The following is a 136,752-nucleotide window of genomic DNA, read 5'->3' as shown; positions in this document are numbered from 1 at the left end:
AGTGTTTCAAAGGTGGGTGCAACATGGTGTGGGTGCCCCGCAGAGGATGAGATGGTTAGATAGCGTCACCCACTCAATGGACATGAATCAGCGAACTCTGGGAGATTGTGGAGGACAGAGGAGCCTGGCTGTGCCATGGTTCACGGAGGTCGCAGACTCAGGACTCAGCTAGTGAACAACAGCAAAAGCAACAAGGTTTAAACACCTGGTAGGTTCTTCCTCTGGGTTTCCACCACCCACCCCAGGGGCAATAATACCACACTCCTTTGGCTGTGGCCCTGTGTAGCATAGGGTACCTGGCACATTCCCTAGGACCTGAGCTAGCTGGAGGGGGGACCCTAGGCTATTACACGCACCACGTGTAACTGTCTTATACAAGCAGATGATGGCAAGTCCTTCCAAAGCTTGGGTGCCGACAGGTGGGAGATTGGGCAGAGAAGTGGAAGCATGACTCCAGAACCTCTTTCCCCCCCTAATCTAGACATGTTATATTAAAACTGCTGAAAACCAAAGATAAAGTGAGAATCTTGAAGGCAGCCAGAGGAAAAAATTACGTTACACTCAGAGGAACAAAGATAAGAATTGTATCTTTAAAGAACTAAAAGAAAAAATACCATCAACTCAAAAGGCCATACCCAGTGAAAATATCTTTCAAAAATTAAGGCAAAAATACAGATGTTTTTAGAAAAACAAAAGCCAAGAATTAATTCTCGTGCTATTAGAAACATTAAAGGAAGTTTTTCATGCAGGAAGTATATTATACCAGGTAAAAATTTGGATTTATATCAAGAATGACTCCAGAAATGGTAACAATGAAGGCGAATATAAAATACTTTTAGGGCTTTCTAGGTACACAGGCATATCACCTATGAAGGATAGATTTACTTTTTATCCCCTATTCTTATACCTGATGGCTCTGAATCACAGGCCCAGTAGTTGTGGTGCATAGGCCTAGCTGCTCCTCAGCATGTGGAATCTTCCCAGCCCAGCAACTGAACCCATGTTCCCTGAATTGGCAGTAGGATTCTTAACCATTGGACCACCAGGGAAGTCCTCTTATACCTCTTATTGATTTATCTTCTCTCACTGCTTTGCCTAATGCCTCCAGTACAATGTTGAATAGTAGAGGACCTCTTTGATTTATTGTTGATCTTATGGAAATGCCCTTAGTTGTTCAGTCGCTAAGTTGCAACCCCATGAGCTGCAGCTTGCCAGGCTTCCCTGTCCTTCACCATCTCCTGGAGTTTGCTCAAACTCATGTCCATTGAATCATCCAACCATCTCATCCTCTGTCACTTCCTTCTCTGTTCCTCCATCTTTCCCAGCATCAGGGTCTTTTCCAACAAGTCTGATCTTCATATCAGGTGGCCAAAATATTGGAGCTTCAGTTTCAGCATCAGTTCTTCCAATGAATATCCAGGGTTGGTTTCCTTTAGGATGACTGGTTTGATCTCCTTGCTGTCCAAGGAACTCTCAAGAGTCTTCTCCAACACCACAATTCGAAGGCATCAGTTCTTTGGCACTCAGCCTTCTTTATGGTCCAACTCTCACATCCATACATGACTACTGGAAAAACCATAGCTTTGACTAGATGGACCTTTGTTGGTGAAGTAATGCCTCTGGTTAATGTCTGGGTTTGTCATAGCTTTTCTTCCAAGGAGCAAGTGTCTTTTAATTTTGTGGCTGCAGTCACCATCTGCAGTGATTTTGGGAGCCCAAGAAAATAAAATCTAATTTCCCCATTAAATTAGACTCTAGCTTTAGGAACAAAGTATATATATTTTTATCATCTCAAAAAACCTCTTATCCGGTTGCCCTGGTGGCTCAGTGGTAAAGAATCTTCCTGCCAATACGGGAGAGATGGTGGGTTCAACTCCTGATCTGGGAATATCCTACATGCTGCAGAACAACGAAGCCTGTGCACCGCATCTATTGAGCACAGCTCTGCTCTAGAGCCTGGGAGCCGCCGCTACTGAAGCAGCCCATACTGAAGGGCTACTGAAGTGTGCCCCACAGCCTGTGCACCACAACTAGAGAAAAGCATACCCAGCAGCAAAGACCCAGCACAGCCAAATAAACAAATAAATAAAATTATTTTTTTATAAAACCACTCATCAATTTCACTCCAGAGCCTTCTATCTGTCACATACTTGTTGTGGCTTTGAGGAAGTCCTGTAAACCTCTGTCTGGGACCCCAGTTTCATCCTTTGCCAAACAGAGGATGGTCAGTGGCCTCCTGGGGTTCTGGGGTCATCTGACTAACAGGACATAGCAGTGAGTGTCCACTGGGGGATGAGGGAGAACAGTATCCTGCCTCCAGTATCACTCAGCTCCTTCCCCTGAGCCTGTTCAGCACAAACCTCCTTTGCACTGAGGCCTGAAGTCAGCCAGCAGCTCAGGATAGCTGTAACCATTTAGGAGAGTGAGCCTGTGTATACTAATTAGTTGATGTAAAGATCAAACTCAGATTCTAACCAGATTTTCTAAGATAAGCACTTTGCAGAGAGAAATGGACCTGAAAGCAGGTGTCTGGAGGATTAAAATGGCATTCAGTCTGCTAGGCAACTGCATTGTAGAAAGACTTCTTTATTTAAAAAAAAAAAAAAAAAGCTGTGGCTGCAGTCAAAATCTGGGGGAAGGTTGAGAGAGGACGGGGAGGAGAGGTAGCTTGTATACAGACCCACAGCAGGAAAGTCTGGCTGAGAATATAGCTCCAAGCAGGGTGGCTCAAGGAGAGGGATCTGGGGTGGTACTAAGACCCTGGAGAGTCTTAGTAACAGGGGGACTAAAGGTGTCCTGGGTTGGACCAGTGTCACTCAAATATTTGTGTCTGCCTGGAACCTGTGAACGTGACCTTATTTGGAAACAGGGTCTTTGCAGATGTAATCCAGTTTAAGGTGGAGCCCCACTATCTTAGGGCGGGCCAGAATCCAATGGCTGATGTCCTTATAAGACACGAAAAGCTTGGACACAAAGGGAAGATGGGCATGGGAGGATGGAGGCAGAGACTGGAGTGATGCTGCTACAAGCCGAAGAACGCCAAGGACTGCCGGTGTCTTAGTCCCAGCTGATATAATAAAACAAAATATCACAGATTGGACTTCCCTGGCAGCACAGTAGATAAGAATCTGCCTGCCAATGTAGGGAACATGGGTTCAATCCCTGGTCGGGGAAGATCCCACGTGCTAGAGAGCAACTAAACCCGAATACCACAACTAGTTGCAGACCCCACACGCTGCAACTGCTGAAGCCCAAGTGGCTAGAGCCTGTTCTCAACAAAAGAAGCCACCACAATGAGAAACCCCATGCCCTGCAACTAGAGAAAGCCCAGGTGCAGCAACAAAGACCCCCTGTAACCAAAAATTAAAATAGATAAATTAATTTTAAAAATAGCACAGACTGGGGGGGCTTAGATGGCTGCCTTCTTCCTGTGTTCTTACATGGCAGAGAGACAAAGAGACAGAAAGCTCTTGTCTTTCTTCTTATAAGGGCACTAATCCCATGATGGGGGCCCCACCCTTATGACCCCATCTAAACCTGATTACCTCCCGAAGGACTCAAGTCCAATCACATTGGAGATTAGGGTTTCAACGTTTGGATTTGGAGAGACAGGTATTCAGTTGATAACAGCCGGGAACCACCAGAAGCCAGAAGAAACAAGGAAGTATTCTCCCCTAGACCCTTCTGAGGGAATGTGTTCTGCGGATACCTTGATTTCAGATTTCTAGTGTCCAAGACTGTGAGAGAATAAATTTCTTTTCTTCTCTTTGGAGGGTGTATCAGTCAGTTCATCAAGCTGAAAAGATAGCCTTATCAACGGATAGCAATTATCTGCTTTATACTGTCAGGTCTTAACTTCATAGAGCAAATCAGTAAGAATCACGTATTGTGAAAATGCAGCTGTCTCACACACAGAACCAACAGCGTGGAATCATACCTGACCTAGACTGGGAGCATCTTCACTAGTATCTGACTCCTGCCTCCCTCCCCAGCTTCACCGGGGATCACTCTCCCCTTGCTCAATATACTGTAGTCTCTCTGGGTAACGTTCAGCTTCTTGATAACGCCAAGCTCTTCTCTGCCTCAGGGTCTTTACACATGCTTCTCCTGCCTGAAAAGCTCTTCTGGCTCTTCACATGATGAGCTTCTCCTTGTCCTTCAGACCTTGCCTTCGATGCCAACTCTTCTGAGAAGCCTTTCCTGACCACCCTATCCATTAGGGCAGAATAATACCCCTCCTTCAAAGACATCAACTTCACAGTCCCAGGAACCTGTGAATATAGTGAGTTTCCTGCAAAGGGGAATCAAGGTTGCAGATGAAATTATGTTTGCTAATCAACTGATTTCATGACATCATCCTGGATTATCTGGGTGGGTCCAGTGTAATAGTAAGGGTCCTTAAATGGGGATGGTGACTGCAGCCATGAAATTAAAATATGCTTGCTCCTTGGAAGAAAAGCAATGACACACCAAGACAGCGTATTAAAAAGCAGAGACATTACTTTCCTACAAAGGTCTGTGTAATCAAAGCTACAGTTTTTCCAGTAATCATGGACAGATGTGAGAGCTGGACCATAAAGAAAGTTGAGCACTAAAGAAATGATGCCTTTGAACTGTGGTGTTGGAGAAAAGTCTTGAGAGTCCCTTGGTGAGCCAGGAGATAAATCCAGTCAATCCTAAAGGAGATCAGTCCTGAATATTTATTGGAAAGACTGATGCTGAAGCTGAAGCTCCAATACTTTGGCCATCTGATATGAAGAGGCGATTCATTGGAAAAGACGGTGATGCTGGGAAACACAGAAGGCAGGAGGAGAAGGGGGCAACAGTGGATGAGATGGTTGGATGGTATCACCAACTCAATGGACTTAAGTTTGAGCAAACTCTGGGAGATAGTGAAGAACATGAAGCCTGGTATGCTGCAGTCCATGGGGTCAGGAAGAGCTGGACACAACTGAGCAATTGAAGAACAAAATTGGGGATGAGAAAGGCAGAGGATTCAAACCTGGCATTCTGAAGATGCCATCTAAGAGATGGCATTGTGAGAAAGCCTTGACTGACCATCGCAAGCTTTGAAGATGGAAGCAGGTGCCAGGAGCCAAGAAATATAAGTGACCTTTAGAAGCTGGAAAAGGCAAGGATGCTTATTCTTCCCTGGAGCCTCCAGAAAGGAATGTGTATCTGCCAACACCTTGATCTTAGCACAGTGAGATCCATCTTGGGCTTCTAACCCCCGTAACTGTCAGGTAATATATCTGTGTTGGTTTTTAATGTATATGTATTTATTTGACTGCACTGTCTTAATTGTGGCATGAAAGATCTTTAGTTGCTGCACATGAACTCTTAGTTGTGGCATATGGGATCTAGTTCCCTGACCAGGGATCGAACCCAGGCCCCCTGCATTGGGCGCTCAGAGTCTTAGCCACTGGACCACCAGGGAAGTCCCACATCTGTGTTGTTTCAAGTCACTAAGTTTGTAGTACTTTGTTACAGCTGCCAGAGGAAACCAATACAGACCTTAACCTCAGTGCCAACCCCTGATGGAAGCCTCCTCTGACCCCCAAATCCAGAGTAGCACCCCCTCCCTCATCCAGTTACTCTCTCAGGCACCTCTGTGCGCTAAGCACTGTTTTAGGCACTAGGGATAACAGCAGTGAACAAGACGTTAAAAATCCCTGCCCTCGGGACTTCCCGGGCGGTCCAGTGGTTAAGATTCCAGGCTGCCAATGCAGGGAGGCACGGGTTCGATCCCTGGGTGGGTAACTGAGATCCCACATGCTCCATGGTGAGGCCAAAAAATAAAACAGAAACTGAAAAAAGAAAAAAAAAAAACCACCTTGCCCTCACAGAGCCTGCACAAGGGGGCAGGCAGGGAGAGACAATAAACAAATGAGAAAAATAACTGGTGTGCTGAGAAGTCTAAGGAGGAAAAGCAGACCCAGGAGGAGGGCAGGGGAGGAGGGGGTCCTGGGGTCAGGGGAGTGTGCGTTGTAAATGGCATGGTGCCTGACGGCTCTCCAGGGAGGGAGGGGGCCAAGCAGAGGGGAGAAAGCAGGATAGCAAGTGAGTGGCCAGTGCGGCCATCTAATTCATCATGCAAACCGGGGCCTCAGAGTGGAAGCGACACCATTAATAACCGTGCTGGCCAAACAGGCAAGAACCTACGCCGTCTCTCAGCGCAGGGTCGCTGGCAGCTGGATCACAGTGGCTGAAGGAGGGAGTAGGGGGTCTGCGAGGCAAGGACTGGGCTTGGTATGGCCTTGCAGGTCACAGTGAGAAGGCTGGCTTTTACTCCAGGAGAGGTGGAAAGTTATGGGAGAGTTTTGAGCAGAATACTATGGGTTTACGTTTAAAAGGATTTCCCTAGCTGGCACGGTGAGAACTGACCCTCGGGGCAAGAGGGCAGAGGCAGGAGGCTGGTAAAGACACCTGGGGTCCCCAGGGGCCCCTGCGTGGTGGACTTGGGGGAACAGAGTCTGACGACAGAGATGAGAGGATGTCTTCGGACCGGAAGTGGGGCGAGGGAAAGGGGAGCCAAGGATGGCAGCTCGCCTCCTGCAGGGACTTTCCTAGCCTGTGAGTTTCTGACCCCCTTGTCTTCTTCCCCTGTGTAGACGGAAGACCTGTGGAGTGGGGACCCTGTCTGGCTTGCTCAGCACCCAGCTGTCTGGAGTACAATAGCATGCTATTGTGCCAATAAGAAATCGGAAACAAATTAAATAGATGGTTTGCCCAAATCATTGTTTTCTCAGGAGCAAAGTCCAGGTCGTCCAACACCACCTTCAGAGCACCTGGCTGTAGACTGATTGCCTCCCTGCTTCACATTCTTGGTCCGTTTCCTCGCCTTTGTTTGAAACGTGGTGCGAGGGGAAGTAAGAGCCTTGGAAGTGCTGGGGTTAGAAAGCACAGTTACAAATGATTGGGAATTAATTTCACAAGGAAAAGCTCTGAGTGCCCCTGATGTGGGAAAGGGCACTGAACTGGGCTGGACCCCAAAGAATCAGGAGCATCACCTCTGTTCCCACCATCAGGACTGACGGGACAGCGAGGACAAGTCTTCTGAACTCCCTGCTTTCACTGCCACTGCACAAGGGAGGACGGTCTTGCCAAGCGGAGTTATTTGTCCTAATAATTCAAGAGGAAAGCAGGCATGGTTCTGAATTGCCTTACCAAGCTACCTTTTTCCTTGCCTGAATTTTCTGTCCTCCCTCGGAATCCATCCAGTAGCACTGCCTGGTGAGACGCTGACGGTGGAGCTGGGTCAGGGAAGGTGGGAGAAAGGAGCTGCCTGCAGCTTTCTGAGAAGGCGTCTTGGTTCTCTCTCTCAATTTAGGTCATGGATGATTTCCACGCTGTCGCCAAATGTGAGCTTGGTTCTGTGTGTGAGGCAGCTGCATTTTGGTACTGTGTGATTCTTGCAGATTTGTTCAATGAAGTTGTTGGAGATCTCACAGAATCCATCAGATGAATCACTGCTCATTAATAGGTCACCTTTTACACTTGCTGAATGGACTGGTCTACCCTTCAGAGAGAAGGGATGGACTTATCTGGCCAATTCTTAAATCATCATCTTGAGAGACTGAATATAGCTCATGAGAGACAAACCAGGTGGCGCAGTAGTAAAGAACCCATCTGCCAACGCAGGAGACGTAAGAGATAAGGGTTTGATCCCTGGGTCAGGAAGATCCCCTGAAGTAGGAAATGGCAACCCGTTCTAGTATTCTCGCCTGGGAAATCACATGGACAGAGGAGTCTGGTGGGCTACAGTCCATGGGGTTGCAAAGAGTCAGACACAACTGAGCACTCACACATTTAACTTCATTTTACATCATTATTACAAGAGATTGAATATATAAAGACAATGGCCACACCACATATAAAAATAGAAATTTTACCCACAGCCTGCCTCCATCTGCCTGGGAAACTGGCCCCCACCCTGCAATAAACATCCCAGGAAGCCAGTCTGCTGTAAATCAGACTTGCAGGAAGCCAGATTCCTATCCCTATGACAATCCAAGAAGCCAAAGAGCAAATTCTAAAACAATTGACCCCAAATGACCAGATTTAGATTAATAACCAACAGCTTTCTTAATCATTGTCCTATCTTCCAGTTTAGGACCAATCAGAGAAAGCCAACTCTGTATGCTTAACCAATCATGTAGGACATCCTCTTGTAGTCAGCCTGCCTACAGCTTCCCAAGGCCAACAGCCTCCAATCAGGGCACATCTGAGGCCTTCCCTTTTTTCCACTTTAAAGCTTTCCAGTCTGCCTTTGAGTCTTTGCCAAAGTGCAGGTGACACTGGCCCACTCCTCTGCTATAGCAAGTTCAGAACAGATAGCCTTGTTTTCCTCATTTGGTTGATTTTTGTTTGTTTCCACCACTAGCTGAGGACTAGGACTTCCCAGGTGGCCCTAGTGGTAAAGAACCCACCTGGCAATGCAGGTAGACGTAAAAGACGCAGGTTCAGTCCCTGGGTTGGCAAGGTCCCCTGGAGAAGGGCTCACAACCCACTCCAGTATTCTTGCAATGAAGGCCTAAAGAGGCTTAACTATACATGCATGCGTGCATAAAATGTGTACGTGTATATGCATACACATACAGGCAGCACAGAGTTAAATATTCTTTTAAAAGTTATGTTTTCATTGGCAAATGACTGAATTTTAATTCTGGGATTCTTTGGCAAATATCTAGGTAAAAGTGTGCCTAAACGAGATGCAGGCACTTCCCCAGAAATGACTGTATCCAAAACATCATGGTTCTGAATTTGCGAAGAGTTACGTTCGAAGGGTCACCTCCGCTGTTGGAGAATGGTGACCAGTCCTCCAGAGCGGGCAGTGTCTGCCGACTCCAAGCCCACTTTTGCCTTAAGATGGTGAAACCAAGACAGACTGCCAGCCAGCTTCAGGCTGGGGAGACCGCCACTGCTGGGTGCTGCGGATCTTTACCTGTTCCTAGAAGGGGTTGTGACAATCAAGACCCACAGGGGGACGGAAGCACCAAAGGCTCCAGGTATCACTGGAGGAGAAACCTAGAGGACCGGGGGTCAGATGAGGAAGGAGTGGGCTCTGGGGGGGTGTCGTCACCGTGAGGGAGGGAAGAGTTAATCAACCTTCAAAATTGAGTTGAGCCCCCATGGGCTGAAATAAATTAAGGTGACCTTCAAGTAAATCAGTTATGGCCAAGTACAGAACATTTTGATTAAAAATTTAAATCTAACCCTGCCTGCTAAACCAACCAGATGGAGCATTATGACTTTCTGTGACTGGCCTTAGACTGGAGCTGGGGCATAGCGGTGTCGTATGGAGACACGGCCTCTCCCCTGAGTTCTGCTGCAACCTGAATCCCAGGGCTCTGAGGCAGGAAAGAAAGCAGATGCCCCTGGAGAATCGGAAATGTTTGGTGAGGGGTTTGATGTGGGCTTTCAGATGTATTTGCACCATCAGCCATCTGACACCCCACGTTCCTCATTCCAACTGTCCCCCCTGCCCTCTTCCATCACGAGGGGCATGGCCAACCTCACCGAAGCTCTCCAAACTGGATGCCTTGTCACTATCGGGTTAATGAGTCAGTGTGTCCATTTTGCTGGTAAAATTCCTTTCTGGCAGTTTAAACACATGTTCAGCTACTGTATTTGAGTTTCCAGCATGCCATCCCAGGCGTGACTTCTTTTATCATTAAATTATCATCGTTTCTGACATGCGTGTTAGTTGCTCAGTCGTGTCCCACTCTTTATGATTCCATGGACGGTAGCATGCCAGGCTCCTCTATCCACGGAGTTCCAGGCACGAATACTGGAGTGGGTTGCCATGCCCTTCTCTAGGGGATTGAACCCAGGTCTCCTGCATTGCAAGCAGATTCTTTACCGTCTGGGACACCTAGGAAACCCATCATTATTTCTGCCTGAGTTCAAATCCTAACTCCATTTCTTACTGGATCTGCTTCCTCTGTGACTCTGTTCCTTCATGTAGAAAGAGGCAGTGTGAAGTGCATACTTGGTTGGGCTGATAAGAGGACTCAGTGAGTCCACTGCTCAGAGGGGTCCCTGGCTTATGGTAGGCACAGCAGATGTCCTAGCTATTCATCACTCATCTGTCAGTGGAGACTAGAATCAAGGCACTCGGTGGGGGGCAGGCTTTGAGGGCCACAGGCAGCTCCAAAGGCAGCCATCCCAGGAGGGAGAGAAGGAATACGGCAGAAATCATGAGTGAGTGAGAGAATTGTACTTGGAAAAAAAATGAGATGTTCCTGGAGATTCAGAAATATTTGATGGAAAGGTCCTTGGCGATGCCACTGGTGGGGCCAGAATTCGACCTTGGTATTCCTGAAACCATAGCCCCGCTTTGGTTGTGTGGTTGGGGTGGCCTACCAGGCGGGGTGAGGCCTTTTGAGTTTTGACTGTCAAGGATGCCTGCTACCGGGTGGGCCGGCTCAGCTGAAGGCCTAAGACCCAGCAGACTTCCTCCGGGTGAAGCTTCCATGAGGCCAGAGCCAGCTGCAGGATTTGCGGGGCCCAGTGGGCAATGAAAATGCAGGCCTCTTGGACTCTCCTGCTGGTCCAGTGGTTAAGACTCCGAGCGTCCATGGCAGAGGTGGGGACAGGTCAATCCCTGATCAGGGAAGTTCCATACACCACACATGGTGTGGCAAAAAAAAAAAAAAAAAATTCAAGCCTCTTATTAGAAAAATAGGAAATTGCACCATTATAGATATTAACAACACAGCACCCTTTCCTTTCTTCTGAGGCCTGTCGTGATGCTTTTATTTGCTACTTAATGTCATGCTCCATCAGGCAGGAGGACGCTAGAGGTAAGGTGCAGTGGTCGTCAGGGTCCCATTCTTGCAGCTACTGACCCTGACTGGGGAGGGAGGACTCTCCGTTTCGCATGGGCCTGCCACCCAAGCTCATGGTGGAGGGGGATCCCCCAAGGAAATGCACCTTCCGTGGGCACAGCTGGTGCCTGGATAAGGGGTGGGCCCCCAACAAGCCATCTGCTAAACACGCCACGGCACAGCCAGCCCTGAGCGAGGAGAGCTGCCCGTTTTGAGGCTCTTGCTGGGAGCTGAGGGTGCCAGGGACACGCTGGCCTCCCCGCCTCCCCCCACCCTCACCACCCAGTCCCTGGCCCGAGCAGAGGGTAGCAGCAGGCCGGGGTGGGCAGAGTGAGGCTGGGGAGCAGGTGACTGAGAACTGTCTAGTCGCTGGCCCCAGGAGGCAGTGGGAGGCAGGACCCCAAGCCCCCAGCTGTCTATTGCCCCATGAGACTTACAAAACCCAGATTCAGAGGGAAAATTATTAAGCATGCTCCATGATCACGGAGCATGAAACCCTAAGGATGGGGCCCTTCTGAGCCCAGTGCCCTGTGTGACTGCCCTGATGCAAGCCTGTGCCCACCCCTGGCGCCCCCGTCAGCTATCTGGCTCCTCAGTGCCCCATGCATGCCTCCATCACCAGATAAAATCTGTATGCGGTAAGCAAAGGCGCACAGAAATGCAACTGAAAAATGGTCTATAATTGATTCTGTCTTGCTCCCAAGTCCCCACTCCTGCTAAGGGCAGAAAAAAAGAAAATTTAAACACCGTGGACTTGCTAATCAAAGCTAGCTCAGTCTCTCCAGGCTTCAAAAACTCCTTCTGAGTTAAGTCAGACACATCAAGACAGGAGTTCAAATACATTAAGTTTCAGGTTTCCTCCTGGGCTCCTTCTCCCCACGCCTTCCAGAGAGGATACCGATTCTAATTCCTGCCTCTAAGACACGTGGTTGAGGTGGTACCAGGCTGCCTGTCCTGGATTTGATGAGCTGCCATCCACCTGGTTCTTGGGCTCCAGCCCAGAGTCTGGCCACAGGGTCCTCCTACAGTACCGCCCAGCAGTCATGCTCCCCTTGGGCCTTCCCACTGCTGTTTTGACCTGGAGGAGGGTCTGATCAAACTTCTGATCTCTTGCTTCTTCCTACCTAATGGGAACTTCCCTAAGTCATATCCTCTGACCCTGTTATGGGTCCAAGTCCACCAGATTTGGTCATAATTTCTTAAAGGGGAGCCCATGGAATTTAGAAAATCCCTTTCTTCCCTGAACCGAGTTCAGTTTCAAGACTATTATCTCATATACACTCAGAGTTGATCTTAACACTCAAAGGTAAAAAAGTCTTTTTTTCTCTTGTTATATTTCTACTATGAAAATCACAATCCTCCCTGAGGCAAACAGGTAGCCCTGGTTGAGTAAGAGAAGGAAAAATATTAATATGTTAGAATTTTGTTTCTCTCTTACCTCTAGCATAGCACTTACCACAAAGGTATTGAAACTATTTCCTTATCTGTCTTCCCAAGTAGAGTGTATTTGCTTAAAGGCAGGGGGCAAACATTGCTCATTTTCTGTATCAAGTACCTAAATATTAAGTCTGGCACTTTACAGACTGTCAGAAATGGATGGTTGGATGGATGGATGGATGGATGGATAGGTGTGTGTGTGGGTAGACAGGTGGACAAGTGGATGGATGGGTGAATGAGCGAAAGGATGGGTGGTGGATGAATGGATGGGGGGACAGATTTTTTAAACCTTAAAAAAATATACCCAGCAAAAAGTGAAAGTCGCCCAGTTGTGTCTGACTCTTTACGACCCCATGGACTGTAGCCCGCCAGGCTCCTCTGTCCATGGAATTCTCTAGGCAAGAAGGTAGCCTTTCCCTTCTCCAGGGGGTTTCTCAACCCAAGGATCAAACCCAGGTCTCCCGCATTGCAGGTGGATTCTTTACTGTCTGAGCCATCAGAGGACCCCAAGAATACTGGAGTGGGGAGCCTATCCCTTCTCCAGGGGATCTCCCCAACCCAGGAATTGAACCAGGGTCTCCTGCATTGTAGGTGGATTCTTTACGCGCTGAGCTACCAGGAAAGCCCCATACCCAGCAAACACTTACTTATATCTCATTGACCAAATGGGGTCACATGCCACCCTGGATGCAGAGGAATCTGGGACTGAAGTACTGTAGTTGTGGTTATTATTATCCTGAGCAAAATTATGGTTCTGTTGGTAAGGAAGAAGGGTAGAGTGGATAATGGGTAGATAAGAACAGCCAGAAGAGTGGCATTTTAGCACAACCTTCCAAGATGTGTAAGAGAGAAAGGGTATTTTGAGCTGAGGAAACAGCATAAACGAATGGATGGAGGTAGCAGTTCTGTATAAATGCCAGTACATCACTGCTACTCTACCCAGGCAGAAGATTCTGCAGAGAGGATTTATAGGTCAACCTAAACTGTAAATAAATATTCCTTTATAGAATGAGGTATAGAGACTGACTGGTAAATGTGAGCTCTCATTATTGCCGAATCTCTATTCTAGCTATGTTCTGTTCTTCTTGTTCATTCCTAACATGCCCCATCCCTTCTCCTTTATATTCCCAGCCACTCTTGCCAGAGATCTGCCTGTTTTATCAGTCTTCTCAAAGATCCAGCTGTGGTTTTATTGATCTTATTTTTTCCTTAATTTCTGTTCTTGTCTTTGTTATTTCCTAATTTCCTTCCTTCTATTTTTGGCTTTCTTGCTTTATTCTGTTCCCTTTCTTCCTTCTGGAGTTGGACACCAAACTCACTCAACTGGAGTTTAGAAAAGTCTCTTCTTTTCTAATGTGTGCGTTGGCAGCTCTGCCTCTCCCTCTATGTAACCCTGCTGTGGGATTCTTCTAGTTTAGTACAAAGTGATCCAATTATCTTTCAGTTCTCCATATTTTCTGATTTCCCTTAGGATACCTTCTTTGACCCTTATATTGGGTGATCCATGAATTTAAAGTTTAAAATATATGAGTTAAAAAACAGTTTTATCTCAAAATTGTGTTGCCATATAATCCAGCAATCCCATTCCTGGGCACATATCTGGAAAATCTATAATTTGAAAAGATACACACATGCCCCAACATTCATAGCAGCACTGTTTATAATAGCCAAGACATGGAAGCAACCTAAAGGTCCATCGACAGATGAATGGATCAAGACGTTGTATATGTATATCTCACTCTGTGTGTTAATGGAGACATATGTGCTTGCAGTTCACTTATTTCTACTGCTTTATATGACTAAGATGTAATCTATTTATCTTCTCTGCCACTAAAGGATATTTAGCTTATTTCTGCCTTTTCTCTATCATACACAATACTGCTATAAACATTCTTACATGTAGCTCTAGTGCTCATTTTCACGTATGAGAAGCAAAACTAGAAGTAAAGCTGTCAGGTCATAGCATCACCAGATAATGTCAAATTGCACTGTAAGTGGTTGTCTGTCCTCTGTGTCTCTTAATCTCTCTTGAAGGGTTTTCTACATTTTCCCCTCTACTTTGCATTCTGGATATTTTAAGAATATCTTCCAGTTCATCCATTCTCTCTTCATCTCTGTCCAATCTGCCATTAAGCTGGCCTTGAGCTTTAAATTTCATTATTTACGTTATTCATTTCTAGAAGTTCTATTTGGAGCTTTTAATGTCATTTGCTTTTAATTTTTATTATGGACATTTGAAACATAAAATTAGAGACAATAGAATAAAAAATCCCTATGTACTTATTCACCTCCCACAAGTATCAACTTGTGTTTATACACAAGTATCAACTTGTTTTATACACACACCTTCCCACAGCTGTCCACTCTGAGATTTTTAAAAATATTTATTTATTTGTCTGCTCTGGGTCTTGGTTGTGGCATGTGGGATCTAGTTCCCTGACCAGGGATCGAACCTGGTCCCCCTGCATTGGGAGCATGGAGTCTTAGCCACTGGACCATGAGAGAAGTCCCTACTCTGAAACTATTTTGAGGCCAATCTCAGTTACCATATCACTTCACCTATAAATATTGTTCAAATCTGCCTATTCTTGTTTTCATAAAGTATTGTTATTTTCTTGAGAGTTTGAATCTTTCATTTTGGCTTTGGATCATTATAAGCATTCTTATCACATAGTCTTTCTTGACCCTGCTGTTCTGCCGTCTCAGAGTCTTACAGCCCTATCCTCCTGATTGTGGCTTCTGCTGTATTCAGCATGACCTCTTCATAAATACAGGTATACCTTGGAGATGTTGTGGGTTTGCTTCCAGATCACCACAATAAAGCAAATACCAAATAAATGAGTCACATGAATTCTTTGGTTTCCCAGTGCATATAAAAGTTATGTTTACTCTATACTATAATCTCAGTGGTAAAGAATCCACCTTCCAATGCAGGAGACACAGGAGACGTGGGTTCAATCAATCCCTGGGTCAGGAATATCCCCAGGAGAAGGAAATGGCAACCCATTCCAGTATTCTTGCCTGGAAAATCCCATAGACAGAGGAGCCTAGTGGGCTGCAGTCCATGGGGTCACAGAGTCAAACACAACTGAGCATTCAAGCACAACAATAACATAGTCTATGAAATGTGCAATAGCAGTGTGTCTATATAAGCAAGGCACATACCTTAATTTAAAAATGCTTCTTTGCTAAAAAAAAAAAATGCTAACCATCATCTGAGCCTTCAGCAAGTCACAGTAGTAACATCACAGATCATCTAACAAGTATGAACATAATGAAAAGGTTTGAAATGTGAGAATTACCAAAACGTGACACTGAGACATGAAGTGAGCAAATACTGTTGGAAAAATGGTGCTGAAAGATCCGCTCAATACAGGGTTGCCGCAGACCTTCAACCCGTAGGAAACACAGTGTCTGTGAAGCACAATAAAGCAAAGTGCAATAAGATGGGGTACGCCCATCCTGGGATTCGCTATTGTGAGCTTATCTTTGGAGGAGCTTGTTTTTCCGTGAGAACTTCCTGCTGTCTGAGTTGTAAGAGCACTCCTCTACAGTCAATTTTTTTTCTTTTTTTCAATCTCACTACTCGGCACATGGGATCTTAGTTCCCCAACCAGGGACTGAATCCACGACCCCTGCATTGGAAGCTAGGGGTCTTAACCACCGGATAGCCAGGGAAGTCCCTAAAGTCATTCTGCATCTGCTTTGCCAGATGGTCCAGGGTTATCACCAGCCTGGGACCAATTTTTTTCTTCCAGCATGAGTATCTGAGACCATGCAGACGATACAAATCTGGATGTCAGATCCACTCATAGCACATCTGTGAGGTTTCGATTTCTCCGAGGATCATTTTTGAAGCCCCCCCCCCACCCGCCACTGCTCTTGCCTGTGCAGTAATATCAAGCTTCTTATCTCCTTGTTAACAAGATGAGGTTTTCTTAGTTCATCGGCCCTTTACTAAGAGATCAGCCTTCAGTGGAGCCTGGCTTTGCAAGGAGTCAGAGTTCCAACCCTCCACATCCTGCCAACGGAAGATTTTACCTCCCATCTCCACATCTCATCTCAATCTGAAGGCCAAAGCCAGGGTCCTTGCGTTACTGGCTCTGATTGCCTCCCTCCCTGAGGCAGCTGTGGGGTCAAATCATGTGCTCACCACTCTGGTTTTTCCCTCTTCATTATGTCCCTGGGGATATCCCTTGCTTGCTTGCTAACTCAGCCTATGGGTGCCCCGGGTGGCTCAGTGATAAACAGTCCACTTACCAATGCAGGAGACTCAGGAGACGTGGATTTGATCCCTGGGTCCGGAAGATCCCCTGGAGAAGGAAATGGCATCGTACTCTGGTGTTCTTGCCTGGAGAATCCCATGGACAGAGGAGCCTGGCAGGCCATGGTCCATAGGGTCTCAAAAAGTCGGATACGACTGAAGCGACTAAGCATGCACACTTTATAATGCATTTCTATGTTTTTGTACGAAGAGTTCTTTCACATTTCTCTGGTCAAGATTTTGTTAGAACTGAGTTTCCTTTATTGTGAAAGCTGATTTAATTTGTTTTTGCTTTTGTTTCTTACTTGCAATTAAAAACAAACAAATCTACATAATTATCATAGCATCAAGCTCAGATCAGACTCCCTGCCCCCAAAGCCACTGCTGAGGCGCATCCGTTCTCTTTGGTCCTTGCCTGGCTAAGGACTCCGGGTTTGAATGGTCCACCTACGCTATACAGAGGAAGGTCTGCTCACGACCCTGGTTCACGTGACCACACTTCGGTCACCCTCCAGAGACTTCCAGGACAGAGCCCCCGCCTTTTTTGGCTTGCAGACCAGCTGTGGTTTTTGGTTCATGAAACACACGAACAATGCTGCGCTACTCCCATTTTGCAGACACCCCAGAATTCTGGGTTTTGCTGTGATACATACGGCTCTGTCCATTTTTCTTTGTGAATGGGCGACAGTCATCAAAAACACTGATTTGTATCAGTGCCACTAAATAGGCAGCCAGTAAAAAAGTGGCCTGAGTGTTCATAAACCTAGTTCTTTTCCTGTCAAGGAAGAAGAATTGAAGAGATGGAGTAAATTTCACCTGCTGTTGCCACAAATCTTTAGCCTTGCGCTCAGTCCCTGCGATGCTCCTTGCTTACCTTCTGGGCTTGAGGAGGCAGGGACTGGGCTTGCCCCTCCAAACCCCTCTCTGCCCTGCTGCCAAATAGATGTGAGGCTAATTTGTCCAGGCCCCTATCCAAACCCCCACTCAGAAGGTTTCTTTTGGTGGTGATGAAAGTGTTCTAAAATTAGATTATGGGGATGGGTATATGACTGTAAACACACACAAATACTACTTTTCAAATATACAAAAAAACTAAAACCATTGAATTGTGCACTTTAAGCAGTGAATTTATGGAGTATAAATTAAGTCTCAATATGAGATTTTTTTTAATTTAAAATATTTACTTATTTGACTGAACCAGGTCTTAGTTGTGGCCCACAGGATCCAGTTTTCTTACCAGGGATTGAACCCGGGTCCACTGCATTGGAAGGACGGAGGCTCAGCCACTGGACCACCAGGAAGGTCCCCAGTAAGAGTCGTTTTTTAAGGGCTTGAAATTATATGGGGGGAAACCTACTTGGGCACACAAGCTCTTCTGTAACCATAACCTCCACATGACATTACCGCCTCCCAGATACCCTCCTCCCATGCACCATCCTGTTCAGGCACTGAGAGACTGCACAAACCGCCTCCTCCAGCTGGGGTGCCCCTGCTGCTGACCTCTAGTTGACCTCTATGGCTGAGCTGCAGCATGGCCTTCTCCAGAAGTTACTCTGAGTCTCTGTGCATCCCGAAGTACCCTGGCCACGGCTCTGGTTATGTGGAAACCGATGTCCCCAGTTTTGTTTTGTTTTTTCTATATTCATAGGAACTTTCATGATTTTTTTCCCCCCATTTATCCTCATTAGCTGGAGACCAATTACCCCACAATATTGTAGTGGTTTCTGCCATACATTGACATGAACCAGCCATGGATTTACATGTGTTCCCCATCCCGATCCCCCCTCCCGCCTCCCTCTCCATCCCATCCTTCTGGGTCTTCCCAGTGCACCAGCCCTGAGCACTTGTCTCATGCATCCAACCTGGGCTGGTGATCTGTGATGTCCCCAGTTTTATTGGTTTGTCTCCTGCGATAGCATCTTTGTCGTCTCTGGGGTCTGTCTAGGCGCCTGGCACCTTGAAGATGCTCAACTGATGTTTCAAGCCGACCCGGCTGGCTCCCAGGTCTCCCTGGTGAGTACTAGCCCTCTACCGTGGAAGGCGCTGGAGCCCTGAGCATGCAGCTAGTAAAACTCCTTTGCAACTACTGACATGCCTGGGTACCCCACCTCCTGGCCCTCCTCTTTAGCTTTTTTTCTTAACCTCTGATTTAGCAATGATCAATGAGCAGTCATGTGAGAACCACCTTTCCTGTCCTTCTGGAATGCTTCTCTATAAGGTACTTTTCCTTTGAGGGGTTGGAAAAAAAAACTAGGGGACTGAATGTACTCACTGTAGGAAAGAACTGGGAAAGGCCAATTAACATTCCGCTAAGAGAGAAAATGATTTCTCCCATCAGCAATAAAAACTGACAGCTCTATCAGAAAATGAGCCGGGGGGGAAACCTGCAGAGCCTGGCGGGGCAGGTGGGGCGGGGAGTGTGTGCCCTCCTCACTGAGGGGTAAGGATGCTGAGTGCAGAGACGGCTGCTGGAAGTCAGGGGAGCTCAGACAGCCAGAGGTGTCGCCGTCTGGGGAGGTGACCCACGGCTCCCGTCCTCGCTGATCTGGCCCCCAGGCAAGAAGAATGAGCCCTGTTCAGGTTTTATCCCTGGAACTCAGAGCTTGACTCTCCCAACGGCTTCTCCCCGTACACTCGTTTCCTCTGACCTTATCATAAAAGGAAGCCACGTGATGTCTATTTATGGCAGCGGCGTGGTCTGGGGAGAAGAGGCTCTCAGCCCTGTGAATTCCAGGGGCTGATGAAATTGCTCCTCTGCTCCGGTTCTCTCCCTGCCAGGAATGAATAAACGGGCGCGGGGGCGGCGGAAAGAATCAAATGCCAACTATCTGACAGACAGGTGCCTTCTTGAGTGCTACGGGTGGGTAATTTGGTTCTCTAAATCAGAGCTTATAAACCAGGATAGGAGTTAATAGAGCTCAAATGCACTAGCTTTAATATGAGAGGAAGTGCAGAGGAAGAAAGAGGGGGGAAGGCACCCTCATTTGGCCTGGTGGGGAAGACATTTAGCTTTAAAAAATGTAACCACTCACTTTCTATTCTATTTTTCTAACTTAAAAAAAAATTTTTTTTTTTGGCCACCTTGTGCAGCATGCAGGATCGTAGTTCCCTGGGATTAGAACCCGTGCTCTTTGCAATGGAAGCACAGGGGTCCTAACCACTGGACCACCAGGGAAGTGTCTCTATTTTAAACATAAGTATGTTTTGTTAAAAAAAAAAAAAAAAAGGGAGGCCAGTAAGACAGAGAAACTGATATCAAAGAGATCTGAGATTAGAGCAGTTGTTTATTTTCACTGGAAACATGTCGACAGGCAGTTTGGGGCCATGTTTTGTATACAGTTCGGAACCATGTCCTCTCTGATTTACAAAAATGAAACACAGACAGGAGACCAGGGTCAGGGTCTAAGAGCACCAGCTCTTCCTGAGGCATCTGTGTGCTTCTCCTAGGGAGGCAGGGAGCAGAAACTGGCTGTGAGACAGTGCAGGGATCTCATTTCTCCAGACACTTGTCTTCAGCAGACATTAGTGGGGGGAAAGCAGAGGTCTGGGCCAGCACTGTCAGAGATGATGGCTCTGGGGCTGTGTGGTTCTCTGAATTGCTCCCAAATGCTTTTGAACTGGGATTTCAGGTCTCATGTCCAAAATGTTCCAATTTTTTGTGTGTTCTCTGTATAGCAGATATAACAAGGCAATAAACTGAAGATCTTCCATACCCAAGAATTGATCCTGGATGAAATCAATAACTTCAGGTACATTTATGGGTGCCATGTCCTCAATGAGTTGTTAGAAGGTGTCTTTCAAGTTCCACTGCTAACCGTTGAGGTTAACAGCAGGGAAATGTTAGCTGTTGTTAACAAATACATCCCAAACTATTAATGAGTTGTGGGTGCATGCTCAGTTGTGGCCAACACTTTGTGACCCCATGGACTGTAGCCCCCCAGGCTCCTCTGTCCCTGGGATTTTCCAGGCAAGAATACTGGACTGGGTTGCCATTTCCTTCTCTAGGGGATCTTCCTGACCCAGGGATCGAATCCACATCTCCTGTGTTGGCAGCAAGATTCTTTACCACTGAGCCACCTGGAAAGCCCAAACTATTAATGGAAAATTTAACACAAAAAGACACATGTCTCATCCATGTAACAAACCAATGTGAGTGTTCATGATTGGCGGGAGGCTTTCCTCCACACCGCGATTCAGGGACCATTCCCTTTCTATCTTTGGCTCCACTACCCTCTAAGGCTTCCTCATCATTACCTGCCTCTGTTTTGGAAAGGGAGAGGGTGAAGAAAGAATGTTTATTTCTCAACTGCATTGGCTTGGCAGTGACATACAGTACTTCTTACACTCCATTGGCCAGAACTGTTCATAATGTCTCACTAGAGACAAGGACAACTTGGAAACAGTCCCTGGTTGGGTAGCCACTTCCTGGCAAGACGTCTGTGCTGTCTAGCGGAGGAGCATGCCTTTTGGTAGATAGCTGTCTTTGTCTCCTCCAAATATCTTAGTGCCACTTAAAAAAAATAACCCTCTAGGGGACCTCCCTGGTCCAGTGGCTAAGACTGTGGGCTCCCAATGCAGAAGGCCCAGGTTTGATCCCTGGTGGAGGAACTAAATCACACATGCCACAATTAAGACCTAGCACATTAAGACCAAATAAATAAATAGTAAATATTTTTAAAAACAACCCTTTATATAGAACTGAAAATGAAAACGTATTGAAAGTTTGTGGGATGCAGGTAAAGTGGAACTGAGAGGGAAATATATAGCATGAAACGCTTACATTCGAAAAAAAGAATGTCTCAAATCAATGACCTAAATTCCTACCTCAAAAAACTAGAAAAAGATGAACAAAATAAACCCAAAGCAAGCAGCAGGAAGGAAATGATAAAGAGTAGAAATCAGTGGAATTGAAAAGAGGAAAATGATACAGAAAATCAATGAAACTAAAACTGGTTCTTTGGGGAAAAAAAAAATAAGCCTCTGGAAAAACTGAGGATGTAAAAAGGGAGAATATAAAAATCACCACTATCAGGAATGACACAGGGATATCACCACAGATCAGATAGCCATTAAAAGGACAATAAAGGAATACTGTGAACAACTGTACACTCATAAATCAATCATTTAAATGAAATGGACCAAATTCTTGAAAACCAGACTATCACAACTCAACCAAGGTGAAATACATAATCTGAAAAGTCCTATAGCCATTAAAGAAATTGACTTCATAATTTTAAATCTCTCATTAAAAGAACCTCTAAGTCCAGGTGGGTTCAATAAAAAATTCTACCAAGCAGTTAATGAAAAATTAACACCAATATTATGATGCAATTGCTTCCTGAAAATAGTAGAGAAGAGAATACTTCTCAGATCATTTTATGAGGCCAGTGTTGCCCTGATACAAGCTTCCCAGGTGGTGCTAGTGGTAAAGAACCCACCTGCCAATGCTGGAGACATATGAGATGCAGGTTTGATCCCTGGGTTGGGAAGATTCCCTGGAGGAGGGCATGGCAACCCATTCCACTATTCTTGCCTGGAGAATCCCATGGACAGAGGAGCCTGGAGGTCTATGGTCCATGGGGTCACAGAGAGTTGGACACAACTGAAGTGACTTAAGCATGCATGCATGCACTGTCCTAATATAAAAACCAAAGACAGCATGAAGAAAACTACAGACCAATATATTTCACAAACACAGAGAACTCCTCATCAAAACGTTAACCAATCAAATTTATAACAAATATTAAAAAAGAAGTATATACCACAATCAAGTGGAACGCATTCTATGTATGCAAGGCAGTCTCAATATTAAAAAATCAATTAATGTAACCCATCATATCAACAGGCCTGTGAAGAAAAATTTTACGATCATAACCAAATAATGCAGAAAACACATTTGACATAATCCAACATTCACTCATGATTTTAAAATAACCCCAAGTTCTCAGTAGACTGGGACTAGAGGAGGATTTCTTCAACTTGATAAAGAACATCCACAAGATATCTAAAGCTAATAATCCCACAAAACTTGACATGCTGTGTTTTATTTTTTTCAGTCAGTTCAGAATACTTTCAAATTTCTGTTTTGACCCATGTGTTATTTAGAAGTGTGTTAGTTTCCAAATACTTGGGCATTTTCAGAGATCTTCCTATTATCAATTTCTAATTTATGATAAGAAGGCATACTTCATGTGACTTGAATCCTTTTGAATACACTGAGACTTGTTTAATGGCCCAGAATATTGTCTATCTTGGTAAATGTTCTGTGTGAACTTGAGAAGGGTATGCATTTTGCTATCGTTGGGCAAGGTATTTTATAAATGTCAGTTAGGTTAGGATGGTTGATAATGTTGTTCCAAGTCTTCTAAGTACTTACTGATTTTTGTCCACTTGTTCTACCAATATTAAAAGAAGAGTATTGAAAGTGTCAACTATAATTGTCACCTTGTATATTTCTCTTTGTAAATCTATCAGTTTTTGCTTCAAGCATCTGGGAACTCCTTGAGACCCCCATGTACTGTAGCCTGCCAGGCTCCCCTGTCCATGGGATTCTTCAGGCAAGAACACTGGAGTGGGTTGCCATTTCCTTCTCCAGGAAATCTTCCCGACCCAAAGTCTGAACCCAGGTCTCCCGCATTATAGGCAGATTTTTAATTGTCTGAGCCCCTAGAGAAGCCAGTAACTGCATGTGTGCGTGCTAAGTCGCTTCAGCTGTGTCTGACTCTTTGCAACCCTATGGACTGTAGCTCCTGTGTCTGTGGGATTCTGCAGGCAAGAATACAGGAGTGGGTTGCTGTTTCTTACTCCAGGGGCTCTTCCCAGTCCAGAGGCTGAACCCATGTCTCCTGAGTCTCCCGCACTGGCAGGTGGCTTCTTTAGCACTGCGCCATCCAGGAACCCTTTTCCTGTTAAATGGAATGTTCCTTATAGTGACTGTGGTGGTGGTTACATAACAAGTTGTTACACTTGTCAAAACCCAGAGACGTATATACCCCAAAGAATGAATTTAACTGTACATAAATTTTAAAATAAGTTTAAAAATAAATCTTTTTAAAAGTTAAAAAAAAAAAAACCCAAACTCATTGTTTCCAAATAAAAAAAGGGAGGGAATCTAGACAGATGGTACTGATGAACCTGTTTTCAGGGCAGCAGTGGAGACGCAGACACAGAGAACAGACTTGCGGACAGCGGGGGAAGGAGATGGAATTGAGAGTAGTGCTGAAACATGTACATTACCATATGTAAAATAGATAGCCAGTGGAATTTACTATATGACGCAGGGAGGTCAAACCCAGCGCTCTGTGACAATCCAGAGGGGTGGAATGGGGTGGGAGGTGACCGGGAGATTCCAGAGGGAGGAGACACATGTGTACCTATGGCTGATCTCTGTTGATGTATGGCAGAAAGCAGTTATCCTCCAATTTAAAGTAAATTTAATCGAAAGAAAAAAATGTAGAAGGAAGGGGAAAAAACGAAGGGGAAAGTTGTGATACATCCACATTTAGGGATGATCCAATACTTCGGCCACCTGATGTGAAGAGCCGATTCATTAGAAACGACCCTGATGCTGGGAAACATTGAAGGCAGGACGAGAAGGGGACGACAGAGGCGAGATGGTTGGATGGCATCACCGACTCAGTGGACATGAGTTTGAGCAAACTCAGAAGACAGTGGAGCACAGAGGAGCCTGGTGTGCTACGGTCCATGGGGTCGCAAAGAGTCGGACACGACAGAGAGATAGAACAACAAAACAGAAACCCAATCTCATCATGTTTGAGCTTTTTATCAGAGAGGGAGAGGAACTGGTAATCAACAAGCACCTTGCTGAGATGTGGTGAGTAGCCAGGGGGGTCATGCTCCTGCTGGGGGTCCTGGGGGAGAATCCTTCCTTTCCTCTCCCGACGTCTGGGGGCCCCCAGCATCCCATGGCTTTTAACTACATCCCCCCAGGCTCTGCCTCCACCTCCAAGCAGCCTTCCTCCCTGCATCCCTGTGTGTCCTGGCCCCTTCTCACAGCGACACCAGCCAGTGGATTTAGGGCTGACCTTAAATCCAAGATGATTTCATCTCAAGATGAAAGGAACTATGACATCTACAAAGACCCTATTTCCAAATAAAGTCTCATTCACAGGGGGTTAGTCCTTGAACGTGTATTTTGGGGGAACACAGTTCAGCCCACTGCGTTGAGTAAGACTTTCTCAGGGAGGGCAGAGGCAAGTTGGAGCCTGGGGCTCGCTGATGGCCCTGGAGCCTCTGTGGTCCTTGACCATCACCCTCAGATCTCGGGCTGGGATGTCCCTCCATCTCCCCAGCTCCTCTGCCTGATAGGAGGGGTTGGGGGAGGTATCCCTAGAGTTGCTACTTAGCAACAGAAAAATCACAAAGTCCCCATTCCGAATAAAGTCCATTGCTTGTCCTTCTTTCGTTCTCCCAGCAATTTCCACAGCGGTGTCTGTGGTGGGAGGGAGGGGAGTATGGATTAGAAAAGAGCTTGACAAAAACATATCCGTTTTTGTTGGCCGTGGTTCTTGCCAGTTTTTGCCAGTCTAGCATCCTCCGCCCCTCTCCCACCAGGAATAGCCTTGATTTTCCTGTGGGGACTTCTGTCCCCCACCAGGTCTTCTAGCTGGGCAAGGCTGTCCCCACTCCTGACTTCTTTCAGCTCCCTGCCCTCTGCCGCCTTGCCCAGGGCCAGTTCCCCCACCCCCACCCCACCCCCCACCCTGGGCAGAGCAGATCCTTGCTTGGCTGCAGCCTCGCCTGGTCCTCCTTTCTGACAGCTGACTGGCCAGGTGCTGGCTGGACCTGCCCCTCACTGGCCTGCCCACCAGCCCGAAGCAAGATACACTCAAGTAGAAAGGGTGAGGGTGGCCCTACTGCAGTAAAAACCAGCAAGTCCAGTTCCCTGGAGGCATGTGGCTCTGTTGCTTTATATGTTTGCAGGTCAGAAGAGTGAGGAAGGTGGCAGGTGGAATAAAGGTGTAGACACCATTGGGGGAAAGGGACTGGGGGGGTGGGGGGTGACCTTTCTCTTTATAGATTTTTAAAAAAGATTTATTTCTGTGTCGGTGGTGGGTCTTCATTGCTGCACACGGGCCTTTTCCAGCTGTGGCTTGTAGGATCAGTAGTTCTGTTGCATGGGCTTAGTTGCTTCGAGGCAGGGGGGATCACCCCAGACCAGGAATCGAACCGCTGTCTCCTACATTGCAGTGTGGATTCTTCACCACTGGACCCCTGGGAAGCCCTCTTTATAGATCTTTGATTGTTACACTTTCTGAGCTCGATTTCACTCTCACGCGTCCTTGTTTCTGCCCTGCTCTTTTCGGCCTCCTCACCCTTGGGATGTCATGGCTTCCATCCTGAGCCCTGGTCCAAGGCCCACTCCCATCCCCCTGGCTCCCTGCCCTGACACCCGAGCAGGTTCCCAGCAGGGTGCCCCTGGCCTTTCTGACCTGTGAGCATCCTTGACAGTAACCCATGAACGTGGCACAGCTTCTCCAATCCCCGGCTCCCTTCCCTGAAAACTTGGGGAGCTGCTACCTCACAGGGTTCTGTGCACAAGGGGGAAAAAAATGGTTGAGAAAGTGCTTTCGTAAAACTGGGATTCGCTGTCAAATCAGAAAGCTTATTACTAAAGATGTGAGATTTAGAACACTTAGCCAGCACTGAATCAGTCTTTTTCCTTACCATCAGGAATGCTGAGCAGAGGGACCATGGAGGCCAGGATACCAGTATAGAGGTGCCACCTTAGTCTGTACTACGTCACCCCCTCCCCTCCCACCCTGTCCCTCCTGTCCAACCTGGGGCAGGGCTAGATAGAGCATCCCCGCCCAGGGAGGACTGCTCACTGCCTCTCTGACCCTCTCCCACAAGCATTCAGCTCACTGTCTGTCCCTCACGGGGGCTCTGTTAAAGGGCAGAGAGCCAGGGTCGTGGGGGCCATGGTTGGGGGGGCCTTGAGGGCATGGAGGCCCCCAGGGAGCAGATCAGCCATCCAACCTCAACTTCGGGGCTTCATCAGTATCTGGCCGGGGTGCACACTGGAACAGTCCTGCAAGATTCAGGACAGCTCCAAATCAACACGCTTTCAGAAAATGGATGAAAAACTGATCAAACAGACCTTTGATGCCAGGATGAAGGGGAGCCGGGTCCTGCACGGTCGAGTTGCAGGCAAAGTGTGGGCTGGAGTTCTTGCCAGTTGGAGGAGGAGCCTTGCGTCATCCATCAAGCCTGAAAGTGAAAGTGAAAGCCTCCCGTTGCTCAGTTGTGTCTGACTCTTCCTGACCCCATGGACTGTAGCCCGCCAAGCTCTTCTGTCCATGGAGTTCTCCAGGCAAGAATACTGGAGCAGGTACCCATTCCCTTCTCCAGGGGATCTTCCCGACCCAGGGATCAAACCTGGGTCTCCTGCATTGCAGGCGGATTTTTTTTTTACCACCGTCTGAGCCACCAGGGAAACCCATCAGGCCTGAAAGGAAAAGGGGGGAAAATAGGCTATCTCCTGAGCGTGCCCACTGAGGTGTCCATGTGGGCTGGTGGAATGCCAGGGTGAGGGCAGACCCAGGCCAGGGAGAGAGGCTGCGGCTCCGCCTGCAGGTAAGCACAGCCCAGTTGGGCCTGGTTCTGAATCCTGGTCAGAATCATCACCCCTTTCTCCACGCCTGGGAGACAGCTGAGCTCCCACAATTGGCCTCCGGGGGCCCTGTTGCTGTGTTGTGTTGTGCTAAGTCGCTTCAGTCGTGTCCAACTCTTTGTGACTCTATGGACTGTAGCCCACCAGGCCGCTCTGTCCATGGGATTCTCCAGGCAAGAATAGTGGAGTGGGTTGCCATGCCCTCCTCCAGGAGATCTTCCTGACTCAGGGATCAAACCCGAGTCCCTTATGTCTCCTGCATCGGCAGGAGGGTTCTTTACCCCAGGAAGCCGGGGCCCCCTGCAGACCCCCACATGGCAGGGTCCCCGGACAGACGGACAGACGAGAGTAGCTCCACGTTCATCCATGGCCTCTCAGTGTCACGGTCCTCGCTCTCCTTGTGGCTGCTCTTCTCATAGGCCCAGAGCAGGAGAAGGCTGAGGCCCAGAGGACCCTGGTGACTGGCCCAGGTTCCCGCAGGTAGGACGTGGCAGAGCCGGGCCTTGCAGACCTCAGCAGGAGCTCGGCTGCTGCATCCTCTCTGGGCCGCTTCCTCTGGAACAGCCAAGGTGTGCCTTGGCTTCGCCTGCCGGGATGTACCTGCTCAGTCAGTGCCATTCAGTAAAAATACATTCTTTGTTTCAGCCACTGAACTGCAATCTGTCACTACATTGTGTTTACGTGATCGTAGGTTTCTGCAGACATTTTAACCTCAGTTAGTTGAGCCTCATGCTTCTCTGACGGCCTCCCCTCCTCTCTCCCAGGCAGGTGGTGTTGGACCGGCCATAGCTTATGTGGCTCCCAGTTACCTCCATGTGGAGGCCGGTCCTTGGGCTGCTGAGGGTCTGGATGACTTCCAGGAATTATCCCACTGAGGAAGGAAAAAGAGGACATCCAGTGAAAACAATGAAATAATATTTGAATTTCTTAATGATTTGGCATGAAATGTTGACGCTGATGGGCGTCCCTGGTGGCTCAGATGGTAAAGAATCTGCCTGCAGTACGGGAGACCCAGGTTTGAGAAGGGAGAAGGGAGTGGCTACCCACTCCAGTATTCTTGCCTGGAGAATCCCATGGACAGAGGAGCCTGGTGGGCTACAGTCCACGGGGTCACTAAGAGTCAGACACGACTGAGAGACTAACACTTTCACTTTCTTACTTTCTTGACATTAGTAAACAATACAGGGACGTCCCTGGCGGCCCAGTGGTTAAGACTTCACGATTCTACGGCAGGTGGCACGGGTTCGACCCATGATCAGGGAACTGAGATCCCACAGGCTGTGCAGCACTGCCAAAAAAACAAATACAAATACACAAGCATAACACAAAACTCAAAATATGTCCCTGCAGACAGGCCACCGAAGCTACACTGGGTATTGAGGGTCGTCCATCCAAGAAGCAGGTTGGTCTCTGTGGAAGTAAACAACATGCCCTGAATTCTTCCTGCTCATCTGCAAAGGAAACTTGATCTAAATTTACATTCTCTGTATCAGTTCAGTTCACTTCAGTCACTCAGTCATGTCCGATTCTTTGCGACCCCATGGACTGCAGCACTCGAAGCTTCCCTGTTCACCACCAAATCCCAGAGTTTACTCAAACTCATGTCCATCAAGTCGGTGATGTCATCCAACCATCTCATCCTCTGTTGTCCCCTTCTCCTCCCGCCTTCAATCTTTTCCAGCATCAGGGTCCTTTCCAATGAATCAGTTCCTCACATCAGGTGGCCAAAGTATTGAAGTTTCAATTTCAGCATCAGTCCTTCCAATGAATATTCAGGACTGATTTCCTTTAGGATGGACTGGTTGGATCTCCTTGCAGTCCAAGGGACTCTTAAGAGTTTTCTCCAACACTACAGTTCAAAAGCATCAATTCTGCAGTGTTCAGCTTTCTTTATAGTCCCAATTCTCACATCCATACATAACTACTGGAAAAACCATAGCCTTGACTAGACGGACCTTTGTTGGCAAAGTAATGTCTCTGATTTTTAATGTGCTGTCTAGGTTGGCCATAGCTTTTCTTCCAAGGAGTAAGTGTCTTTCAATTTCATGGGTGTGGTCACCATCTGCAGTGATTTTGGAGCCCAAGAATATAAAGTCTGTCACTGTTTTCATTGTTTCCCCATCTATCTGCCATGAAGTGATAGGACCGGATGCCATGCATTCTCTGTATAGAGCATGGCATTCCAAAATCCCCGTCAGACAAAGAGGTGATCAGCATACAAGATCACAGGGAGTAGTGTATAGAGGTGGTTGGGAGGTTACAGAATTTCCGGTTATGTTCCTGAGTTGCTGGATGTTTATGGCATTGTCAGCCTTTCAGAATTTGTAACTTGTGAGTTCTGTTCTCACTGGAAGGGGAAGTTACTATTCACTGTCACACCTCATGTTGGTTTTGCAATTGTGGAGATCTTTTTTTCCAAAGAAGGTCTAGTCAAAACTGTAAGCCTCAGCCCCCAGCTTCCTCTGAAAGCAGGCAATTTACAGAAAAGGTGGGGGGGTGGGGTGGGCAGGGGGCTTGGTCCTGCCGCTGCTTCACTCCGGATCCTGGCTACCTGGCTACCAAGCTTCCCAGCTCGGCTGTTTCTGTTTTACTAGGGGCAGCGTGTCGCTCCGGGGGGGGCTATGAGATCACCTGTGTGAAGTGCCCGAAGGCCTCCTGAATCCTCACAGAAGCCGGTTCTTGGCCCAGCCCCATCCCTCCCTTGTTTCCTGGTTCACGTCCCGCAAAGATGGTTGCTGTTCCCCCCACAGGCCAGGCTAAGTGGGCGAGTTATCTTTGCCTACACTCTGAGCTTCCCCACAGAGCGTGGATCGCACAGCCTGAGAAAGCTTTTTTCAAAATCAAAATGACCTGTGGGCAACCTCAGCTAATGAGGCGAGGGTTTGGAAATCAGAGTGTCGGAGGGGACAGAGAAGGGGGACTTCTGAAATGGTGCCTCCCCATGAGCCTCACTGATGGGCCTCTTCAGGGAACGCCAGGCTTTTCCCACGTGGGAGGAAGACAAGACCCAACCAGTCCATCCTAAAGGAAATCAGTCCTGAATATTCATTGGAAGGGCTGATGCTGAAGCTGAAACTCCAATACTTTGGCCACCTGATGCAAAGAACTCACTTGTTTAAAAAGACCCTGATGCTGGGAAAGATTGAAGGTGGGAGAAGGGGACGACAGAGGATGAGATGGTTGGATGGCATCACTGACTCAATGGACGTGAGTTTGAGTAGGCTCTGGGAGTTGGTGATGGACAGGGAGGCCTGGCGTGCTGCAGTCCATGAGATCGCAAAGAGTCGGACACGACTGAGCGACTGAACTAAACTGAACTGAGGCAGATGATAGTCACCATGACGAGTCACCTCAAAAGAGGACCCACGTGGGGGTGGCTTCCGAGGACATAGAGGGGGCACAGCAGAGGGTGGACCAGACGCTCAGGGGCACCGGGGGACCCAAAAGGAGCCGAGGGACTCTTGGGCAGCACCTGTCCAGGATGCGGGCAGGGCCACACTCCCACTGACCTCAGCCCTGCACAGACCCCAGCTGGACACCAGGGAGATGCAACTGGAGGAGCTGGAAGCCAGGCGGGGGAATGAGGAGGACTGGGGATGTCTTGGCCTGGTGGGAGGCTGGGGACCACACCCCCATCCTCACCTGTGGGAAGGAAATGGAAGAAGTTCCTCCTAAGGAAGGACTGTTCAACCAGGGCAGGGGCTGAGAGCCTCCTGTTCTGGGTGGAACACAAGCAGGGGTGGGGGGGCTGGGGGGGGGCAGAAAGGGGAGGGGCAAAGCCACAAGGGCTCTAGGGAGAGGTGGCGGGAGCCCCAGGTCACCTGCAGACCCCAGGAAGCCCCCAGAGCCCATCCCCTTCACTTCCTTCTCCCCCATCAAGTTCCCCAAACAGCCAAGGCCTCCTGGCCCCACCCCTGCTCTGACCCCAAGCACAGCTGTTTCCTCGACTGCCTGGACCCCGGGACCATCTGTTAGTCCCCTCCCCTCCCCCTCTGCTTCAGCAGCGTGTCCCTGGAAGCCTGTGATGCAGGCATCTGGGATCCCCACGAGGGGAAGGGAATCATCTGGGAGGGATCTTGTTTTCCCATGATCTCAGCACCAAGCCCAAGGCCTTGTCCCAGGGAGCACAGTTTAAACACCTGAGGAACTGAGTTGAAGGAGGAACTCCCTTCTGAGGCCAACTTCCTAATACTTTATAATTCTACAAGTTAGCCAATTCTTTCCTATGAAGGGCCAAATTCCACGTTTTCAGATTCTGACATCCACTTTCTACAAGTTTGTAACCAAAGTCATATGCATCTACTGTGAATTTGATTAAGGCTTCCCTGGTGGCTCAGTGGTAAAGAACTTGCTTGCCAATGCAGGTGACACAGGTTCAATCCCTGGGTCTCCAGGAAGATCCCCTGGAGGAGGAAATGGCAGTCCACTCCAGTATCCTTGCCTGGGAAATCCCATAGACAGAGGAGCCTGGCGGGCTACAGTCCATGAGGTCGCAAAGACACGACTGAGCCTGAGAGACTAAACAGCAACAAAAATGTAATCAGAGCTCCCTGCGGGCTTTTCCCTCTGCATTCAGAAAAGGGCCTCATATAGGACTCCTCTCCCAGTTTCCCACTCATTCATTCAAGAGATACTTGTGCTTGTTCTGAGCACCTGCAAAGACAGAGGTGTCCTGTCCCTGGAAGGCACAGCTGCTGCATGCAGGGCAGGTGAGGACCTGGGAGGAGAAGCAGCCACGGAGAGCTCACCACCTAGCCAGGGAGTGCAGACACCCCAGAGGCTGTTAAGAGGCAGCCCGTGATTCAAACCCCAGCTCTGCCCTTGTTGGCTGTGTGGCCTTAGAAAAGTGACTTCTCTCTAAACCTGTTTCCTCATCTGCAAGATGGGGATACCTGCCCGGGAGGGTGGCCAAGAGGATGGATGCAAGCCCAGCATCTGGCAAAGACGAGCTCCATTCCCTCCTGGGGCCACCCTTCCCGCCCCCTCCCCCCCTTCCCAGACACTGGCCAGACACAGGTAGGCAGGTCGACGCTGGGGCAAGGGGGCGGGCGCAGAGTGGTGTCAGAGGGGCCCCTTGCCTGCTCCAGGCCCTGGGTTTCCTGCCCGCCTGGAGGTCAGCTGCACCCGGCCTGGAGCCCAGCCCCGGTCCCGTGGGCAGCTCAGGGATATCCGCGGCCTGTGCACGGCTCATCTTCCAGAAGGTGGTGACAACAAAGATCAGCAGATAGATTTAGGGAGCGGAGGAAGGAAAAGGAACGGCCAGCAGGGCGCGGGGATGCGGTGACTCAGGCCTGGGCGCCCCGCCAGGCTGCGCTGCTGCTTAGGAATACTTTCACCCAAGCCAGATGCAAGGAGCCTGAAAACACTTTCCTCCAGGCTCCGCGGGGGTGGTGGGGGGTTTCCCGGGGAGGAGGTTTCTGCGGGCGTGAAATCCTTAGGTCCTCAGGCTGCTGCTGTTCTGTGGGACCTGGTGGAAAGATCACAGCATCTGAAGGCCTGGACTCAGCTGACTTTCTCTGTTCCTTTTCCTATCTGGACTCAGGGCAGGCTGTGGTTCTTGTCAATCAGCACATCCCCTGTAGATTTCTGGTTCTAAAAGCCACAGTGTGGCAGGCATTTTGTACAGAACGGGATTTTCACTCCAGGGAACGCAGGAAGTCTCTTTACTTCCAAATGAGCTGTCTTCCGGAGAAAGTCTTTCCACTCAGAAACCATATCACAAATGATGCCAGGCTTCCAGGAACAGCCAGCAAGCTGCTTAACTCAGAGTGTGGCTGAAAATCTGTACCTGTGAAATGAACACAGTGGAAATCGATACCGGTTGCAACACCAGTAATTTTTTAATAGAAACATAAATGGTTTTATTCATCTGACTGTTGACCCTGGAGAGAAGGTGGCTTCATCAGGGGATGGGGGAGGAGGGGGGCTGTCTCAGTCCAGCTCCCCTGAGCCCCCTCTCCTGTCTCAGCTCCGGAGCCTGGAGCTGACATCTCAGCCCCTCCTGCCCGCCCTCTCTCTTCTACTCCTGGGAGCTCCTGACCAAGACTCAGAACGCTGTGGCCGTGGTTTCCATGGCAGGCTCAGCCTGATCTGGGCTTGCATCCCTTTCACATAGGGTTCCCACTGGGTTGTGACTTAGATATGTGGGCGAGAAGCTCTGTCCTAGATGGAAGGTGCCCAGGACAGGTCCTGGGCCAGAGCAAGGCTCTGGAGATGTTTGTTGAATGAATGAATGAGTGAACCAAAGCTTCTTGTGGGTCATCCGAAGGACTTGTGTAGGAATTAGAGGTGATGGCCCGGGGTCTTTGCCATCTGTGGATTGAAGGCCTTCTGGCGTTGACCCAGGTATCCCCAGGCACGAGGGTTTGAGAGAGAAGGCCAAGATGCAATTCGATGGACAAACAGGAGAAAGGAATGCAGAGCTTTCTGGAGGGTCAGCGGTGAGAGACCCGGGGCTATTTCCCTGCCGCCGCCCAGCCCCCCCCCCCGGCACCCTGCTTCTGGAACCTACCAGGGGCCGGCTCAGGACTCCATGGGCACCTGGAAGGCCCTCCTCCCGTTCCTGTATGTCACCCTGCTGCCCCCCCAGACCTGTCCCCCACGGCAGACTTCCTCGTCCATAACTGCACACCCTTGGGGGCTGCACCTGCATCTCTCCCAGTGCAGACCCTTGTTCTCTGCAGAGAGAACCCACCCCCCACCCCCACCCCCACCCCTGGCCCAGCCCCTGTAAAGAGACCTCCTTGAAAGGGGCTCAAAGGTTTAAGGCGAAGCAGCTACTTTCAACAAACACTTCATTCTTTGCAAAGCGCTCTCACCTCTGTTACTATGACTGTTCTTCATCAGATCCGTGCAAGGTGGGTATTTCATCCCCATATTGTAGGTGAGGCAACCTCCCCCACTGGCCTGGGATGAAAATGAAGGGGGGGCGTTGCTTGAGCTTCACCAACTGGCCTTCTAAGAGGGAGGAGGAGGGAGAGGGAAAGGAGGAGAGAGAGGGAAGGGAGGAGGGATGACCCAGTCTCTTTGAAAGGCTCCTCCTGGCCAGAGCCTCCTTTCAGAGTTGGCTCCCTGGAGAGCCGCCCACCACTGCCCACAGCACCTTGGGAATCCACCTTGGGGAGCGCTGTGGGCAATTTCTCAAGTGTGAGAACCAGCATCTGTTACAACACAGGTCCTCTGGTCTCCCAGAGCCTCACGGAGCTGGATCTCCCGGGTGGGGCCGGAAATCTTTGCAATTAGTGGCTGCCACCCCCTCACCGCCCCCCGCTCCCGCCTCGCGCCCTGCCCACAGGGGAGGGAGGTCCTCAGTCCCAGAGAACCCTGAGCCGTGAGGGGTGACAGTGCATGAGTCAGCCTCAGGGGAGGCTAATTGCTCCCTAGTTGGCTGAGCTCTCTATGGGGAGTCCGGCCTGCAAAGTCCCTGGTTGTCACTGCAAAGCCACGGGCTGGTTTGCCTGGAGCCCAAGAGCCAGCTCCTGTGAAGCTATCCCAAGAGGAGTTTCTAAGGTGTTCCCAGCCAAAGCAGCTGTCAGGATGGAGCAGGGTGGGCTCTGAAGGAGGTTCTTGTGGATGCTGCCGAAAAGCATCAGAGAGGCAGGCGGGGTGGGGTCCTATGGCCTCACGCCCTGCCTTCTGTTCCCACGGGCCCCCAGCACATTCCTGGTCCTGCCTGCCCTGTCCTCCCCCGCCCCCCGCCACTTTATCATGTGGCCTCTCAAGCCCTGGTCTGCCCTGTGCTGACCGGCAGCCTCTGGGCAGCCCAAGACCCCTGGAGAGGGAAGAAGCGACTCGGAGAGGCAGGCATCCCAGGTGGGAGAGAGCTGCGAGTGCCACCAGGTGGCGCCATGGGCACAGGACAACCCAGGGGCCGCCCTTCAGGCTGGAGGGGACAGGGGTGGGAGCCTTAGGATAAGACCTTCAAGCTCTGCACACACCCCTCCCCCGCCACCGAGGACCTCCAGTGATCAGCCTCCTGGTGGGTCTTTGTCTCTCCCAGGGACACAGTTGTACCAAGAGTCTAAACCTAACAAGGCCATGGCACATGGTGAACATGCAATAAAGGTTGAAAGTCGATGCTACCTTTGTTCTTCAGATCCTCAGGATTACTTTCAGTCTGGCAGGGGCACGGGAGGGGGCACTACCTCCTTGCTGCCTCTCCCAATGGTGTTAGCAAGGGAAGTCTTATCTAACTCTGGGTATACATCCAACAGGAAAACCCCGGACTCTGTCCCCTCTGTGACCCCAGGCAGACCACTTATTCTATTATGCTGCATCACTAAATGAGGGTTTTGTAATGCTAGCCCCACCTGGAGAATCAAATGAATTGCAGGACAGCATAGTGGTTAAAGAGCTTCCCTTGTAGCTCAGATGATAAATAATCTGCCTGCGATGCAAGAGACCCAGGTTAGATCCCTGGGTCAGCAAGATTCCCCTGGAGAAGGGAATGGCTACCCACTCCAGTATTCTTGCCTGGAGAACTCCATGGACAGAGGAGCCTGGCAGCGTACAGTCCATAGGGTGGAAAAGAGTTGGACATGACTGAGGGGCTAATACCTTCACGTTCCTTTTCACAGTGATTAAAAGCAAAGCCAAGGAACTCGAGTCCTTGTTCCACTGCTTACTAGCTGTGTGGCCTTAGGGAAGTGACTTGCAGTCTCTGAAATGCAGTTTCCTTGTCTGTAAAATAGGCGCAATAATAACATCTGTACACACCAGGTTTCTGTGGGGACTGAAGTATTCAATACATAAAGAGCCTTTAGCATTGTGGCTGGCATGAAGCAACTAATTCATAAACAGGCCAAATTTGGGGCAGCTCGAGCTGAGAAGGGGCTTTGGAGATGGGCCAGGTCAGCATTCCAGGCCAGGCAGGCGTGTTTCAGCAGTGTGCAGGGTGGATGGTTTGCACACCTCCAGTAACAGAGAGCTCATCCCCCCAAGAAAGGAGGCTGGTCCACCGTGGACCAGCCTAGTTCATGACTGGATGGGTCTCGTTCAAATGAGTTGCAGCCTGCTCTCTCCCCTGGGCTGGGTGGTCAGGGCCACTCTCAGAGCGAGGAGTCAGCACCATCCACCTGCCAGCTGCCATGTGGTGCAGAAAGGGGCCCCCCAGGCAAACCCAGGTGTTGCTAGGAGGGGAGGGAGGCCTCCCTGCACACCACTCTCTCTCTCTCCAGTGTGCGGGGTACCCGAGGCAGAGGATGGAAGAAAACAAGATCCATCTGCCCCTGGTGCCCTGGGCAGTGGGGTCACGGTGCCCAGAGGAGAGTGACATTCTCCATCCCGATTACCAGACCGCTTCAGAGGTTGTTCTCAGGGGGCCCTGGCAGGCTCCCCCTGGTGCGAGGATCTACAGGGAGGAAAGAAATGACTTCCTGCGGGTGGGAGAGGAGGAGAGTGGTCCCCTTCCGCTTCCGGTGCCCTCACGGCTCACGTGAGGAGGAGACATAGCAGATCCTGAGCCAAACGCGGCTCTGGGGCCCCACCTCGCTCACTCACTCACCCTTGTTTCACTCACTTGGGGCAGCTGGAAATCCTGTCTGGGGGTTCTGTGTTCCTCCCTAAATGGGGAACACCTTGAGGACAAAACTGTGACTTATGTTTTGTACCCCCACTGCCTGGCACACAGTAGGTACTTAATAAGTGTATGAAGGCCAACAACATGTGGTCTCATTGGGAAAGCTTTAGTCTTTGTGTGAACAAGGTGCTTTAGGACCGCAGGAGACCTGTATGCTCCCCCATGGCCTCCTCCTCCACAGCTGCCACCTCCTCCAAGAAGTCCTCCTGGTCACCCCTTCCTCCCTCCACCCCGAGTAATTCACTTCTTCCCCTGCCTCTCTCTTTGGTCTGTACACACTCTGCTATTGAGGCAGGCTGGAGCAGAGGCTGGAGTCAACCTCAAAGTCACTTCCCCTGTATGCATTTCTTAGCTGTGTGACCTTGGGCAAATTTTAACTTTCTTGTGCCTCATCATCCTTATGTGTAAAATGGGAGTGACTATAAAATCTGTGTGTGTGTGTTAGCTGTTCAGTCATGTCTGACTTTTTGCAACCCCACAGACTGTAACCAGCCAGGCTCTTCTGTCCATGGGATTCTCCAGGCAAGAATACTGGAGTGGGTTGCCATTCCCTCCTCCAGGGGATCTTCCCGACCCAGGGATTAAACCCACATCTCATGTCTCCTGTGTTGGCAGGTGGGTTCTTTACCACTAACGCCACCTGGGAAGCCCGATTATAAAACCCACCTCATGGAATTGCAGTGAGCATTAAATAGATGTGTAGATTAAAACCATCTCATACGGTGTGTCTGGCGTTGCTTGAGTAACTGCTCTCAACTGCCATGCAATTGTGTAATTGTGCGGATGGCTGCTCTCCCACCTGAGACGTGGGCTCCTCGAAACTGGGGTCTTCCACTTCTGCATCCTCCTGTTGAGGCCAATGCCTGGGGAAGAATAGGTGCACAGCAAAATGAGAAGAGATGGGTGGATGGATAGAAGGATGGACACACGACTGGGTGACAGCAGGAGCTGAAACGAGCGGGCCCCGGGGCCCTCACCTGCAGACTCAGTTGCGGAGGCCTGGCCCAAAGGCTGCGCCCCAGAGATGCCAGTGGAGCCTTTCACAGTCTGCTCTTCCTTTCACTCACTGATCGAAGCTCCCCTCAAAGGCAGGGGAGAGGAGAAGGCTGTGGCCCCAAGTCCAGCAAGTTCACCTCCCGGCAGCCGCTTCAGGGAGAGGAGGTGGAGTCTCAAGGAAACTGTGGTTCCTGAATGTGCTGTGACCTCTCTTTCATCACCATCACTGAGGCCCAGAGGCCTGGGCCCCTGGGTCCCCACCCATGGTCTGCGCCTGCCTCTCCCCAGGGGCTGGGTGGCCCAGACTATCTAGGAAACTCAACAATGACCCTGGACTTCTGGCTACTTCCTTTCACGTCATGTCTGCCTGGGGAGGGTGCCCACCTCCTCCTGCCCTGGAGTCCACCTCCTCCCACCCTGGAGTCCAGCCTGATGCCCTGAGGCGCCCACCTCCACGGCCAGCCTGGGAGGGAGGCGCTTAGGCTCATCCATCCTTCATTCATGCACCAGGATTTATTGAGCACAGACCAGGTGCCGGCCCTGTGCTAGGCTCAGGGGAGTCAGAGGTAAAAAAAAAAAAAAACAAGAAAAATGGGAGGCCCCCAGGCAGGCAAGAGTCTGCAGGCTGGACTCGGGCCCAGAGGCAGCCAAGTTCCTAGGACCCCGGGGCATGCAGACCCAGGGCGCGGGCGGCACCGTTAGGGGGCCGCAGGCTCTGTGTTGGTGGTTGCAGGGGTGAGGGGGGCAGAGCTGCCCCAGAGGGGACAGGCAGGGGTCCCTGCTCCGAGGCAGCCTGGCACTCAGCTGCCTCCTGATGCCAAGTCATAAAGAGACTCCTGGAGGCACAGACCGATGCCTTTATAACGCTCCCTCTGTGCGTGGAGGCATTAACATGACGTCTATCACCATGGCATCGAGGTGCTTAGACAACCTGCTCCCCCCAGGAGCTCGGAGACAGCGTGAAGCCGATTATCTGTGTCTCACTGCGACATCTGCGATCATGTATCACGGTGATGGATCCACAGTCAATACCACTGGGGTCCCTGCCGCCCCCCAGCCCGCAGGAAGTGTCTGCTGTTCATACGTCTTCCTCACCTGGCGGGCGGGCCCTGCTGCCTGCCATCCTCCTGGCGCTCCTGGAGTTGGTAGGAAACAGCTTTCTGGTTTTCACTGTTTGTGTGCTCAGCGGCTGAGGGGAAAGCATTCAGACCAAGGGCAGAAACTGGACCCAGTGCTGCCATCTCTGCAGGCCGGTCAGGGGTGGGGAAATAGGCTCTGGCTTCACCCAGCCGGGCTGCCCCTATCGTGGGCATATCGCTTTGCCTCTTGGGGGCACAGTTTGTCAGATTGGGATAAAAGCCTTGATCTTGAGGGTTGATGGGGTACCAGGGGCTTCCTCGGTGGCTCGGCAGTAAGGAATCCACCTGTAACGCAGGTGACTTGCAGGAGACTGCAGTTCGATCCCTGGGGTCAGGAAGGTCCTCTGGAGTGGGGCATGGCCACCCACTCCAGTATTCTTGCCTGGAGAATCCCACAGACGGAGGAGCCCGGCGTTCTGCAGTCTATGGGGTCGCAAAAGAGCCGGACACGACCGGGCCACTGAGGAGCACCAACAATGATGGGGGAAAGGGGGTGTGCTCAGCTTGTGCTGAAATTTACCACCTTCAGTGCCCCCCGCCTTCCTCTGTGGGCCGGCTGGCTGCTCACCCCCACCCCAGACCCCTTCCCTCTGCCCCTCTGGACAGGCAGGCACACATCTGTCCCCATGCCATCCGGCTCTGCCCGATGCGGGGCTCCAGAATGCCAGGCCTGCACCACTCCCAGTCTGCTGGGGAGAGGGGTCCCAGGAGACAGGTAGTCACTGACCCATGTTGGGGGCCTGTGGGGGGGAGGACAGGGACTGGGGTTCCCTCCTGATGGGGAAGCGATTCCTGGGCCTCCTGGTGGCAGAGGGGAGGTTCGAGTTTAGGGGAGCTGTAGCAGGTAAGACATCTGAGGTGGGTCGGAGGGGAGGGGTCTGCTGGGCCTCTCAGGGGGACCCCCACGGTGGCTGTTGCTGGGCTAAGGAGAGACAGCAGGCTTTTGGTCCCCGGGGAAGGCTGGGAACTTGGGGCTCCTACCTGCCACACCCCCTCCAAATGCCTGCCCCTCCCTCATCCCCCTAGCCACTTCCACCCGCACCCCCCCCCATCCCAAACCATCCTCTTCGAGGAGCACCTTGACCCAGGGGGCTCCTGCGCTATTTCCGGGGGGCAGTTTGCGTGAATGGGGTTGGTCTGTTGTTTTTTTAAGTTTCAGACCTGAGCAGCTAGACCAGCCCTCCTCTGGGCTAGTTTATCTGGCAGAAAAGGGGCTGAGAAGGGGAGAAGCCACCGCCTCAGGGGTCGGGGTGGGGCGGGAATGGGAGGCCTAGCCCCTCCCTGTTCTTCTGCACGTCGCTGTTATTGTTCAGTGCTAAGTCGCATCCAGCTCTTTGCTCCCCTATGGACTGCAGCACACCAGGCTTCCCTGTCCTTCACCAACTCCCGGAGTCTGCTCAAACTCATGTCCATTGAGTCAGTGATGTCATCCGACCATCTCATCCTCTGTCACACCCTTCTCCTCTTGCCCTCAATCTTTCCCAGCATCAGGGTCTTTTCCAATGCATTGGCTCTTCGCATTGAGCCAATGCGAAGGTGGCCAAAGTATTGGAGCTTCAGCGTCAGTCCTTCCAATAAATATTCAGGGTTGATTTCCTTAGGATGGACTGGTTGGATCTCCTTGCAGTCCAAGGGACGTTCAAGAGTCTTCAACACCACAGTTCAAAAGCATCAGTTCTTCAGTGCTCAGCCTTCTTTATGGTCCAACTCTCACATCTGTACATCCTGGACGGGTGGGAGCCCCAAATTCTCGCCTGGCGGCGCCCTGACCTGAAACTGTTCCCACCTGGAAAGTCCGGGGTCATTGAGAGGACAAGGCGGCCAACTGAGACCTGGAGGAAGCAGAAGGCCGGCCGGGGAGGAGCCTGTTAAGGACGCCAAGGGCAACCGTGGCTACTAGCAGGCTGTCCCCGCCCGCGACCCAAAGAGGAAGGAGGCCCCGATGGAGAGCTGGCCTCCGCGGCGGCGGCGGGCCCGGCGGGGCCCCTCCCGGCCCCCGGGCTGCTGGGCTTGATCCTGCTCCCCTGGACCCTGCCGCTGGTAGGCGCAGGTACGCGGTCCTCCCCTCCTCCCGCGCTCTCTGCCTCGCGCACATCACAGCCGCTTTCATCCGCCGCGCGGCTAATTCCCCGGACCCGTCTCTGGGGATTTGCTGGTTGCGTTTGAACATTGCAGACTTCACAGGGGAAGCCTTCGGGGACCGGGAGATGTTTAGCTAATGCCTTGGCGAGGTGGCTTTTGAAGAGGCGGGGCCGCGCCCCCCTCTCGCTGCTGGAACAGCCTCCCTCCCGGCTGCTCCTGACCCTCTGGCCCCTCAGCGAGGTGGGTGGGCGTTGCTGCGGGGGGTGGGGGGCGGTGTGGGATCTCTGGGGAGGGGCAGATCTAGGGGCCAGTTCATCCAGGCCGGGAGCTCCCAGGAGTGTCCCCCACCAGGGCTGCCCACCTTCCCACCTTGGCTCGGGGGTCTCTGAGGCTGTCTCACCTGGGCAGTGCCCACTTTCCTGTAGCCCCAGCATCCGCCCACCCCGCTGGGTAGGCTGGGTGCAGGCTGGATGCTTTCCTTCTCATTCACCTTAATTTTTATGAGCCTTCCAGGACCTGCTCCCACCTTTCTGCTCCATCCTCTGCCTTTCATTCATACCATAAGCAATAACAGCTGTATTTGTCAATGTATTTTTTTTAATGTATTTATTTGGCTGTGTTGGGTGTTAAGTTGCAACATGCGATATCTCTAGTTGCAACATGTGAATTCTTAGTTGCGGCATGTGGGGTCTAGTTCCCTGACCAGAGAATTAACCGGGGCCCCCTGCATTGGGAGAGCAGAGTCTTAGCCACTGAACCACCAGCGAGGGTTGACATCTACTCTTATTATCATAAATTAGCCTCTCTGCGCGTATACGCTGGGCTTTACACTTGTACTCAGGCCCCTTTGAGGCACCCTTGGGGCGCTGTTCCCACTGGCACCGTGTAAGCACTGAGAAATGGAGGCCCAGAGCAGCTAGATAGCTGGCCCACAGCCTAGAGGGTGAGTAGAGGCCAGGTTCAGCTCTGCACTGTGGACTCCAGGGGGCCTCTTGCCTTTCTTTGTAAAGAACATCCTTCACAAAAGATCTACCCCTTTGGGAAGGCAAGACTGAACTGGGTGTACCCACCCCTACCGCAGGCCTGATGGCCCAGCCCCAGTGAAGTCATCTCCTTTCATCTGTGCACCTCACACCCCCCACCCAGTCACCAGGCCCCACCCCCTCCCCCCATGCAAAGAAGGCTGAGAAAATGCAGCTTCTTAGTGACAGCGTGTTGAAACTCATTCGTTTTAATTTTCCCCTCAGTTCCCATTATTTCTCTTTGTGTGGTCCCTCCTCCCCAGAAGAGACCCCCGCACACTCCAGTAACTGAGTAAAAGAGACTTTTTGGGGTGCTGCTGTGAAAAGTGCTGTTTGTAACTGTCTTGACCACGAACAAACAACATATTCCCCGCCCCCAGGATTGCAGCAAACATTGTACCTGGGAGAAACTCTGCTCTTTCACAAGAGGTGGAAACACCTTGCGGTCTCCTCTTGGAGCAGCAGACAGCACCGCAGTACTCCTGGTCCTTCCCCTGCGGGTCCTGGGTTCTGTCTCTAGGCTATGCCGTACCCCTCCCCACCTTCTTGTCTCTGTGCTTGGAAAGTCTGATGGAGGGAATCCAGTTTCTCTCACATCCCCCAAACCTCCCCTGACCTCACCTACCCGCCTGGTGCAGCCAGCTCCCAGACCCAGCCTGCAGCCTCAGCAGTGTCCATGGGGGACCTTGGGGAGCGTCGTGGTTGAAGCTTCGGCTCAATGCACTGTTTCCCTGGACCACCCGATGTAGGGTTGTGTGCAGGCCAGGGTGTGCAGAGTCTGGATCTGAGCTCTACTTTGGATCTGGGCCCCTGGGCAGGTTCTTTCTGTTTTCCCCCAATATTTATATTTCTTGTTTATTTGGCTGCAAGGGGTCTTTGTTGTGGCATGCGAGATCTTTAGCTGTGACATGAGAACTCTTAGTTATGGCATGTGGGATCTAGCTCCCGGACCAGAGATCGAACCCAGTCTCTCTGTATTGGGAGTGAGGAGTCTTAGCCCTTGGTTGTTGTTGATGTTTAGTCACTAAGTCATGTCCTACTCTTTTTGCAACCCCAGGGACTGTAGCCCACCAGGTTCCTCTGTCCATGACCAGGGATTGAACCCTTGTCTCCTGCAATGGCGGGCAAATTCTTTACCACTGAGTCACCTGGGAAGCCCTTTAGCCACAGGAGCACCAGGGAAGTCCCCTTGGGCAGGTTCTTAATGTTGCTCAACGGCCTCACCTGTCAAGCGGCTGCAATAGTAATGCCTAAAGGTGCACGTGATAAGAGCTGAGAGAATGTCAGCCACCTGCCTGCCTAGCAGAGCCAATCGACATGTAAGATTCAGTTGGCTGGCTCTACCTCTTGGGGAGCCTCTGGGCTCCTTGGGGTCACTCTGACCTTTCCAGAGGTTTCTAGCAACACCCTGGGATGGTATCTCAGGACAGTTCTTGCTCCCAACCCTCGTCCTCCTGCTCTCCTCTGATCTCTCTGCCAATTCTGCTTTTCTCAAAGGGTCTAGCGGCTACCTCCGGTCTCAAGGTCACCTCTTTAGAGGAGAATCATCTGAGTCTGAGGCTCAGCTTTCCTGAGAGCAGCTACATGCCTGCTCTAGCCTTGCTCCCACCAGGCTTCAAGTCACTTCCAAGGACTTTGAAGCCAGACAGAGCTTGTTCAAATCCTGCCTTCTTCTATTAACTGCTGTGTGACCTCAGGCAAGTTACTTAACCTTTCTGAGCCTCGATGTCCTCAACAAACATCAGTCTCCATTTTCTCCCTGGCAGTGTTTATTTCTCAACTATTCATTAAAGAGGACCAGTTCCAGGCACTGGGGGGAACTGGGCGTGAATCAGCCACTACTCCCAGCCTGGCAGAAACTGTGAGACTCACCCGCAGAAGCACGACCCCAGGGCCAGAGTCCTGATGCAGGCTCGCCTCCCCGCCCCCGTTAGCTCTGGACTCAGGTGTAACCGCTTCCTTTGTTGTCGAAAAGATGTTCGGGATCCTGCTGCCTCCCTCCCCGCAGCTCCGGGCCTCTGTCAGGACTGGCCTCTGCTTTTGATCTTTGTCTAATCCCAATAAAGAGCTTCCGAGGCAGGCGGAGGAGAAGACCTCCCTGTTGGAGGTGGGGCGGGGGGGGGGTTGCTGGAGGGGGCGGTGGGGAGGAGACAGAGCAGGTGGGTGGGTGGCAGGCACAGCACGAATAAAGGCTGGGAGGCCAGAAGGCAGAGCCCGGGGGAGGGAATGGCGAGAGGTTCAGACTCGCTGGGGAGGAGGGTCTCTTAGTGGAGCTGCGGGATACGATTCCCACTGGGATGTGGGTCCAGGTGGATCATAAACGCCTGTCAGGTAGGAGTGCAGATGCCGTTCCAATGGGGCATTGTCAGTGCTTCCTCTTTTAAAATTGCAAAATAGAATACATACGCAGAAGAGAACCATAAATATTATAAAGCAAAGTCTGGCGTGTCTACCACCCAGGTCAAGAAAGAAAACATTTTAGTGCCCCAAAGCCCCTGGACACCTCCCAAGACACCCCCTCTCCCCCTCTCAGAGGTAACACCATCCTGAATTTAGGGCAATTGCTTCCTGGCATTTTTTTTTTTTTTTTTGTACTTTTATCCTTTGGTTTGTGTCCCTAAACAATATAGATTAGCCTGGCTTTGTTTTTGAACTTTGTATAGTCCGAACGATGTTGTGGGTGTTCTTTGCGACCTACTTCTTTCACTCAACATCTTTCTAAAATGTATTTATTTACCCACTTTTGGCTGCACTGGGTCTTTGCTGCTGTGGGCAGGCTTTCTCTAGCTGGGGCACGTGGCACAGGCCCAGCTGTGGTGCACAGGCTCCTCCCTGCCGTGGCTTCTCCTGTTGCAGAAAACAGGCTGTAGAGTGCGGGGGCTCAGTAGTTGTGGCACACGGACTTAGTTGCCTCTCCATACGTGGGATCACCCTGGACCAGGGGTTGAACCTGTGCCCTCTGCAGTGGCAAGCAGATTCTTAACCACTGGACCACCAGGCCAGTCCCAACATTATGTTTTTTAAGCTGCATCTGGTTGACAATGTGGCTGAAGTTTGTTTATTTTGGTTGGTAAAGAGCAGGGGTCCCAAACCCTGACCAGTGGGGGTTAAATCCAACCCACTGCCTTTTTGTATGGAGTTATGAATGTATTTTTCTAATGGTCAGAAAAACATCAAGAGAAGAATACATATTTCACAGTGTGAATATGAAATTATACAAGAAAGTATAATTTTATACTAAGCCCTCTGTATCTGCCGGTTCTGCATCTGCGGATTTAACCAAAACCAGATCGAAAATATTCGGGCGGAAAAAATTTTCCAGAAAGTTCCAAAAAGCAAAACTTGAATTTACAGTTCTCATGGCAACTATTTATAGCTTCTACATTGTATTTACAACTACTCACATAGTACTTACATTGTATTGTCTTTTTTCTTTTTATTTTGGCTGCGCTGAGTCTTAGTTGTAGCATGTGACATGTACAACTCTTAATTGCATGAGTGAGATCTAGTCCCCTGAACTGGGAATCAAACCTGGGCCCCCTGCATTGGGAGCACAGAGTCTTGGCCACTGGACCACCGGGGAAATTCCTGTATTAGATACTATAAGTGATCTACAGATGATTTAAAGTGCAGCTAACCTTTGGACAGCATACATTTGAACTGCTCAGGTTATACACATTTATACACAGGTGTTTTTCAGTAGTAAATACTATAGTAGTAAATACAACAGCTACACTGTTGGTTGACTCTGAGGATGTGGAACCTTGGATACGGAGAGCCGCCTGTAAAGTTACACTTGGATTTTCAACTGTGCACGGTTCAGTGCCTCTAACCACGTTGTTCAAGGGTCAGCTGTATATGGGAATCTTGTACCATTTTACAAATCCCATGTCATTATATTATGAAATATAATTTTTGTAGTTGTCATTTAGTCGCTAAGTTCTGTCCTACTCTTTGTGACCCCATGGACTATAGCCTGCCAGGCTCCTCTGTCCATGGGATTTCCCACGCAAGAATACTGGAGTGGGTTGCCATTTCCCACTCCACAGGATCTTCCCGACCCAGGCATCAAACTCGAGTCTCCTGTATTACATGCAGGCAGATCCTTTACCACTGAGTCACCAGGGAAGCCCCATAAAATATAATACAGACACAGAAAAGTACAATACGTATTAAATAAATACAGTCCCATGTGTCCACCATCCAGCTCAAGAGAGAGAATATCCCAGTGTCCCAAAGCCCCAGTACAGGCTTCCCTGGTGGCTCAGTGGTAAAGAACCAACCCGCCAGTGCAGGAGATTCGGGTTCAATCCCAGGTCAGGGAGATCTCTTGGAGAAGGAAATGGCAACTCACTCCAGTATTCTCGCCTGGAAAACCCCATGGACAGAGGAGCCTGGTGGCTTACAGTCCATGGGGTCGCAAAAGGGTCAGACATGACTGAGCAACTGAACAACAGCAGCAAAGCCCCTGTATCCCCATCACTCTCACGACACCCTGTCTCTTGAGCATCTGCGGATTTCGGTGTCTGTAATGGGAGCGGGAACCCGTCCTCCGTGGAGAGTGAGTGATGACTGTGTTCCCATTTCCGTGTCCATAAATAAAGTTTTATTGGAACACAGCCATGCCTATCCATTCATGGCTCATTTATGGCTGCTTTTGCCCCCACAACAGCAGAGCAGAGTAGCTGAGATAGAGACCATATGGCTCACAAAGCGGAAAATATTTACTCCCTGGCCCTTTACAGAACACGTTTGTCAACCCCTGCTGTGGAGCGTCCCACTGAATGAACATACTGCCATCTATTTAGTTATGATTGACGTTCCAGGTGTTCCCATCTCAGAGTGCTCACGTGTGGTCTCCAGGCACACGTGTGTTCCATGCCTCCAGCGGGTATGTTCCCGTTAAGCCTGCTTCTCTCTGCACTTTCCTCCTCCCTGTGTGAACTGCGAGCTTCGAGAGGACAGGACACACGTGGACTTACTTGGCTTCGAATCCTTGGCTCCCAGCGCGGAGCCTGGGGCCCAGAGGATGCTCAGGAAATAGTCACAGTAACAGGCAGAATTCAGCTCCCAGCCAGACAACCCCCCAGCGGAGCGCTGAGCAGGGTGGAGATGTCATGCCACCAGGAGAGGAGTGAGAAAACCCTCCTGACTTGTGACCGAGGGAGGGGGTGCCCGAGAGCCTGGAGACAGGATCTGATCCCCTCCAGCTTCCCTGCCCGCTCTGAGCCCCAGCTTCCCTCCCTTCGCAGGCATCTTGCCCGTGGCAATAGGAAGGCATGTCCAGGACACCGATGACCCCAGGGCGGGCACCTGGGACCCTTCAGGGAAGGTCTGTGGGCCTCAACCTTGGGGACAGGCTGTCTGGAGAAGGTGGGGGATCTGGCAGGTACCTGTTCCCACACCCCCCCACCCCTACCCCAGGCCCTGTGGGCTTCCGAGGAAACACAGCAGAGCCAGGGTGGGGGGCCCCTTGGAGGCTCTGGGCTCGTCCCTGCTTGCTGCTGATGGGGAGGTTGTGGGGCGGTGGGCAGGAGGAAGGCACCAAGTGGGTGCAGTACAAGCCCCAGGGCAGGTGTGCCCTCCCATCGGGCAGCCCGTCCTCGGACAGTCAGGGGAGGCACTCACTCCAGCGTTGGTCATAGGGTCCAAGGACACGTGTCTGAAGGCAAGTTCATACCTGGCCACACACACCAGATTTAAAACATTTGTTGCTGTTCAGTCGCTCAGCCGTGTCTGACTCTTTGCGACCCCGTGGACTGCAGCAAGCCAGGCCTCCCTGTCCCTCACCTTCTCCCAGAGATTTAAAACAGGCACACTCTCTACATCAGAACCTCCCCTTCTCAGACCTGTCCTAAGGAGCTGGGGGCCCAGGAGACGGCTCCTGGTCCTTTGGAGCACAGCTCAGCCTGGCTGCCCTGCAGAGCACCTCTCTCTGCCCTGCCCCCTGCCCCTGCCCTGGGCTGCCCTTTCCTCCCACCCCTGCCCACACCCCACTTCCGAGCCACACTGACTGCCTGCCCCGGAGCTTTTGCTCCTGCTGGTCCCTTGGCCTGAAAGGTGTCCTCGCACTTGCCCACCTCCTGACTCCAACCTGTTGTTCAAGGTCAAACCCTGGTGCTCTCTCCGGTGCCCCTTCGGGTCCCCTCTTTCAGCCCCTGACAAGCCCCGCCTTGCTCCCCAGAGTGTTCACCGCTGGTTCTGAATGTGCAGGAGCTCAGAAGTGTGGGACAGGACTGAGCTCACCTGCGGCAGGTAGAGGATAGAGGCGGCCCAGGAACAGGTATTCAACTTCTGGGGGTGGGCTGTGTAAGGAAGAGGGCAGGGTGAGGCTGGAGAGGAGGGGTCTGCAGGGTCAGGGTCAAAGCTGGAGAGGAGTCACAGCTTAGTCTCAGGGTCTTGCCTGACCTCCAGCGTGGGAAGCATCAGGGGTTGGGGACTGGGAGGGGTGGGGTGAGGGGGTGGGATGGGAGGGGTGTGGGGGCGGGGATGGAGTGGGGTGGGCGGGGCGGAGAGGGGTGGGTTAGATGGGGGATGGGGTGGGCGGGGGGCGGGGCTGGGTGCAATAGGTGGGGCGCTGGGGGCGGGGCTGGATGGGGTGGGAGGGGAGGGGAGGGGCGGGGATGGGGTAGGGATGGGGCGGGAGGGGACGGCCAGGCTGGCAGACTGGCGGATGCAGAAAGGGAGGGAGGGGAGGAAGGAGCGCACTGAGTGATCTTGTGCCCGGAGGGGGTAGGAGCTTTGGGGAGGTGAAGATTTAAAAGAAGTCGGGGTAAAGGTGATCTGGCAAAGGCGTCCCCAGGAAAGAGTTAGTGTGTTGTCCTCCAGAAGCATTTATATTTTAAAAGGAGGCTGGAGCTGTTTGGGGGCGGGTACTGAATCCCACGTAATGAAACCACCCATGCGAGGGTTTCAAGCTGCTGAGGAAGGCTGTTTAGAGCTCTCTAGTATTTCTCTCGTCCTCTCCCTAACAGGAACTGTGATCATGTCATTTCCCCATTTCGAAGCCCGCAGAGGTTCCCCAGGTTTCTAGGTCAACATTCAACCCCGTCTCCCCCTGGTCCCCACCCGAACCCTTTCTTTCAACTCCACCAGGGCTCTGGAGCCCCCAAACTCCCTGTCCTGGCGCAAGGCTTGTAGAAGCTTCACCAGAGAGCTTCCTTGTGCTTAAACCCCCTCGCTTGGACTCTCCCCTTTAAACCTGGCTCCTACTCTTCCTTCAAAGTTCAGCTCAGTAAAGAGGTGGGAAAGAAAGATCAAAACGCTCACAGCTGTGATACCTGTCGGGGGAGGACTGCACACAAGTTCCAAGGCCTCCTTGATCCCTCACTGTGGCTTCTAGAATGTACACAGGGAGCGTGTTACACGCTTTTATAATGGAAGGGGGTGTCCTGAAGAGTTCTAATTTAAAAGACAAAGTGCCGGCTCCCTGGGTTGCCTCTCCAGGAAGCTCCTGCCCGCTGCCCGCTCTGGCCGGGCTGGCTCCGGTCCACTAGGCTTCTGTCACCCCTGAGACTTCCCTTTATCTCACCACTTTCAGTTTTGTCGGGCAGCCCCCTTCCCAGCGGCAGTGAGACTTTGAGGGGCTGCAGACGCCTTGTTGACGGGGGCGTCCTGGTGGGGTCTCTCCCCTCACTCCGTTTCTCTCCTTTCAGAGACAGGGAGCAGCACCTACTCCACCTGTGGGCTCTCCCGCACCTTCACCCCGTCCTGACAGCCTTCTCTGAAGGTAAAACAGGTTGTAAAGGGAGAAACAGTCCCACGTTCCCCCAGGCCACACTCTCAAATGAGCCCCCAAGTATGAGCAGCTTGCCTTTCAAAACAAGCCAGAAGGGAAGTGACTGCTGTAAAAATACCAATTAACACCAGTGAAGCTTAGACATTTCTGGACTAAACACTCGACGGTCTGCCCTTGCTTGTGTCCCCACGTGGCCGCTGTGCACCCAGGGGCCAGAGTCTGGAGGCCTGAGAACAGGATGTGGCGGAGGCGGAAACGCCCTCCCCCCACCCCCAGGCAAGCCACATCCGTGAGCATCTTTGTCACTCGGAGGTGTTGAAAGATGTGACAGCCAGTCTGATGGCAGTGTTCCGGGGGCATGAGCGCTAAAAAGCTCCAGGATACACACGCTCTGTTCAAAGACTGCCTTCCAGAGCCCCCTCCGCGCTTCTCCCTAATCAGCCGCTGGGTCCACGCACCTCGGTGTTTGATGCGCGTGCCCTGAAGGACTCGGCCGTTTTTCGGTGGCGTCCTGGGATTCGTGCTCGGGCGAATGGCCAGAGCCCCGTGATAAAACCAGCAGCCCCACACCTGCAGCCCTTCAGAAGGGCCTGGAAAAACGGGCCCGGCTCTGAGAGATGCCAGAACTAAATTGGAGGGCAGAACTCCTGCCTAAAAGAAAGACCGTGGGAACGGCTTTCTTCTGTAGCCGGAAAATCAAAGTGTTTTCATTTAAAATCAACCTAAGTTTGAATGGATACCTTTGATCACCACCTCTGGGCTCTCAGAGCCTTGGCTCGGTGCCCTAGAAAGGATGGTGTTCCGGGCAGAGGGGGAAGCTGGGGCCAGGGCCTGGCTCAGGGTTGGTGGGAGAGAGGAACAGAGAGTGGGCCAGGGTGGCTGGATCAGGGGCAGTGCTGGGGAGTGAGGGGTGTCGCTACTGCCATGGGTGGGGTGGGCGGGCTCTGGCTGGCCTTGCCACAGGACCAGCTATGCAGGACTAATGGGGCCCACCGGTTTCCATTTCCTTCTCCAAGGGAATCTTCCTGACCCAGGGATCGAACCTGGGTCTCCTGCATTGCAGGCAGATCTTTACCGTCTGAGCTATAGGGAAGTCCCATCTGCCTGTTAGATGACCCAAATTTAGGGGAAGGGCCTCTGAATTTTTGTTTCCCTTTAAAAGAGGGCAGTTCTTTCATGTGAAAAGTGTTTTCTCTTTTGCTTACTTTGAGATTTTAGAATGGTTGCCTAGAATTGTGGTTAACCGGTTAGGGCTTTGCTGGGGGCTCAGTGGTAAAGAACCCTCCCGGAGGAGGGCATGCCAACCCACTCCAGTAGTCTTGCCTGGAGAACCTCATGGACAGAGGAGCCTGGTGGGCTACAGACCATGGGGTCGCAAAGAGTCTGACATGGCTGAGCGACTAAGCAGAGCCAGTGCAGGAGACATGGGTCTGATCTCTGGTCCGGGCAGGTCCCACACGCCGCGGAGCAGCAGCCCGAGCACCACAACGATGGAGCCTGTGCTCTAGAGCCCAGGAGCCGCAGGTACTGAGCCCAGGTGCCCCAGAGCCTGCGCTCTGCGACAAGAGAAGCCACTGCCGTGAGAAGCCTGCAGGCCGCGACGGAGAGTACCCCTACTCACTGCAACTAGGGAAAAGCCCGAGCACACGAAGACCCAGCACAGCCAAAAATGAGTAAATAGATTCATTTAATTAAAATAAGAGAGTTGGGGGGCTAGGGACTTCCCTGGCAGTCCAGTGGCTGAGACTCTGCGCTTTCACTGCTGTGGGGGGACAGGTTCCATCCTTGGTTGGAGAACTAAGATCTCACATGTTGCAGTGCGACCAGTTACAGAGAAAGACAAAAATAAAGAGGGTGGGGTTATTGGCTCAAAGAGACTCAGCTTAAAATCCCATCTCCACCACCAGGCTCCCCGGTTGGCTCAGATGGTAAAGAATCTGCCTGCCATGCAGGAGACCCAGGTTCCAACCCCGGGTTGGGAAGATCCACTGGAGAAGGAAATGGCAATCCACTCCAGTTCTCTGCCTGGAGAATCCCATGGACAGAGGAGCCTGGAGGGCTACAGTCCATGGGGTTTGCAAAGAGTCAGACACGACTGAGCAACTAACCCTTTCCACTACTATTAAGTAACTGTGCTGATTGGACAAACCTCTCCAGTCTCTGAGCCTCAGTTTTCTCCCCTGTGAAAGGAAACACGCCCAGCAGAGGTTAGTTCTTATCACAGGCTTGACTGCGAAGCCTGAGGGTCTGCGCAGTATAAACAGAACGTGTGCACACAGGAGCAGCTCGGGGAGGGACTGAGCGAGCCCTGCACACCTCGGGGATGACTGCACAGTCTGTGGAGAAGGGCACAGGAGGGCGTGCTGGGCAGGGGGAACAGTGTGAGCAAAGGCTCGAAAGCCTGGCAAGCTTGGCATGTGTCGGGGAGCGAGCGAGTGAGAACCGAGGGCAGCTGAGTTGGGCTGCACAGGGCCTGGAGGATTGGCTGGATCCTTCAGGCTAGGGAACTTAAAAAAAAAAATTCCTTAACAGTGGCCCCAAGTTAAGGGATACATGGTTATAGTGTGACCCTGTCTGAACCCAGCTATACGAATGTAACAATCCAGAAGGTCGTAAACATCGACCTCACTACAAACGAGATGCTCTCTGTTCTATTTCTTTTCTTTAATTATGTGTCTTGACCCTGTAAATTGATTTCAGACTCCTTCCTGGGTCTCCTCTGGTTGGTTGAGGGGGGCGTTCAGGCAGGGCCAGGCAGAGCAGGAGCAGGATGGCAGGTGGCTCTCTCGGGGGCAGTGCCAGGCTGGCCGGGCAGGGGAGGAGAGGAGGCTGGATGCTGGAGCTGTCAGAGGAGGATGTTGTGCTGGGAGCAGGAGGTCTGGTGGGGTGGGCACCCCCCCACACCCGGTCAAGTTCCTTGATTGCAGACCCGTCCCCCCGCCCCCACCAGCCGCCAGAGGACTCAGCTTGGAGTCCCTGGGCCAGGGGTGGGAGTGAGGCGCCGACTGCCAACCAGCTCTCAAACTCACAGTTCAAGCACCCACAGATTCAAAAGAAGAACCGGAAAAGGAAGGAATCAGTTGCCAGCGGGTGGTAGATAAATTCTTTCCCAACCAGGGCAGCAGACACGTGGGTAGGATGGGGGAAGGGCAGCAGGAGGCTTCTGGCGGGGAGGGCTCTTGGTCACACACTGCTCAGCCCATGGGGCAGCCTCAAGGGCCAAGCCCAGGATCCACGCCCCAGGGGGTCGCCTACCCCCATGTCCAGCCCAGCATAGGGCCCAAGGCGTCAGAGAGGCTTGGGCGGGAGGCACGGGGCCCTCGGGGGGTCCCGTCATGCCCGGAGACTACCCCGTGCTGCAGTGCCCTTTGCCGAGGGCCTGTCACTTACATGGGCAGAAGAGTCAGGCTGGCATTTGCCCTTCCAGGTTCCCAGCAAGGACTTAGGACTGGTCTGGCTTCCCTCCTCCTGTCACTGGGGAGAGACAGCCCAGCTCTGTGTCAGGCGTGCTGTGTTCTTGGACCCATTTTATTGCATGACAGCCCTGTGAGGTCGGCCTTGCTGTTCTCTTCTTGTTGCAGGGAAGACACTGAGGTTCAGAGAGGTAAAGGCACTTGCCTAAGTCTGCACAGCTTTTTAAAAAAAGATTTATTTTTATTTGGCTGCGCTGGGTCTTAGTTGCGGCACACGAGATCTTTGATCTTTGTTGCAGCGTGTGGAATCTTTTAGTTACAATGTGCAGGTTCTAGTTCCCTGACCAGGGATCAAACTCGGTCCCCTTGCAAGGGGAGCATGGAATCTTAGCCACTGGACCACCAGGGGAAGTCCCAAGCTTGCACAGCTTCTAATGGCAGAGCCAGGATCTGAACCGAGGCTGGCTGCCTCCAGAAACTGGTCTTTTCCCAAACACCTCCTGCCCCCTCATTTCTGGTCAGGCCCCTGGCTTTCTAGCAGTCCTTGGAGCTGCCGATAAGTGAGGGAGGAGGAGGTGGTTGTTGTTTAGCCACTAAGTCCTGTCTGACTCTTTGTGACCCCATGGGCTCTTTTTTCCCATGGGATTTCCCAGGCAAGAATACTGGAGCGGGTTGCTATTCCCTTCTCCAGGGGATCTTCCCGATCCAGGGATCGAACCCACGTCTCCTGCATGGGCAGGTGGGTTCTTTACTGCTGAGCCACCAGGGGAATCTGATGGTGGAGGTACCATCCCTGAAGACACCATCTCCCGCAAAGCAGGAGTGGGTGGATTTCGTGGGGGTAGCTTGGGCTGCCCAGTGCAAGCTTCTGTCCTTGCAGTTGTGTGGGGGTGGGGAGAGGAGGACTCGGGGATTTGTCATAAGCAGCCAAGCTCTCCAGCAGGGCTGAGCTGGGGTGGTGCTCCTGAGGATCAGGGCCCTGCCAGACACCCCACTGCAACTGTCTCCCAGTCCTTCCCTGGCTGACCCTGCTCCCAGCCGGCTCCCACTTGCCATGGACCTCACCCAGCAGGGGTGCCCCTCCTCCGGCCCTGCACCACCCACACTGACACAGGCTCACAATTCTCCCGTCAGAAAAACTCCCCCTGGAACCGACCTTCAGATTCTCCCTGCGTCTTTTAGATCTGCGCCGGAAAGAGCAGTCGCCTCCAGCTCCTCCTCCCTTCTGCCACCAGCCTGTCCCCCCTGCAGAAAACAATGCCAGACTCCTGGAAGCACTTCTCTCCCGGTGCCTGTCCCAGTCTAGGCTGCACTGGGGGTGCACAGAATAACCCCAAATCTACTCTGGGATGCTCCTGCAGCCCAGACCTCTTGCGGAGATGCTCCTGGAGCTGCGCCAGCCATTCTGAGCGAATTGGAGCGCTGCGGTCATTTACAGCCGCAAACGAGTCCTAGTTCTTCGAGTCCCAGCCAAGATTCAGAGCCAGTTCCCACTGAACTCATCCCTGGCGCCATCTGGGGTGAGAGTAAGGGGTCAGGGCCCTCTTGGCTCTCTCTCTCCCCTCAAACGCCCTCGCCAACCTCCCCCACCCCCGCTACAGGGTCCACCAGCTGGAGGCAGGAGCCTGGAGGAGCTGGAAGAAGCAGAGAAGCCCTGCCCATCAGGTGCTGAGGACATGGGGCCCTGTCTCGGCACTTGCAGGGGTGTGGAATGGACACCTTGTTGGCCCCCAGTTGGGCTCTTGCAGCTCTCCCTCCTGCCACTGCCTCAGGAATCCAAGGCCCACCCCTGTCTTCCTCTTGGGGCCCTTTGCCCCTCTTGGCAGCCCGTGAATCTAAGGGAACCCCCAGGCTGGCTCACATGGCCCCAGCCCACTTCGTCTGCTGGGAGACACACTCCCTTTGCTGAATTAAAGGCAAAGCGGGAAGTAGCAGCTGACACCAGGCTTGAGACAGAACAGACACCAGCCAGTATGCCATCCCCGCGGCACTCAGCGTCACACCTCAAGCTCAGTGAGGGTCCCCAGGAACCCCCCCCCCACACACACACACTGCATCTAGGGTGAGAAGCAGGCCCCCGCAGGGCAGGCTGGGGTGCCCTGGCAGCTCTGTCCAAGCCCCGCTTCACCCGTGCTCTCTGGCCCGTGGTTTCCATGTAACCTTGCAGCCTTGCAGCCCCTTGTTAGCCTCCAACTGTGAGAACGTAGGCCTCCTGCCAGCAGCCCCCTTTCTATCATCTGATGTCACTGTGCTTGGCGCCACCCGGAGTACTCACAGCCCAGCACCATCACACTTGGCTGGGTCTGACCTCACTTCCTAACCTGGCAGCTGGCTTTTCTTCCTTGGCACGGTCAGACAAACCTGGGTTCAAATCCCAATGCCACTGCTTAGGAACTCTGGGGCTTTGGGCCTCTAAGACCCTCTGTTTTCTTTTCATCTGCAACATGGGGTTGCCGTAGTTGCCTCATAGGAATGCCACGATGTTTAGTTGACATAGGGCCAGGGTCACACCCAGCCAGGGGACATTTTTGCTTGCTTTCTTTTCCCTCTGTCCCCGGGCCCACTCTGGCCTCACTGGATGTGTGTGTTCCTGCTCCCACACTCTAGGATACCACTACCCCTTCCTGTCCTCCCCAGTCTCAATTAATGGTGCCCTCCCCTGGCTCCCTCTGCTGCCCTGTTAGACTAGGAACGTTTCAAGGGCAGAGAGCTCCTCTGGGCCTTAAGGTGATCTTTTTATTTTTTAATATAAATTCATTTATTTGGGTGTTCTGAGTCTCAGTTGTGACATATAGGCTCTTCGAGATTCATGATACTTGCAGGGTCTTTAGTTGCGGCATTCGAACTCCTAGATGCGGCACATGGGCTCTAGTTTCCTGACCAGGGATCGAACCCAGGGCCCCCTGCATGGGAAGCACAGTCTTAGCCACTGGACCACCAGGGAAGTCCCTAAGTGAAAGGAAGAAAGAAAGTGAAGTCGCTCAGTCATGTCTGACTCTTTGTGACCCCCATGGACTGTAGCCTGCCAGGCTCCTCTGTCCATGGGATTTTCCAGGCAAGAGTACTGGAGTGGATTGCCTTTTCCTTAGGTACTCTTAAATGTTTGTTGGAGGTGTGAACAGATGGTAGCTGAAAAGCCATTGTGGACTCGGAAATCACTCTGAACCTGACTGTGGCTCTGAGCCTGAACTGTGGAATGCTTCAGGTGGCCACCAGTTGGAGCAGCCTGGACCCCAGAGGGGCTGCTTGGAGGCACTGGTCCAGGAGAAGTGGGGGGAGCTGGGCTGCTATGGTCCAGGCTCTGGGCTACTGACACCCCAGTAAAAAGAAGGGACGCTGGAGGCAGTTAGCTCCATCATCGGGTCAGAACCCAGTTGCCTTCCTCCAACAGCAGGCCTTCCTCCTCTCTGTTCTTGGCCCGCCGTCTCCTGACTGGCCACCCTCACTGGTCCACAGAGACGGCCTCATCCCTCCACATTTTTGGAGACAGATCCACCCCAGATCTGGGGTTCTTTCTGTGGCAGACCTGAGCCAAAGCCATCCCCTTCCACAATCCCATCCCTCTGACCTTAAAATAACGAATCCCAGAAGAATACAGAACAGTGGTCATCTATTTTTATAGATTTCCCCAGAATTGTAAAGATGGACTTAATTGCACTAGCATTTTCTAGAAGCATTCCTCAAATGGGGATCATTTTTTACGGCACTTGGATGGATGTCTTCCTGCTGGGACAAACAGGAAGGTGGCCCCGACATGATGACCGCATGGCCAGCCTCCCCGGCATGGCATGGCCTCTTGGATACGGGAGAGGAGGAGGTGCTGGGGGAGGGGGCGAAGCCTCAGTGAGGCCACTTTCCTGGTGGTTTTGGTTGGGTTCCGGGCTTCCCTGGTGGTTCAGATGGTAAAGAATCTGCCTGCAATGGGAGAGACTTGAGTTTGATCCCTGAGTTGGGGAGATCCCCTGGAGAAAGGAATGGCTATCCACTCCAGTATTCTTGCCTGGACAATCCCATGGACAGAGGAGCCTGGTGGGCTACAGTCCACGGGGTAACAAAGAGTCGGACAGGACTGAGCGATTATCACTTTCACTTCACTTTTGGTTGGGTTCCAACCTCCCAACCCCCATGAGGAAACACCAGGCTGTCACTGTGCTTGCCGGACTGCCTCGAAGCTTCATTGCGAGAACCAGACGGGAGGAGATGTGTAAAGGTTGCAAGTGGTTCCTGAGCTGGCCTCAGGGGACTAGGGAGGCGTTGGCCGGGGGAGGGGGGCTGGTCTGGGCAGAGGGGGCTGCAGGGTGGTGGCCTGTGTATGCAGAAAGGACATAGGGTGGGCTTGCTGGGGGGTGGTGGTGAGCACTCTTCGTCTCCCCCCGTCCTTCCCAGCCCAGCTGGGACCCTGGGGGATCGCTGACCACCCCTTCCTGCAGCTGCTGTAGCCACACCCTGTCCCTGCTGTGCCTTAAACCTCAGCCCTAACTCAAGGCTCCTTGTTTTATGACAAAACTAAAGTATTATTATAGTTAAACAGTCACCACCACCAGCCCAGAGATAAAGTGCAATGTAAAGTCCTCTCCCCTCCCCCTCTCCCGAGGGGGAGCCCCTGGGGTCGGCTCAGTGGGGTCTCCATGCATGAGCATCACGTGTGACAAAGCCCACCCACTGTGACATCCATACATGCCCGTGATCCCCTGGGACTAGCCTGAGTCAGGGGAGAGGGTGTCTAGCTTCTTCCCTGAAGCTCCAAATACCAGTGTGGCCCAAGCTTAGAGGAATTATCGGGTGTGGAGGGCCATCTTCCCTGTCCTGGGATCCCCCAGGGAGCCTGACTTCACTCCCCTGGGGACCCGGCCCAGGGCTGAGCTGGAGACTGGAGAAGAAACCGGCCTGGCTTCTTGCCAGCCTCACACCCCCTACAGGCAGGCAGGGGGGCCCACGCCTCACTTCCGCAACCAAATAAATCCTGCTGCTCGCTCCAACGAGTGGCTCCAACGAATGATCTTCTCCCGATTAACAACCTGGCCAGCATGTTCTCGGTGGCTCGCTGCCAACCTCCATTTAGCACTGTCTGCTGGTTGGCTGCGGGCGGAGGAAGGTGCAGGGCGGGCGGGGGGGACAGCGCACTGAAGCTGGGGGGCTTGGGCAGCTGAAGTCCTGGGGCGGGGAGGTGGCCGCTGCTGACCCAGCCCAGGATCTGACGGGCACCTCAGGGCCTGCAGGAGGGTGGGACACCCAGCCAGGCAGACTCCTGCCTTGGGGGAGCTTTCAGACTGTTTTCCTAGGTGCCTCTGATGAAAGGCCCTGGAGAAGGAAATGGCAACCCACTCCAGTCCTCTTGCCTCGAAAATCCCATGGACAGAGGAGCCTGGTGGGCTACAGTCCCTCCAGGCTGGGGAGAACGTGCCTAGGCCCAGAAGGGCTTCTTCCTGCCAGGAAGCGTTTCTTCATTTGGTTTCTTGCCTCCTTCCTCTTTGCTTCTCCTCCTTCTCCAGCTTTGGGTCATCTCAGGCCTGTGCTTTTTACCCAACGTGCTTCTTGACCTTTGGGAAGGAGGGTCATTGGGAGCATGGGGTCTGGTGTCTTCCAGCCCCCAGGCAGGGTTGCAGCTGCCCTCCACACCTCCTGAGAAACTGAGAGTTAGCATTTGGACCCCCTGAGCCCAGACTCCTCCTGCAAAACGGAGCCCTTATGCACTCGGCCTTGGGCGTGTTGGGAAGTGTAGAGTTGTATGTGAAAAGCGCTCAGCATGCCACCCGCACCCATGGAGCATGTGGCGAGCATGAGCCCCGGTCCTCATGGGGACACAGGGGGACTGAAGCTGCCACTCTGTCCCTTTCCTTCCCCGGCAGAAGAGCGGTCCGTCACCCACACCGGCCTCCCCATTCTGGTCTCTCTGGCCAACAAGGCCGTCTCCTTCCACTGCAGCATCACCTACCCCTACACCCCCGAGTTCAAGAACTTCACAGTCAGATACTTCCACGTGGACCTCCAGGGCCGGACTAGCTCCGAGGAGAAGATCAGCTGCCAACCTGGTACGGGCAGTGAGAACCAGACCCACACCACTGTCTGTCCCATCACCCTCAAGCCGCCTAACGCGTCTGCCACCGGTACCTACTACTGCTCCGTGCTCTGGCCGGACTTCAAGATGATGGGCAAGGGCACCTTCATCCTGGTCAGAGGTAAGCTTCCTCCGTGGCTCTAACCCGGGCACAAGGTCCGGCAGACTTTGGGGGCATAGGAACAAAAGTGGGGGATGTTTGCCTCACCACTCAGCTGTGGCACAGAAGAACCGAGCCGCCTCCGGAAGCCCCTGATCACACACGTGTGCCGAGATGCCCGCCTTCTTGGGAAAGGGCAGAGTCTGGGATATGGGTCGACTCTGGCCACCTCTGGCAGGCCGTTGTCCTCGGGGTCCCTTTCACACCATGGGTCGTGTGAGTGCGGAACGGAGCCTGGGGGCCTGTGTGTGTTTGTGGAGACCTGTGAGCGAGCACGCAGCTCGTGGACCCCTTTCTGGGGTTAGATTCCTAGTTTTCATCACATTCTCAGAGGAGTGAGTAATGACTCCCAGAAGTTAATAAGAAGAGCCCATCACCGAAGTCATGACCCTCTGATCCAGCTCTGCCACTCCCACTGGTTGTGCCAGGGTTTCAGGCGGCCACGGACCTGGCCTTGGGCCCCCCAGTTCTGCGGCTTGCCAGGATGTGACCTTGGACTTGCTCTTCATGGCAACACCCCACCTATCAGAGGCTTTTCTTGGGACGAGAGGGATCCTGAATGCAAGCGCTAGTGCCTGGTGTCAGGATGCTCTGGGTGAGCCCGGCACACACGTGCCTGCCATGTGGTTGGCGTTCTGTCTTTCTTTGGCCCACCACATGGAAGGAGGGATGGAGGGAGAAAGGGGTGGACAAAAGGACGGGTGGCTCAAGGGAAACGGCTGGACTGTGCCCTCGCCTACCCCTGGTGCAGGGCAGCACCTGCCAGGCCTGGAACAGACTCCCCCACACCCTGCTTGCCTCACCGCTCCTGCCCATGTGATCACTCCATCATGGGTGGAAAGGAGGAGGCCCCAGGAGGCGACGTGACTCACCCAGGCCCCAGAAGTGCCTCTCAGTGGAGCCAGTGCCCTGAGGCAGGGGCACCTAAGGAGCAAAGGGTGTCGTCCTTGCCCTTGCCAAGAATCTAGGCAGCAAACACAGGAGGGGGCTCGGCCAAGGCGAGTGTGGGGTGGCGGAGGGGCTCAGCAGAGGTGGGGTCCAGGGGGTCCTAGTCGGGGAGAGTTGTAAGGAGGGCTGGGGGTGGGGTGTACCTCTCCAGACAGCTGACCTCTCTGCTTTCCTGCCCTCACCCAGACACAGGGTACCAGGAGCCCCCCCAGGGCCCCCAGAAGCTCCTGCTCTCCTGCTTCGTCGGCATCCTGGCCGTCCTGAGCATCCTGGCCACGGCCCTGCTTCTCTGGAAGAAGGTAGGGGACGTGGACCCACGGCAACCCCGCCCCCACCCCACTCACTGTGGCTTGGGGACACCCCCTCCCCCAGGCGGGGTGCCTGGAATAGGTGCTTCTCAGGGCTATTTGCCCCAGGGACCCCCACTTCGACCCATCCCCACCCCCATGGCCACCAGGTCCTTTTTGATCTTGTTGCGGGAGGTCAGGACTCTTGAGTCTTTTCCGGGGTCGCAGGTTCCTTCGAGTGTCTGATGGAAGCTGCAGGCCTGCATTTGTAACCATTTCTAGCTCTCTAAGGTTCTAAAACCTTATCTCATGTTTTCTGTGCGTGCATGCTAAGGCGTTTCCATCTCGTGTCCGACTCTGTGCGACCCTCTGGACTGTGGCCCTCCAGGCTCCTCTGTCGATGGGTTTCTCCAGGCAAGAATACTGGAGTGGGCTGCTGTGCCCTCCTCCAGGGGATCTTCCCAACCAGATTCGACCCAGGGATCGGACCCACATCTCTTATGTCTCCTGCATTGGCAGGCAGGTTCCTTTTCCACTAGCGCCACCATGAAAACCCGTATTCTCTGAACCCCTGGCAACCCAGAAGGAAGGAATGTTTCCTCAGGGCCGCTGGGTGCTGGGCACCCTCCCCTGCGTGCTCTGGTTGGCTGACCGCTGTTACTTCTTCCCACTTTACGGCTCTGAACAGTGAGGCTCAGAGAACCGGCCCACAATATGTTTCTTCCCCGCTGTGACTCTTCCAAGGACGGGGACAGGCGGGAAGGCTCTAAGTCTGTCTTCCAGAGCAGCCCCTGGGCGGCAGCCTGGGTGTTGGATGCAGTAATCTGAGGCAGGGGTGCCAAGTGACTAACCCCCACCTGCGGACGCCCAGCCCAGGCATAGCTGTGTGCCTTCCCTTCCAGGGGCGGGGTGAGGGCAGAGCTGTGTCCGACCAAGAATTTGACTTACTTCAGCACTTGTCTGCCAAAAAAAATATGGATTTTAATGATTAGATCTCAGTGTCCAGCGAAGCCAGGGAGGCCGCGGTGCAGAGTAGGAGGTCACTAAAGAGGGGAGGACAGGAGAGGGCGGACCTCAGAAGCCTCAGCTTGACTTCTATCCCAGCCCCTCCCCCTGCCACACTGCCTCGGAGACCCCTACCTCCTTCCCTGCGCCCTCCCGCCTTCCCTCCCCTCCTTCCAGGAATAGGTGCTGAGTGTCTAGTGTGTGCCAGGCTCTGGCCTAAGTGCCAGACCTCGTGGAAAGCAAGACAGAGGTAGCCCCTGCCCTCTTGTCAAGCTTCCACCCTCTCCGAGCCTCAGTTTTCTCCTCCAGAAATGGGGTTAAGGACAGATCCCTTCCTCCATCTGAAAGGGTGGGAGAGACCACACTGGCCAGATGCCAGCTGGTGCCTGGCCCCCCTGGGAGCCAGTGCGAGGGCACCTCAGACTGTCGTTTGTGCACTTGGGGGCGGGGGCACTGGGGTGAGAGCCCGGACTTGAAGGGGAGAGGACTTGGAAGGTCGGGAGCTACCACAGGGGAAGAATTGCCCAGAGTTCCCTGGAGCTGCATCCAAATCTGGATGTGGACCCTGTAGACGCTGCCCCAGAACTGGATGGCCCGCGTGGTTTGAACCCTGAGCTGAGCACAGGAACAAAGCGTGCAGCGGGGTCCCCGGCCAGAGACAGGCCAGCTGGCCCGTCACGGAGGCTGAGGAGGAAAAGGCACGAAGACCCCAGGAGCACATCTGATAAACGCATCAGAGCCGGGAGCTACCGACTCAGAAGGGGTAGATGAGTCCTGTCCTGAGAGCAGGTTCGAGGGCTCCCACTGAGCGTGAGGTCAAGGTGGGCTTCCCGGAGCAGGCAGCCTCCAACGTTGGTCCATCCATGCCCCTTGCGGGGCTTCGGACACAGCGGGTCTCCCTCCTCCAAGGCACACTCCATCCTTGGTTCTGGACTCCCCAGGGGAGCCCTGCACTGGGTCACCCACATTTCTGTGGCCTCTGTACATCGGCACGTCCCAGGCCCCTTCCTCAGAGCTCCCCTCATCTGTCTACACTCTTCCATGACTGCTATGCTCCAGGGATTACAACCCCACCCAGCGTGGCTGCCCTGAGCCCTCCCACGCTCCAGATCGTGTCTTCTCCGTGCAAGTGCCCACGGGCATCTGCACCCACCTTGTCGGGAACAGTGCTCCTTAGTCCCCAGCAGCCAGCATCATCCCAGCAAGTACCACCACACCCAGATGTTCAGACCAGAAACCCTGGTGCTGTGTTTGTCCCCCCGCCGCCCCACGGCCGATCCCTGGGCCCGTCCTGCCGGTAGTCTGCCCACGATCCGGCCGCAAGCCCCAGCCCAGGCCTCCGTCACCCCTCACCCAGAATTTGGGTCTCCCTGTTTTCCGCTTGCTTCTTCTCACTCTGCCCTCTCAGCCTTGTTTTTGTGTCACCACCGTCTGCCCCAACCAGAGCGTAAGCCCCGGAACGAAGCCCCAGACTTGGTGCCTGGGGGAGCCTGACACGCAGTGCTTGTGGCAGGAATGATGGAGAAAGTGAGCGCTGAGACCTGAAAGATGAGTCCGAGGAGGCCGGGCTATGAGGTGCGCAAGGTGACAGTATTGCTCCCACCTTACAGAGCGGGAAACAGAGGCTTTACAGATTTCCTGAGCAGCTGAATGGCTTATCCATTTGAAAATCACAGTCAGAGGGGTACATGCTGATGGCCTGGGACAAGCGGGCAAGGCTGGCTCCAGGGAGCGTCACTTCCACCATAACACAATGCACTGTTTCCAGGACCTGGACTCTTTCTCACGCTCCACTCCTGTCTTCAGACAGACAAGCAAGCCCTGAGAAGTCCATCCCAGCCCCTGGCAGACTTGGACTCCTTCTCGTGACCCCAGAATGTCTCTTACCTTCCCAGTGGTGCCCCCACCCCCACCCCAGCCTCAGTGGAGCACCACGAGGCCAGGCCTACCTGTGTCTTGTCACCACGGGGTCCGGGAGAGCCCCCGCCCCTGAACCCACACCCACCAGCCTTGGCAGTGAAGCAGGTGGTACAGAGGAGGGGCACTCGATTTGAGAACAGGGCACCTGGGTTTGATCCAAGCAGTCACCGACTAGGTGGACAAACTTCAATCACCCCCTCTGGAAAGCGGGAACTCCATGCCCACTTCCTCTGGCTGTTATGAGAATTAAGTAATAATAAAAGATGGGTAGACAGCATCACTGACTCAATGGACGTGAATCTGAGCAAACTCCGGGAGACAGAGAACAGGGAAGCCTGGCATGCTGCAGTCCGTGAGATTGCAAGGAGTTGGGCTTGATTTACTTAGCAACTTAGCAAGAGTAAGTCCTAAAGTTCTTTGTAAACTGTAAGGTGCTGCCTGAATGCCTGCCCCTGTCTGTTTGGGAGACCTACACATCCAAACAAAACAGAAGAGCCAAAACCCCAGGTACTGTCAGGGCAGCATCTTGGTCAATCACACAGACCTGGGTTCAAATCCTGCCCCTGCTGCTTCTGGCTCTGTGGCCTCGGGCAAGTTGCCAGCCCTCCCTGAGCCTTCATAGCCTCCTGTGTGGAACAGGGGTGCCATGAAGACTGGTCTTGCAGGTTTGTCGAGGGGCGCAGGAGGTGAGGCAGGTCACGCACTTAGAGCCCCACCTGGCACCCAGTGAGGCTCCATCCTAGTCCTGAGCCATTATTATGCTGTGACTGGGGATGGCGCTGGCTTCTGCCTGAGAGTTAAGTAGCTCTCCAGAGCTAATCCCAAGTAAATGGGCTGGGGGCTGGCAGGCAGCCAGGGTTTTTAATTAGCTCCTGCCCCGAGATGAGGCTGTTGTTGCTCCACTGTTGGCAGCACGGTGCCTGCGATGAGAGGGGGGCGTGTGGACAGCCTCCTTCTGCCTCTGCACGGCCTCCCGGCTCCCAGAGCCCCCGCCTTCTGGGAGGCTCCCCCAATCCCACTGTCCCTGCATCCTCGACCGCTGGAGTTTCTCGCAGCACCCAGCACGAGCTCTCTGAAACCGCCTTCTGATCCTAGTGTGTCCTGCTTGCAGCCTTCAGACATTTTCCACCATCCACCCTCTGCTCGCAGCGCGGCACAGCTGCCCTGATCCATCCCAGGCAGGTTCTCGTCTCGGACCACGCTGACCATCTTTTCATTTCTCCAGACCTTCAGGCCCCGGCACCTGCTGCTGCCTCTTTCTCTCCTTCCTCTCTTCCAAACTAAGAGGACTTAAAAAAAATATCTTTGGCTGTGCTGGGTTTTCGTTGGCGTGCCTGGGCTTTCTCTAGCTGCGGTGTTCAGGCTCTAGGTTCAACGGCACGCGCAGCGCGGGGATATTCCTGCGCCCCCTGCATCAGCATGTGGGTTCTCAACCCCTGGACCACCAGGGGAGCCCCAGCCTTCAGGTCGTTAAGGCCCCTTTCTGCCGGGCGAGGCGCTTGTTTCCTCCCATGAGCCAGAGGCTCTGACCCTGTTGGTTAGCGCAGGAACCACGCTTGGGAAAATTGCTGGTTCATCGTTCATCTCTCCACTGGGTCCTAAGCTCCGGAGGCCAGGGATGGGGCCCCGTGTCCATGCCGCCTGGTTCACCAGAGGTGCCTGGCAAGTGTGTGTTATTGGCCAAGGGCCACCTATGTGACACCCACGTGTTAAGCACTTACTTCCTCGTCGGCTCCCTGAATCTGTGCAACATTCTATCAAAGGAGGTGATTGCTGAAGAAACTGAAGTTCAGAGGGGGGCGAAGGCAGAGCCCGTGAGGGACAGAGGGGACTGGACACCTGGTCTGGCTGGTGCTCACTCTGCAGTCCTCCTCAGTAATCGGCCCTGTAGCCGGGGCCCCTGTCTCCCTGCAGCACCCGCCTCCCCAGAGCCAGGCCCTGTGTGGAGGGCAGGGTGCCTCGATGGAATCGTTATCGTTTCCAGTATCCCCGAGCAGGTGAGTGACTTGATGTAGGTCTTGCAGGTGTTTGGGTTTCCCAGTTGGCACTAGTGGTAAAAAAAAGAAAAAACGCCTGCCAATGCAAGAGACATTAGAGACGAAGGTTTGATCCCTGGGTCTGGAAGATCCCCTGGAGGAGGGCATGGCAACCCACTCCAGTATTCTTTCCTGGAAAATCCCATGGACAGAGGAGCCTGGGGGGCTACAGTCCATAGGGTTGCAAAGAGTCAGATACGACCGAAGCGACTTAGCACATATGCGTGCATTGTGGGTATTTGCCACGCTTCTCAGGAAAAGGTGGCTGGAAGGCACTGAGTGATCAGTTTCTGAGTGGCCTCATGGATATCTGCCATCCTTTCCTCTGTGGGGTCTGGTGGGGTCTGGGGAGAAAGGAGCTGCTGGTCCCCAGCCTGATGACCCTGATTCCTTTCCCCTAGGGACAGATGAAGGCTCTGTGGAAGCATGCTGCCAAGAAGTGCCCGGGCCCCACTGCCACCAGCAGCCCAGGGCAGCCTCCATCAGAATCTGTCTACACGGTGAGTCCTCCACCCGCTGAGGCCTGACTTGGGGACTGGTTCCCCGGCTTGGTCAGAGTTCCAGCTGTGTGACTTCTCTGTGAAATCTGAGCCTCCGCTTCCTCATCCGTGAACTGGGGACCAGTATCCCCGCCCTGTGGGGTTTCTGTGAAGGGGAGTTGGGGTTACAGGTCTGCCGCCCTGGCCCCTGGCAGACATGTAGCTGGGAGGGGCCACTGGGGTCCCCTCCGTGGCACGCCCCTCCGCTTCTGGAACGAGGGGGCGGCCAGGGCACAGTGGTGAGGTATGAAGAAATTTCCTCCGTCTGACCAAATGACAGTGACTAGCTCACCAACTCCTTCCTGTTTTTATTGCACAAACAACATTGGAGCAACAAGAAGAATCACAAAAAGAGGAAAAGGTCGGGCAGTGTCCCACACCCTAAATATAGCAAGGAGTTTCAATTCTTCACTCTCCCCTTCCCCACCACATGCGCGCGCGCGCAGACACACACACACACACACACGCACGCACATTGTTTTATGTCCTTACAGCCAGGCAGAGGCATAGCCGGGTGCTGTTTGTTGCCCAGTCGGGCCCGCCCACCTGGTCGACACGCAGCCACTCTGCCCAGGGGCTGGGGTGGCGACAGATTTTCCTTTTCAGTTGCATCTATTTTAGCTGAATGAGGAACATATACTCATTGTTGAGAAAGTGAAGAATAAGGGCTACCCAATGTCAGCTGCGGTCTCAACTCCACGGGACTTTTGGGTCCCGCCAGGTGCGGGTCTTGGCCTCCCACCTGGGAGGTGCACAGCCATGCCGGGGGTCCTGCAGGGTACCCCAGGGCATGTTCTGGGACTCTGCCAGTACGAGCTTCAGCTGTTCCTGTCCCCACCACCCTGACCCGTACATGAAACACGGGTCTTTCCTCAATGTCCGAAAATCCCCACACAGAGGGTGTTGAGAATATGACCCCGATTATCAAGGATGAGGTGGCTGGGCATGAGGCAAAGACAGAGTTCCTTCAGGGCAGCACCAATGACCCCAGAGGGGACACAATACTACCAGCCCTCCCGGGGCCTTTGTCCCCACTCCCACCCCAGGGAATTTCCAGCACTCACTGCTTCCCACATGGCCCCAGACTTCCCCATAGTCTCTCTTTCCTCCCAGCAGCTCATCATGGTATTTTCCCTAGGAGGAATTCTGATGTCAGCTGTTAAATAGAAACACTTCTCTCTCTCTCCACACACACACACATACACACACAATCTTTCTATATATATCAAATAGAAGAAAATAACCATCATCCTAAACCTATCTTCTTCCAGGATAAATACTAGTAACATTGACTTCTATACCTTCCAGTCTTTTCTGTAAACACATACAGAGAGACCCATACACACACTCACACACACACATTTTTTTTTTTAAGAAAATTGGAGTAGTACCGCTATTTTTGTTACAATATCTCATGAACATCTTTTCACATGAATAAATATCCTTCTCCAAGGTTATTTTTAATGGAAGAGACTCACTTTTGCATGGAGCATCTCTCTTGCCTGTGTTTAGACTTCTCGGAGACTCAGGCTAACTTTGCTGGAGCGTGGGGAGGAGGTCTGATGGCTCTGCCAGGTTGCTGGGTGGTTCAAGAGGCTTTAGGGCTGGAAAGGAGCTGGGAAGAGAGGCCACAGACTCTGCTAGCCCTTGAGACCTGTCCCTAGTAGCTAGGGTTGGACCTGGGCAGGTAAGAATGACATGAACAAGCTTGATGATGATGTCAGGGGTTGTTTGTTGAGTACTTACTACATGCCTGGTGCCACGGTACACCTGTTATCTCATCAATACTCATAATAGGGTTTTAGGGTATGTGTGTTGTCCGCTTTTATTTTCTAGTTGTCTGTTGCTGGTAAGTTGAGATATGATTGATTCTTTTTTATATGATTGATTTTTGTATGTTGACTATATAAAGAGTAACCTTGCTGAACTCACTAATTAATTCTAATTCTTTCTCTGTGAATTCCTTTGTATTTTTTACGGACCCAGCCATGTCATCTATGAATGATAAAAGTTTCATTTCTTTCTTTTTAACCTTCATACCTTGTATTTCTTATCTTACTGCACTGCCTCAGACAGTGATGGTAAATAGAAGTGGTGACAGTGGACAGGGGAAGACCGTTGTGTACTTCCCCTCTCTACTTTCTTTCTCTCTTTTGTTGTATTTATTTATTTGGCTGCACTGGGTCTTAGTTGTGACATGCAGGATCCTTAGTTGTGGCACTTGAACTCTTAGTTGCAGCAGGTGGGATCTAGTTCCTTGACCAGGGATTGAACTCAGACCCCCAGGATTGGGAGCACGGAGTCTTAGCCACTGGATCACCAGGGAAGTCCCTCTCTATTTTCTTTGAATACTTTGATCATTGATTTTCAACCCTCCTTCTTTCCTAATTCATGCACTTAAAGCTATGAACTTTCCTTTAAAAGTGGCTTTAGCTGCATCCCACAAATTTTGATATGCCATATTTTCGTTATTCAGTTTAAATTTCCCACTGAGATTTCCTTCTTGCCCCATGAGTTATTTTAAAATGGTTTGCTTGATTTTCAAGTGTTTAATTATTTTCTAGTTTTTGTTGTTTTTTATTTCTTAGTAATTCTATTGTGATCAGAGAATACCTTCTGTATGATTTCAATCCTTTGAGGTCTTTAGAGATCTGCTTTAGGTCAGCTTACATTTCAAATGCATTTGAAAAGAACTTGCATTGTGCATGGCTGAGTGAGTGAGTGTTCTGTGTGCATCAGAGAGGTCAAGCTTATCGATTGTGTTGTTAAAGTATGCCATATCCTCATTGGCTTTTTGTCTATTAGATGTTAAGTGAATCAAGTTAAAATCTGCCCATGTGATTGTAGATTGTATATTTCTCCTTCTAATTATGTCAATTTTTGTTTTTCATTCATGTGGGAAAATGCTCATGATACATGATAAGAAGGGAAAAGGCTATCCTACTCCAATTTGCATGTGTGTGTGTGTGTGTGTGTGTGAAAATTGACCAATTAAGGAGCGTGGATTTGGATTGAGCCAGAGAGACTGGGGTGCAAAGCTTAGTTTTTTTGTTCATGAGTTCTGCTACTTAAACTTTCTGAGTCCCGGTTCCATAATCTGTGATACAGGGCTGATATACAGTTTTCCACCTACAGTTTGCAAACATGTTACGATTTCTTCCATCTTAAGTTTCTCATTTTGAGCCGGCAGCCCCCTCCAGTGACCCTGCCCTTTCTCCATGACTCCTTTTAAAAGGTCTGTCAAAATTCTGTCTCCAGTTTCTCTCTCTCTCTCCTTTCCGATCCACTGAGTCAGACTTTCTGCCCACCAAAGCCTTCCTTCTCAAGGTCACTGTTGACCTCCCTGATATTAAACCCAGTGGTCCGTGGGTCCTCCTCTCCCTTGATGAGCCACAGTGTCTGAGGCCAGCGAGCACCCCCTCCTCCTGGACACGCTTTGTCTACTTGCTTCCAAAACATTCCACCACCCCCCACCCCCACCCCCCCCCGTGATGCCTCTCTGACTCACGGCCATGCATCCTCAGCCTCCTTCACCAGAGGAATCCAGAGGAATCCTGACCTCTAAACGTTGGAATCCAGGCCTGGAGCCCTTTCTCTTTGAGTTTCTCTCCCCTCCCTGGGTGATTTCATGCAGCCTCAGCCTTTTGAGACCGTCTACACTCTGACAGCTCCCTCATTTCTATGTCCAGCCCAGACACCTCCTCTGAACGCCAGAACCAGCTCTATTTGGACCCCTCATCAGCTTCTCTCTCAGACCAGTCTCCGGTTCTTCACCTATGGAACTGCCTCTTCCCGCAGTCCTCCTCATGCAGGGAATGGTCGCTCCATCCTTCCTGTTGCTCAGGCTAAACCTTTTGAAGCTGTCCTTTCCTTCTCTCCTTCCATCCCTGCTCCTATCAGGTCTATCAGCACAACTTAACTTCAAACATATCCGGAATCTGAATCTTCTCACCCCTCCAGGGCTGACGCTGGTGGGAACCACCACCATTTTTGCCTGGAGCCCTCCATTTGGCTTCTCTTTCTTTCTTCTTTCCTTCCTTTCTCTCTCTCTCTTTCTTGTATCTGGCTGTGTCAAGTCTTAGCTGTGGCTTCTAGTTCCCTGACCAGGGACTGAACCCGGGCCCCTGCATTGGGAACATGGAGTCTTAACCACTGGACCACCAGGGAAGTCCCCCCTGCAATTGGTTTCTAATCAGCTGGCCCGTTATTACCCTAGCCCCACCGTCTGTGCTCCAATCAGCAGCAGCGGAGTCACCCCCTCCAAACATAGGTCCCATCCTGCTCTGCTCTGAGCCCTTGGTGAGCCTCAGTCCTCTGAGAAGCAGACACCAAGGCAGGAGTACATGTGTGATAGTGGTATTCCGGGAACCGCCAGTGAGAGCAAATGGAAACCACTGGGAGAGCTGTCCGACTGATGCTGATCTGGTTCCGGGTAAAGAAAAGGGTGAAGGAAGGCAGAGAGGATGTGCTCACCTCCGCACAGTCTAGGGAAGCTTCAGCAAGGCCCCTGGGAGCCGGGTCAGAGGGGTCTGGGGGTTTCCCAGGGCGGGAGAGGCAGGGATGGCATCCCTGCCGGGCTCAGCCATTGGCTGGGGGCAGCCCGCAGGGGTGTGGCCTCTGTGCACGTGTGGGTCTCATAGCCCAGCAGCCGGGGTTCTGGGTCGGTGCTGATGGTCCCTGGAGCTGGAGGTCTGCGGATCACGTTCTCAAGACCGTCTAGTGAGGTGGATTTCTACCTCACTCAGAGTGGGCACTGGAGACCTGACTCTTCTTGGAAAGCTCTACCCACAGGCCATCCTGCCCGGGCGCTCACTTGCTTCCGGCACGCTGGTCTCCTTGCCGTTCTCCAGACACGCCAGACTTGCCCCCGCTCCACCCTGTGGTGGGGCCTTGGTGTCGGCTGTGTGTGCGCCCCCCCGCTCCAGGGTTCTGTCTGGAGCTGTCCGTGGGGCCCCTCCCTCACTCCCATCTCTCCGCTCGGGGGCACCTTTGCAGGGAGGGCTTTCTGACCTCCTCACCCCCCACCCCCTGCCGTGACCCAGCCTCCCTGCCTTCCTCCTCCAGGTCTCTCCGTGGCCCTTACGGCCACTGTTTACTTTCCGACTGTGGTCTGTCTGGGGCCCCAGGGCCCAGCACATAGCAGGCACTCAGCAGTCAGCTGAGTGGAGGCCTTCTCTTAGCTCCCGGGTGCCTGGGGTTCCCTGGGGGGCTCCGTGCTAGGCAGAGTGGGCACTCAATGGCGAATGTGGGGCGTCAGCGTTGTAGTTTCACATTCCCCAGGGGCATCTGGATGCCTCCCCTCAGCGCCTCTCCAGCTTTCGCCTGGCCCAGCGCCCTCATTCTCCTGCTCAGCCTCCAGCCCTCCCACTCCTCCTGGCAGGAAGAGGGGCCTTTCCAGCACACCCCTGATGCTGTCGCTTCCCACCCAGAAACCTCCAGTGACTCCCCACTGCCAGCTCCTCAACCAGCACGTGAGGCCTTCACTGGAGGCCTAGCCCAGTCCTGCCTTCCCAGACTTCCGTCAGCGCCGTGGACCATTCGCTTCAGACATGCCAAGATCCTGACCTAGAGCAGAAGTGCTCTGTCCCTCCTGAGTATCGCTTTTTGCTGAACAGGGCTCCCAGATCTGCCCCCAGAGTGAAGTGAGTGAAAGTTGCTCAGTCGTGTCCGACTCTTTGCAACCCCATGGACTTTACAGTCCATGGAATTCTCCAGGCCAGAATACCAGAGTGGGTAGCCTTTCCCTTCTCCAAGGGGTTTTCCCAACCCAGGGATCGAACTCAGGTCTCCCGCATTGCAGGCATATTCTTTACCAGCTGAGCCACAGGGAAGCCCCCAGAGGGCATCAGGCAAATCTCAGGTGTCCATGAGACACAGCTCTGTGTTTCCTTGGTGACAGCTGTGGGTATTACTGGGGGAATCAATGTCCAGGACCCTCAGATTAGGTCTTGGCCCAGGGCTGCTGACTTCTGAGCTCAGCCCACCAGGACAAAGGCCTCGGCGCTGACTTCACCCCTCTGCCAGGGCTGATGACCACTCAGCTCAGCACCACTGTCCATACAGGACGGCAGGAGGCAAAGGGCTCAGGGGGCCTGGATCCCAGACAAGTGGCCCAGCCCGGCCCAGCCTCTGCGCAAAGCACAACACAGCAGCGTGGCACCTCCCAGCACTGTCCAGGCCAGCCCTCAAAGCACAGCATCAGCCCAGCCCAGCCCAGCAGCCGGTTCAGAGGCCTGGCCCTCTCCCCGCGGAGGGAGGCGGCCCCCATCACCCCCCTCCCCGGAAGGCCAAGAAGGTATCCTGTTGACAAGGTTGCCTGCATTTCACAGCCTAGTGATGCAGGTCCCAGCCGGCATGCAGATGCAGCCCAGCAGGTCAGGGCTTGTCAAAGGCTTGACTCAGCAGCTGCTAATTGGCAGCCGCTTCTGCAGCCGCCCTGTCCTCAGCCCCGCAGCTGCTCCCGCCCACAGCCTGACCACCGCCAGGGTGGGTCAGAGGCCTGCGGGGCCCCCGGGTCAGGATGCTCTTCTCTGGCTTGGAAATCACTTAGCCGCGTGCCCAGGCCGGTGGGAGCACACAGCACAGAGGGCAGGAGGGGCCGTGTGACCTGAGACAGCTCCAGGCATCTCTGGGCTAAAAGTGGTGGGCAGAGCAGGTCTCGGAAGATGCCTTTCACTGGAACTGGGGCTCCTCCCTGGGGCCTCCCTGCTCCCTCAAGCAGGTCGGAAGCCCCTCTTCCAAGACCCTCCCTCTTTCTGACTCGGAGGTCCCTAGGGCAGCCTTGCCATCCCTGTGTGTGATGCCCTTGAAGTGAGGGTCTCCCAAGTGCCAAATGGTTTATTACACAGGTTTTCATGCCCCGCTGCTTCAGAGCCTCCTCCCACCCCTCCTTACCTCCCCTCCCTTCTCTTGCCTCAGAGTACCACCTGTCTCTCCAGCCTTCCTCAGCAACCCCTGCTTGCCTGTTACCAGGGAAACCACCTCCTTGGCAACGAGCCGGCATCCATATGACATGTACACGTGGGAAGGAAAGGTTCCTGCCTCTTGCATAGGCTGTTGGTGGCTCTGCTCCAACAAGCCCCAAGGAGCAGCATCCACCCTGGTGCCCATCAGGGTCTGAGCAAGGGTCTAGGCTGTGACTGCAGAGAGGGGAGGGAGGCCCAAAGCCTCCCTTGATGATCATTCAGTCGTTATTAAGCACGTGTGACTCACTAGACCCTATGCTGGGCCCTTTGTGCACAATATCTCATTGAATCATCCACCGAGCCTGCAAGATGGACATAGTTATTCCCATTTTACAGATGAGGAAACTGAGGCACAGGGAGGCTCCCAGTTGCCTGTGGCTGGCAGGTGTCAGAGCTGAGAGTTGAGCCTAATCTTGTCTGATTTCAAACAAGAAATCGTGTCTTTCTATGAATACCATCCTGAGGCTTCTGGTCAGGCTGTTCAGAGCTGGACCGAGAGTCAGTGTGGCCCTAAGACACACACCCGGGTGAGCGAGGAGCCCCCTCACCACAGCTCATTCAGGGCTGTTCTCCAAGGGTCCCCACTGCAGCCACGGTGACCGAGAGACAGACTAGGCACCTCTGCGGGAGAGGAGTGTGATTCCAGGGTGAGCCTGGGTCCCCTGTGAGCACAGCCCAGGGGCAGGGGTCAAGGGAGAGCTAGAGGGCTGGAGGGATAGGTGGGACCCTCCCAGGGGCCAGGCTTTGGTCCAGGGAGTGAGGGGGGATGTCCACAGAGCATCCTATTGGAGCCTTGGCCATGGGAGTCACGCCGGGGGACTGCTGGCTGCCAGGTGCCCGAGGCCCTAAGGACAGGCAGGAACAGCGGGTATGGGCCGGGGCCCTTCCTCCTGCCCGTGAACTGGAGGCCTGGAGAGCCCACCGGGCTGGGCACAGGCTCCACGAGAGGCTTGAGGTGGCGGGAGGGGGTGGCAGGGGGTACCCAGAGGAGTGGCACTGTACACAGGGCGGTGAGATGGCCCCAAGAGGGAACGGTGGGCGCGAAGGTGCGGCCGTGTGACCGAGAGGAGTGAGACTGGGCGCCGTGGGCATCCCCTGACCTCACGGGTCTCCTGCAGGACCTACAGCACCGCGAGTCCGAGGTCTACGACTGCATTGGGAATGAAGCCGGCAGCCCACCCGCCTCCCAGGGCCTGCTCTCCCAGGTACGCAGGGTCGGGGCAGCGAGCCTGGCTCCTCCTCTCCTTCCGTGTGTCCTGCCTCTCATCTGGGAAGTGTGCCGGGGGGGTGAGCCACCCGCTGCTGAAGCAGAGCCCTTGCCTGAGGCGGCTGGCCTGGTGCTTAGGAGGCCTGGTGGGTTTACCCCCCACCCCGGCACCACCCCTTTCCAGCTCTGCCACCCTGGCCAAGCGGCTAACCTCTGTGACCACATCTGTAAACTGAGGACCCTGAGAGCATTCACCTCCTAGACTTGCCATGAGGATCACAGGTTGTACTGCAACCCAGTAGGCACCGTGCAAGGGAGCAAGCGTAACCGCCACTGGGCACAGTAGAGTGTCTACACCTGTCATTCAGGCAGGGGTGTGAGGCTTCTCGCTGTCCCCAGGCTGAAAGTGGCTGGAGACTGTGCTGGCGGCAGCCGGGGCCAATCTGGGCAGAGCTTTGTTATCATGAAGGGGGCTAAGGCACATCCCTCGATCATGAGTCTCTCTTAAATCTCAGTCTGCTCATCTGTCAAGTGGGTGCATGACACTTTCCTGCAAAACCAACTGCCCATGAATTCAAATGAGTTCCAAGTTAAGTAGCGTCTATACCAGAGCTCTGGACACCATGAAGTGCAAGGGGCTCAAGGACTATGGCTGGGCACCTGGGAAGAACCTTCTGGAAGTGAGGGGGACAGGTGCTTGGGCCCCCTGGAATAGGCTGACTGTTGAATCTCCTGTTCTCAAAGCTCTTTCTACAGTCATCTCTGAACTAGGCTGTGACTGTAGGCAAGGCTTCCCCACCCTGGGACCCAAGGATTCCTGGGCCGACCCAGGGATTGACCACTGTATGCCAGGCCCTGAGATCCTGACCAGGACAACTAGACCTGTCCCAGATGCCCAACATCCTTGGGTCTGCAGGAACAGAGTCATGGATTCTTACAGACACACAGAAACATCTGTGAACGGTGGGCTCTGGGGAGGGACTAGCCTAGAGTTGAGGAGGGGGCTCTTGGCATGCTGAGCTGAGCTCTGTAGGAGGAGGTCATCGGGGAACAGATAGGGTCCTGGGAGCACCCCAAGAGGAGAGAAGAGCATCTGGGGAGGCCCAAGGCAGGAAAGAAGAGGCCCATGGGGCTGGAAGGCAGAGAGCAGGCATGGGGTGGGAGGACGGGAGAGGAGGCTGTTGAGGTGGGCTTGGGGACAATGACGGGGCTCCTGGTCAAAGCTACTTAGAAAGCCGTCTATTTGTCTGCCTTTGCCTGAAACTAAATTAGTGCAAATTTATCTTTCCCCTACCTACCATTTCTTTCTTTATTTTTTTTCTTTCCAGGAGAAACAGCGAAAATTTGAGGGTGACGGTGAATTTAACCTGGTCTATGAAAATCTCTAGGATGAGCTCCGCCTGCCCATGGGTCTTGCCCTGGACCAGAGGCCCTGGGGCAGCCTCTCCCTCCCAAGAACTTGATCTATCCGGAAGTGAGGCTCCAGGGCTTCCCATCACCTCGCCCTCACATTTAAGAGGCTGGCCCCCACCCTGTTCCGCAGCCCAGTCACACCCCTCAAGCGTGCCATGTCTCCTGGCTTTGGCCCAAGCTGTTCCCTCTGCAGGTGGGCACTCCATCCATCTCCAAGGGCTTTCTTGGACACCTCCCATCCCTGGGCCTCACCCTGTAGGGACGCACGGGCTCTCTTGTACCAGCCTGAGCCGCCAGGAGGTTCCAAAGGGGACACTTGTCAGTACTGTGTGCACACACGTCGCAGAGTATATGAATAAAAGAGCAACTGTACAAATGCCCCCCACCCCTCGCCCCCTGCCCGGCTAGGCCAAAGACAAAGCAGCCGTGCAAAGTGGAACTGGGGGGCTGGCGTGGGAGGTGCAGGGTGTGGGCAAGAATGAACCATGCAGAGGCTGGGCTGGGAGACCGACCTGGAGGCCCAGGGGCTGGTCATCGGTCTGGGGGCCTGGGGCTGGGAGGGTCAGGGCACACGCAAGTGAGGAGGGAGATCTGGGCATCAGGGGGGCAGGGGAGGAGGGGTTGCTGGCAAGACAGGTGTTGGACAGACTGACGCTCTTTGCCTCCCCCCACAAGGCCCCTGAGGTTGTTTCCCCTTCAGCCTGCCCCCGACACTCAGCGTGCCAACTGCTGCCTCCCAACGCCCCCCTCCTCAAAGCTCCCCCACCTCCAGGGCCTCAGCGGTGCCTCCGTCCACCCTGCAGCCCGGTTCCCCAGAGTCCACCTCCACCTGGCCTGTCCCCACCCACCCTCCTCCTCTTCATCTGCCTTAGGCCCCAGCCCTGCCCCCTGGGGATCGGGGCAGACCAGTCCCTTCCCGGCTTGCCCAGCTGCCCGAGGCCAGCCCTGTCCATCCCGACCTAGCTGCACGGCTTGGTTCCTGGGGCTCTCCCCGGGGAGCGCAGAGGGGTCCCTTTGTGTGGCAGAAGCTCAGGCCCGTGCCTCCTCAGTGTCTGATCCTGAGACCTTTCTGCTGCCCGAGTGTGTGCTCCTGTTACCCCTCATTTCACCTTCAGCAGCGCCCGCAGCACCCCGTCTCACGGGCAGACCAGGGCTGAGGCTGGGGAGCACCAGGAGTGCCCTCCTCCCCTGTTCCCCCCATCCCCTCCTCACCTCCTCTGCTTGCTCGTCCTCCCTCCCCACACCCAGGGCGGCCCCAGAGATCCCTCGGGGGCTTGGGCGCCCAAACCCCAGCCTGCCCGGGAGGGTGGCTGTGGGCAACACCGTCCGCTCAGCAGGTCAGTAACTGCCCCGGCCCAGGCCATGCAGGGATAGAAGGGCTGGGGGAGCGGGGCCAGGGCCATAGACTGATGTCCGGAAGAAGCCCTAGCTCCTTTGCTAGGGCAGCAGGACCCCCCTCTGGGCTCACAGGACCCCCCTCTGGGCTCACGGGCCCCTCCTCCTGGGCTCATGGGGCCTCCCCAGACTTACAGGAACCCCCTGGGCTCACAGGACCCTCCTGAACTCACAGGAACCCCATGGGCTCACGGGACCCCTCCGGGCTCTTGGGATGCCCCTGGGTTCACAGGACCCCCCTGGACTCATGGGACCCTGCCCCTGGACTTATGGGGCCTCCCCAGGCTCACAGGAACCCCCTGTGTTTACAGGACCCCCCCCCCCCCGTGGGCTCACCGGATCCCTGCCCCCAGGCTCATGGGACCTCCCCCCAGGCTCACAGGACCTCCATGGGCTCATGGGACCACCCTGGGCTCACAGGACCCCCTGGGTTCACAGGACCCCTCCTAGGCTCATGGGAACCCTGGGCTCATAGGACCCCCCATGGGCTCAGAGGACGCCCCCTGGGTTCACAGGAAAACCCCCATGGGCTCACAGGACGCCCCCTGGGTTCACAGGACAACCCCCCTGGGCTCACAGGACCCCTCCTGGGCTCACAGGACCCCCCTGGGCTCACAGCGCCGCTGGGCTCACAGGCCCCGCCAGGCTCAGAGGCCAGCCGACAGCCTCCCAGCTCGGTTCCAGGCCCAGCCTCTGAGCACAGCAAGGAGAGCTCTGAACTGGATTATGGGCTGCGGTGGGGGTGGGGACGCAGAGGCCCCTGCCCCCGAGAAGGCGGTTTAATGAACTGCTTAAGGGGGGAAACTGCCTGGAGCAAAGCTGCCCTCTAGTCTCCTGACTCCCACGGCCCGACGCAGAGGCCAGGGCTGGGGTCGGGGTGAGGCAGACACACTGCCCACGGGGCCGCGGAGCTGCTCCTGGAAAAGCCAAAACCAGCGAGAGCAGGAGGAGGCCGCCTGGCCAGGCCCTGGGGCGTCCGCAGCCCCTGGACCCCAGACCTGCAGGCTGGCAACCTACCTTTTCCACGTGGCCCCGGGGATAGTGCGGGGAGCCAGGAGGGACGGCGACCCCCCGCCCTGGCCCAGGCCCCCGCAGTCCCCTGTCCACGAGGCAGCTGAAGGATCCTGGTGAGACGTATGTGGGACCTTGACCCTCCTCGGGCTCAAAACCTTCCACGGTCCCCACCTCACCTGGAACAAAATCCCAGCTCTTCCGTGCAGCCCGTGAGGCCCTCAGGGACCAACCTGTCACACTTTTTTTTTTAATATTTATTTTTATTTATTTGCCTGCACAGGGTCTTCATCGTGGCATGTGGGATCTAGTTTCCCAACCAGGGATCAAACCCAGGGCCCGAGCCTTGAGAGATCAGAGTCTTAGCCACTGGACCACCAGGGGGAGTCCCCTGTTACCCTTCTTGTGGGCACAGATGTCAGTGGTGGCCAAGCTGGGTGCTCGCTGGGGGCTTCAGTGAGCAAGGAGAGAGGCAGGGAGGGGGAGGGGGGGCACGCTCAGAAGAGAAGGTTCTGAGACCCCCCTACTTGGGGCCAGGAAGACCAAGCCGCCCATCCTCCGGCCCCCAGGACTGAGCCAGGACTGCGGAGATAGGTGGGGCAGGGGTGAGGGATGGCAGATGACTGCAGGGGGTGGGGGGCACAAGTGGGCGTAGGCTGGAGGAGGGGCTGCGGAGCCTGGACCTGAGCTCCTGGAGGGCAGGCTTGAGTGGACGCTGAGTGCGTGGAGAACAGGAGGGAGGAGCCGCCTTCGGGGGTAGCTTGGGGCTGGGTGCCCGCCGGCCTCTCTCGAACTCCAGCTCCAGCTCTGAGCAGCCACATCCACCTGAGCCCCGGCTTCAGTGACAATCAGGACATCGGGCGCTGCTCAGAGCGGACAGATGGGGAACTCCCTGCTCTGCGGAGGCTCATCGGGTTGTTTCCTTCAGGAAAAACAGGCTGCCGCTGCACAGTGCAGGGGCGGGCCTCCCCGGGGGTGGGGACCCCCTCTTTGGTCCCCCTACAGGGAGGACCTGGGAGTGGAGACAAGGCAAACGGAGACACGTGTGTGTGTGTGTGTGGTTCCAGGACCAGGAGGGGCCTTGAGAAGGGGGGACAAGGCAAACGGAGACGTGTGTGTGTGTGCCGGGCTCAGGAGAGGTCTCGAGAGGGGCCAGAGAGGGAGAGAGGCTCTTACCCAGCAAGGAGGATGCCCGAGGGGAGGACCTGAAGAACCACAGTGAGCCCACCTGAAGGGGAGCCTTAGACCAGAAGGGTGGATGGCAGCCGTCCTGAGGGTGGACCCTGGGGCCTAGAGCTGGTAGGAGAAGCCCCTGGCAGCCCCTGAAGGCGGCCGCGGGCACTGTCTCCTGCTGCCCGGGCCAGACCCCAAGCCCCCGTACAGACGGCGGGCAGATGTGTGCCAGGGCCTCAGCGGCTGGCCCTCTGCCTGAGGCACCCCGGCTCCAACCTGGGATTTCCTGCCGTCTCTAGGTCACAGCCCCACCACCCTCTTTGGCACCTCTGGGCGTCTGAAACCTCTCAGTACAGCCGACACCCTTGGCCTCCATGGCCTCTCCAGGGTAGTGGCTTAGAAATGGTCGGTTCTGCCCCTTTGGGTCACTTTCAGCCTCCAGCCCTCCTTTGGCTCCTGTTCCTCGCAGCACTTAAAGACAAGCATTCCTGGAAACCAGGCCCAGGAACACAAAGTGGGTGTGAGAAGTGCTTTCCCCTCCTGGGGAATGATTTCCAAAGGAGTCTGCAAAGCAGAGTTTCCATGGGAACCCGTGCTGGTTACACTGGAAACCTTGGTGGGGCTGGGGTCTCCTTCATAGCAAGCGGCAGGACCTTGGTGCGGGGGCCTGCAACCAGGCACAGCTGTTGCCTTTTGGCCACCAGCCCTCATTCACCTGAAATCAAGCTACAGGCAAATCTGCCTCCACCCCCGCCCCACATTCTAATTTAAAGGCCACACTCCGTTCCAAGGATGCCTCTGGGATTTCCAGGATGGATTTTTATGTCGTTCAATAGTTTTCTTGGCAGACCGCTCAGCAGCGAGGGGTGGGCTATGGCCTTGGTCCAGCCAGGCTGACAGCATCCTCTCTCCAGCCCGCCAGGGGATATCATTTGCCCGCCTGAGGGGCTTCCCCAGACAGAACCCAGACTCTGAGAGCTGGGGACATTGGCGGGAGGCACTGAGACACCTTCCTTCCCAGGGTGCCTCCCTTGACCTACATTCAGAATTGTGGCCTCTGAGCCTTGGTGACACGTGGGTCAGGCCTCTTTGGTTATGTGTTCAGTCCTGTCTGGCTCTTTTGCAACCCTATGGACCATAGGCCACCAGGCTCCTCCTCTGTCCAAGGGATTTTCCAGGCAAGAATACTGGAGTGGATTGCCACTTCCTCCTCCAGGTGGTCTTCCCAACCCGGGGACTGAACCCGAGTCCCTGGCGGCTCTTGCATCGGCAGGTGGATTCTTTTAGCGCTGGCCACCTGGGAAGCCCAGGGTTAGCATGGGTCAGGCTAACCACCTCGACTGTCTGCGCTTGGTGCAGGCGGTGTTTTGTATGTGTGTATCTCCGCAGGGGACACAGGCATATGCTACAGTGAAACACTTAGATTCCAGCAAAGGGAAATTCTCTTTGTTGTTTTTGCCACCTCCCAAACCTCCACCCAGTCCTCTCCCTGGAAGTAACCACTGGGTCATTGGTCATATTCTCTTCTTCCAGGGTGTGTTTATGGCATCCACATGCACAGATGTGTGTATACAAACATAAGATATATAGCGCTTGTGTGGGGTTCCGAGAAGCTGAAACGGGATCAGCTGTAGGTGTTGTTTGCTCCCGCTTTGTTTGAGCAGCCCCACGTGGCGGGGATCTGTCCTACGTGACAGCATGTAGGAGCTGCCAGCCTCTTTAATTACAGCGAGGGGTCTGCAGGGCTGATGGATCCTAATTCAATCAGGCCCCGATTAATGCCCTTTCCAGTTGTTTATGATTTTCCAATCTCACAGGAGGTATTGCAGGGATCACCCTCGGATGTATCTGCAAAACTTTCTCCACGGGAAATGTTGGGAAGAAATTGCTTGGGCCCAGGGCGTGAACATTAACTATTTTAACAGACGTGCCAAATCTCCATGCGTGGAGGCTGTCCTGACTTCTACTGCTCAGGCTCTTTATCTACAATATCTCATTTAATCCTGAAAACATGCCACAAAGGGAGGGGGCTTGTCTCCCCATTTTACAGAAGCAGAAGCTAGGATTCAGAGCAGCTGCCTGGCTAAAGGTCACTTAGCACAGAAGGGCAGTGCTGGGCTGGCTCCTGTGTGCAGGGGAGTGGGCAGCGGGGGAAACAGAAAAGAGCCAAGGAGGGACTCTGTGCCCCCAGAGCTGGGGGCTGCTCATGAAGGGACAAATTTCCTTAAGAATATTGCTCAGAACTGTGGGGATACGGCAGTGTCCTCCTGTCCCTCCGTGCTCTATTTCCTTGGGGAAACGAAGGCAGGTCAGTACGGGGATGAGGCCAGGCCTGTCCAGCAGCCGGTACCCAATGTGGGGCCTGGCTTCAGGCGGCCTGCGTGCTTGGATCCCAAACCTCCCCTGGAAATTTCCAGGCACAGCCTGCCTGGAGGTATGAGCCGCCTCTTGGAAACCTTCTAATCTGGGGTAATGCTGCTGTAATTGGCATTGCTTTGCACTTGCAATCCTCTCGTTACCTGAAAACTCGCTCACAGTGGCTGTATCTGGAGAGGGTTTAATTTCAGCACTTTGTGAATCTTGAGAGGCTGAGGAGCCCAGGCTTTCTCTCCGTCATCCCCTCACCCCATCCCGATTCCCCAGTGAATGCTACATTCTGGCAGATCTCTGTACCTGGCTCCCCGCCAAGGTCCCCCCAACCCTGGCTGATCTGGGAACTGCTTTTCTCCCCAGTTCCCCCTCCCTCCTTCCCTCCCTCTCTTGAGCCCACCTGTAGAGTCTCCACCCCTCCTCTTTCCAGCCCGACCCGGTCTCTGCCATCAAATTGATCTTCCCATAGCACAGATCTGACTGTGTCACTCCCCTCTCAAAAACCCTGCAGTACTTTACATTTATGGTCAATTCATTTCAATAAACAGGCCAAGATAATTCAATGGGAAGAACAGCTTTTTCAATTAACAGTGCTGGGAGAAATGGACATCCACACGAGAAAGGATGAAGGTGGAGCCCTGCCTTTCAACCTGGAAAAAGCTCATAGTGCCTTCCGCTGTCCACAGGTGGGAGGCTTGACCCCTCAGCTCTTAAGACTCCTTCATTCCTTTGACATTTGTCCAGCTCTGACTATGTGCCAGGGCCCGTCCTGGGGCTGGAATAGGAGACAGACAGTTCTGTCCTCATGGAGTCCATCAGCCTCCTTTCTGACCAGCTCCCACTGGTCCAAAGTCACCCCAATGCTTTCCATGCTCCAGTCACAGTTGCTGCTACCCCTAGTGCCGACCTCCCCAGCTCTGATCCTAGACTGGAGTTCCTGCTCAAATGCCACCTCTTCCAGGAAGCCTTCCCTAACACGTCCTCCCCCGCCAAGCAATTTCTTCATCTCTCTGACTGCTCTGAACTCCTTGCGTTGAATCGGTTTACACACATCCCCAGGAGGTTTGAGCTTCCTGAATATGGCAAACCCCTTCAATATGGATTGAACCCCCAGGGTTCAATCCCTGGGTTGGGAAGATCCCCTGGAGAAGGGAAAGGCTACCCACTCTCGTATTCTGGCCTGGAGAATTCCATGGACAGTCCATGGGGTTGCAAAGAGTCGGACCCGACTACGTGACTTTCACTTGTCTCTCTTTCTGACTCAAGAGCCTAAGAGCAATTTGTTTAAAGAATAAATGCAAATTTTGCTCTGCTGGTGATTTAGAGCTGGCTCTTCTTTAAAAAAAAAAAAAAAATTGTTTATTTTTTTTGGCCGTGCTGGGTCTTCACGGCCGTGCAGGCTTTTCTGAAGCTGCAGGGAGCAGGGGCCGCTCTCCAGTTGTGGTGCAGGGGCTTCTCATTCTCCTGCTGAGAAGCGCGGCCTCTAGAGCAGGTAGGTTTCAGCAGTGTGTGGCTTCTGACCCCTGGAGCACAGGGTTAGCTGCCTCGCAGCGTGTAGGAACTTCCCAGCCCAGGGACGGAAACTGTGCCTCCCACGTGGGCAGCTGGATTCTTATGCACTCAGCCACCAGGGAAGCCCTAGGGCTGGTTCTTGCTGGAAAAGGGAGAATGATTTTTTTCCCTCCAATTTTCAGCACCTGTAATTAGTACGTGACCCATGTTACATACATGAAAACTGGGAAAGACAGGTAGCTGCCTCCATACCCAGGAAGGGCAGGGCAATGAAAGTGCAGGTGTTGGAAAGGCAACCCTCTTTTGTCTGATGGGAAGAGGCAAGCTCTGAGCTGGACTGCTGGAGGCGAAGCCCGGACACATCAGACGGGCCAGCAGCGGCCCCTCACCCCACCTCCCAGCCGCAGAGGCTGTCAGAAGCTCTAATCAATCGATGATGCTGATGCGGGCCTGTGGAGCACGCGGCAGGGGCCGTGAGCCCTGGTAGGGTGGTTCTGATAATTCACCCCAGAAGCCTCTATCCCTGCCAGGGGATGCCTCGGCCAGCTCAGCGATGCCCTTCCTCCGCTGCCTCTAGTTTAGGCCAGACAACTCTGACCACGCGGGGCCTGGGACCTTGCAAGCAGTGGGTAGGGACTAAGCCCAGTGGGGAGAGAAGGATGGGAACACTAGTGTCTAGGTTGGCTCACAGCCACCCTGTTAGTGTCTGGGTGGGTAAGAAAGGCTCTGGGGGCTCAGGCCTTTCAAGACCCCCTACTCTGACTTCCTGGGAATGAGCCAGGATCCAGCCTCAAATGCCCCCCACTTGCTCCAGCAGCCCCACAATCTCCTGCTTCCTATGGGAGGGGGTTGCATTGTGTGTGTGGGGGGGTGGACAGGGCAAGGTTGCTTCTGGCTCCCGGGGTCTGTTAGGACAAGTCTGTGCAGTTGAGTCCCCAGGGGAAGGAGACTTTGGAGACAAGTGACCAGGTCCAGAAATAAAACTGGTAACCACAGTGATGCAAAGCAAGCCCTGAGCTCCCCCGCCTCAGCCTGTACTGTGGGTCATCCCAGTCTTCCTGGATCAGATGAGGAAGCTTGTAGGGGCTGAGGAGTTGACCCCAGGTTGGTCTGGCCCCTAGGCCAGAGCTCATACCTGACATCTCAGTGCTGTAGGATGCTGTTGCCTTCTCCCTGGGTTCAAGCCCAGAGTTGGAATCTAAAGAGAGCTTTACGATGCTCCCCTAACACTGCCTTGCAGGCACACACATTCACGTACTCCTCCCTGGGACCTGGTCTGGCTCCACCCTCACCCCTCTGCCCCAGCCTGCCCTGCCTTGCCCACTTTCCTGCTCGTCTTCCCTTCTTTCTATAGTAGGGTCCTTCTGGAGTCTTCCACTCTCTCGTCTTTAAAATATTTATCTATTTATTTGGCTCCATCAGGTCTTAGTTGCGGCATTCAGGGTCTTCAGTCTTCATTGTGGTATGCAGGATCTTTAGCTGCAGCATGTGGGATCTTGTTCCCTGATCAGGATTGAATCTGGGCCCCCCTGCATTGGGGGCATGGAGTTTTAGCCACTGGACCACCAGGGAAGTCCTCTGGGGCCTCTCTTAACCTCCAGGCCCTGGCACATGTAGCTCCCTCCACCCAATGGATGTTCCTTAAACACCTACTGAATTCTTGCCTGGAGCTAGGCACTGGGCTTCCCTGGTGGCTCAGAAGGTAAAGAATCTGCCTGCAATGTGGGAGACCCAGGTTCAATCCCTGGGCTGGGAAGATCCCCTGGAGAAGGGAATGGCAACCCACTCCCGTATTCTTGCCTGGAGAATCCCATGGACAGAGAAGCCTGGTGGGCTGCAGTCCATGGAGTCACAAAGAGTCGGACACGAGTGAGCGGCTAACGCCTTCACTTTTCCTTCAGGCACTGTTACCATTTCATAGACGAGGAAACTGAACATCAGAGAGCGCTAGCAACTTGCCCAAAGCCAGACAGCTGGCACACGGTGCTGCAGAGTTCAAGCCCCAAAAGTAGCTTCACAGCCTGTGATCGGAACCTTTTTGCTCAGTTGCCTTGGATGGTAGGCTGAATAATGGTTCCCCCTAAAATGTCCACTTCCGAATCCCTGGAATCCATAAATACTAACATGGCAAAGACTTTGCACTTGTGATTAAGTATTTTCAAACGGTGAGATTATCCTGGATTATTACACTCACAAGTGTCTTTATAAGAGAGATGCAGAAGGAGCTTACAGACAGAAGGCAGAAGCCAATGTGATGGTGGCAGGAGAGACAGAGATTTAGCGATGTCACCTTCCTGACTTTGAAGACGGACGTAGGTGCCATGAGCCAAGGAATGCAGCCCTAGAAGCTGGAAAGGGCAATAAAACACATTCTCTTCAAAGCCTCTGAAAGGGGCATGGCCCTGCAGATGCCTTGGTTTCAGCCTACTGAAGTCGATTTTGGATTTCTGGATTCCAGAAGTATAAAAGGAGTATACACTGCTTTGAGCTACCAGGTTTGGGGCAATTGGTTATGGCAACCGTAGGAGTCGGATGCCCTTTTCCTGCTGGAAGAGCTGATTCAGCCTCCCAGGCCCCCAGTCGGGCGCTCACACCTGCTGTGTGCTCCCTGTGATGACTCCTCACGCCTCTGACCCTGGAGGTTGCCGCAGCCACAGCCTCTCTGCTCACCCCAGCCTGAGCCTCACCTCTCACTCCCAGCACTGACCTTGCCAGGGTGGGATCACCCTCCAGTTGCCCAAGGACAGGCCCCAGCTCTAGGGCACGGCAGAGGAAGAAACTGAGGCTCAGAGAGGGTCAGTGAATGCCCGCGATCACTCACCTGGCAAGGGGCAAAGGCAGATTTGAATCTGGGTCTGTCTGATAACAAAGCTGGTGCTCCCAACAACTCCTCTCCCGGTGGACACTCGGTAAATGTCCCTGAATGAGTGACAAGGCAGGCAGACAGCGGAACTCCAGGGAAAACACATCACGGGAAGGGCTATGAGATCCTGAGCAAACTAAGGAAGGCTTCCTGGAAGAGGTGCCTTTGAAGGATGAGGGTGCAGAGAACATCATGAGCAAAGGCCTGAAGACAGGAGTGAGACAGCAGGGATGGTGAAGCACTGAGAGGAGCCTGGAGAAACGACGCCAGGCCCGGGTTGTGACAGGCCTCGGATATCAGGCTGAAGCCTGAGGAGCCCATAGAGGTTGGGGAACAGGAGAGCAAAATCCGCCCCCATTGTTCTTTAGGTGACTTCGTTCGACTGAGAGACTTTGGGGAGGGTGGCCTGTTCCATTTGGAGGCTGCTGAGATGGGTCAAAGCTTTGGGGTTGGGACTGAGACCAAGGAGATAGAGACTGGGACAGGGAACCAGACTTGAGAGCCACTTTGTGGAGGGTGGGGAGGGGGGCAACGAGACCTGATGACCTACTGGCTGACTGATGTCCATACCCCCATCCAGTGGACAGAGGCTGGTGTCAGTCAACAGAAGCAGTGAAAGAGCAATTGTGAGTCGCTCAGTCGTGTCTGACTCTCGGCAACCCCATGGGCTGTAGCTCGCCAGGATCCTCTGTCCATAGAATTCTCCAAGCAAGAATACTGGAGTGGGTTGCTGTTTCCTTCTCCAGGGGTTCTTCCGGACCCAGGGATCGAACCTGGATCTCCTGCATTTCAGGCAGAACAGGAGTAGAGCAGCAATGCGGGGAGAAATCCAGGTGGCCACCAGGGGGAGGTGTTCCAAAGGCAGCCGACACAAGGGGTCAGGAGACAGGCTGAGGCTGAAGACAGATGATGGGGAGAAATTGGGAAGGCTGGGGTGGCCACAGCGGCAGGAGGAATGAAGTAATCCAAGAAAGTGTGCTCAGAGGGTGACCAGGGCACCCATGAAGAAGGACTCGCAAGAAACTGACTCTTTTCCTCCTCGCCTGCTGCCCCTGGATGCCAACCCAGCACTCATCTGGGTCCCTGTGGAATGGGACCTTTCCTGGCGGGCTCCACTTTGGGGAAACCTGATAGCAAATTCCAAGCCAATAAGAGCAAATAAAAGAGGGGTGATTACTGACAATAGGAGAGGGTACGCCACAGGGTGCCTCCAAACAGCATCTCCTCCAGTACGTTTTAAGTGCTCTATAGGTCATTAACTACTTGACAGAGACAGCCTGACACTTAAAGCAAAGGACTTTGCACCTCTGCCAGGGAAAAATCAGTCAGAAATGAAGATAGAGCATCACTGGCGTTAAGATGTCCTGGGTTGGCAAACGGGATTTGATTTACACATAATTTTAAGGTTCTCTCCATTGTGTGAAGTGAGGTCATGGTATTTGAGGCCATTTATAAATCCAAAACTGAAGTTTTGAAATATTTAACCTCCCCTTGCCTTTTTGGGGGGTTGTTGTTGATGAAATATTTCAAAGATGGAAAAGTACTGAGACAGGCTTAATCTAAAGCCCACCACCTGATTCTATCAAATAAAACTATACAGCTATGCCTGAAGCTTTTAAATGTTACTTGTTTTTTTAAATGTTTTGTTTGTTTGTTTCTCCTTCCTGCCTTTTCACATTCTATCTTCCAGCCCCACCACTTCAGGGAGACCTGATGGCTGACCACCCACCCCTGTCTAAGATATCACTCCTTCCTCTGAAATCCAAGAGTAATTACTGCCTCTTTAATTAACTTGGCGATTAATCACCACCTGCTTGGGAAACAGCTTTTATTGTCCTTGTCGGTCTTGCGTGTGGGATGCGGGTGGGGGTGGGAACCAAGCAGGCAGGAGAAGGGAAGGCAGGCTGGGCTATCCTCAGGGTCCCAGGTTGAGCAGGGTCTGCTGGAAGGAAAGGCTGATATTCAGGGGGTCAGCTCCCTCCTGGCTCTGTTTAGGCAGCTGCCAGGCATCAGGAAATGAGATGAGCCAAAGATAAGCCCCACAAGAGCAGTGGGTAGCTAGGAAGGTAATGTACCCCGGGCAGCCTCAGGGTCCCTACTCTTGCTGTTCCTGTCTGACCAGAATGGTCCTTCCTCACTGGGCCTTGCAGGTTGAATTGTGTCCCCTCAAAAGATAGGTTTGAAACCCTAACCGCCAGTACCTGTGAATGTAACCTGATTTGGAAACAGGGTCTTTTCGGATGTGATGACATTAAGATGAGGTCATACTGGATTAGAGCAGGCCCTGAATCCAATGACTGGCATCCTTACAAGAAATCCATATGAAGCCAGAGACTCAGGGAGAACTTTCTGTGCCACCAAGCTGGCTCCTCTGCAAACCTGAGCCTGGCTGCTGAGGGTCTCAGCCTTTATCTGATCGATTCGCCCCCCCCCCGGTGGCTCAGTGGTAAAGAATCTGCCTGTCCATGCAGGAGACACAGGAGATGCGGGTTCAATCCCTGGGTCGTGAAGATCCCCTGGAGGAGGAAATGGCAACCCACTCCAGTATTCTTGCCTCAGAAATCCCATGGACAGAGGAGCCTGGTGGGCTATAGTTGGTGGGGTCACAAAGAGTCAGACATGACTGAGCACACATGCACGGTAATTCTAATCCTAGCACACCCAACTCCAGGAGCAGCTCCTACATCCTCCATTGTTAGGGGAAGCCTTCTCCCCACCTTATATCAGAGACCACCCCGCAATCAAAATGACTCTCTTGGGAAGCAGGGTGTTCCCAAGAATTGCTCTCCCCCCAGAACAGCATGCCTGCTCAAGTCAGTTTGCTTAATGAGAACCCCTGGGCCCCCCCAATAAAATCTTCCTACATGGCCCCAAACCCTCAGAAGTGGGCAAGGTACCCGCAAGGTACCCCTGGTTTGAACAGAGTGCTTTTTACTTCCCCTGTGATTAGAGGGGAGGGGTGGTAAGGGAGGGAGACGGGACAGCAGGCAACCAGGATTTTAACATGAAGGCCGAGCTGTCTCATTCTTACTGCCAAGCACAGCAGCACAGTATAATCTGTTCACAGAAACAATTCATCTTCTAACCCATGTTCGGCTCTAACCCAACACTCTCTTTTGACAGATGGGAAACAGGCCTGGACACCTCATGGGGATTCGCTGTGTGGGGAGCTGAAGTCCACTGATGTAAGCATGTCCCAAGTGACAGCGTTTCTCAGCGCCTCAGTCTCCCCATTCTGGTGGTTTAGTCGCTAAGTCAGTCCGACTCTTGCAACCCCATGGACTGTAGTCTGTCAGGTTCCTCTGTCCATGGGATTCTCCAAGCAAGAATACTGGAATGGGTTGCCATTTCCTTCTCCAGGGGATCTTCTTGAACCAGGGATCGAACCCTGGTCTCCTGCCTTGCAGGCAGATTCTTTACCAACTGAGCTACAAGGGAAGCCCAAGCTGAGGGCTAGCAGGGGATGGTTTCGATCCATCGACCTTTGGGTTATGGGCCCAGCATGCTTCCACTGCGCCACGCTGCTCATCTCCCCCTCTAGAAGAACATTAATACCCTCTTCTAGGGATGTTCCCAGCCTTAATAATAGCTCTAGAAACTATATGTACATTTTCCATGAATTCAACCAACAAGCACGTTTTGAGCACCTCCAGAGTACCAGGTCCTGGGGATACAGTGGTGAACATCACAAACCCGGTGTCCTGACTTCAAGGTGCTACTGATTTGGTCAGTTCAGTCTCTCGGTCGTGTCCGATTCTTTGCGACCCGATGGACTGCAGCACGCCAGGCCTCCCTGTCCATCGCCAACTCCCGGAGCTTGCTCAAATTCATGTCCGTCGAGTCCGTGATGCCATCCAACCATCTCATCCTCTGTCGTCCCCTTCTCCTCCAGCCTTCAATCTTTCCCAGCGTCAAGATCTTTTCCAGTAAGTCAGTTCTTCGCATCGAGTGGCCTATTTGGTAGAAAAGGACAAAGAAAAGCATTACCTTCGAGATAGTTAAGTGTTAACTACAAAGTGTACAGAAGCAGTGAGGAAAAGTCTACAAATCTCAGGAGGACCCAAAAGAGTAGTGGCGGCTACAGGGGGAAAAAAGTCAAAGAATGGATCCCTGTAACCCTCTACTCTTCTTTGCCTTAACCAATCAGGCATCAGCATCGCCGGACCGGCCGACCAATCAGAAGCCGGAACAGGAGCTCTAGTCGCCGGCAGAGGCTTCCCCGGGGAGTGTGGCCAGAGCCCGGGTGCCCCGCCCCACCCCGCCCGCCCCCGCCCCCATGGCGCCGGGCCCCGCCCAGACCACGCCCAAGGCCCGCCCCGCCGCGGCCAGCGGTGCCTGCCCGGGAGTCCCCCGGCCAGCGGCCGGCTGCTGGGGCCGAGTATTGTCTTAAACGCCGAAAAAAGAAGAAAGGCGGGAGGGTGGGGAACTGCCAAGTGACCGGGAGAGGATTTATAACATGTTCTTTCACCATCGACAATATTGCGCAATATATGAAAGAGACGGTATCGCCTGGACAGGAGCGTGAGGGCGCGGGCAAGGTAAGCCGCTCCCGGCCGGCTGGTCTGGGCGTGGAGGGCACCAGCGGGAGATCCGGGCTCACCTCTTACGCTGAGCCGCTGTCTTTCGCGGGGGTCTGCGTGCAGCTCCGCGCTCTGGAGGGTCTCCTGCGCCTTGAGCAGTGTGGACGCGGCCCCAAGAGCTGCGGTGTCTCCGAGGCGAGGTGGACGCGGCCCCCTTAGCTGAGACGTGTCCAGTGACCTGGGGGGACTGCCGAAGTGGTGTAAACGAGAGCGGGGGAGCCGGCTGAGGCGTCCCCCCGCCCCGAAATCCCGAGGTCGTCGATACTGATCCCTAAGGCTGGGGTTGAGGGTCCTCCTAACTCTTGGCGAGTGAGACTGGGGACTCGGACTATGACTGAGCCAGCGACCAGGGGGCAGGTGAGGCCGTGGACACGCGCCGCAGAACCACGAGCAGGTGTAGACGCGGGCGGGTGGCAGACGCAGAAACTTTGCCAGAGCGTGCGGCGCCGGCGGCGCAGAGGGAGGGTCCGCGCTGGGGCAGGGACCCCCCCGCCCCCCGCAACCTCCGTCACCGCCGCGGGTCTCAGCCGCTGCCCCTGGCTCGAGGCGCCCTCGGGGGAACCCTGGACCCCAGCCTCAGGAGTGACTGAACCGAGCCCTAGAGGAAAACCAGAGATTGATTTTGAGCCTCTTGGGCACACCTGTTCTGTCTCCGCGGGAGCTTGGGGCATCTGCTTGTCACCTGGGAGGAGTCTGAGGGGCAGAGGCCGGCCTGGTGTCCAGACACACGCTGGTCATCAGCCTAGGGGACACAAACCCGTCTGGTCCAAGCCCGGAGCCCTGCTCCTCTCCTTCCACTTCTGCTTAGGGAGGAGAAAGGGTGCCGGGCTGCTGGTGCCGGGGTGCAGAAGAAACCTGGGGGTGGGGTGTAGGCAGGCCCTGGATCTGCCTCTCAGGGGCTCCGGGTGACCCCACAGGTTCACGCAAGGGAATGAATGGAGGAAGGAAGGCAATGGTGAGAGGCAGAGTATTGGGCAGGTGATGTGAGTGCTCACTTGCCTCGACCCCAGGGGAGCACTGTCTGGCGCAGATCAAGTAGGGCAGGGCTTCCCTCTGATACTCTGACTCTCCAGAGAAGAAGGAAGATACCCAACCCCAGTCTCTGCCACCGGGGAAGAGCAGAAGGGGGCCCAGAGTCTGGAGGAGATGCTGGTCGGTCCAGGGTGGTTCTTGGGGGTAGCTCTGTCTCATCTCCCACTACTCTCTGTGGCTTTCCACCCCCCACCCCCGTTCTGACTCCCATACCATCCTGGTCTCTGTGATTCCTCCTACCACAGGTCCTTTGTACATGTTGTTTACATTTTTTTTTTTTATCAACAAGTAGTCATCAAACATCTACTATGTCCCAAGCACAGGCAATTCAGTGGCGAACAGGGCAGACCTCTGACCTCTCGGGGACTTCAAACTAGTGCAGGGAAACAAATGGTGAACAAGAATCAGGAAAGGAATGGGGACAGGAGGCAACCTTGAGTGGCCATCAGGAAAGGCTCCTCTACAGAGGTGACATGAGTCAGGAGGGTTAATGCCTCATCATCAGTCACCTCCTCCAAGAAGCCTTCCTTGATCTCCCCTGACTCGACACTTCTCCTATGATGCACTCTCATAGCCTGGGAACCCCTCCTTCCAGGGACATTTTTATGGCATTACTGGGTTAACGTTTGACTCCTCCCATCGGTTGTAAGTGCCAGGAGGGCAGGAGCTGAGTCTCAGGGTGTTTGTAGGCAAATCAAATAAAGGATGAGTAGAGTTTTCCCAGAAAAACCCGAGCTGCTCAGCCAGATCAGGCACCCAGATGGCAGAAATTTTTCTTTCCCCTTCCCTGGCCTGGGTCCTGGTCTCCACACCCCATTTGCTATCCACAGAAACAAATGAAAAGAAACCAGCAGGCTTGGTGAGGAAGAGGGCAGGGAGAGGCCTGGCATGGATGGCCCGCTGAAGTGCCAAGACTGGCCCTTGGGAAGTGAAGAGACTCTCGGGGCGGCCGGGGTGGGGGGGGGGGGGCTGGGGACAGGTGAGTGTCTTTTTCTCTGAGCTCAGACCAGCCTACCCTCATTTGTGTGTCCCAGCCTCTGGGAGGCTTGGCTTCCTTCAAATCCCACTCTGGGAGAAGGTGGGGTCCCCCAGAGAGCCGGGGTACAGGGCCACATTAACCGCCCTCCTCCCCCACATCTTGGACAGACAGGACCGAGTCAGGCCTCCGGGCCACAGATAGCAGCCCAGGTAATCTGCGGTTCATTTAAATTCCGGGCTGGAAAGGAGGAATCAGGCTTAGAGGGCCAACTCCTACTTTCATTTTTTTATAGTTTCTGTCCTCAGTGAATTTCTCCCTCCCGGGGCTCTTCAGACCTGTGTGCCTAGCAGCTTTCTGGTGGTAGATTACCGCTCTCACAGACGCCTGACAAAGCTTTTAGCACCCCCCCACTCCCCACTTCAGGGGAATGAGTGGCCTCCACGCACAGCTAGACAGTGTCTGCATGCTTTACTGAGGCTCCAGCAGGGACGGAATGAAAACGGGCTCCCCACCCACCCCCACCACCCCCCACCCCCGCCCCGGCCCTCCTGACTGGAGTTGCTTTAAAAAATTAATTTGCAATGATTTAATCCCTTCTGTTCTATGGGGATCACCAGCATTTTAAAGATGTATTTAAATCAGATCACTGTTCCCCGTTAAACCTTCACTGCCTCCCCCCACCCAGCAGAAAGAGCACTGGATTTGGAGTCAGTAGTTCACTGCCAAGTTCTGCAAATGACTGGGCTGTGTGACCTTGGGCAAATTGCTTAACCTCTCTGAGCCTCCATTGGCTCCTCTGGAAACTGAGGTTAATGATAATCCTTCCCTCACAGGGTGTTGCGAGGATTAAATTAGATAACGTTCAGGGAAGAGCCACACAGTGCCAGGCCTGTGTTTTCCGTTCCCTCAGTACTAGCTGTCCCTCTAATGAGCCTGATGACCTTGGGCGGGCCACTCAGCCGCTCCTGGCCTTCGATTTCTGCATCTGAAAAGCTCAGGGGTTGCCCTAGGAGAGGATGCCACTGAACCCCCCACCTCCAATCCTGAGCCCCCACTCAACTCCTCCTGCCCTCTGCCAGACACCCCCCACCCCCAGCCCTGACCACCCCCTTCCTTGTTATCCAAGCTCTCAGGTCTAATTGGAGAGAGTTCCCCCTCCCCAGCTGCCTCTCCTCCTGGCTCCCTGTGAAGTCGCAGAGCTGGGACCCCAGGGGCCTGCAGTTCTTGGCTCTTTTTCAGGAGCAATTAGCCACAAGCCTCGGAGGTGGCCTCCGTGGGCGTGTGGCCAGGCCACTGGAAGCCGGGACTCTGCTCCGTCTGTGGCCTGCAGGGCTCCCCCAGGCGCTGGGGTCCCCATTGCCAGTGGCAGGGAGGCAGAGTCCTCGGCAAAGCCATTTCCATTTCTGTACTTTATGACTCCTTGAAGCCCTGAGTCTGAGTGTAAATTAGTTCTACCCTGTGCTTTTGTTGGCAACTGTCTGTTCCTTGGAAGCGAGGGGCTTTGTCAGGAAGAACAAAGCTGTTTGGTGTTTTTCTGATTTGGGGGAAGCGAGCTCCTGGGGGAGGGCTCATCGCTTCTCAGTATCAGGCGAGAGTCCTTGGTTCTCAGACTCCTCGGTTTTGTTTGGGGTTTTTAACTCCTGTGGCTTCAGAGTCACATATGTTTGTGTGTGTGTGTTGGCTGAGGGATTTTTTTTCCTCCTTTTTGGCTTGCAGAGTGTATTCCGTGGAAGCTAATTCCAGGGACTGAACTTTTCAAATCACTGCTTCAACAGCTTTTAAAAATCTGGACCTAGTTATGCCTGTCATCCATGTGTAAAGATTTAGAAAAAAAATTCCAAACCTGAGGGTGGACACTTGCTGGAGACCTGAGGTCAGAGCCGAAATGTCGAACGCCTCTTGGGACGGGAGGGGACTAGAAGGGAACGCGGTCTGCTCGATGCCAGACATCTGGATATTTCGAAAACATCTGGGTGGCTGGATTTTTCAGGTTTTTGCCTGACATTTAATATCACAAACATTGAGGCTGCCTCCCGTCCCCATGTCCCCCGCGCACCCCCCACTGCCTCCCAAACACACACCCAACCCCTTCCCTCCCCTTCCTGACGGTAAGAAACATCCATTCTTTCCAATTCCCCAGCGTTTCCCCCCTACCGGAAATCTGATGGGCTTATGACATCATGGCTGGCTGCTGAGCGATGAAGTGGATGCCACAGAGAAATCCGACATATCAGATGGATTCTGTAATCAGTTTCCCTCCGGCTGTAGTAACAGGCGCGAAGTCAGGAGGATCTGAGCTTTGTTTAAAAAAACAAAAAATAGAACTAAGACTTAACCTGTATTCAATACATTTTTTTTTTTTTCAAAAGCTAACAGACCTTTTGGACATCATCCTATTTGAATAGAAATGCTGGTTTTTATGAAATGAAAGTGGCTAATAAACCAGACCTGAAACTGCCTGGGAATGCATGTTCCATCTCTGTTGAGTTTTTGTGTGTCCTTATTCACTAATAAAGGAGGAACTGGAGATGTTTTCTCTCTTCGTTATTCAAATGGGATAGCTTTTTTTTTTTTTTTTTGGAAGCCAATAAAATTCACTGGGTAAATTGCTGGTTAATGTTTTTCTAGGAATCCATTTTTATGGAGTGACCTTGGACCTGACTCGGTCTGCAAACATTGTGTTTCCCTCTGCTGGTTTTTCTGGCTGTGAAACTGTTAAGTGGATGCAGTTAAGCCTGCTTTTCAGTCTCCTCTCTGCAGGGGAGGGCTGGGACCTGGTGGGCCAGGTCAGTTCGGGGATGAAAAGCCACTTTGAGAGGACAGAGCAGGGGAAGAGGCAGTAAAGAGGGCTGGGACCTGAGCCCCAGAGCAGCGCGGCAGGAGGAGTCCACCGTCTCCCCCATCCTCCCAAAGGGGAGCGAGGGACCTCAGAAATAGCTCCTGACTGAGGCAGCTCACCCGAATGCAGGCTCAGGTTAGAGGAAGCTCGGGCTTCCGGGTGCTGTGCCTGCCAGGCCCCTCGTGTGGGCACGTGGGTCTCACGGACCAGGGTTGGAGTCTCAGCTCCTTCGTGGACAAGCTGTGGGGCCCTTGACCTTGCAGCCCTGTGAGTGGGCATAAGGACCCCACCTTGCCTGCTGAGAGGGGCATGGTGCTGGATGCTGCCCACAATGCCCGGCCGCTTCTCAGAGCTGGGAGAGGCTGGGGTAGATTCTGGAGTTGAGTCCACTCTGCTGGCCACGATCTGCGTGATGACCTTGATCTGTATGATGTTCTCTGTGCTTTGGTTTCCTCGTCTGTCAAACCACCATCATAACAGGACAGACCTCATGGCTGGGGCAGCTAAAAGAACTAACGTAGCACACGCTCACCAAAGCTTAGCTCTCACAGGAGATGTGCCTTGAGCCAAGCAGGCAGGGTGCTGGGTAGGACTGCGGGGCCTGGGATGGGAAGGGGTGTGTCAGGCTGAGCGCAGGTAGAGGATAATCAAGGAGTGAATACAGCCCCACTCCCCTCGGCACAGAACTCTCCATGGCTCCCCACTGCCCAAAGGGAACAAAGTTCCTCCCTTACCCAGGCCCCAGGTCCCTCACACTTGGGCCTCCTGTGCTGTTCTCTTCCCTTGTTTGCTGTCCTCTCAGCTGAAGCACGCTGTCTTCTCCAGACTCAGTACTAAAGGGTAGGTCATGTTTTCCAGCACCTTCCATCACTATTCTGCGTACTTTGTCTGGATGAATTAATTTGATCCTCACACCAACCCATGCAGGGTTATCATTCCAGTTTTAGAGGCAAAGACGGAAGCTTCAGGGGTTAAGTTAAGCCCCAGGGGTTGGGCTCCTGCACCATCCACTGAACCACCCCCCAACCCCACTGGCTCTGTTGGGCCTTCCTTCTCCTGTTTCCCACCCCATCCCAAAAGCCACAGCACCTGCCTTCTCAGGATGCCTGTCCCACCTCTGCCTGCCAGCTCTCAAGGTGTATCACCTTGGCCAAGAGATTCCAGCTCACCCTCCAGCCATGTCATCCAATGAACGCTTTCAGGGTGGGGCTCTCTGTGGGTGGCCCTGGGGTCCTTGTCTTGCTTCTCCGACAGGCCAGGAGCTGGGCTGTGGCCAGCCTCAGGTCCCTCTTGAGGCCCTCACTGTGTGCAAGACGCAGCTACCCACACCCAGCCTGATTTCTCTCCCCAACTCCAGGCCCATCCGGCTGATGCCTTTTCCCGCCACGTCCCCACGTGGATGTCCACAGGACAGCTTCACTCAGCAGGTCACAAACCGAGCTCTTAAAATTCATGCCCACTGCCTTCCCTGTCTCAGGTAATAGCACCTTCATTTTCTACTCACTTCCCCAGGCCAAAAACCTTGGGATGGTCTTTCACGCCACTCTTTTTCATAATCTCAAGCTCTCTCCATCCCACCCCCACGCTCATTCACCATCAGCAAATACCATTGGTTGTATTTTCAAAATATCCCAGCAGTTCGACCCCTTCTCCACCTGCACTGCCCATCCACGTGAGGGCAGCAGCCTCCTCTCAGCTCTCCTGCTTCCCCCTCGGTCCCTGGAATCCATTCACCATGCAGCAGCCGGAGTGATCCTGTTAGAACTTAGACCCTGCCCTCCTCTGCCCAGAACCCAGCAATGGCTCCCAGCTCACTGAGGGTCAAAGTAGAGTCCTGCCCCGGGGCCCCTAATTGGTCCCTTGCTGACCTCAGCTCCTGCCATTCCTCATCTCGCTCACTGTTGTTGTTAGTCATTCAGTCATGTCCGACTCTTTGCGACCCCATGGATGCAGAATGCCAGTCTTCCCTGTTCTTCACCATCTCCTAGAGTTTGCTCAAACTCATGTCCATTGAGTCAGTGATGCTATCCAGCCATCTTATCCTCTGTCGTCCCCTTCTCCTCCTGCCTTCAATCTTTCCCAGCATCAGGGTCTTTTCCATGAGTTGGCTCTTCGTGTGAGGTAGCCAAAGTATTGGACTTTCAGCTTCAGCATCAGTCCTTCCAATGAATATTCAGGGTTGATTTCCTTTAGGATGGACTGGTTTGATCTCCTTGCAGTCCAAGAGACTCTCAAGAGTCTCCTCCAGCACCACAGTTCGAAAGCATCAATTCTTCAGGATTCAGCCTTCTTATTCAGCTTTCACATCTGTACACGACTACTGATCTCCTTGCTATTCTTCCATGTGTATTCCCACTTTAGGACCTCTGCACTTGCTGTTCCTTCTCCCCAGTATCTACTTCTGGTTCTTAATACCACGTCCTTTCTTCCTTCAGAGATCAGATCCAATGTCCCCTTCTCAGAGAGAATCTCCCTGACAACCCTCCCCCATCCTCCGCCCACTCTCTTGTCCTTTCTTCACTCTGTTGCTCCTCTGTTCCCACTTGCCCTGATGCCACATGTGTTGTATCTGTCACTAGGATGTGACCTGTACAGGGCAGAGCTCCCCGCCCTGTCTTCTCACTGCCCTTTCCCTGATGTTCGTTAAACATCTGTTGAATGAAAAGCCAGATGGATGGATTCCATGCCGGGACAGCAAGTACTGAACACCTGGTCTGTACCAAGTGCTGCGCTTGGTGTTGACGTGATGCATGTGAACAAGACCTCCTGTCCCACTCACAGAGCCTGAGTCTGCAGACAGAGCACCGAGCAAGAAATCACAAAGCAGGTGGAAGGGGATGGTGTCTGGGAACGAGCTCAGAGGAGGAATTGGTCCAGCTGGTCAGAGGGAGCTTCCCGAAGGAGGGTCAACCCGGAAGATGAAGAGGATCTGGGCAGGGAGGAGGGCCAGGTGGATACATGGGCAGTGTGCTCCAAAGGCTAAAGATGGACCTGCTGAGCAGGTGACCACTGATTAAGAGTCAGTAGGGCCCAGGTGAGTAAGAGAGAAGGGCAGGTTTTCCAGGTTGGGGTTACCAGGCGGGGAAAAGCTCCAAGGTGGCCGTGTGTGGGAGCAGCGTGGCTGGTGGGGGTGTACTGGGGAAGGTCTTAAGTGCTGCCTCAAGAGGTGTTAGGAGGAGCATCAGAGCCTGGGCTGGAACCTTGGCTCCCCCCCTCCAACGGTATGATCCTGGACGCATCACTTCCCCTTCCTTCAGCTCAGCTTTCCCATCAGTGGACTCCTGACTCCGTGCCTTTTCTGCCACATGTCCTGCCTCACAGAGATGGTGACTTAAGCCTGGAGGGAGGGATCCGGGATACAGAGGAGAATGCCTGGAAGAGCATGATGAGCAGGGGGAACAGAATGTGCAAAGACATGGAGCCCTGCTCCCAGGTGTGTTTGTCCAGTGGCTCCCAGGCAGGGAAGATGATGAGGGGGCAGGCCGGCTCTCCCCAAGGGGGATAGCAGTTCCCAGTTCTCTAACTGAGGGGCCACCCAGCTTTGGCCTCACTCTTGGCTCACAGTCCTGAGACAGGTCCAGGAAGCTGGAGAAGCCAAGGCTCAGAGCAGGGAGATGACTGACAGCCACACGGCCACAGAGCTGGTGAATGCAGACAGAGGACTTGAATGCAGACCCACCTGGCCCTTCTCCCTGCCGTCCCTTCCCAAGACTGAATCACGTTCTGTGGGCGGGCCAGGTCTGGGGGGAGCCAGGCCACACAGGTGAGAGCCTACTCATGCCATGCTCCAAGCCTGAGTCCCACGGCCCCCATGGTGGGGCTGCCCTGCTCAAGGCCACTTCCTCGTTAGGGGAAGGTGCCTCAGGCCTTTGGAAACCCTCTGAGCCTCTCCCCTTGGCTGGCGCTTCTCTGAAGACTCTGGAAGCTCCCGGAATGTTCCAGAATTATGGACTCCCTGAGCCTCCCAACTACCCCTCTCATAGAGGTTGCTGCTGTTTAGTCACTAAGTCGTGTCTGACTCTTATGACCCTATTGACCGTAGCCCACCAGGCTCCTCTGTCCATGGGATTTCCCAGGAAAGAATACTGGAGAGGGTTGCTGCTTCCTTCTCCAGGGGATCTTCCCATCCCAGGGATCGAACCCACATCTCTTGCAACTTCTGCATTGGCAGGCGGATTCTTTACCACGGAGCCACCTGAGAAGTCCATCCCCATTTTACAGCTCAGGAAACTGAGGCTTGGAGAGGCGAGTTACCCGAGGGAGGCACACTGGTTAATTGGGGATGTCCAGCTGGGTTCAGTCTCTGAATGCTGCTTTGGGGACAGAGGGCCTGGTTCCTTGTACAGCTGAGAGCCGGTGCTGGGGTCAACAGTGGGAGTTTCAGGGAGCTAATTACAGCCTACAGGAAGAACTTGCTTCCAGATGTGCCCACGATGGAGTCTTTGCAGGAGTTGCAACAACCTCTGCAAGTGGAGGGAGGGGAGATTAAGGTCAAAAGAGGCTGTTAGATTGAGCAGACCAAGTTTGTTTGACCTCTCCAAGCCTCAGTTTCCTTATCTGTGTAATGGGGATATTAACGCCTAGCTATCAGAGGCATTCCCTGTCAAGGAGCCAACAGAAGGTGCCCACTAGGTGCCACTGCCCCTCCTGGGCCTCCTAAGCGTCCCCTGTAACAGCCAAGCTTGGAGGGTAGGTAGAGTGGGAAAGGGGCCAGGCCTCCAACAGCCCTGACTCTGGGGAGCAGCCCCCTAGACGCCACCACCTCCCAGACTTGGAGAGCTGGTGGGTGGCTCAAGCTGGGTCCCCAGATGTCTGCCTCCTGGTTGCATCTGTCAGCAGGGCCATGGGTTACCTTGAGTAACGGGGAAGTTCCACAATGCCTTGTTTTGGCTCCACAGCACAGCTTGTGGGAATCTTAGTTCCCCGACCAGGGATTGAACCTGGGCCCCCTACAGTGAAAGCTCAGAGTCTTAACCAGTGGATCTCCAGGGATTCTCCCCATCAATGACTTTTTGAAAAGCACAGCTTTGTGGGCAGGCGCCAGCCTCTTGCCACCACTGACATGGGCCTCCAGGAGGCAGAGCTCACATTTCATCTGTGTAATAACCTCACTGCGTCCCACCCAGGCTAAGCCCCGAGCCTCCCTGCCCTCCAGAGCTTCCTGGCTCCCTGGTTAGGAAATGGCTCATTGCCAGGACCCAGAGATTGGGGCGGTGGGGGGGGGGGGGGGGGGGGAGACAGGACCTGTCACTCCAATGGGCTCTGTCTCGGTCCTCCAGGCAGTTGGCATATATAGAGCATCTCCTCTGTGCTGCAAACTGTCCTGACCTTGGCTCAAATAATTCTTGAGGTGGGCCTGAGATCTCATGTTGCAGGAGAGAAAACCAAGTTTTGGGGAGAAGCAGGAGCTTGGCCAAGCAGCCTCAGAGATGGGGTTCTATCCCCGGGTGTGAGTGCTCTTTGCATCCTGCATCCCCGGGAGACGGGGTGGCCGTGGAAGAAGCACTGGTTTCTCAGCCCCGGAGTGGGATGGGCTCGGGCTACACAGGAGGACGGATCTAGGTCCTGACTCTGCACCCATGTCTTCGCACGTTCTGTTCCCCCTGCTCACCGTGTTCTTCCTGGCAGGCGCCTCCCTCCCCTGGGTCTCTCTCAGCTTAAACTCAGCTTTCTTCTGTGAAGCAGGGCATTGCAGCCTCAAATCCAGCTGCTGCTTTTCAAATCCTGCCCTGCCCCCCACTGAACTTGGAAGGGAGAAGCATGCCTGCAGGAATGGCACGGGCAGAGGCCAGAGGTTGTGAGCCCTGCCTTTGCAAGCCACATCAGCGGGGAGGGTGGAGCCGGCAGAGAGGGAGGCCTGGGCTGGGCTGCCTTGTCCCCACTCTGGGGCTGGGCCCAGGCTGGCTCCTGTGCCCGACCTGCCCTTTTTCTCCTCCTCCTGTCTTAGCTTTTGTGCCTTTAAGTCCTTGCTCATTGGAGTTCCCTGTCCATCTCTTCCCGAGCCACGACCCCTCAACGCCCTCCTTCCCCGCCCCCCTCCCCCACCCCACCCCCACGTGTTCCCACAGCTCCAAGTGCCACCTTGATGTGAGCATCCAGTGAGTGACCCAGGGGGTCATGTGGGTTTGTGTCCTACCCAAGCGTGGCGGTAAGGTCCTCAACTCATGTCCTGGCTCTGCCCCTCGCCCCCTGGGGGACCACCAACAAGCTCCTTCACAGTTCTGTTCCTTGCTCTGCAGGATGACAGTAGCTGCCCCCAACTCACAGGGTTCTCTAGGGGATTAAATGAGGTTGTGCTAATAAAGCAGCAAATCACACCACCTCCAAAAGTCGGCCGGCTGGGACACCCACGTTCATGCATGTCGTTATTCGTATTTGCGAGTCTCTTGAGGGCAGGGCCTTGTGTCTGGTGTCCTGCTCGCGGCAAGGCAGAAGGTGGGGGCGCTTGGAGACTCCCTCCAGAACAAATGGGCAGCCTGTGCGCCCACGCAAATATGAGCTCTAATAAAATTACCAGTAACCTAAATCATTAGCATGCCTGCATTACCTTTTTGATCCTGACTACCCGTCAACATGGGAATTGTTAGACCCATTTGGCAGATAATAAAATTGAGGCTTAGAGAGCTTAGGTCTGAAATCCAGAGAGAGAGCAGTCGAGTTGGCTCTCACATCTGAACCTGGGTGTGTGCTGGTTAAGACTCTGTCCTGCTGTGTGCGTCTGTGCTCAGTTGTCTGACTCTTTGAGAGCCCATGGACTGTGGCCTGCAGACTCCTCTGTCCTTGGAACTTTCCAGGCAAGAATACTGGAGTGGGTTGCCATTCCCTTCCCCAGGGGATCTTCCTGACCCAGAAATCAAATCCACGTCTCCTGTGTCTCCTGCACTGGCAAGTGGATTCTTTACCTGGGAAATCCCAAAAGGGAAGAGCAGGGAAGTGTAAAGTGGTGGCTGGGGGTGGTGTTCAGAGGAGTCCCTGCTGCTAGGCTCCATCTGGGCTCACTAGGGAAGACACTTTATAAACCATAAATGGTTCAGAACCAAGTGAGGGCTGGGCCAGCCCTGAATCATCTTCCCTGAAACTCAGATCTGGGAGCCACCCATAGAGGCACCCACCTCCCAGGAGCCTTGGAGAAAGTGTGGGCAGCCCTCAGGCAGGGGAGGGGCTTTGTGTGCTAAGTCGCTTCAGTCCTGTCCAACTCTTTGCAACCCCATGGACCCCAGGCGCCTCTGTCCATGGGGATTCTCCAGGCAGGTATACTGGAGTGGGTTGCCCCTCCTCCAGAGGATCTTCCCAACCAAGGGATTGAACCAGTTTCTTAAGTCTCCTGCTTTGGCAGACGGGTTCTTTACCACCAGCGCTCCGAGGGGCTTTGGGACTTCTCAAAGTGACTGCACGTGGGCTACAGCTGCCAGTGGCCAGGGGACAAAGGCAGGGCTGAGGCTGGGAGGACCTGCATGGGTGTCGAGCCTAGTGCAGGCCAGTTCAGGCAGGAGCAAGCCTGGACCCTGGAGCGGTTCACTCATTCGTTCTTTCATTCTACACATTTAAAAAATATGTTTTTTGTTTGTTTGTTTTAATTTGGCTGTAGTGGGTCTTAGTTGCAGCACGCAGGATCCCCCATCTTTGGTGTGGCATGAGGGACCCCTGGTTGCTGCGTGTGGGATCCAGTTTCCAGACCAGGAACCGAAACTGCACCCCTCTGCACTGGCAGTGTGGAGTCCGTAGCCACTCAACCACCAGGGGAGCCCCCTGCTCACTGCTGAACCCCTCATCTGCGCCCTGCAGACCCCCTGCTCAGTGCTGGGCACGAGGCAGTAGGCAAGACCCCTGCCCTCATGGAGATCACTTTCAAATGGAGCAATATAGACCAAAAACATAGTAAAGAAGTAAGACAGGACTTCCCTGGGAGCCCAGGGGTTAAGACTCTGCCTGCCAATGCCGGGGACACTGGTTCAATTCCCGGTCCGGGAAGATCCCACATGCCATGGGGCAATTAAGCCGTGTGCCCTAACTATGGAACCTGTGCTCTAGAGCCTGAGAGCCACAACTACTGAAGCCTGCGTGTCTGCAGCAATAAGCTGCAAGTTGCAAGCCCGTGCTCTGCAACAAAAGAAGCCACCACAACCAGAAGCCTGAGTACCACAACTGGAGTGTAGCCCCCGCTCGCCGCAACTAAAGAAAGCCCACTTGCAGCAACAGCCTATAAATAAACAGACTAAAGCGTTTCTCAGGGAAAAAAAAAAAAAGGAGTAAAATATATTGTGGCCCAGAGTGATAAGCACTAAAAAGAAAAATAAAACAGGAAAGGGAAACAAGGGGTGGATGCCTTTTTCATGTATAAATGAGGCGTCCAAGGAAGGTCTAATTGAGAAAGTGACATTTGAGCAAAGCTGGCAAGGAGGTGAGGAGGTGAGTCAGATGGCTCTCTGGGGGAGAGTGTTCCAGCCAGAGGGATCAGCCAGGGCAAAGGGCCGGAGCCGGGAGCGTGCCTGGCACGGCCGAGGAATAGCAAGGAGGCCCGCGTGGCTGGAGGGAGTGGGGTGGATGGGGTGGGGGGAGCTGGTAGCAGATGAGCTCAGAGAGGAAATGGGGGCCAGATGGTGAGGCCTCCTGGACTCACCATTTAAAAGGATCCCTCTGGCTGCTGAGTGGAGAACAGACTGGGGGAGGGGCGAGGGCAGCACCAGGGAGACGGATAGGAGGCTGTTGAAAATAATCTAACAGGATTTGCTGATGGATTGGATGTGGGAGAGCGAGAGAAGGAGAGAGTGCGCATGAGCGAGCAGAGGTGTCAAGGATGGCTCCAGAGAGTTCTGGTCAAATCGCTGGAAAGGCTGGCTGGGCCTAGAGGCTCGGAAGGGAGGCCAGAGATGCCGTGAGGGGTGGGGGTGGCTGAGCCCTGGACAATCAAATGCCCATGGCCAAGAGGAGTCTCTAGCTTGGCAGCCCCTGGGGGATTAGGAAGCTGGGATTTTATGTGCCCATGGGGGCTACATGAATCCCAGCCCAGCCCTAGGAAGGGGCACCTTCTCTATGCTCTGGACTGTGGGCTGGGCTTGAGGTGGTCCATGGCCAATACGAACCCTCTGCACGTATGCTTCCTGGCCATCCACTTATCCATCCACTTGCCCTCCCCGTCCACCCTCCCTCCTTTCTCTCACCCATCCAGCCCCACCTCAAGCACCCCAGCTACCCAGGCATGGTCCTACACCCCGGGGCTGTGTCCATGAACCCAGCCGACCACTTTCTGCTCTGGTGGATTGACGTTTTCACATCCAGGTCTGAAGCAACTGCTCCACGCGGTAGAATAAGACCAGAGAACACTCTTACTTCCGTCCAACTTCAGGTCACTCAACACGTTTGTGACCACACATCATCTGACCAGTCAACATTTCTAAGTAATTTCATACCAGGTCGCCGTCACTAAAAAGCTTTGGTCAGGTCATGCCTCCTGGTTTGGGTTCCAGAAAAGACGAGCAAAATTGAGGCTTCCATGCTGCCAAGACTCAGGGCTGGGGTCTTGGGGTGGGGGTGGGGGGGCATCCCAAGGAGGTGGTCTTTATACCCAGGCACAGAGGGGGAGAGGGTACTTGGGGTGGAGGCACAGGGGGTGCGGCCCCACCACGGAGGGGCTCATAGGCCCTGGGGCAGCATCTGGACTTTTTGCTCTGAGGTCAGTGGCGGGGGGAGGGCCACGGGAGGTTTCTGAGCTGGGGAATGACCCACTCTGTGCTGAAGGCCCCACAGAGGACGAACGAGAAAAAGGCGAATGGCCTGAGTCAGGGACACCAGTGAGGAGGCCGTGACCTTGATCAGTAGGGACGCGGAGACCTGACCCAGGAGAATGAGGGGTCAGAGGGATGGACACGGGAACAGGGGTAACTATATAGATCTGGTAAATGGCGGGGGCTGCTGCTTGCTGGGGTCCCACCATTTCTGATCACGTCACACCAGACAGGCTCCTACGGCACTGCCCTCTCCTTGGGAAAGTCCTTGTCCTCACCTGACCCTCTGGACCTCCAGTACCTGGGGCCACCCGGGACCCACACCCCTGCAATGGTGCCATCGCCAAGTCACTTTGAGGTTGGCTCCCAAATTCTTCCCCGGGGTGTTCCTCCTCGGTACCTACCGCCCCAGGCTGGGCCCTGCCTCTTCAGGCCTGGACTAAGGCCATGGCCTCCTCGTGGCCTTATGCCTCCAGCCTTGTACTGCTGGGCTATCCCTACAGAAGAGTCAAAGAGATCTATCTTCCTAGAACCTGAGTTTAGAAAGGCCACCCTCCTCCTCCTCCTCATGGTTTCCCTTTGGCTCGAGAAAAGCCCACCCAGCACAGGCCTTCCCCAGCTACCTGCTCCCCTTGCTGCAGCCAATGCTTCCCAACCTCAGTCTGAACTTCTTGTCCCTGCTTCACTCATTTGGCTAAGGTTTATTGTGCGCCTACTCCAGGCTGGCACCAGGCATGCATTGAAGGTTGGGAATTATATGAGAGGAGAGACTCAGTCACCGGGTCTGGGAACAAGTAAGGCCTCTAACAGCTCAGTTGGTAAAGAATCCACCTGCAACGCAGGAGACCCTGGTTTGATTCCTGGGTCAGGAAGTTCCACTGGAGAAGGGATAGGCTGCCCACTCCAGTATTCTGGCCTAGAGAATTCCATGGACTCCGTGGGGTCGCAAAGAGTCAGACACGACTGAGCAACTTTCACTTTTCACTTTCAAGACCTCTCTAGAGCTTCCTGGGTGGCACTAGTGGTAAAGAACCCATTTGTTAGTGCAGGGGAGCTAACAGGTGGGGGTTCAATCCCTGGGCTGGGGAAGATTCCCTGGAGAAGAGCACGGAAACCCACTCAAATATTCTTGCCTGGAGAATCCCACGGACAGAGGAGCCTGATAGGCTGAGGTCCATAGTGTCGCAAAGAGTCGGACACAACTGAAGTGACTTAGCAGGCACGCATGAACAAGGCCTCTCTAGGGACCAGACGTCTGAACTGAGATCCAGAGGATGAACAGGAAGAGGTGAGGAGAAGAGTGTTTCAGGAAGAAGGAATAGCTTGAGCAAAGGGCCTGAGACAGACACCAGTGGGCTTGGATGAAGCAGGGTCCTGTGCCCACATCAAGGCATTCACTACCTGATAACCTACCCTTGTTCCAGGTTGGAGGCTTGGGAGGGGCTAGGGCCTGGACAGGTGATGAAGCCAGCTCCTGCGGGGAGGCATGTGGGGTAGACTGAGGTGTGGGACATTTTATAATTTAAAAAAAATAGCTTTATTGAGATAATTATTTTTTTGAAAAAAAGTCTTTATTGAGATATAACTCACATACCATAAAATTGACCCTTTTGAAGTGTACAGTTCAGTAGTTTTTAGCATATTTATAGAATTGGGCAACCACGACCACTATCTAGTTCCAGAACAACTCCATCATCCCCCAAAGAAACTCTGTACCCACTAGCAGTCACTCTCCATTTCTCCTACTCCCAGCGCCTAGTAACTACTAATCTACTTCTGTCTCTGTGGATTTGCCAGTTTTGGGCATTTCATACAAATGGAGTCAGACAGCAAGTGACCTTTTGTGTCTGGTTCTTTTCACTTAGCATGATTTTTTTTTTTTTAAAGATTCATTCATGCTGCAGCATGAATCAGTGTCATTCCTTTTTATGGCCAAATAATATTCCCTTGAATAGCTAGACTACATTTCCACCTTCATCCATTCATCAATTGGTGAGCATTTGAGTTGTTTCCATTTAGAGGCTATTATGAATAACGCTTGCCAGGTGATTCAGTGGTAAAGAATCCTCCTGCCAATGCAGGAGACATGGGTTCCATCCCTGGGTCAGGAAAATCCCCTGGAGAAGGAAATGGCAACCCACTCCAGTATTCTTCCCTGGGAAATCCCATGGACAAAGGAGCCTGGCGGGCTATGGTGGCGGGCTATGGTCCATGGGGTCACAGAGAGTCGGACAGGACTGGTAACTAAACAGCAACAGCAACATGAATAATGCTGCTACAAACGTTCTGCACAAATTGTTGTGCGGATGTGTCTTTTCATTTCTTAGAGATAGAACTGTTGGGTTAAATAGTAATTTTTTTTTTTTTTTTACTTCTTGGCTGCACATGGCACAGCATGTGGGATCTTAGTTCCTAGACCAGGGCTGGAACCTGCACCCCCTGCAGTGGGAACACAGAGTCTTAACCACTGGGCCACCAGGGAGGTTCCTTTATAGTAACTCTTTGTTTAACTTTTCAACACGTGGCTAGGCTATTTTCCACAGCGGCTGCACCATCTTACAGTCCCACCAGCAGCGTATGAGGGCCCCAGTTCCTCTCCATCCTCAGCAACACCCCTTATTGCCTGTCTTTTGATTACAGCCATCTCAGTGGGTGAGAAGTGGCATCTCATTGTGGTTTTGACTAGTGACGGATGGCCATTTACACAGCTTCTTTAGAGAATGTCTGTTTATAGTCTTCGCTGGTTTTAAAATTGGGTTATTTGTCCTTTTATTGTTTTTGTTTGTTTGCCTGGCTGCACCACACGGTTGCAGGATTTTAGTTCCCTGACCAGGGACTGAACCTGGGCCCCAGCAATGAAAAATCCTGAGTCCCGACCACTGGACCACCCTGGAACCCCTGTCCTTTTATCGTTGAGTTGTTAAGAGTTCTTTATACTTCTTAATACAAATCCCTCACTGGGAACAGGAGTTGAGTGAGCAGGCCAGGCAGACAAGCCCTGGGCTTCCCTGAGCTCCACACTCCCAGTCTGGGGGGCTGTCTCCTAGGTCTCGGGGGTCAGGGGGGACCCTGGCATCACCTTTCACCTGCAGCTCGCTCACGTCCACTGCCTTCATGCACTTGATACACCACAGGGTGAACACTTCTCAGGGGCTGTGATACCTCCACCCACCAGGGCCCAGGCCCAGCAGGTGGTTTTCACATCAAGGAAAAGAAAAAAAATGCCGGTCCTTTCAGCGGTGACCGCAGAGAAGCCACCACCTGTCCCCCAGCGACATGGCCACAGTTTCAGCCGCGACAGCTCAGCCGTCTCCACGGCCCTGAGGCCAAGCCCGTGGCTGGCCTGGGCACCCGCCCGCTGGGCAGGCGGCGGTGCGGGGGGAGACACAGGCCTGTCTGCGGGAGGGACGCCTGCCAGGGCAGCCGCAGCCCCCTCGGGCCAGGCCCTCCCTCGTCCTGCTTATTTAAACTTTCCTGAACTTTCCACAGTTTGTAAGCTGAGCTCCTCCAAGTTGGAGAATCAAGGAAAATGGTAAAACACACACACACAGCCACGGCTGCTGGCTGATTCTGCGTAGACATCGGGGAGCTCTCTTCTCGTGGCTGCTCAGGGCCGGGTGGGTGCTGGGCTCAAAACACAGGAGCAGAGCTGGCTGCGCCTGTCCTGGGGGGTCTCACCTCCCGCCCACAACCCTCCAGGCTTGGGTGTTTGCCCTCCAGCAGCCCTTAGCCTCATGCCACTGTTTGACCAGGTACAGAGAGGGACAGGGGCCTGCCAACTCACGAAGAGGGTCCCTGGCACAGCTGAGGCACCTGAATGCAGGCTCTGGAAGCTGGGGAGGGGGCCACAGGTGGGGGAGTTCTGAGCTGTCCTTCAGGAGGGTTCAGTTCAGTTCAGTCGCTCAGTCGTGTCGGACTCTTTGCGACCCCATGGACTGCCGCACGCCAGGCCTCCCTGTCCATCACCAACTCCTGGAGTTTACTCAAACTCCTGTCCATCGAGTCAGTGATGCCATCCAACCATCTCATTCTCTGTCGTCCCCTTCTCCTCCTGCCTTCAACATTCCCTAGCATCAGGAGGGTTAGGATTGCAAAAAGGCAGTGAAGGCATTCAGGCAGTGCACCGGGGAACTGACTGGTCAGGGCTCTTGTCTGGCGGGTGGAGGGAAGCAGGTGGAAAGCCAAAAGCCAGCGGAGACGGACTATCCCCGGGCCCCTGGTGCCTAGACACGAGCCACCTCCTCCCGAGGCCGTCTGAAGTGCTAAGGAACCCTCCGCACCCCTCCCTAACCTTTGCCCCGCCCCTCAGTCTGGTTCCCAGACCTCTCCCCTCCAGCCCTGCTGGCTGCTCTCCCAGACAAGCTGGTTTTTTTTTTCCCTCCCTTCTTTGCAGGGTTGGCCCTCGGGCTTCCTCCCCTCCCGCTCCTCAGCGCCCCAGCTGGGCCCGCCACCCACCACCTGCCACCCGCCCACGTGGAACCCCCTCTGCCCCGGCTGGCGTCCGCCTTGGCAGGCTCTGTGCCCTGAGGCCCCTCTGCTACGCGGCAGCCGGTGGGCTCGGCTCGGGAGCCAGAGCGAGAGATTTATTGTGGTTTTTAGGGGGCGTTTAGGAGCCGATGTGATAATGTCTGTGAACGCACTTTGTAAACTGTAACGGGGGAGTGCCGTGCACACGTGAGGGGACTGTGGCTGGGGAGGGGGCGGTAGCCCAGCCCCCAGAGGACATCCTGGGACTCAGCTGGGGAAACCCCTCCAGTCCCCCGGGGGCGGGGGTGGAGAAGCCCCGCGGGGCTCTAGGGCGGGAGTGCAGGGCTACATCTGCTGGAACCGGGCCTTCATGAGCCTGCAGGCCTTTCTGTGTCAGCAAGCAGCTCTGAAATGAGCCCTGAGCCAGAAAATTGCCTGGGTCCCTCCCTCACCCCAGAGGCTTGGTTGCACTGCAGTGACAGGGACACGCTTCCCGGGGAGGACTCTGGCTTCCCGAACCCCCAAGGTTGGTGGGGGGTGGGAGTGGAACTGAGCTAAGAAGGGACAGCAGCCAGGCTGGGCTGTCTTCTGGGAAGCGAGCTCCGCCATCCCACCCTTCTTGCTAAACCTTGTCATCTGATCATTCTTTTCCAGTGGCCGCTGTTTGTTGAGCACCTACTTGTGCTGGCCTCTGACCCAGAGCACATAGAGCAAGGATCAAGACAGACCAAAATTCCCACCCTCACACAGTTTATGTGCAGGCAGGGCAAAGACAGACCATCCAAGACGATTTAAAATACTGACCATTACTGCAGAGACAGTGAGATGGGAGAACCAGGAAGTACTGAAGTCAGGGGGTGAGAGAAGGCCCCTGTAAGCCTCGCTCACCCCTTTCTCCCGGTGGCTCTCTGGGACCTCCAGGATAATCCTAGACCCTGAGGGACTCAGTCCGCCCTCCACCAGTCACTGGTCACTGCTACCAAGGCCCGTGGGCTTCCATGGTGGCTCAAGGCAGTAAAGGATCTGCCTGCAGTGCAGGAGACCCTGGCTTGATGCCTGGGTCAGGAAGATCCCCCAGAGAAGGGAATGGCTACCCACTCCAGTAGCCTCACCTGGAGAATTCCATAGACAGAGGAGCCCGGTGAGGTACAGTCCATGGGGTCACAAAGAGGCAGACATGACTGAGCGACTGACACTTTCACTTTCACCAAGGCCTGTAGGCTAGGCAGTCTTGAGGCTCCCAGGTCAAGGGGCTGCCCTAGACCTTGAATTTGGGACTGGCTGGCTTTATTAATCTTGAGAGTGGTGAGCAGTGAGCTGTCTTGAGCGTTCCTGGTGCCAGGTACTGGTCTAAACATCAAACCTGAGTTATCTACTTTAATCTACAGCACAGTCAGATAGTGTGGGAACTGTCATTCATATCCCTATTTTACAGACAAGGAAACTGAGGCCCAGGAAGGCTATGTAACTTGCCTAAGGTCACACAGCTGGTACAGTGGAGCTAGGATGTGAACCCTCCAGGGCTCATGCTTTTAACCGTTCTGCCTTCCCAGTCAAGGTCACAAGTCTCAAACCTTATGACTGCCAGGCTGTGCTGAGTGGTTCTACATGCATTGTCCCATGTCAGTCGCATTGCAGTCTCTTAAGTCAGTTGATTGTCTTATGATCTGCTCCTACACTTTGTGAAGAGAAAGAGACTGAGGCCCTGAGTGGGTGAATCACAGTGGGGATGTTGGGAAGTTAGGATGCAAACTCAGACCAGCTCACCTAAGGCCTTAAACCTCCTGGTTCTCCCTCTTCCTTACTTGCCATCTTGTTTCTGTGCCCCCAAAGCCCACAGAAGCGGGGCTGTTCCCCCATGTTGCAGATAGGCCTACTGAGGCCCAGGAAGGTGTTTCTGGCTTGTTCATAGTTGCTGGCTGTTGAGCCAGGCCTGCTTCCTGGCGTCTGCACTGAAAGGGCACCTGGTCAGGCCATCATGGGCAGGGGGTGGTTGAGGAGCTGGGAATAGAGACCAGATACATTTGCTCAGGTGTGCAAGGCTCTGGAAGGGAGGACTGCCCAGAACCAGCTCTGGGATCCAGGTGCCTGCATCTCCTCCCTTACAGACCAGCCCCACCTCCTAGATTTCGCTTTATATGCAGACTTGAAGGGGGAGAGGGGGTCTCACTTCATCACAGACAGGGGGATTCTGGAGGGCCACAGAGGCTCCTGGTTCAGTGCCCTACAGCTGGTGACCTTAGCAAGGTCACCTTGTCTGAAGTGCTTTTTCTCTATAAAATGGAATCTTAGTATCTGGCTGGGTCTGTGACAGCTTTTTAGAAAAATCTGTGGGGTATCCAGTGGCTGGAGCAGGGTAGCTCTCGCCTGGTACCCCCGTCTTCTCAGGAAGCATTAGGATGAAGGGGTACCTGAGACACTTGCCCAGGGGAGCCATCACAGCAGCCCCGAGCCCAGGAAGGCTCTCTGGGCTCCTCTGTTCCACCCCCACTCCCACCCCCGGGGCACTGGCCAGCGGTTGCCCTCAGATCTGTGGCCCTGAAGCCTGCCATGACCTCACAAGGGCCTGGGAGACACCTTGGGTCCTCCCTGAGATCCTGAGCACTCCCAAAGTGGACTGCACCTTCAGGGAGGATCTGATGCCAGCCTGAGGGCAGCGGCAGCAGCAGAGGCCCCAAAGCCTTGGCAGTGGGATTAAGGTGGAGAAAAATGAAGCGTGGAAATCGTTCGTTTCCTTGGTTGGCAAGAGCCGCTCCGAGTGAACATTTGGGGCTTTTAAAATGAACATCAGCTGCAGGGACCCGTGCCCTGTGCCCGCCATGGCCCAGGCGGCCTCGTGGAATCCCGGGCCCGGCTGTTTGTCTTTGCCTGCCGCTCAGCCAACACTTATTGAGTGCCTACTGTGGGCCAGGCCCATAGCCAGGATGGGAGGGAGGATCCAGCCAGAGCGCAGCAGCCCTGTGGTGAGAGCGCAGCCGCAGAGGCCCCAGTGCCAGCCAGCAAGGAATCAGGCCGGGCAGGGCAGGCGCCACCACCTCGGGCTGCGGGGGCAGGGGGCCCTGGGTGGCCACTGGGTGGGGATGTGTGTGTGTGTGCAGGTCCAGGTGGCTTCCCAGAAGAGGGGCCTGAAGGGATGGGGGTGGGCTTCCTTACGGAGTGGGACTGCAGAGGCATGGGGGTGAGGGTGTGTGAAAGGCGAGGTGCCACAGTGAGAAGGCACAGGCCTTCAGGGGCAGGCAGGTGGGCCTGGGAGGGACCGGGTGGGGGTCGGTGGGTGGGGCGAGCTGCGCGCCAGGCCCCCTGCCAGCTTGCCGCCAAGCGGCCATCCTCGGGAAGAGGCTTCCGACTGAGCCTCCTCTTTTTCCAAACTAAGCCGGACATGTAGATTTTTCTGTGCAAATGACCGATTTTTTTTTTTTTAAATGATGGGAATTCATTTGAATTAAAAATAAAAAAAAAATACGGTGAGGTCAAAGCAAGCGTGCCTTTAGCTGGCTTGGGCCCACGGGCCAAGAGTTTCTGATCTCCAGCGGTGATGGTGATGGTGATGCAGCGGTGGGGGCGTGGAGGTGGAGCAGGCCGCTTAGAAGTTGGGGGGGCTGTGGAGGGGGTGGAGGCTGGGCGGGGTGGGCCGCTTGGAGGGTGGGGGATCAGTAAAAGGGAAGGTCGGGGTGAAGTGGACCGGTGGAGTGTAACCCCCACCGGCGGCGCCAGCCTTTGGGGGGAACCGGGCGCGGGTGGGCGGGGGCTGGAGGCAGGGCCCCCCCACCCCACCCCAGCCCGGCGCGCCGCGGCCGCCCGCCGCCTCCATCCGGGCCTCTCCCCACCTCCCGCCCGCCCGCCCCCGCCTGCGCCCCTCCCCCGCCGGCGCGCACGGCTCCCGCCGCCCCTCCTCCGCCCGCCCGCCCTCCGCCCGCTCTCCCCGGCTCCCTCCCGGTCTCTCTTAAGTGCCATCGAGGGGCGCCGGGAATTGCAGCCAGTAAATCGCGTCCCACCACTCAGCAGCGGGGCCACCGCAGCGGCGCCGCCCGCGCCCGCCGGGAACCCGCGCCGCCCGGGCGCCTCTCCAGGGCCCGCGAGGCCCGCCCCCACCCGGCGCGGCGCTGCGCAGGGCCTGCCCCCGGGCCGGCCGGGGCGCGCGGGGCCCGCGCTGGAGGCGAGGACGCGGCGGCCGCGGGGCGCACGGCCCGGAGCGCGCGGCCCGCGCCCCCGCGCGCCCTGCCCGCGCTCGCGCCCCGCGCTCCGGAGCCCGGCCCCGCTGCCCGGGCTCTCCTGCGGGACCGATGCCGGCCCTCCGGCCGCCAGGGTAAGGGGGCAGCGCGGGCGCGGTGGGGTGAGGCAGGAGGGTGGGTGGGCGCGGGCGCCCGCCCCGGGGCGGGGGACCCGATGCCCGCCTGGCGCCAGCGTCTGGCACGTGGGGGCGTCTTAAGTTCCCCTTGGATGCCGGGCAGGTGGCGAGAACGCGGGGGTGTGGTGCTCCAAGGCTGGCACTTACTGCGTGCCTACTGTGCGCCGGGCGTGACCGGCTCATCTGAAGTGGGATTTTTTTTTTTTTGTCCCCATTGTACAGATGAGAAAGCAGAGGCTGGGAGAGAGCAAATAGCTGGCTCAGGGTCCCCAGCCAGCCAATATCTGACCCCTAGGCTGCTTGATGCCAAAGCTGGAGCTCTCCCCACTAGGGCACGCACACCCACGGAGACGGTATGAATATTTCATTGTAGAAAACAAGTGGGGAAAAAAAATCAGCTATTGTCCCACCACCATAATGCAGCTACTGTAGGCCTTCAGGTTCTTTATTTCAGCCATGCTCTTTTTTCCACCCTTTTTTGAAGGATATGTGCTTTGGGGCTGTGTAGACCCTGGTTCCATCTTGACTCCAGCACCTAGAAGCGGAGAGGCTTTGAGCCAAGTCCCTTAGCTCTCTGGGCCTGGGTCTCCAGCTTGGAAAAATGGGGACACTCCCAAGATTACTGAGGGGTTTGGATGAGACCTGGTGGGTAGCTGTGACGGGGTGGGGATAGGCCAGGGCCTGAGAGAAAGGGGAGTGCCTTCAGCAGGGACTCATGGCGACCTATTGAGTGCAGAGCCAGCCCTGGGCTCTGGCTCTGGGGAAGGTGAGGGCAGCCTGGCCCATCCATGCTTCTTGCAGAAGGGCTCTGTCCAGCGTTGTTGGACTGACTGCCTGGCTTTTCATTCTGTCTTTGCAAGGCCCCTGCTTCCTCCTGAAGTGTTTGGAAAAGCAGAAGGTACCCTGGCTTCACCTTTGCCACAGAAATGAATTGCATCTGGGAGGAGGGATCCAGCCCTGCTCCTATTTTGGCCCCCCTGGGGCGAACATTTGGGTCCTGGCTTCTGCCAAGCCCAGGCTTGGGTTTGGGAGCCTTCTGGGACTTTCCAGATTCAAGTTTAGCATCAGGCCCAGTTCTTTATGATACCCCAAACCAAAGACATCGCCTCCATCAGCACCCAAACTGGAGACCCCCAGGCCTGTGTGACTGCCCGGACATCTACCTGTCCGTCCATCTCATCAACCACAGGGTTCCGTTGGTTCTACCCCACAAGCGTCTCTCCCTCCTTTTATCCTCTGTCCCGGACATTCGCACCTCTCTTCCCCAGCCCCAACCATTGTTCTGGGACACCATAGCCAAAACTGTCTTTCTAAAAGCAGCTCTGAGCTTCTGAACTCTTCAGCCATCCACAGACCTAAACTAGGCCAAACTCCTGAGCCGCCTCTCGAGACTGGGCTTCTCTGTGGTCAGCCCTGCCTCCCTCTGCAGCCTCCTTTCTGCGAACCGGATGTGCTCTGGTTGCAGAGCCCTTGAGCGCCGGGTCTGCCCTGAGACTGTCATGGTCTCATCCCTCCAAAGCCCCTTCCCTGTGTCTTCTGGCCTGTTGAACTTCCTGCTCATCCTCAGGGCCCACCTGTGTCCTCTCCTCCTCCTGGCCTTCCAGGATCCCCACCTCTCTCTGGTGGGTGCCACCCACCGTACTTCTACCCCTGAGCACCCTCCCTCCACATGGCCCTCAGCAGGTGCCAAGATGCTTCCCACCAGACTGGGAGCTCTGGCCAGCTTGGTGATCTTTGAGGATTGAACAGCAGGGAGTGTATCAGAAGGAGGTGAACCAGAGCCTCCTTGGAGGGGTCTTGTAGCCCCGTGGTGGTCCATTGGGAGTGAGGAATCACATACCTCCTACCTCCTTGGGATCTTCTGCTGGGATCCGGGGGCCCCAGATGGAGGTTCTGAGGACCACATTTGCACCCAGATACCTGCAGGCCTTGACCTTCAACCTTTGCATTCAGGAGCATCTAGAGTCCCACCTGGATCCGTTGGGGTAAAGGTGGTGGGCACTCAGGTGCAGGAGCCTCCCTACCCTGTCCAAGCCTGCTTCCGCCCCATCAGGCCCACCCCCACCATCCTCCCAGGGAACAGGGAGAGTTATGTCAGGCCCTCTGGCCGAGTGCCAGGGCTCCCCATGGAACTATAAATTGACCTGTCGCGAGAGGGAAGAGATTAATGTCGACCATCTTCATTAGCGCGTCCCCCGGGGTGACGGCGTCTGCCCTGAACTGGCTGATTGGAGAGGGTGTGAGTGAGTGAGGGGGCTGGTGGTGGTGGTGGGGGGGCCTGCACTCCACACACCCCCGCCCCGCAGAAAGGCAAGGTGCAGGGGCCAGCGCCTGCCAGAGAGGCTCGGCCTCCTCCTACTGTTCGAAGGGCCGTCCCTCTGGCCTCTGCTCCTGGCAGTAGGAGTGCGCTTTGATGGAGGACCTGTGTGCTAATTGGGAGCAGAGATGCGCGCCCTGCAGCTCTGCGGGGCTCCCAGGCTGACACCGCCAGCTCAGCGGCATCTGTGGGGCCTTCATTAGAGGCCTTTTCTCTGACCAGAAAGCAGCCTGCTGGGGGCGGGGTGGAGGGGGGGGCTTCCCGCCTCACCCCCTCCCTCTCCCTGCCCCCCTCCCCTTCTCCTTCTTCACAGCGATGATGATGATGATGATGATGATGATGATGATTGGGAAGGAGGCAGCTTTGGGGTGTGGATTGGAGGGTGAGGATGGGAGGATCAGAGGGATCCTTTGCATCTTTGTGACCACGTGGCCTAGGGTTAGGCCCTCCACTGCTCTGCACCCGAGTGTTCTCATTGCTGGGATGGGCAAGGTCATGCTCCCCTGGGGTGGGTGGGGCCAGCCAAGGGTGCGTACGTGGATTTGTCTTTAGAGATGAGGACCGGTCAGCGGCCGGGGCTGAGGTGCAGACTGAAGTCTAGGCTTCTGGGTCTGAATCCTCGTGCTCCCACTTCCCGTGAGGCCCTGGGCTCTCCGAGCCTCAGTTTCCTTGCCTGGCAATGGTAGAGGACTGGGGGTTGGTCTTGTGAGGCGGGCATCCGTTTACAGAAACAGAGCCTCCGCGCTGGGTGGAGGCTGCTAAGGGAAGGGACTGCAGCCGCAGGTCAGGGGGCATGGGCTTGTTCCATCATTCATTTGTTCATTCATTCATGCAGGACACACCGCCTGCACTGCGGTCTTGTACCCACAGAGGCGTCTTCATTCTCTGGAGGGCCTCCCTGCGAAAATAAGCCCAGGAGAGGATGAGCTGCTAGAACCCCTAGATGGGAGTCTCCCCAAACCTGGGGATATCTGGACGGCCCCAGGGTGACACCTGTAAAGTAGAGATGTACGGTCTCTCCTGGCAGACCTCATCTGCACGAGGACTCTGATGTGGGCATCCAGCTAGTCGCCAAGTTCTTGGTCTCTTGGGTCCCCTAGCCCGACCAGAGCAGAAGCAGAGACCGAGACCATCTCCTCACACCCACTCCTGTCACCCAGCCTTTCCTGTGCATCCGGGGGAGGGGGGTGGAAGGTGGGCCCAGCTCAGTACCTGGTATCCCTGGCCTTCAGTCTGCACCTGGGGCTGAATTCCACGAGCACCTGTCCGTCTGAGTGCCCGCTTGAGGCCGGGGGTAGGCAGTAGATGGGTCAGGGCTGCCCGTGTGGGGTTGTTGCGTGGTGGCAGCCGTGCCACTTGCTAGCTGAGGGTCAGTCTGTGAGGTGCGGAGCTTCACCTCTCCAAGCCTCAGTTTACTCACTTGTGCCATGGGAATGAGGCGGTGCTACGTGCCGGGCACATGCCTAACGCAAAGTGGAGCGCAGTGAGCAGGCCTGCAGGGTCACCTCTGCCTTAGGCGGCCGCCCCAGCTTCTATAAACGCTCCTCAGAGAAGCCTGGCTAAGTGGAGTGTGGGCTTCTCTGCCTCTCTCTGTCAGCCCCCGAGGGGGGTACCAAGTACCCAGTGGGTACCACGACACGGTTGAACAAAAAAGCACGTGGTTCTGGAGTGAAAAAACCCAGCTCCGAGTCTTGGCTCTGTGGCCACGCAGCTGTGTGTCCTCGGGCTCATCACTTAACCTCTCTGTGCCTTTGTTTTCTCGTCTGGGGCGGAAATGAGATGTTGTAAACTGAAAACCACAGCTTGCATTGCTCAGTGAGCACCCACCTAGAGGGGAGGATGGAGCGCTGGCCCAGGACTCCCAGCCCGGGGTGCTGCTCCAGCCCCCCTGATCTTGCACGGTGACCTGGGGTGAGACTCTTTGGACTCATCTGTAAAGGGGATGGGCCGTGGCACCTGCCTGCCTCCTGGAGCTCTTCTGAGGTTGAAAAGATGTGTGTGGCCGGGGAAAGGGGCTGCTCCGGTAAGGGCTCAAAGGGCAGGGTACTTTTCTTGGAATAACCCTGCTGTGTCCCCAGGGGTGGATGGCCTCCCGGGGCCCTCGTTTCCTGTCCGGAAAAATGGGAGTAGACACCCTGCTCACCCTGGTCCTTAGAGGTCTGCGATGCTGTGTCTAATCAGAATTTTAGACATTCTGTTTTGTAATGCATCCGCATGGACTCCAGCCCCGTGTAACCTGAGATGTGTTGGAATAGACCGTCCTCCGGCTTCAGTGTGTTGAGATCGCCCCGTGAGAGTCACGTGTGGAAGGCTGGTGATGAAGGGTGCCTATTGTTGCCGCCTCGCTGTGCCCAGCCCGTCCCGCCTGGCAGACTCAGTCGCGGGAGCTGGCAACATGGCTGTCTGCCTCCGCCTTCCCGAGCAGGCAGGAATCACTAACGCGTTAGCAGTTTCATTAAGCCTCTCGCCAGCCTCCCCGCCTCCCTCCCAGGCCTCCTCGGTAATTATTTTCCCAGCCCTTCCACTCGCAGCCCTTTCGCGAGCTCTTCGGGATTGGCCAAGTGGCCCCCACAGGCTGGGCTGCTAGGACTGGGCTCTGAGGGGCTTTCCCCCTGACACACACACTGTAGGCACCCCCTTTTCTGCCTTGCCATTGAAGCTTTGTGTCCCCCTGAGGCCTCCGTGAAAATGCAGATCTGCTCGGCCTGCCAGGGGTGATGGTTAACCCGTTATTACACCCGGCACGTGTAGACTCCTCCATGCAGCTGACCTCCGTACGGTCAAGCCGCCTTCGGGGGTTGTCACTGAGTAGACCCCAGGGAGCCAGCTGTGAGGGAGATGGGATTCCTGGTCCTGAGAGGCTGTGGACCTCCAGGGCCCTGGCTGGTAGAAGCCACAGCACGTCACGGGGATGCGTGGAGACTGAGGGGAGGTGTGTCCAGAGCGGGACCGGGGCCCCAGAGGTCCTGGGACCCACAGCCTTCCTCCGCCCAAGCCTACCGCTGGTCACAATGATTGGTTGAGAAATGGACCCGTGGCCCATCAGAGCCTATCAGAGGCTTTCCTGGAACTTTGACTTCCAGCCTGTGGGGAAGGCCAGCTTGGCTGTGGTTGCCGAGCCCAGAGGGTGTACATATGAGACTACTGGCTGTCCTCTTCCGGGACCACGTCTAGGCTGGGGAATCACCAGTGAGGTTATCACGTGGAGGGAGAGAGAGCAGAGGTGGGAGTATATATTCCTTCATTTGGGTCCCTGGATCCAGCTATGCCTGAAACTGTGCCTGCAGTTTTCAGTTACATAAACAGAAATGCCCCCCGCTTTTTGCTCAAGCCCTCTTGAGTTGATTTTTTTTCTCTTGCTACCAAAAGAGTCCTGATGGATGGGTAAGACCAGGCAGGATTTTACAAAAGAGGTGACATTTTGAGTTGGGTCTTGAAGGATGAATAGAGCAGAGAAGAGCAGCAGAGAAGAGCGCTCAAACAGAGGGAACAGCAGGGGTCAAAGACATGGAGATGTGAAAATGCAGGATGGGGGAGATACCAAGTACCGCCTGTGGTACCAGGGTTTGTAAACACAAATGACAGGAAGGGAGGTGAGGGATGGAAATGATGCCAGGCTGTGAATGCCGGGTTGAGGAGGGATATAGAGTGAAGGTGCTGAAGACTGTGGGAGAGACGGGCAGGAGCAGGAGGCATGGGTTTGGGCAGGTGAGAGAAGGTGTTGTGGAGAGAATGAGTAAGACTGCTGGCAGAGAAGGGGCAGCGAGGGTTTCCTGGCACAGTGTGAGTCTAGGAATCAGGGTGAGAGGAGGCACCCCAGAGCCAAGGCTGGAGAAGTAGGCAGAGGCCAGATCATAGGGGCCTTGAACACGAGGCTGCAGCATCCACAGGGTCCCAGGAGCTCCTGATGTGGTTAGGTCCATCTGTACTGTGGAGACTGGCAGTTCATGGACTCATTCATAGAGCAGATCAGTATGCAGTGCCTACTATATGCCAGGCTCAGAGGACACGGGAGGTGACCATTCAGACACAGCCATAGAGCCAGGCAGCTCCCAGGCTGATGGGAGACAGGCAGTGAGCCAGGAGACAAGTACGTGAGAATGTGGAAGAGTAAAGAGTGATGGTGTGTGGAGTGTGGGTACCACTGCCCCGGGTGCTCTGGGGGAGGCCTCTCTCAGAAGAGGTGTTTGAGCCGAGACCTGAAGGGTGAGGAGGGCCAGCTGTGGGGAGATCAGGTGGAAGAGCATCCCGGACAGAGGCAGGTGCAAAGGTCCTGTGGCAGGTCTGATTTTGGCCTTTCAAGGGGAGGGGTAGAAAGGAAGGGGCTTGGGCTTTATTGTCCCCAGGATGGGGAATCTTTAGAGGGTCTCAGGAGCAGGGCTGGAGGCAGAGACGGAAGGAGGGAGATGGCAGTGGGGCTGGAGCTGAGAGAGCCCCTGTGGTTTGGGGAGGTGGGACAGAGGCCAGGAGAGGGCACCAGGCTCTGGACTGAATGCCTGGGGCGAGGGGTGGAGGTTTGAGGAAATGAAATGCCTGGAGCCGGCCCAAGTTGGAAACCATCTAGGTCAAGGGGTCTGGGGGCAGCTAAAGCTGCAGTTGTCCAAGGGGAGGGGACGTGGGAGCCAAGGCCCGGCCTGGGCCTGGAGAGGGGGAGGACATGGGCAGTAGGCTTCCCCACCTGACCACCCCAGCTGTGGCAGGGCGTGCCAGCTGGTGCTGGAATGGGATGCGAGAGCTGTGTGCCTCTGTGAACACAGCCAGTCCTCGCCACCGCCACCCGCTGCCCGCTTGCCCCCGTAGGTCCCGGCCAGAGCATGTAAGCGACATGGCCTGCTGTCCATGGCCGCACCACCTTCTGCAGGGAGAAGCTCACCAAAGCTGCTCTGTCCCTTGGTGCCAACCGGTTTGCTCTGCTGGTGGAGACTGAGGTCCTGGGGCCAAGGTCACAGGCTGCAGCCTATGTGGGTGGTGGGCTGGCTCCCTGACCTATAGGCGGGCACCTGGGGCTGTGCTTCCGCCAGTGAACTGGGGTGTCAGGCTGGCCCAGGCAGGGCTGGGAGGTGATCCGGGTGCTGGGAGACTCCTGCCCCAGAGCTGGAGCCCAGCCAAGAGCCCCTGGTCACCTTCTCCAGGATCCTGCTGGCCGCCCAGTTTCGCAGTCTGTGTTCCTCTCACGCTCACGGCTGCACTTAGAGATCCCCAGAGCCCAGGGCTTTCTTGCCATCCGGCTCTTGACTCTGCTGGGCCTTCTGCCTGGAACACTTCCCTGACTCCCTGTCCCCACTCACGTGCCCCTGCTGTGTTCTCAACACCCCTGGGCTTTCCCCTCTATAACATTTATTCAGTGAATTTATTCACGTAGTAAGGATATCGAGGCCCTACTGTGTACAAGATACTGTGCTGAGGGTGGAGGGGTGAGGTGTGGGGAGTGATGCACTTGTGAATAGAACCGACCAGGTCCCAACCCTCAAAATGTGGCAGGAAACACTGTCACTTACTGAAAGTGAAAGTCGCTCAGTCGTGTCCGACTCTTTGCGACCCCATGGACTGTACACTCCATGGAATTCTCCAGGCCAGAATACTGGAGTGGGGAGCCTTTCCCTTCTCCAGGGGATCTTCCCAACCCAGGGATCAAATCCAGGTCTCCCGCATTGCAGGCGGATCCTTTACCAGCTGAGCTACGAGGGAAGTCCCGTCACCTAGTAAACAAGCTAAAATTTGTCTGGTGCTGGATTGTGGGCAGAGCTGTGTAGGAGAGCTAAGGGATGCTGGCGACAGGGTGTCGGGGGTGGGGAGGATGGGGGTGAGGGGGGCACTGATGGAGACAGAGTGGTCAGGGAGGCTTTTATCCAAGATCGGAGGGCAGAGAAGTGGCCAGCCATGGGAGATGTCGGGGGAGAGCGTTCCAGGTGTGATTGTTTCTCATGTGTCTGCTTTCTGTGTGTCTCCCTTACTCCATAGGGGAACCGGTCCAGAGCTGGGGGGTCTTCATCGGGGCTCAGCTGAGGGTCCCCGGGGCAGGGATGGTCCACAGTGGCCCCCTGGAGCCCAGATCCCAGGAACATAGGCAGAGGCCAAAGCCACGTTTGGATATGGGCCTGGGCCTGTGCACGGGATGGTTACAGAGTCCTGTGAGATAATACCCGTGAAGGACTGACACCCACTCGACAGACAGACAGACAGGAATGAGGCGCCTGCAAGCCTGTGGCTGGACCCTGCTCTCCTTAGAGGCTGTGAAACCAGCCTCAGGCAGTCACTGAACGTGAGCCTCTCTGTCTTCTTCTGTAAAATGGGCATGACAGTGCCTCCCTCATGAGGCTGCTTAAATCAGGTAATAGTGAAGCTCCTGGCGCAGGACAGGTCCCCTTACGACTGTGGATATTCTTGGCCCTTGCTGAGTAACAGACAGAGCTGTTGGATAACAGAACAGTGGGTGCTCTGCTGGTGTTTGTTGACTGACTGCCTGACCGAGCGAAAGTCAGGCATGACCAGGCCATGAGTGAGTGGCCCCCCAGGCAGTGGGGAAGACTGGCCACCAACCACACTGGCTTCCCCCTCTGGGAGTTCGGGCGGTGCCTGGTGGGCTGAGCCCTGGGAGCCTTGCCATCTGGGATGGTCCTGGAACATCACACCTCTTCAAGCCTCCGTTTCCATCTCTGAGCAATGGAGCTGAAGGTGATCCTGAGCTCCATGACCGATCCCCAGTTGTTGGCAGACTCATGGGAAAATGATACCTAAAGGGCCCTGAGGATCGCTGAGCCCGCATGAAAGTTGGCAATGGTACCGTCTGATTTCCCGAGGCTGCCTAAGGTCCTTGGAGGGTCAAGGGGCTTTGCAGGCTCCAGACAGGAAAGCAGGCCTCTCCCTACCTCCAGACGCCCCTTCAGGGTCAAGGGTGACGTTACGTTGAATCAGCTCTGTTCAGGGCCTCACAGGTCCCGTTCCCACAGCAGTCCTCAGCTCCAGCTCCCCACCCTCAGCCAGGACACCTGCCCCCCCGTGCCCATTGTCCTGCATCCCAGTGGGCCCTGGAGGAGCCACCATGCTGGGCTGGCCCTCCTGCTGGAGGGGAGGCCCTGGGCTGGCCCTGGCACATAGTAGGTGCTCAGAGAGGGCCTCCTGTGTGCCTGTGAGGGTGGGGCCCTGGAGGCTTGGGCTTGGCCGCGGTCCTGTTGCTGATCCCTGTGTGTAGCCTGGGGCACTAGATTGCTGGCTGCGTGCCTACTGTGCGCAGAATTGGGAGAGACGCCTGAAAACCATGCAGGCCACCCCCTCGGTGGTTCTCAGGCTTGTGGCCAGGAGCAGAGGGGCTCACAGGAGCCTGGGTAGAAGGATTTTTACCCCCTTTTTCTCTGCAGCCCTGAGCCAGAGGGAGACACGGGGCCCTTGCAGATAAGGAAGCTGAGACCCTCAGAGGGCAGAGGTGTGGGGGGAGCGAGACGCGTTTCTGCTTGGGCGTGCGTTCTCCGTGTGCTGGCTGCCAGTCAGGCTTGTGAACGGTGGGGATATACACTGTCCCCCAAAACCCTGTGCGCAGCCAGGCAGGGCCTGCCACTACCCCTGTTTCATCGATGCAGAAACAGACTGAGAGAGACAGAGTGGCAGAGCCAGGATTTGTTCTTTACTTTGTTTTTGGAGGTGGGGGTTCATACAGGAAAGCGTATGATCCTAGGTGTACAGAGGGATAGATTTGCATGTACACATGTAGCCTTGAACCCCCACCCAGGTCCAGACCTGGAACCTTCCCAGCACCCCCTGGGAAGTTCTCTTGCACCCCTGTCAGTCATGGCCCCCCGGCTACCGACAGCCACCCACCTGGTGTAAACGGAGGCTGGCTTTGTCCCTCTCTGCTCATCAAGTAAGCCAATCACGGTGTGTCCCCGCCATGTCTGCCTCTTAGGTTCAGTGTGGCTTCTGGGCGAGTCGTCCGGCCGTTGATTTAGCAGAAGGTTAGCAGAACTGGGATTTGAACCCTCCCACTGACTCTGCCCATGGCACCCGGAGATTCACCCCTGCTCACTGCCCTACAGTGGCTCCCACCACCCTTAAAAGAAAGACCCAAATCCTCCCCCACACCTTGCTTATGTTGGCTCCCACTCTCGTCTCTGCCCTCCTAGCCTCATAGATGGATGGGCCTTTCATCCTCAAAAACCCCTCTGCTCCTTCCTATCTCAGGGCCTTTGCATATGCTGTTCCTTCCTCACGTCCGCCCTCAGCTTCCTTCCAGCGTCCCACCAGGAGCGTCACCTCCTCCAACTTGCCTGCCTGGACTCCCCCCGGGCCAGGCTGGGCTCTCCTGCTGGACGCCATGAAGCTAGTTCTTGCTTTGTCTTCCCTGCCAGTGTCACTTGTAATTAGTTGTCAGTTAAGCATCTGCTTCCCCCAGCTAGACCGTCAGCTCCAGGAGGCAGGGATGGTGTTTGTAGTTCACGGCTGCGCCCCTGGCGCTGTTCATTGACTCATTCACCCAGCCTTCTCGTCATCTGTTCGTTCAGCAAATAGAGTGCCTGCCGTACTGCAGCCTCTTAGCAAGGGTTTGTTGAATGGGTGAGTAGATGAATGAATGTCCATCTGCCTCTGAAACCTGTCCTCTTTGCACTGCATTCCATCGTGTCTGTTCCTGCCTCTCTGGGCCTCAGTTTCCCCAGTTGTCAGAGGAAGGCACCAGGCCTGCGCCTTCCATCCAAGCTCTGATTCTGAGGCTGGGGGGCAGGGGGGTACTGGTTTTGGTCGGCAATGGCGAGGGCAGCACAGCTGAGCAGGGCGGTGACTGCAGGCTATAGGGCAAGTCCTGCCCCAGACAGCAGTGCCTGCTCCAGTGCTGGCCCCAGTGCCTGGCAGGATGCTTTCCACACCTGTGTCACCAGAGCCCCTGATGTCCCTGCTGGGGTGCAAGGCTCAAGGCCCACGTCCATCTAGGGGCTCGCCAAGGCCACATGGCCCTGTCTCCTCCCAAGCTCTGAGCTCCAGCTTGGCCTGCTGGGCCTGGCAGGGAAGGAAAACGTGGGGGTGCCCAGGTATGGAAGGCAGTAGGTGATGGGGGCCTGGGTGTGAGCCTGGTTGCACAGCTGTGTGGCCTTCCCTTTACAAGCGCAGTTTCCCTGGCTGTAAAAAGCTGGGGGTGACGGTCACAGTCATCCCACCCTGCTGGGGCCTCTTGAGGGTCTTGAGATCTTGGGGAGCACGGGGTAGGTTTCTGTGAGGCCGGCCTGCCCCAGGGCCCGGCTGGGCCAGCCTCCGCTGGGAGCCGGGCGGGAGATGCACAGCGTGCGAGGTGGCTCAGCAGCTTCGCGGCTTGTCAGCCAGGCGGGCGGGTGTCCTGGGGCCGGGTTTGATTAGTTCGGGTTGACAGTCGCGCTCCGCGGCGCTGCCAGGAGGGGAGCCCGTGATTACCCTAATGAAGCTTGAACGCAGTTTGTCATCCAAACAGCTGGTTCGGAGCCGCGCTGCTGCCAGCTGCCCAGCTCAGCCGTGCAGACGCGCCCCGCGCCACCCGAGCGCTGGGCGGCTCTGCCATGGGGATGACCCAGAGAAGAGATAGCAGCCCCGGGTGGGCTATGGAGCGGTCCCTGGGGAGGGGAATGGACCCCCCCCCCAGGGGTGGGGGACTGTCCGTGCCTTGGACAGTGGAGCAGGGCAGCTGCTCAGGACCCTTAGTGGGCAGCCCCCTGGCTCTTGCCCTCAGTTTTCCCATCTGTAAAGTGGGTGCTCCTGGCAGCTTGAAGTTTCAAGAGTTCGGGCAGAGGAGTCAGCTCCAGGAATTTTTCTCAGACCCTCACTACTGAGTCAGAGACCTCGACAGGTGCCCTCAAGACAGGCCCCATCACCCTGATGGCACTGTGTTGTCACTGAAGGTCTGGACGATTGTCACTGTGTCTCATTCATTCGTCCAATGAACGTTGATAACACACAGCAGTGGGCCAGCCAGCCACCATGCTGCCTTCGTGGAGCTTGCAGTGCAGTGGGAGAGACTCATGAGACCCATCTGAGGAGCCAGGGAGGGCTTCCCGGGAGAGGTGGCAACTGGGCCCAGAACAACCAGAGGACAGAGCGACACAGAGAAGAGTCTTCCCGGTAGGAGGAACAGCATGTGCAAAGGCCCTGAGGTAGAGGGGAGAGAGTGTGGTGCTGGGGAGGGATGTGAGCATCCTCTGAAACAGGCTGAAGTCACTGCTTCCTGGGGAGAGAACTCAGTCCACGCCCTCTGCTGGGCAAGTTCACCTCTCGTTAAACTATTCTGACCACCTTGGAAGGAAGGGCCATGGTCCTGGGTTACAGGTGGGAACACTTGGGGCCCATAGCCTGGGGGTGTGGCACACTGCAGGCCTCTGCAACCTCAGGTCCACTTGGGGGCCCCCTGAGAGGCCCCGGGCCAGGATCTGTCAGCTCAGCATGCGTTAGGGTCCACACGGGCACTGGATGAGGAGAGGGCTGCACTGGGGCCTGAGACCCTGTCCAGGGCTTGAACCCTCGCACAGCAGAAGTGGGGCAGGCAGCCTGGGGCCTCCACTGAACTGTGAGAGGGTCTCCTGACTCTCTGGGCCAGGACCTGTAATTGAGCCTTGTGGCTCCTGAGCCTACACTTTCTCCTACATCTAGCAACCTATCTCTTCACTATGGCTTTTGATTGAATGCATTTAAAATGTTGAATTGTAAACTCAGAAAAAATTTTTCCTTAAGAATTTGGGCATAACGATTTTTCCTAACTTTAAAGGAAAATGACTAAGTCCCATATTAAACATTTATAGTGTATATGTAAGCCCAGTCATGAACAGTGCCCCTGGAGCTGTTTCCAAGTAGCTTGAGGCTACCCTTGCTTGGATTGCAGAATGGGGGGCAGGCAGGTGAGTGTGTGTGTGGTGGATACTGGCCTCCCCCATGGCCACTGCCTGGCTGCTTCCCAGTTTTCTCTGCCCTCATCAACAGCCAGGCCCCATCTCTGCCCTCCTGCATCCCTGCAGTGGCCTCCTGGGTGGCTTTTCCGGCGTGTGTCTGCTGTGACCATCCTGGCCCCACTTTCTGTCCTGATCCTGTCTCCCGCCTCCACAACTGTCCCTGGCTCCCTGCTTCCACTGCATCCAGCCCACATCCTGGCCCAGCTGCCTTCCCCCACCCCTGTCCTTACTCTGCCCTCAGTGGCCACAGCCTTTCCTCCTGGAGAGGGGCGCCTGGGGCCCTCGGGTCTGCATGGCCCCGGTCTGAGCAGGTGTGGCCCAGACTCCGCAGGCGCCCAGCCCCGCCGGGCAGGTGTGAGCAGCCTGAGAGCTGGGATGAAGGGCTGCTTTCTGGCCTCACTGCAGGGAGGGAGGAATTCCCACCGCTCTGCTCCCTCCTTATCGCTGCTGCACGGCGGTGGCGTGAAGCCGCTGTCGCTGCCACCTGCCTTGGGAGGTAGTGGCTCTGGAGGAGAACGGGTTTATGATTCATCGCCTCTCGCCCCCCTGGGAGACCCCGCTGGGCTTCTGCCCTGGCTCAGAGAGAGATGGAGGGAGGTGAGGGTGCCCAAGGTGGGGATGTGGCGTGAGCCCAGGGTTGGCGGAGGCTGGTGGGATGCAGGTGTGGACGGACTGGGCCCCAGCCTGGCCTGGACCACCGGGCATGTCAGGCCTCGTGAGTGGTGGGCAGGGAGGCGAGGGCTGGCGAAGACCACAGGAGAACTTGTGAGTCCTCATCCCCCCGCCTGGGCCCGTGTTCCTTCTCCCACCTGGTATGCCCTTCCCCGGCCAAGGCCCGTGTCAGGCACTTCCTCCAGGCTGGGGAACAGGCCACAGTGAGTGAGTTCAGCGAGAATGAACGGTGATGCCCCCGAAGGTGTCGGACCCTTGCCACGAGCTGGGCCCACATTAAGCATTTCACATATGTCATCCTGACCCACAACCAGGTAAGGTAGTATGGTCCCTCTCCTCACTTCACACATGAGGAAATTGAGGCCCAGAGATTAAATGACTTGGCCAGGGTCACACAGCCAGGGAGTGGGTGAGCTGGGTTTGATCCTGGTCAGTCTGAAGCTAAGGATTGGGCTTGTAACCAGAAGCCTGGGGGTAGGAAAGGGGGCTGGACAGGTGACCAGGGTGGGTTGTGGAGTGGACGCTGTGCTTGAGAAAGGACCTGCACCCTGGGAGTTGAGTGCTCCTGGTGTCTTGGGGCCAAGTCGCCTCCACACACCCTTGCTGAGCACTGGGTCTCGGGCCGTCAGGTGTGTGGATCCTGGAGGTCCCCACCCTGTCTTGCCTTGCGGAGGCCCTCTGAGACACCCCTCAGGGAGGCCAGGGCCCCAGGACATCTGCCTTCCCAGGGTACCTTGGTCATTTGCTAACAATCAGGTCCTGGGCTCTGCCCTGAGCTGGAGGGATCAGTGGGCAGGGCAGGCAGAGGCATGGTCTTTATGCTGAGGAGGCAACTGACAGCCTCTCCAGGTCAGTCCCAGGAGGGTGGGTGGAGAGGAGCGTTAGTTCAGCTAAGAGAGGGTAGAGCCTGACCCAGCAACAGTAATGGCAGACTGGATGCTCACTGGTATAAAAATAACACAACTGTAGAAACAAGGGCTTCAAAGACAGGGAGATCAGGGAGGCTTCCTGGAGGAGGGGGCCCAGAGTTATGATGGAGGAGATAGGAATTAAATGGGTAGAAGCAGGGACCAGTGTATCATGCTGAAGGAAATGCTGTGCAAAGGCCCTGTGGTAGGCAGTGCCATATGGCCGAGGGAGTGAAAGGCTGCATGTGTAGTTGGAGCAAGAAAATTTAGAAGGGGATTTTCCTGGTGGTCCAGTGCCTAGGACTCCACATCCCTGATGCAGGGGGCCCAAGTTCCATCCCCAGATGGGGAACAAGATCCCACATGCTGCAACCAGAAGTTTGCAAGCTGCAACTAAAGATCCCACATACCTCAGTGAAGATGGAAGATCCCTTATGCCGCAACTAAGACCTGGTGCAGCCAAATCAATAACAAAAATATTAAAATAAGTTGGGAACCTTAAAATAGAAGATCTAGGGGCAGGGATGTGGCACCTTATGAGGCAGAACCCCCAAGGGGGTAGTTTAGGCTGGGGAGTGATCAAATCAGATGTCATGTGTGCTTTTATTAGAGTCTGAATCCAGAGAGTCCTTATAGCCCCAAGTCTAGAAGCTCAGGGTTCACAGCCCAGCTCCACCACTTCCTCTGCATGTTCTCTTGGGTAAGGAAGGTACCTCTTGTTTTCCATCTATAAAATGGGCTCACTGCCCCCATCAAAGCCTGGGTGTGAGGACTCAGTGTGGGCATGTGTGTGGGGTACCATCCCTCGTGCCCCAGTCCTGGGGGTCCCACCCAGGTAATGAACGAGTCCTCCTCACTCCCTCATTTCCCAGGACTCCCACTCACTCTTTGAAGGTTTCTGGGAAGGCCTGTGCCCCCACCTTTGGCTTCCATCTCACTGACACGTGGGGGAAGAGTGAGTTCATGGCCAAGGTCAGACGTTCCCTCCCTTGAGCAGAGTCTTCTAAGGGCCATGGCAGGTGCCACCACTTTCCACTTCTGGTGCTTCAGCACTGGACGTCTCCGTACCTGAAGACAGTGTCAGGAGAGGCTGCAGCCAGCAGTGTTCTCACTCACTGTGCCCCCGGGCCCACCGCTGCAGTGCCAGCCTTGGAGGCAAATGCAGGGTGGACCTCAGCTTGGCTCTGTTCTGTGCCCCCGCCCCTTGCCTCTAAGTTGAGACAGTGCCTCTTGCTTCATGCAGCTGGCAAAGAGCAGTCATTTAATATGCTCACTGCCGTCCCCTTCCTGATCTGAGGCCATGGGGATTCGTTCCAGGCGGTGGAGAAAGACTTGGTCTTTCCTCTCCAGAAAAGACACTTGGTAAGTGTTCACTAAAGGACAGAGTGAATGGCTGAGTGGCCCCTAGTGGACAGAGCAGGGCCAGCTGTGCCCGAGCTGCAGTTCTGGGGGCATCTGGCCGTGTGACGTTGGGCAGGTCATGTGCCTTCTCTGAGCTCCTGTGAAGGTGAGCAAGGCCGATGAGGTCTGGGAAAGCCCCCTGAGAGAGTGGATGGGGCAGCTCTCTGCCATCTTAAAAGCTTAGTCCTGAGCACAGTGGTGCTTTAACAGATGGGGAAACTGAGGCCCAGGGGGGTGAAGGGCGGACCTGGGGCAGCCCAGCTGCCCAGGTTGCTGCCAGCTGCCTGATGCCCTGAATCCAGTGCTCCTTCACCAGACTGTGCTGGGGTGCAGTGACATCCCCTCTCCTAGCGCTGGCCAGTGGGGCGCCAGTGCCCACCCCGACTGAGAGCAGCGTGTCCGATGCATGTGGCAGGGTGTGTCCGAGGTGAGGCTGCAGAATCAGCCGTGGCAGAGCTGTCGTGATTCACGTCTGCCGGGATGTGCTGCCTTGGGCCCAGGGAGGGGGGAGGGACATTGCCACAGTTTGGCGTCACCAGAAACAGACTTGGGGGCATCTGTGCAGGAGGCTTGCCAGGGGCGCTGTCAGGACAGCGCTTGTCGGGGGCTCGGCGTGCAGCTGGGCTGCGGGGCAGCCACAGCAGAGGCCTCCGGACTGCATGCGTGCTCCAGAGCTGGGGTGGTCCTGCAGAGCTGCGTTGACAGATCCCTGGTTGCAGCGCCCCCTGGGAGAGGGCATGCCTTGGGGGGCAGTGGGGGGACACAGTTGTGAAGCCCCTGCAACCAAATACTCTGGCAACTGGGAGACCCTCACGTTGGCCCTGAAGGGAGGCTGGATGATACACCATGACTGGTGTCCTGTGACATCACCAGCTGGGCACCAAGTGGGTTAATCTCAAGGATGGCAGCAGCAGCAGCCCCTGGCCCTTCTGTGCCTCTGACCACCGCCCCCCCGACCAGTATCCCTGCGAGGGGGATTGCCACTTTCAACCTGAGAGACTGAGGCTCACAAGCCCCACCCCCCACTCCCACCCCCCACCGCCCAGGCAGTAAGTGGCAGCCTTGGGGCTCTGGGGACTTCCCTGGTGGTCCAGCAGCTAAGACTCAACGCTCCCAAAGCCGGGGACCCAGGTTCAATCCCTGGTCAGGGAACTAGATCCCACATGCCATAACAAAGATCAAAGATCCTGTGTGCCCAAACTAAGACCCTGCACAGCCAAATAAATTAATTTTAGATAAAGGGAACTGGGGCTCTGAATGTGGCACCGCGCACCCCACGGCCTCTACTTCCCACCACAAGCCGTCAGACCCCGGCCCGGGTCCTGCTATCCCTCCCATCAGGATCACCCTCTTCTCTGTTCACGGTCATCTCGGTTCAGCCACGGCTTCTCCTCAAAGCCCTGGCAGGTGACCGTTCTCTCTCCTAGCTTTGAGGCTCTCTTCTCCAGGGCAAGCCCCTTGCTGAGGTCGCCCGTGCCCAGCTTTGCCTCCTGTCTGGAGTGTGAGCTCCTTGAGGGCAGGATCGTGTGTCCTCCTGGCACAATGCCCCGGCCTGTGGCACTGCTCAGACAGCGGCAGAACTGAATGAAACCTTCAGCCCCCCACCCCCCACTGTGGCACCCCTTCACACCCATCCCAGCTAGCGTGACTCGTTGCCACGAATGTTTAGGGCTAGTGCCAACGCCCTGTCTCTTGGTGATGCCCAGGGTCAGCAGGAGACAGTGGTGTTGCCAGGGCCGTCAGATGGGCTGGCCCCAGGGGCTCTGCTTGGTGAAGTGAGAGATTGGAGTCTGACAAGGGGCCAGGAGGCAGGAGGGGACACCTCGGGGGCCTTTTTCCTGGAGGTTTTCCCTTGCAAGGCCAGCTGGGGAGTGACTGTTGCTCTCCAGGGCTCCTGGGGTGGGGCACATCTCCTTGCCCAGTCCTGTCCCTACAGCAGCCAGGGAAGCCCAGTGATGGGGCCAGTGGATACCTACTGGTGGCTTCATGTCCGTGTGCCCGGCGGGGAGGAGAAGCAGAACGCTGGTCAGGAAGGATTGGCCATGGGGCCTGGAAGCTGGGGGAAGTGCCTGGAGCAGGGGTTGCCAGTGTAGATCTGACTTCATGTTCATTTTGCATTCATTCATTGGTTCACTCAGCAGTTGTTCCTGAACCCAGGCCTTGCAGAGCCTAGGACACAGAGGACCAGGCTGGGATTCTGTTCTCACCTCGTCCACGAACATGCTGGGGACCTGAACCAGCCTTTGGGCCTGTCTAGGCCTTGGTGTCCTCACCTGGAAAATGGGGATAATAGTACTCTCCCAGTGGCTGGGAGATCACCCCAACCAATGGCTGTGAAAGGGCATTAGCAAACCAGGCGATTCAGAACAAATGGTGGTGATTTTCCCAGTTGTAGATTATTTTCTGTTATCACAGCACTTTGTCTCCCGACTTCCATTTCTCTCTACTCCTTATCAGTCCTGGTGAAATTAATTAGTGTTTACTTGTTACCGTTGCTGGCTAATTTGTCCTCCTCCCTCCCACGTCCTCATTTTTTTGGTCCCTGCCCCTTCCTGTAATAATAATAACAGTGATAATGAGAGCACCTCCTGCAGCATCTGCTCAGAAGCACCTCAACTCATTTCATCCTCACATCAGCCTCCTGATGTTGCTAGAGTTGTCATCCCCATTTTACAGATGAGGAAACTGAGGCTCAGAGCTGGCTTTAAACCCAGGCCCTGGCTCCGGGTTTCTGTGCTCTGAACCACGTTGCCCACTGTGTTTCTGCCTCCATGGAGAAAACACGGCTGCACTGGTTGGCTGGAGCAGGAGACCTGGTTCTGGTCTCGCCCCCGCTGTGCACCTTGCTCTGCGATCACCTCACCTGCCTCTCCTGTCCCTCCATCATGTCGGGCTTGTTCCTGCCTCCAGGCCTTTGCACTTACAGGCTCCGCTGCTGGGAAGGCTCTGACTCCAGACCTGTGCGTGTTCCAGCTCAGCCATCACCTCCTCCAAGAGGTCACCCCTGACTGACTGAGCATCCTCAGAACCCAGCTGCTCTGGTCCGAGGGGCCCCCACGTGCTGGCCCCTCCTCTCCTGCCGCCCTGGCCTCCAATGAGGCTCCTGGACTTGGGTCCTGGAGCTCAGATGTCCTTGTTGGCTTGTCCAGTGGAGAGTTCAGCTTCTGAACGAGAGGCCAGAGAAAACTGAGCCAGATGAGTGATCCGAGTCTGGACTCAGAACGCCGTCGCCAGAACGCATTCACTCCATCGCCCATTCATTCATTCATTCCCCCATTCATTTATTCATGCCCTCATTCATTTATTCACTCAACAGTGGTGTATTAGGAACATTGCTGCTGCTCACATGCTCTGTGCTGAACGAACACTTCTCCAGGGAAGGAATGAACGTCTGTCCTTACCTCTGCCCGGCATTTCCTGGCCCAGGTCAGGCCCTGTCTCTTCCACGGGAAGTCCCTCCCTGCCTCCTCCCCAGGGAGACCCTGGGCGCTCCCTGGACGTTTGATGTCATGCTCAAGCAAAGGGCATGCTGTCGCTCTGACACCTCCTCTCCCTCCCTCTGTGGGTGATGACTGCTGCCCCCAACCCCCACTGCCCCAGCCAGCCAGGTCTGCAGCCAGTCTCGGGAGGACACATGCTGTGTGTTGGGACTCACTTCCCCCAGGGTCATTGTGTATCTGAGCGTTCACAGCTGCCCCTCAGTGCCCAGAATGCAGCCTGACACACACAAAGCCCCTCAATCACTTTTTTTAAATTGGAGTATAGTTGATGAGGTGGCCCAGTGGTAAAGACTCTGCCTGCAATGCAAGAGATACCGGTTCAATCCCTTGTTCGGGAAGATGCCCTGGTGTAGGAAACAGCAACCTGCTCCAGCATTGTCTGGAGAATCCCGTGCACAGAGGAGCCTGGCGGTCTACAGTCCAGGGGGTCGCAAAGAGCCGGACGTGACTGAGCACGCACACCAGATAGTTGATTTACAGTGTTGTGGCCGTCTGTGTTAACAGCAGAGTGACTCAGTTACACACATACATACTTTCTTCTTTTTAATATCCTTTTCCATTTTGGCTTATCACAGGATATTGAACATAGTTCCCTGTGCTATATAGTAGAACGTTGTTGATCCATCCCACAGAAAATAGTTTGCATCTGCTAATCACAAACTCCCAGTCCTTCCCTTCCACAGTCCCTCCTGCCTGGCAACCACGACTCTTGTTCTCCGTCTCTGTGCCTCTATTTCTGTTTTGTAGGTAGGTTCATTTATGCCATATTTTAGATTCCATATAAATGATACCACATGGTGTTTGCCTTTCTCTTTCTTGCTTCACTTAGTATGATGATCTTTAGTTGCATCCGTGTTGCTGCAGATAGCATTGTTTTGTCCTTTTTATGGCTGAATAATATTCCATGGTATATACCTCTTCTCTACCCATTCATCTACCACTGACATTTAGGGTGTGTCCATGTTTCGGCTGTTGTGAACAGTGCTGCTGGGAAAGACAGAAAGCAGGGGGAGAAGGGGACGACAGAGGATGAGATGGTTGGATGGCATCACCGACTTGATGGACATGAGTTTGAGCAAGCTCTGGAGGTGGTGAAGGACAGGGAGGCCTGACATGCTGTAGTCCGTGGGGTCGCAGAGAGTTTTCACAGCTGAGGACTGAACAACAGCAATGGTAGTGCTGTTGTGAACATGGGTGCAGATATCTCTGAATTCTAGCTTTTGCCCGGGTACCTGCCCAGGAGTGGGATTGCTGGGTCGTGTGGTAGTTCTGCGTTTAGTTTTCTGAGGAACCTCCGCACTGTTTTCCGTAGTGGCTGCCCTCAGTCAGCCTTTACTAAGTGGATGACTGAGTTCTTTACTCCATTTCCCTCACTTAGGTGCCATTCTCTGAGTTTTGTAATTGCTCAGATTCTTTTTTTAAATTAAAAAAAAAAAAAAACTTGGCTGCGCTGAGTCTTTGTTGCGACGTGCGGGCTTTCTCTAGTTGCACAGCACCCTCAGACCCGTTTTGAATTGGAAGGCAAAACGATAATGATAGCAATAATAATTGCTTGTATTTATCGAGCACTTGCTACGTGCTGGGCATTGTGAATGTTTTAGTGTGTGAATTCATCCACGTGTCCTGGGAGGCAGGTGTGAGTGGCCTCGTTGACACGAGGAAGCAGGCACTCTGAGCCGGCCCTGGGCCCAAGGTCACCAGGCTCTGAAGTGGGGCGGGCAGGGGGCCTTGGGGTGTAAACGCAGCAGGGCCCCAGAGCGTGTTTCTTTGAACCAGTCATTATAGACAGGGGTCTGTTTCGCTGCAGAGGGGACAGGGGGCTGGGGGAGCTGCCCTGCAGGACTTGCCTCTGCAGATGGAGAGCACCAGGGTGTCGGGGTGTCAGCCTGCATGTGGGTCCTGAGTCCTTAGGGTGCTCTGGCCTTTGAAGCTGGGGTACATCAGAGCTGGGGGAGGTGGGGAGCCCAGCTCACAGGGTCATGCGGTCTTCCTCTCAGACCCTGCTGACACCCTCTGTGTGTCCCCCAGGGGGCTGTGTCCAGTGAGCCACGTGGCCTGAGCTGTGTGTCCCTGGCGCCCGGTGCTCCCTTGAGCCTGGAGGACCATCTGTCCGAAGCCTCTGTCCGTCACCTTCAGGTCAGGGCGCAGCAGCGCCCGGTCTGCCTCGGAACCAGAAGGCCTTAAATCCATTCCAGGCCCTCACTCCTGAATTGCTTGTGCGGTTTTTACAGTTGCTTGGGGAACTGTAAGTCTACGTTGCCTGACTCCTGTGTATTTAAATTCTTAGCCATCGTGTTATATTAACTCATTTTTTGCAGTTTCCTGGGAGGCTGTGTGTACATTCCTGGGGCGGTGGGGGAGTGGGAACGGCCGTGTATGTGGACAAACACAGCTGTGAGTGTGGCTGGTCCTGGGGCCTGACCGGGGGTGCCTCGTGAGCCCCCATGAGAGGGTGCTTTGCCAGCCAGGTGCTCACAGTTCGGAGTCTGCCAACCCAAAAGGGGCAGATTGTGCAGTGAGGTTGGGGAACTCAGGATCCTTGTTAGAAGCGGCTCTGGAGCCCGGGTGAGGCCCGTGGGTTACGTATCCCTCGTGCTTTATGTCCAAGCGTGTCCATCCTCTCCATCCCCCGACACATGCCGAGCACCTGTTGCACACCCGGCCTGGAGACACAGCAGACACACAGCTGGCGGTCCTGTCTTCCCGAGGTGGTCTGCCGGGTGATCGATATTGACCTGACAGACAGATGGTGCTGGGGACTGAGACGGCCTTGAGAGCAAAGGAAAGCCTGATGGGGAGGTGGGAGTAGGGTCTGGGGTGGGGGGAGGTCACTTGGGGGCTGGGGAGAAAGGCAGAGACCCAAAGGAGGTCTGGAACCAGCAGAGTGGCTCTGAGGGGGGCACGTGGCAGTAGCTGACCGTGCCTGCTCCTGCTCTGCACGTGGTAACTCGTCCAGCTGCCTAGCAAGGGCCTGGGGGTCATTGTGTCTGTTTTGCAGACAGTGCCCAAGGTCAACAGCTGCTGAGTGGCCAGGCTGGTATCAACTGTAGGCTTTCTGGCTCCATCGTCTCTGTTCTCACTGCTCTGTTCCACATTT

The 136,752-nt window shown here is 54.5% G+C and overlaps 2 protein-coding genes and 2 long non-coding RNA genes across 5 annotated transcripts in view; 2 read left to right on the top strand and 2 right to left on the bottom strand.

Annotated features, from left to right (window-relative positions):
* Positions 1 to 39,652: 39,652 nt before the first annotated feature.
* NFAM1 (NFAT activating protein with ITAM motif 1) lies at positions 39,653 to 76,053 on the top strand. Its single transcript, XM_070454165.1, has 8 exons — positions 39,653 to 39,719; positions 40,706 to 40,925; positions 49,635 to 49,708; positions 58,980 to 59,309; positions 60,483 to 60,595; positions 65,946 to 66,044; positions 74,167 to 74,253; positions 75,584 to 76,053. The coding sequence occupies exons 1-8, from the start codon at positions 39,653 to 39,655 to the stop codon at positions 75,641 to 75,643; spliced, it is 1,050 nt and encodes a 349-aa protein (XP_070310266.1). The 3' UTR covers positions 75,644 to 76,053.
* LOC110126967 (uncharacterized) lies at positions 46,502 to 49,315 on the bottom strand. The gene is made up of 4 exons (XR_002310599.2): positions 49,249 to 49,315; positions 48,226 to 48,284; positions 47,608 to 47,659; positions 46,502 to 46,930 (listed from the first exon to the last, which is right to left on the bottom strand). It is a non-coding gene; the product is annotated as an uncharacterized lncRNA (long non-coding RNA).
* A 14,261-nt stretch (positions 76,054 to 90,314) lies between the features above and the next one.
* TCF20 (transcription factor 20) overlaps positions 90,315 to 136,752 on the top strand; it is a 187,742-nt gene continuing 141,304 nt past the window's right edge. Inside the window, exon 1 of one of the 2 annotated variants that reach the window (XM_070453450.1) lies at positions 90,315 to 90,530. In XM_070453450.1, coding sequence (XP_070309551.1) covers positions 90,483 to 90,530 — 48 coding nt within the window. In that variant the 5' untranslated portion in view covers positions 90,315 to 90,482. Of the gene's footprint in view, positions 90,531 to 113,831; positions 113,921 to 136,752 lie in introns of those variants that run through there. The other variant, XM_070453451.1, reaches the window with a different exon arrangement.
* Positions 91,133 to 95,088, bottom strand: LOC110126969 (uncharacterized). The gene is made up of 3 exons (XR_011482945.1): positions 94,738 to 95,088; positions 94,427 to 94,581; positions 91,133 to 91,314 (listed from the first exon to the last, which is right to left on the bottom strand). It is a non-coding gene; the product is annotated as an uncharacterized lncRNA (long non-coding RNA).

Source organism: Odocoileus virginianus, chromosome 23 (assembly GCF_023699985.2).
Source record: "Odocoileus virginianus isolate 20LAN1187 ecotype Illinois chromosome 23, Ovbor_1.2, whole genome shotgun sequence".
NCBI classification, from domain to species: domain Eukaryota; kingdom Metazoa; phylum Chordata; class Mammalia; order Artiodactyla; family Cervidae; genus Odocoileus; species Odocoileus virginianus.
This window is presented reverse-complemented; position numbering and strand designations above follow the sequence as displayed.

What these genes read in the sequence shown, in the direction of transcription:
- NFAM1 (XM_070454165.1), top strand. Translation starts at nt 39,653, where the DNA reads ATGGGGAAGCGATTCCTGGGCCTCCTGGTGGCAGAGGGGAGGTTCGAG. An exon ending in GTTTAGGGGAGCTGTAGCAG is followed by an intron (nt 39,720 to 40,705) that starts GTAAGACATCTG and finishes CGGCCAACTGAG; the next exon opens with ACCTGGAGGAAGCAGAAGGC. An exon ending in CATCAGAATCTGTCTACACG is followed by an intron (nt 66,045 to 74,166) that starts GTGAGTCCTCCA and finishes GGTCTCCTGCAG; the next exon opens with GACCTACAGCACCGCGAGTC.